General features: G+C 45.1%; 2 protein-coding genes across 12 annotated transcripts; one reads left to right on the top strand and one right to left on the bottom strand.

Annotated features, from left to right (window-relative positions):
• Positions 1 to 19,582: 19,582 nt before the first annotated feature.
• On the top strand, positions 19,583 to 73,612 carry ZFYVE1 (zinc finger FYVE-type containing 1). 6 transcript variants are annotated; one of them, XR_007153426.1, is made up of 13 exons: positions 19,583 to 19,815; positions 21,174 to 22,095; positions 43,144 to 43,648; positions 47,525 to 47,739; positions 62,794 to 62,900; positions 64,874 to 64,982; positions 65,543 to 65,640; positions 65,737 to 65,854; positions 68,689 to 68,859; positions 69,598 to 69,778; positions 70,456 to 70,569; positions 72,041 to 72,890; positions 73,005 to 73,612. XR_007153426.1 is itself a non-coding variant. In XM_047864665.1 (12 exons), exons 2-12 carry the CDS (start codon positions 21,613 to 21,615, stop codon positions 72,271 to 72,273), a joined length of 2,334 nt encoding a protein of 777 aa, XP_047720621.1. In that variant the 5' UTR covers positions 19,583 to 19,815; positions 21,174 to 21,612; the 3' UTR covers positions 72,274 to 73,612. The 6 variants fall into 6 exon arrangements, 5 of the variants coding, with proteins under 5 accessions (XP_047720621.1, XP_047720623.1, XP_047720622.1 ...); XM_047864665.1 differs by having other exon boundaries at positions 72,041 to 73,612; XM_047864667.1 differs by lacking the exons at positions 19,583 to 19,815; positions 21,174 to 22,095; positions 43,144 to 43,648; positions 47,525 to 47,739 and adding exons at positions 57,893 to 58,226; positions 60,585 to 60,641 and having other exon boundaries at positions 72,041 to 73,612.
• Positions 73,613 to 79,108: 5,496 nt separating this feature from the next.
• Positions 79,109 to 110,887, bottom strand: DCAF4 (DDB1 and CUL4 associated factor 4). 6 transcript variants are annotated; one of them, XR_007152958.1, is made up of 15 exons: positions 110,750 to 110,887; positions 97,899 to 97,995; positions 95,693 to 95,796; positions 95,112 to 95,269; positions 94,343 to 94,425; positions 92,995 to 93,097; positions 90,328 to 90,471; positions 89,318 to 89,367; positions 85,079 to 85,158; positions 83,709 to 83,804; positions 83,501 to 83,598; positions 82,337 to 82,510; positions 81,917 to 82,031; positions 79,745 to 80,174; positions 79,109 to 79,188 (listed from the first exon to the last, which is right to left on the bottom strand). XR_007152958.1 is itself a non-coding variant. In XM_047862546.1 (14 exons), exons 2-14 carry the CDS (start codon positions 97,985 to 97,987, stop codon positions 79,981 to 79,983), a joined length of 1,488 nt encoding a protein of 495 aa, XP_047718502.1. In that variant the 5' UTR covers positions 97,988 to 97,995; positions 110,750 to 110,887; the 3' UTR covers positions 79,109 to 79,980. The 6 variants fall into 6 exon arrangements, 5 of the variants coding, with proteins under 5 accessions (XP_047718502.1, XP_047718505.1, XP_047718503.1 ...); XM_047862546.1 differs by having other exon boundaries at positions 79,109 to 80,174; XM_047862549.1 differs by lacking the exon at positions 110,750 to 110,887 and adding an exon at positions 110,519 to 110,581 and having other exon boundaries at positions 79,109 to 80,174.
• Positions 110,888 to 111,103: the final 216 nt, after the last annotated feature.

The following is a 111,103-nucleotide window of genomic DNA, read 5'->3' as shown; positions in this document are numbered from 1 at the left end:
TATGCATTACATCAATACAGTAAATATTACATAATTTTAAATTAAAAATAAATTATGCAATCATGTCTATATATACTTAGAGAAACATTTTATTTTGCTTTTTAGAATTTTACATAAATGGAATCATAGAGTTATTCAATTTTTACTCAGTAGGGCTAGGATTTTTTTGGTATGTTAAATCAGTATGTAGAAATATACCTAATTTTGGGGTGCCTGGATTGCTTAGTCGGTTGAGCATCCAACTTCGGCTCAGGTCATGATCTCAGTTTATGAGTTTGAGCCCCACATCAGGCATACTGACAGACTGCTGTCAGCTTGGAACCTGCTTCAGATTCTCTGTCCTCTTCTCTCTGCCCCTTCTCCACTGGTTCTCTCTCTCTCTCTCTCTCTCTCTTTCTCTCAAATAAACATTAAAAAAAAATGAGGAGTTCAGTCTTTAAAATTAGGTAGATGGGGGCGCCTGGGTGGCACAGTCGGTTAAGCGTCCGACTTCAGCCAGGTCACGATCTCGCGGTCCGGGAGTTCCAGCCCCTCGTCAGGCTCTGGGCTGATGGCTCAGAGCCTGGAGCCTGTTTCCGGTTCTGTGTCTCCCTCTCTCTCTGCCCCTCCCCCGTTCATGCTCTGTCTCTCTCTGTCCCAAAAATAAATAAAAAACGTTGAAAAAAAATTTTTTTAATTAGGTAGATGTTTTAATGTTTTTATTTTTATTTTTGAGAGAGAGAGAGAGAGAGAGAGAGAGAGAGCAATTGGAGGAGAGGCAGAGAAAGAGAGGGAGACACAGAATATAAAGCAGACTCTAGGCTCTGAGCTGTCAACGCGGAGCCTGACTTGGGCCGAGCCCATGAACTGTGAGATCATGACCTGAGCCAAAATTGGGGCGACCCAGGTGCCCCTACCTCATTTTTTTAAATTTTATTTATTTTTCTCAGGCGTGCCCGGCTGGCTCTGTCAGTGGAGTATGCGACTTTTGATCTCGGAATCATGAGTTCAAGCCGCATGTTGGGCATTGAGCCTACTTTAAAAAAAAAGTTTGGGGTGCCTGGATGGCTCAGTTGGTTAAGCATCAGACTCTTGATTTTGACTCAGGTCATGATTTCACAGTTCATGGGTTTGGGTCCTGAGTCAGGCTCCATGCTGGCAGTGTGGAGCCTGCTTGGGATTCTCTCCCTTTCTCTCTCTGACCCTCCCCTGCTTGTGCTTGCTCTCTCTCTCTCTCAAAAATTAATAAACTTAGGGGTGCCTGGGTGGCTCAATTGTTTTTTTTAAATCTTTTTAATTAATAAACTTAAACAAAAAGTTTATTTATGTTTTTCAGGAATCTCTATACGTAACATGTGGCTTGAACTTAGGACCCTAAGATCAAGAGTCACATGCTCTTCCAACCAAGCCAGGCAGGTGCCCCTGAATATTTTTAAAATTGCTACATTGGGGGTGCCTGAGTGGCTCAGTTACGTCCCTGATTCTTGACTTCAGCTTCTGTTCCTGGGATTGAGCCCTGAGCCAGGCTGTCAGTGCAGAGCCTGCTTGGGATTCACTCTCTCTCCCTCTCTTCCCCTCCCCTGCTCCTGCACTCTCACCCTCACTCTCACTCTCTTTCTCTCTCGAAATAAATAAATAAATAAACATTTTTTAAATTGCTACATTGTATTCCATAACATGGTTGTGTCACAGTGTATGGACTAGAATTTTCAGAAGCAAATAACAGATCATTCAACTCAAACTGGCTTAAACAGTAAGGAAACGTTTTGGCTCATCCAACAGAAAGACTAGATAGGCTTCCCTTCAGGGTTGAGTGATCCAGAGGCTCAGTAATTTTATCAAGAACAAGGTTCTTTCGGGGCGCCTGGGTGGCTCGGTCGGTTAAGCGTCCGACTTCAGCTCAGGTCATGATCTCACAGTTCGTGAGTTCAAGCCCCGCGTCGGGCTCTGTGCTGACAGCTTGGAGCCTGTTTCGGATTCTGTGTCTCCCTCTCTCTCTGCCCCTCCCCTGTTCATGCTCTGTCTCTCTCTGTCTCAAAAATAAATAAATGTTAAAAAAAAAAAATTAAAAAAAAAAAAAAAGAACAAGGTTCTTTCTGCCTTCCTTTTTTTCTCTTTGCTCTACTCTCTACAATGTGGGCCTTCTTCTTTGTGTTTTTTTTTTTAAGCTTTCATTTTTATTTATTATTTTTTTAGTAATCTTACATCTCATGTGGGGCTCAAACCCATGATCCCAAGATCAAGAATTTCATGGTCTTCCAACTGAGCCAGCCAGGCTCCCCAATGTGGGCCTCATTCTAAGGACAGCTCCCCTCAAGTTCATAGAATGGCTATATTGAGCCCACATGCTTTTTGATTCAGGAAAGAGACCAAGTAGATTTCAGAAGCTCTTCTAGAAGATCAAGGAAGAACATTCCAGAAGCTCCAAGAACCTGAATTGAATCGCTTCCTACACTGAGTTTCTTGCTCTTGCCTGAAACAATCATTGGAAAATCAGGCCTACCCCTTGAGCTAAGAGTCCAGTCATCTTTCTCTGAAACCCAAGGTCTACACTGGGGAAAAGTAGACATTTAAACAAAATTAGAATTCTGTTAGAAAAGAGGAAGAGGGAAATAGTTACTGAGAAGGCAACCATCATCCACTATATAATTTATTTAATAATTCCCTTATTGATGGATATTTGTTTCTATTTTATACACATTTAAACAGTTTTGCAATTACCATCTTTATACATGTTTCCTTAAAAATACATGAAACACCGGGGCGCCTGGGCGGCTCAGTTGGTTAAGCATCCGACTTTGGTTCAGGACATGATCTCACAGCTCCGTGAATTCAAGCCCCACATCAGGCTCTGTGCTGACAGCTCAGAGCCTGGAGCCTGCTTCTGATTCTGTGTCTCCCTCTCTCTGCCCTGCCTCCACTTATGTTTGGTCTCTCTCTCTCTCTCTCTCTCTCTCTCTCTGTCTCTTGGAAATAAACATTTAAAAATTTGAAAAAAATACATGAAATATTTGTCTATAATTCTCTAGAACTGATATCAAGGCAAGGTGGAAGGCTATGCTAATTTCTAAATTTGAACAGATAATACCAAATAGCTCTTCAAAAGGGCTATATCAATTACATTTCTACAAATAGTTTAAACTTGACATACATATATATATATATATATATATATATGTATGTATAAAACATTCTAATGGGAGACAATGACATTTAATTTAACTTTTATATCTCTGACTTTCTGTAATAAAGGATTTTTTTTCTCTTTCTTTTAAGTTTATTTATTTATTTTGAGAGAGAGAGAACATGCATGGGAGGGGCAGAAGAGAGAGGGAGAGTGAGAGCGTCCCAAGCAGACTCTGTGCTTTCAACACGGAGCCTCTTGTGGGGCTGGAATTCATGAACCATGAGATCATGACCTGAAATCAGAAGTCAGATGCTTGGGGCACCTGGGTGGCTCAGTCAATTAAGTGTCCGACTTAGGCTCAGGTCATGATCTCGCGGTTTGTGGGTTTGAGCCCCATGTGGACTGTGGACTGTCAGCCTGGAGCCTGCTCTTGATTCTGTGTCTCCCTCTCTTTCTGCTCCTCCCCCGCTCTTCTCTCTCCCTCTCTCTCTCTCTTTTTTCTCTCTCTCCCTCCCTCAAAAATAAATAAACATTAAAAATTTTTTTTTCATTAAAAAAACAATAGAGACACTTAACCACCTGAGCCACCCAGGCATCCCTAAAGGTACCTTTTTCAATAACTGTTATCTGAACCCGGTCTCCACCAATCCAATAAAACTACATCTACTTTTTGCTAAGCCCAATGGACATTTCTTCGCCTTTATCTTATTTTACTTTTCTAGCATGTAAGGTTTCTGACCACTGCACTCTTTCCTTGGCTTCTGTGTCCCACCCTCTTCCTCCTACCTCTCTGCTTCCTCTTGTTCATTCTCCTTTGGAAGGTCCTCTTCTTATGCTCATATCTTAAAATGTTGATCTTCTGTAAGGCTTCCCCTCCCTACTCTAATGATTCCACAGCGAACTCGTGTACTCTTAGGGCTTCAACAACCATCTCTTCCCAGGTCTATTTCTGTAGCCTATATCATTTCAGTTCCCTTCTCTTATTGGCCAGCTACCTACTAAGTACCTCCACTGGGAATATTCCCTGGGGACTTCAAACCCACCATGGGCAAAACTACACTTACCACCTCCCTTGTTTTTGCAACTATCATCACCATCCAGGACATTTTCATCACCCCAAATAGAAATTTCATACACATTGGGTAGTCACTACTTATGACCCACTCCCCACAGCTCCTGGCAACCACTAACCAGCTTCCTGTCTCTATGGATGTGCTTATTCTGGGCACTTCCTATAAATGGAATCACAGAACATGTGACCTTTTGTGTCTGTCTCCTTTCGTTTAGTTTGCCTTCAAGGTTCAGCCATCTTACGCCACTTCATTGACAGCACTTCATTCCTTTTTAGGCTAAAGAATACGCTGTTGTATGAATATGCCACATATTATTTAACCATTCATCACTGGATGGACACTTGGGTTGCTTCCCCCATGAATAATGGTACTATGTGCATTTGCGTGCAAGTTTTTGCTTGAACGTGTTTTCAGTTCTCTTGGCTATGTCACTGGAAGTAGGACTGTGGGATCATATGGTAGTTCTATGTTTAACTTTTTAAAGAAATGCCAAACTGGTTTTCATAGCAGCTGTGCCACTTTACGTTCCCACCAGTGAGGTTTGAGGGTTCTGTTTGTCTACACCATTGCCAGCACTTATTATTCTTTGGGCTTTTTTCTCCCAATTATACCTTTCCTGCTTGATGTGAAGCGAGATCATTAGGGTTTTGATTAGCATGACTAATGATGCTGAGCACCTTTTCATGTGTTTATTGGCCATTTGTATATCTTCTTTGGAGAAATACCTACTTAAATCATTTTCCCATTAAAAAATTTTTTTGTATGATTCATTTTTATTTTTGAGACAGAGACAGAGAGAGAGAGAGAGAGAGAGAGAGAGAGAGAGAGAGAGATCACAAGTGGGGGAGGGGCAGAGAGAGAGGGAGACACAGAATCTGAAGGGAGACACAGAATCTGAAACAGGTTCCAGATTCTGAGCTGTCAGCAACAGAGCCCCATTCGGGGCTCAGACTCGTGAACCGTGAGATTATGACCTGAGCTGAAGTGGAACGTTCAACTGACTGAGCCACCCAGACGCCCCCCTTTTTCCATTTTTAAAAAATGTTTATTTATTTATTTATTTTGAGATAGAAATAGAGAACGAGCAGTGGAGGGGCAGTGAGGGGAAGACAGAGAATCCCAAGCAAGTTCTGTTTTTTAAAAGATTTTATTAAAAAAATTTTTAATGTTTATTTTTTGAAAGAGAGAGAGTGAGGGTGAGCTGGGGAGGGACAGAGAGAAAGAGAGAGAGAGAGAGACAGAGAATCCAAAGCAGGCTGTGCTCTGTCAGTGCAAAGTCTGACATGGGGCTCAAACCCACAAACCATGAGATACGACCTCAACCACTCAACCGACTGAGCCACCCAGGCACCCCAAAAGATTTTATTTTTTTTAAGTAATCTCTCTACCCAGTATGGGGCTCGAGCCTGCAAACCCAAGATCAAGAGTTGCAGGCTCTACCAACTCAGCCAGCTAGGCGTCCCATGATTCATACAAGTTTTTAATTTTGATGAAGTCCAATCTACCTATTTTTTCTTTGCTTATGCTTTTCGTGTCATATTTGAGAGACTATTGCCTAATATAAATTATCGTAGTCTGTCCAGGTCACAAATATACCCACTGGCTGGGTAGCTTACACACAGCTGATTTTTATTGCTCACAGTTCTGAAAGCTAAAAGTCCGAGATCAGGTTGCCAGCATGGTCAGGTGAGGCCACTCTTCCCAGTTGCAGACTTACTGTATCCTCATACAGCAGAAGGAGCTGTGGGATGTCTTTTATGAGACTAATCCCATTCGCTAGAGCCCCACTCCACATGACCTAATCACCCCTCAAAGGCCCAGCCTACTAATCCCATCAGCTTCAGGGGTCAGAATTTCAACATATGAATTTTGGAGGGTTACAAATACTCAGATCTTATCACAGGGTCGTGAGGACTTATGCCTATACTTTTTCTAAAAGTGTTATACTTTTCACTTCTTTAGGTCTTGGATTAATTTGAGTTGATTTTGTATTGTGATATAGGGATCCAAATTCAATGTTTTGCATGGATATCCAGTTATCTCTGCACCAATTGTTGGAAAGGCTATTCTTTCCTTCATTGGACAGTTTGGAACTCTTGTCAAAAATCAGTTGAACAGGGGTGCCTGGGTGGTTCAGTTAGTTAAGCATCAGACTCTTGATTTTGACTCAAGAGGTCATGATCTCACGGTTCGTGGGGTCTATTCTCTTGGGATTCTTGGGATTCTCTCTCTGCCCCTCCCTGCTTGTTCTCTCTCTCTCTCAAAAATAAATAAATAAACATTTAAAAAAAATCAACTGACAAAAATGGATGGGTTCATTATGGACTCCCAATTCTATTCCATTGATCTACATTTCTTTCTTAAAGGATTTTTTTGAGAGAGAGATTTAAGATATTTATTTATTTATTTATTTATTTATTTATTTATTATTAGAGAGAAAGAGTGTGTATGCAGACATGCAGAGAGGGGAGGGGCAGAAGGAGAGGGAGAGAGAGACTCTTAGGCAGGCTCCATGCCCAGCGCTGAGCCCAACTAGGGGCTTGAACCCATGAACCGTGAGATCATGACCTGAGCCAAAATCAAAAGTCAGACATTCAACCAACTAGACACCCAAGTGCCCCCACTTATCGTTCTATATTTCTTTTTTTTTAACTCTTCTTTTTAAAGTTTATTTACTTATTTTGAGAGAGAGAGCAAGAGTAAGAGAGAGAGAGAGAGAGAGAGAGAACACAAGCAGGGGAGAGGCAGAGATAGAGGGAGAGAGAGAATCTCAAGCATGCTCCATGATGTCAGCTGTCAGCGTGAACCTCTATGTGGGACTGGGGCTTGATCCCACGAACCATGAGATCATGACCTGAGCTGAAATCAAGAGTCGGACGCCCAACTAACTGAGCCACCCACCCAGGCTTCCCTGTCTTTTCAAATTTCTTTTAGTAATGTTTTGTAGTTTTCAGCATACAAGTCTTTCATCTCCTTGGTTAACTTTATTCCTAAGTAGTTTATTCTTTTTGATGCTATTGTAAATGCAATTTTTTTCTCCTGAAACCATAAAACTCCTAGGAGAAAATATAGGTGGTAAGCTTGACATTGGTCTTAGTCAATTTTGGGGGGCTTGACACCAAAAGAAAAATTAACAAAAGCAAAAGTAAACAAGTGGGACTCCATCAAACTCAAAAGTTTCTGCCCAGCAAAGGAAACCATCAACAAAATGAAAGGGCAACCTACCGAATGGGAGAAAATATTTGCAAATCATATATTTGATAAGGGGTTAATTCCGAAATATGTAAAGAACTCCTACAACTCAATAGCAAAATAGAATATTATTTTCATACAGTTGGCCAAGAGGTACATAAAAAAGGCGCTCAACAATACTAATAATTAGGGAAATGCAAATCAAAACTTCAAAGAGATATCATCTCACCCCTGTCAGAAAGGCTATTATTAAAAAGACAAGATATAACAAGTGGTCGTGAGGATGTGGAAAAAAGAGAGCCCTTGGGCACTGATGGTTGGGAATGTAAATTGGTGCTGTCACTATGGAAAACAGTATGGAGGTTCCCCCTAAAATTAAAAATAAAACTGCCATATGATCCAGCTTCTGTGTAATTATCTGAAGAAAATGAAGGAAAAAAAAAAAACCTAACTCGAGGGGTGCCTGGGTGGTTAAGTGTCGGACTCTTGGTTTCTGCTCGGGTTATGATCTCATGATTAGTGGGTTCGAGCCCCACATCAGCCTATGTGCTGACAGTAAGGGGCCTGCTTGGGATGCGCTCTCTCTCTCTCTCTCTCTCTCGCCCTCCCTGCTCATGCTTTCTCTTTCTCAAAAATAAACTTTAAAAATTTTTATTAAAGGAAAAAAACTAACTTGAAAATGTTAAATGTAAATGCTGCATCATTGCAGCAGTATTTACTACAGCCAATATATGGAAACAACCTAAATGCTCATTAATGGATGAATGGATAAAGTGTGGTATATATACACAATGGAGTATTATTCAATCATAAAACAGAATGAAATCTTGCCATTTGCAACAATACCGATGGACCTGGAGGGCATTATTTTAAGTGAAATAAAATTACTGTATGATTGCACTTTTATGTGGAATCTAAAACAAACAAAACTGATAGATACAGAGAAAAGACTGGTGGTTGCCTAAGGGTAGGGTGGTGTGTGTGAAATGGGTGAGGGAAGTCAAAAGGTACAAACTTCCAGTTATAGGGGAGTCTGGGTAGCTCAGTCGGTTAAGCCTCAGACTCTTGGTCTTAGCTTAGGTCTTGATCTTAGGGGTGTGAGTTTGCGGGCCTACTTGAAAGTCACTAAGGGTAAATCTTAAAATTTCTCATCACAAGAAAAGAAGTTTTGTAATTTCGGATGGTGATGGATGTTAACTAGACTTATTGTGGTGCTCATTTCACAATGTATACAAACACCTGACATAAATGTTATGTGCTGATTATACCTCAATAAAATAAAATAAGTTGGAAAGTGTTCCTTCCCTTTATGTTTTTTTGGAAGAATTTGTGTAGAATTATATTATTTCTTCCGTGTTTTGTTTTGTTTTGTTTAGAGAGAGAGAGAAAGAGAAAGAGAGCACAAATGGGGTAGAGGAGCAGAGAGGGAGATAGAGAGAATCCCAAGCAGGCTCCATGCTCAGCACAGATCCCAATGAGGCTGATCCCATGACCCTGGGATCATGACCCCAGCTGGAAATTAAGAGCTGGATGCTCAACCAACTGAGCCATCCAGGTGCCCCCATAAGTGTTTCATAGAATTCACCAGTAGAGTCATCTGGGATTGGGGGGAGGGGGTGCCTGGATGGCTCAGTTGGCTAAGTGTCTGACTTCAGCTTGGGTCATTATCTCATGGTCGTGACTTCCAGCCAGGCATCAGGCTCTGTGCAGACAGCTCGGAGCCTGGAGCCTGTTTAGGATTCTGTGTTTCCCTCTCGCTCTGTCCCTCCCCCATTCGCACTCTGTCTGCCTCTCAAAAATAGATAAACATTAAAAAAATGATTTAAAAAAAGTCATCTGGGGATGGAATTGTCTTTCTGGGATGGTTATAAATTAAAATTCCACTTAATGGATCTATACGCCTCCTGAGTTCTCCCTGAAATTCTCTTTTTCTTTGTATTTCGCCCTAAAATTCTAGTTCCTCTCACCTCACTTCCTCTGAACTCTGTCTCTTTAACTAGGTGAAATTGCTATGATCAGCTTGGGTTCTCCCTCCCTGCACTGCACCTGGAAATTCTCTCCAGGTTGTAACACTGGGGCAATTAGCAATTGTATGGCTCACCTCACTTGTTCTTTTTTTGGTGGAGATTAATGTCTTTTGTCTCAAAGTCATTATTTCATATACCTTGTCTAGTTCTCTAGCTGCTTAAAGTGGGAGGGTAAATATGGTTCCCATTATTCCATCATGGCCAAAAAGAAGTCCATTGACTTTTTGTTTATTTATTTTTGAGAGAGAGAGAGTGTGTGTGTGTGAGCTGAAGAGGGGCAGAGAGAGAGGGAGACACAGAATCTGAAACAGGCTCCAGGCTCCGAGCTGTCAGCACAGAGCCCGACGTGGGGCTCGAACCCACAGACCGTGAGATCATGATCTGAGTTGAAGTCGGACACTTAACTGACTGAGCCACCCAGGCGCCCCCCCCCCCATTGACCTTTTAAGTTCAGTTTTGTATTTTCTCCTTAGAAATCCTGCCTCATTTTTTTTTATGATTTCTTGCTAGTTTTATCAAGTGATTCAATATTTTTCTCTATATAATCAATATATTTGATAATTATAATAGCTGGGAATCTCAGAGGTAAAAATACCTCGCTTTTTGCAGATTCTTATTCATGGGGGCTTGTTTTTGAGTTCATATTTAGCCTAGGTTTATCTGCGACAAAATCAAGGAGCCTAGGTTGAAGATTCTTCCAGAGCGGGTTTTCATTTATACTTGCTATGTGCCACTGGGCACTACCAGCTTGGGATCACTTCATTTCAAACTCAGACCTTCATGAGGGTAAAACTATGTTTACTATCATTATCACTATTATTAGCAGTAGCATTATCATGATTCTAGTATAGTCTACCTGGAGTCACCAACACTAAGACAGGTTTCTTTTTTGATTCCTTTGCCCGTAGGCAAATTTTTTTCTAGCTCACCCTTTCACTCAGCCTGTTGAGGCTCTAAGCTCTGTTCTTCAAGGGCTCTCTTTTATTGCCCAAGACTTATTTTCCTATTCTCCTACGTAATTATTAATTATCATGACTCTAGGATAGGCTCCTGAGGCTTCCCCACAAACTGACTACTTTGGGATTTTATACTTTCCTTTTTTTTTTTTTTAAGATTTATTTTATTATTTATTATTTTTTTTTAAATTTTTTTTTCAACGTTTATTTATTTTTGGGACAGAGAGAGACAGAGCATGAACGGGGGAGGGGCAGAGAGAGAGGAAGACACAGAATCGGAAACAGGCTCCAGGCTCTGAGCCATCAGCCCAGAGCCTGACGCTGGGCTCGAACTCCCGGACCGCGAGATCGTGACCTGGCTGAAGTCGGACGCTTAACCGACTGTGCCACCCAGGCGTCCCTTATTTTATTTTTTTAGAGAGAGACCATGAGCAGGGGAGAGGGGCAGAGAGAGAGAGAGAGAGAGAGAGAGAGAAGAGAATCTCAAGCAGGTTTCACACTCAGCATGAAGCTCAATGCAGGGCTTGATCCCATGACCCTGGGATCATGACCTGAGCTGAAATTGAGTCAGACACTCAACTAACTGAGCCACCCAGGCACCCTAGTAATGCATGTAAATGTATATTTGCGTAATTTATCCAACATCTGAATATTCTTCTACATAAGCATTTTTAGAATATCAAGTCAGGCATACTCTTAAAAATAGAAGTCTGTGCTGACAGTTCAGAGCCTAGAGCCTGCTTCCGATTCTGTGTCTCCCTCTCTCTGCCCCTCCCCTGCTTGTGTCATGTCTCTCTGTCTCCTGTCTCAAAAATTCATAAACATTAGAAAAAAATTAAAAAAATAGAAGTTTCATTCTGAATTCCAAACTGTTCCTTTTATTTACTTATTTTTTGCCATTGCTCCAGACTTATGGTCCTTGGTCAGCCCACTGGTTGAACAAATGTCTCATCCACACTTATACAATAGGTATATCTCCAAACATAGGGAAGATATTACATTTAGGGTACACTCTCAGTAGCAAATGTCCACCCTGTTCATTGTTTTTGGGCGTCAATTCCAAATTCCCTGGAGCAGAGGGTCTGATTGGCACAGCTAGGGATTAGGCTGATAGAATACAAATGTTATTGATTGGGACTCACCTCTGTGAGTCAATGTGGCAGTTTTCAGAGAAAGAGAAAGTAATTATCCACTGAGAAGATACTTTAAAAGGTATCTATTTTGCCTTTTCTACCTGCTAAAGAGCTTCAATAAAGTTAATCATTCTGCAGTTCCAAATGACATAATTGTTTTAGCCTTAGTAGTAAAAATAATGGGTAATGTTTGAATACTGCCTGAAATCCTGTGTTGAATACAACTTTGGGCTGTATTTTTGGTTTATTTTCTCACCTCATGGTATGGTTACCAAGGGCCTTTTCACAAAGAAAAAGCTTTCATTTGATGATGTCTTTTTCTTTTCTTTTTTTTCTTTGATATTATTTATTTATTTTTATAATTTACATCCAAGTTAGGACATGGTTGAGGTCTTTTTCTTTTATATCAATTTTCTCTTTTATGATTTGTGTTTTTGGTATCATGCCTAAGAACTCTTCACCCAGCTTGGTCCTGGATTTTCTCATGTTTCCTTCTAAAAGTAGTTTTGCCTCTTACATTTAAATCTATGATCATTTTTGGGGCGCCTGGGTGGCTCAGTCAGTTAAGCGTCTGACTTCAGCTCAGGTCATGATCATCTCACAGTTCGTGAGTTCAAACCCCGTGTCGGGCTCTGTGCTGATAGCTCAGAGCCTGGAGCCTGCTTCTGATTCTGTTTTCCTCTCTCTCTCTGCCCCTCCCCCACTCTGTCTCTGTCTCCCCCAAATAAATAAGCATTAAAAAATATATATAATCAGTTTTGAAATAATTTTTTAAAGGTTTATCTTTATTTTTTTTTAAATTTTTTTTTCAACATTTATTTATTTTTGGGACAGAGAGAGACAGAGCATGAACGGGGGAGGGTCAGAGAGAGAGGGAGACACAGAATCGGAAACAGGCTCCAGGCTCTGAGCCATCAGCCCAGAGCCCGATGCGGGGCTCGAACTCACGGACTGCGAGATCGTGACCTGGCTGAAGTCGGACGCTTAACCGACTGCACCACCCAGGCGCCCCTAAAGGTTTATCTTTAATCTCTACATCCAACATGAGGCTCTAATTTACAACCCTGGAGTCAAGAGTTGCATTAAAAAAAAAAAAGGGTTGCATACTCTTCCAGTTTTGAATTAATTTTTTGTGTAATTACATATGAGGTTTAAGTTGAAGTTAATTCTTTGCCTGCTTCTTGTCCAATTGTTCCAGCACCATCCTTCCTCTAGTATCCTTCCTGTGTTGAATTACTTTTGCACCTTTGTCAAAAATTGGCTGAGTGCGTGTCCAAAGCTGAGAAGTGGAGAGGAAAACAAGGTCCTAAGCATATTATTTGATTCCTAGATTGGGCGTTTGCTGCAAGTGTAATTGCCCAGATTGTTGAGTACCGTGAGCCAGTACTTTTATTGATTAAGGCAGTTCGATTTGTGACTTCTGTCTTAACTAATGGAAGAAAGATGCACGTCATATGTTGGCAGGACATAAATATAACCTGGTGAAATATATTATTATATATAAGGAAAACAGAAGTGGAGTAAACTTAACCATTTAGGTATAGATAAAGCAAGGTGCTCTTGGCAAAATCCAGGATGGCCACTAATTTGTTATTTTATGGTCCAACAGCTAACCTCCCTTTGTATTTGTGGGTAATCCTTCACCATGTCATGCCTCTCATTCTGGAATTCAAGAGAAAAATCCTCCCTCTTTCCACTTTGCTTATATCCAGAGCATAGGTATGTGATCTATGCGAGACATTAGATTTTCCTGCCTAGGATTTTGAATCTTGAGAAAGAGTCTGAATAAAAGTGCACACATTACCACACTGGCTTAAAACAACACAGATTTATTATCTTATACATTTTTTAAAAGGTGTTTTAAAGCAAGGGGACAGGACCCGTGGACAGGAAGAGCTGCCCCTACGGTTCTATAGTTTATCAGAAGTTGGATATAAGTTTATTGGAGTAAAACCAAGGCGTTGGCAAGGCTGTGTTCCTTCCTGAGTCTGTAGGAACTAAACTGTTTCCTTGAGCTTTCCAGCCTCTAGCCGCTGCCCCTGCTCCTCCCCCGCCAGGGTTCCTTAGCTCTTGGTTCCCTTTCTCCATCTTCAAAGCCAGTAACTCTGTTTCTGTCATCACGTCTGTCTAGGACAGACAGCTGGGAAAGGTTGTCTGCTCTGTGATTAGATCAGGCCCACCCGCATAACCCAAGATACTCTTCCCATATCAAGATCCTTAACTTCAGTCACATGTGCAAAGTCCCTTTCGCCATATGATGTAACATATCTACAGGTTACAAGGATTAGGATGTGGACATCTTTAACATTATTCTGCTTATCACTGTTGCTGTCATTGAGAGTGCCGTGGGGGCAGTACCACAGAGAGTGAGTTGGAAGAGGCATTCAGTGGAGACAATGACAATGACAATGATGGCCTCATCCCCTGGCCTCACATGGTGAGAACTTGGTTGTAATTCTTGCTAACTGCTTCCCTTGTCCCTGACCAGTTTTTGAGCCTGATATTCCAAACTCCGCAGCAAGTCTAAGATACCTAACAGCTATTCAATCAATTAGCTTTCTTCTTAAATACAGAGTGACTTTCTGAGTTCTGTCTTGGTGGGTAACCACATAATGTCAAAGAGAAAGGAAACTTTAGAATTTAGTCTCTGGTTCCCTGGGCAAGACTGTCTCTAATAAGAGGTCTGTACACGTTAGCCTCTTGTCATAAATATTCAATGACTCTGACTATTTTTCTTTTGTTCTGATTCCATACTCCCCAAGCACCTTTTCAGCAGGCTTCTCCAACAAATGTGCTGTGTGAGGTTTGAGCATTACGGCCTGAGTGACAACAATATTTCATCGTGAATGATTGGATTGGCATTCTCGATCTGGTAAGATTGTTTAGTGTGTATTTATCCCAGAGAGAGGCTGATTCACTCTTGGTGGGTGATAAAATAAAATTTCTGTATATATAAGACTGAAGGTTGGATTTTGGGCTCTGGGAAATTTACCAAGGAAATGAATGTCATCTCTCAGCACTATCTGGGAAATACACTTTTCCTATTCCACATTGAATATCTTGATGTAGCCACTTAGAAATGTGTATTTTATTTTATTTTTTAAGGTTTATTTATTTGAGAGAGAAAGAGAGAGAGAGAGAGAGAGAGAGCGAGAGAGCGCATGCACGGGAGAGGCAGAGAGAGAGACAATCCCAAGCAGGATCTGAGCTGCTAGCACAGACCCCGATGTGGGGCTCGAACTCACAAACTGTGAGATAATGACCTGAGCTGAAACCAAGAGTCAGACATTAATCTACTGAATCACCCAGGCACCCCAGAAATGTATATTTTAATAGCTAAAGATCAGTTGTGTGTGTGTCTGTTTGTTTATATTAAGGTCTCCCTTTAAGGGCACAAGCCTGGAAATTTGTCTTCTACTTGTTTTGTATTTCCTGAAATTGTAGTTAAATATTATTAAGATTTTTTTTTTTTTTTACTGTAATCTCTATCCCCAATGTGGGGCTTGGACTCACAACCCCAAGAACGAGTCACATGCTCTACCAACTGAGCCAGCAGCTAGGTGCCCCTTGTTGAGATCTTTAAAATGTTATTATTATTTTTTTAATGTTTGTTTTATTTTTGAGAGGGGGCATGAGCAGGGGAGGGGCAGAGGAGCCAAAGCAGGCTCTGTGCTGACAGCAGTGAGCCTGATGCAGGGCTCAAACTCATGAACCATGAGATCACAGCTTGAGCCAAGTTGGAAGCTCAACCGACTGAACCACCCAGCCACCCCTAAAATGTTATGTTGAATGACTTCGGGAAATGATTCTATTAAGTCCAAGGGCTTGGTTTGTTTACCTTGTAGAATTTACTTTTATGTTACCTTTTACTTTACTTTTTTCCTAATTAAAATTAAATTTTTTTATCTTTTATGGAGCGAGAAAGATATACAGATGGAAGAATGCAAAAGACACAGAGCGCGTAGGTGGCTCAGTGGTTTAAACATCCGACTTCAGCTCAGGTCATGATCTCACAGTTTGTGAGTTTGAGCCCCATGTCGTACTCTCTACTGTGAGTGCAGAACCCACTTGGATCCTCTGTCTCCCTCTCTCTCTCTGCCCCTCTCCACCCCTCTCTCAAAAACAAATAAGCATTAAAAAAAAAAAAAAAAAAAGAATGCAAAAGATCCATGATCTAAAGCAAGTTTATCAAGTGAAGATTGGTGCAGCCACCACTCAGGTTAAGAGCTGAACGTTGCCAACACCCAGAAGCCCATATGCCCTGATCATATCAGTTCCCTCTCTGAGCTAACCACTAGCTTGATTGTTTCTTTTTTGTAATATGGCTCAGAATATGGCAAAGAGTTCACCCTGCTGAAAACAACAAAAAATGTTGGTAAAATATTGAAGAGTCAACAAGAAGATACATTAATTATAAAGACTAAAATCTAGGTGAAGGCAGGATCTAGACAGTAAGTAGAGCAATGATGTCACTCTTACCCTGGGGCATGTTCCTTAATTGGCACTTAAGCTTGGCTTTTCTAGGCCTTTGGGACAGAAGACAAAGCCCAGGGTGGGAGTGGGAAGTCTAAAGCTGGGGCCTCAAGGGGCTATAATTTCAGCATAAGGGTAAATTGTACATAAATAGACCCCCACTCAACAGACTGGAAAGAATGTTGTCTTGGAAGGAGGAGATTGAGGGGAGTTAGAGGGGGCATTGGACCCATAAGAGAACCCTCCCAATACACGTTTCCTGGTGGTTTAAAAAAATCCCAAACAATGGAGCCTGGGTAGCTCAGTCGGTTAAGTATCCAACTTTGATTCAAGTCATGATCTCGCAGTTCATGAGTTCGAGCCTTGCGTCAGTTGGGCTCTGTGTTGACAGGTCAGAGCCTGGATCCTGCTTCGGATTTTGTGTCTCCCTCCCTCTCTCTCTGCCTCTCCCCCCTCACTCTCTCTCTCTCTCTCTCAAATAAACAAACTTAAAAAAAAATTTTAAAAAACTCCTAAGCAGTGACTACAACTTAAAGTGGTCCCTCCTAGAGGCGCCTGGGTGGCTCAGTTGGTTAAGCATCCGACTCTTGATCTCAGATCAGGTCATGACCTTACGCTTCATGAGTTTGAACCCCCAGATGGGGTCTTGTGCCCACAGCGCCAAGCCTGCTTGGGATTTGCTGTCTTCCTCTCTCTCTGCCCCTCCCTCCCTCTCTCTTTCTCAAGTAAAAAAATAAACATTAAAAAAAAAAAAGTGGTCCTTCCTGGCAGAAGCAAAAGGAAATCCTCTCTGGAGGAATGAAACTTTATCCTAGGCCTCGAAGAATTCCCACAAATAATTTTCCAAGTAGAATGCGGCTCATAGTAAAAAAATAAGCACACAAAGAATGAGAATGAACAAAAACAACAGAAACAGGTCTGATAATTTCAATTATCTGTTAAATAAAAATAAACTACCTTATTAGTAGTAGTAGTAGTATTGACATATTGCACTTACATAGTAAAAACCTCAAGAGTACAAATTTGTTTTGGGGCACTGGCTGGCTCAGTAGATGGAGTATGTGACTCTTGATCTCCAGGTTGTGGGTTCAAGCCCCACGTTGGTTGTAGAGATTACTTAAAATTTGGGGGCGTCTGGGTGGCTCAGTTGGTTGGGTGTCAGATTTCAGCTCAGGTCATGATCTCATAGTTCAAGAGTTTGAGCCCTGCATTGGGCTCTGTGCTGACAGCTCTGGAGCCTGGGGCCTGCTTCAGATTCTGTGTCTCCCTCTCTCTGCACCTTCCCCGCTCATGCTCTGTCTCAAAAATAAACATCTAAAAAAAAAAATAATAAAAAAAAAAATAAATCTTCCAAAAAAAGTACAAACGTGTTTTATTTATTTATTTATTTATTTTTTACTTTTATTTGAGAGAGAGGGGGGGCAGGAAGGAGTAGAGAGAGAGGAAGACAGAAGATCTGAAGCAGGTTCTGTGCCGATGGCGGAGAGTCTGATGTGGGGCTCAAACTCACAGACCGTGAGATCATGACCTGAGCTGAAGTTGGACGCTTGACAGACTGAGCCACCCGGCCTCCCTCAAATACGTTTAAGTAAAGTCTTCCATTTTGCCTCACCTTAGTTCTACTCCTTGGAGGCAACCATTTTCCACAGGTTTAGGGGTGCTTATTACAACTTTAAAAAATGAACTTTAGGGGCACCTGGGTGGCTCAGTGGGTTAAGCGGTCGACTCTTGATTTTTGGCTGGAGCCCCACATCACAGAGCCTGCTGCGGATCTTCTGTCTCCCTCTCTCTCTGCGCCACCCACCACCCCCCCCCAGCCCCCACAATAACACTCATGCACTCTCTCTCTCTCTCTCTCTCTCAAAAATAAATAAATAAATAAATAAATAAATAAATAAATAAATAAATACATAAACTTTAAAATAGGTATCCTTGGATTCAAAAGGGATTAACTACCATTTTGTTCCCAGGATATGTCTTCATTTTATTATTTATTATTATTATATATTTATTTTGGGGAGAGCATAAGTGGGTGAGGGGTAGAGAGAGGGGGACATAGGGTTGGAAGCGGGCTCTGCACGGACAGGGTGACAGCAGTGAACCCGAGGTGGGGCTTGAACCCATGAAGAGTGAGTTCATGACCTGAGTTGAAGTCAGAAGCTCAACCGACTGAGCCACCCAGGTACCCCATCCCCATTTTATAATTAGGAATATAAAACAACATATTAAGCTTAGAAAAAATTACAATATCAGTCTTAGGAACAAAACCCTCTAGGGAATTTTTAAGAGCCTAGCTCAAGACCTATTCTCTTAACTTACTAAAACCCTCCTTTTCCTCTTCCCACTTTGAAACTTTGACGTTTTAAAGTGCTATAGATAGCTTAGTTCTTAATATCCTGGTTTGTGATAAAACATAGGAAAAAAATTCTGTCATGTTGTGCAGTTTTTCCAACTATTGGCTCTCTGCCCAGTCTTGAAAACATAATTTTTATCACTATAACCCTCCTATGTGGCTCACTCATTATAATGCAGATTTGTTTTTACGATTGGTCTAATTATGTCCCTTAAACCTAAGAGTATGTGACTAAGTCAGGAGATGGATTCTTGTCCCAGCTTTGTCAATCATTTCCTGTGTAACTTGGCAAGTCACTTAATCTTAGTTTTCTCTACTGGGTTAACAATTATCAAGGTAGAATCATAGAATGTTAGAATTGGCAGAGCTTTCATTATTGACCCAGTGCAATTCCTTCATTTCATGGAGAGGTTGAGTGACTTACCCATTAGCTTTCTAGAACAAGCAAGCACTCAGTCTTCCCATCTCAGACCGGTGCTCATTTCATCATATCATGCTTTCTTTCAGTGTTGTTCCAAGAAACAAACGGAGATAAAAAAAAAAAAAAAAAGGAAACAAACAAATAAACCCCAAAGTGAAAGCACTGAACAAATATATGGCTTTCTATAAAAAAGCCCGATAACAGTGTTGACCATTAGCCTGCACCGTAGTCCACAAGCTTGTCTGAAAATGTACCCCGTCTAGCTTAAGGATGATTTAAAATCCAGAAGCTCTAAAACTATGTAAGAAAACGTCAAAAAAGTGAAAGGTAAGGAAAATAAATAATATTTGGCTTGAAGAATACTCATAAGGGAAAACAAAATTCCAAGAGTACTTATATTCTTTTATCAATTCTTTCTGGTCTTCTCCTAATTTGTGCAAGGTGAAATTAGGGAAGAGGAGACTGCTTGTTTTTACACATTTCTGAAGGAATGGTGTGCAACACCGGTTACTTGAAATCGAATTATTTGCCTCAACTACACAACACATTACATCAGTCATCTAATTTAGCGCCATTCCCTCTCCGGCCACTACCCAAAACAACGCGCTGATACCTTCGAACACCGCAGTCGATGCAAAAACTCCAAGTCCCGAAATACTCGACGGCCTGTCTTCACCACCTCCTCACAAGAGCACTCTGTTTGGTATTGGGAGTTGTAGTCATTCAGAGCCTTCCCTTCCGAGACGTGGGGGAGGATTCACGTCCGCGGAACTACACTTCCCAGGAAGCTGTGCGCGCCCTTCTCCACCCTCGCGGGAGTCGGACTCCACCCCCTCCCGTTCGTCCCTCCCTGGGCTGCACTGCTCACGCCTTCCTGTTAGTCCGAGCTGGGAGAAGTTCACTCCGATCAGCTGATCCCAACTGACAACAGGAGAGGAGGAAGCCCGGGAGGCAGCGAAGGAGGAGGGGGGCGGAGATGGAGATGAAGATGGATCCACCGGTGCCCTGAGGAACAGCCCCCGCCCCCGCCGGCGCACCGCGGTCCCCCGACGCCGCCTCGCTGCTGCCGAGCTGCTCCGTGGTGGGGTTCCCGGGCAGCCGCGGCGGGGAGGGAAGGGCACGGCCCTGCGGCGGGCGAACGATAGTCCTGGAGCTCCGGCTGCCCCCGGGGCGGGGGGGGGGGGGTGCGGGTGCGGCTGGGGTGGGGGTGGGGTGGTATAAACAATAGATTCGGCTCTGGCCTCTGCTAGCGTGGAGGGGAGATTTTGGGGGACCTTCTTTGTTCAGACTCTGCTCCTGCCCCTCGGGTTGTGGTGGTGTTGCCCGGGAGGAAGGAAGGGTGAGGAATCCCCGGCTCGAGAGAGGTGTCGAGGTGGGGGCCCGAGTGGGCAGATTGTTTGCTTGGCCGGCTGGTCCGGCGGTGAGGTGTTCTTTCGAAGGTTGATTTTCTATTTTTCTAAATTTCTCTGACAGATTTTGATTTTCGTTTCCGTTGTGGAGGCTGGTTGGCCATGCCTGAGGTTAGGGTGTAAATAAGGTCTCCTAGTCACTCTCTTCTCCTTCCTTGTTTATCCAAAAATAAGATTGATAGATTGATTACTACAGGGTGGAGTATTTGTGAGGAGGGCTTTACGTTTCGTTGGTGCATTAGAATGGAGGTCAAGGCTAAAGGGGGGTTTAGAATGTAATTGTAGAAGTGACAAAAGCCTCTTCCCTGCCCCAGTTATCCTTTCTTTTTCTTTTTCCTTTTTGAAGTTATTTTTAAGTTAGTTTTTGAGTGACAAAGAGAGAAATTATTTGTTTTAACTCACTGCAGGCCTGGCTTTGCAGTGGGCTGTAGAGGAGGAATTCTGTCTCCTGTTGCTCCCTTTTTTTTTTTTGCAGTTAGAGAAGGGACAAAAGGAAGTATAATAATTGCGTTTTATTGTTTTTAAATATGACACGGTGACTTTTGTTTCCAGGCTGACAGTCCTTAATAGACATCTGTCTAGAGTTGAAACAACCTAACTAGATCTGCCAAAGACTTTGTGGAGCCAGAGTCTATATTATCATTTCTTTAGCTTTTTACAGGCCTCTTTATCCACCTCACAATTGTGTGCTGCAGGTTGGGGGACTGCAAAGGGTTGTCCCTCCAAGGACTTTTTGCTTAATGATTTTGGTTCTGAATTTAATTAATAACTGGACGAACAGAGAATTTCAGTCTGAGAATTAAAGCGGCAAAGTCTCTGAAATTAGGGATAGTGGCTGTTTTCCAAAGGGGGAGCCTTGCCTGTGATTTTGAGATGAAATTTCGAGGATCAGAAAGAGCCGGTGTAAGCGTTACAAGCAAGAATGAGATTTCTGTCAGGAGTTTTGGCCTCTTATTTAATCACTTTTTTTTTTTTTTAAGGTGCACTTCTGTTTTTAGATTAGTGAAATCCTTTTCCTTCCTCTATTTAGGTATCCCCTGAAATATTGACTTGAGGTTGGATTATATTGCAAAGCTCCTGACCACTCTGTCACTATACCAAAACCTCGTGGCCGAGGCCCAAGTGATGAGCCCACCTCGGTGAACCCATCGGATCTCTTTCAGATAGCCCGAAGAGATCCTTCCAGGCTTGCACTTTACAGACGGATAACACCATCAAACCAAATCAACGTTGCTGCTGATACAGGAATCTTGGAGGCAGAAGATTAAAAATTGGAACGTTTGTGAGCGTGTGAAGAATTCTGATAGGACCCCAGAGGTTTTTTGTTTGTTTGTTTGTTTGTTTGTTTTTAAGGCGTGCAGAACGCCGTGAAGGTTCTGTGCAGGCTTCAGACCCAAAGCCTTGGTCTTCACTGCTGGGGAAAGCCCAGTGACGGTGACGTTGTGGGTGATTTCCTTACCGATCCGAGTATGAGTGCCCAGACTTGCCCGGCAGACAAGGGCCTGAATCCGGGGCTGATGTGCCAGGAAAGTTATGCCTGCAGTGGGGCTGACGAGGCGGTCTTTGAGTGTGATGAGTGCTGTAGTCTGCAGTGTCTCCGCTGCGAGGAGGAGCTCCATCGGCAGGAGCGCCTGCGAAACCACGAGCGGATAAGACTCAAACCTGGCCATGTCCCTTACTGCGACCCCTGCAAGGGTCCCAATGGGCATTCACCAGGTGTGAGGCAGAGGGCAGCCGTGAGGTGCCAGACCTGTAAAATCAACTTGTGCCTGGAGTGCCAGAAGAGGACTCATTCTGGGGGTAACAAAAGGAGACACCCCGTTACTGTGTACCATGTCGCTAAGGTCCAGGGGTTACTGGAGGAAGAAGAGCTGGATGAGGAGACCAGGAGGAAGAAGATGACCGAGAAGGTTGTGAGTTTCCTCCTAGTAGATGAAAATGAAGAAATTCAGGTAAGCCTGTGGGTGAAGCCCATGGGATTCATGTGGTCGTGGGGCAGATCTCTTGTTGGAAGGCGCCTCTCAAAAGGGAATTCCGAGAAGAGCTCCCCTTTTTAATCATTAAAGGGGGAGACCCCTGAAAGCTTAAAATTACAGGGTGTCAGATTAGTTTCTTACCGGTTGTGTGACCTTGGGCTGAATTACTTTATCTCTTAGCCTTAGTTTTGTCGTCTATAAATTGAAGACCGTGCCTGCTTTGGGCTGGTGTGAGGATGTAATGGCACCATGTTTGTTGAGCCTGTTGCATAATAAATGCTCAGAATATGGTAGCTGTTATTGTTATTAGGGCGATTATGGGGAAGACCTTATTTAGATCAGCTTTCTGAATGAGAGCACTTGGCAAGTTGTGAATAAATGTGAATGATGAGGGGCTGTGTGTGCAGGGCAGGAGACATAGCGGGTCCCCCGGGAGTGCGAGGCAGTAAGTCATAGGCTTGCTATCTCAATTTAGAGAGGCGGGTCTTCAAAAAGTGGCCTCTGATAAGGATAGTATTTTGTTCAGATGGCCTCTTCATGTATAGGCTGATCGGGAAAACCCAGTGAGGGCACCTGCCATTACAGAAGGACTGGAGCATATTTGATTTCATTCCAAGTTGGGGGGGGGAGGGTAGTGTGTGATGGGAGCAAGCTGGGCAAATGATGGCGTGTCACAGTGAGGGGTGACTCGGGAAGGGTGGTATAACGTTTATACTTTCCAGTGGAGGCATTGTGATGTCTATACTTTTGGGTGAAGCCTGCTTGAATTCATCCGAGCTTCACCACTCGGTGGCGGTGTAACCATGGACAGTTATTTCAGCTTTGTGCCTCAGTTTCCTCTGTACTTCACAGTAGTAGTTGAGAAGATTCAAAGAGATTAAGGAATGGGAATGGAAGGGCCCTCATCACAGGGCCTGGCACATAGTGCCCAGGAGCAGTTCGTTGTTTCTGTCAACGTCATGGGGTATTTGTGGTACATCGACTCCATACTTTGAGCAGTGATGACTCCTCAAGTCACCAGGTTGGAGGAGACCCTACGTGAGTTGCTGCTTGACAACTTTCCAGTTACCCACTAAACATTTTTCAGCTCTGTCTTTTTGCTCCTTGGTAAGATTATGGAAATGCATTACATCATGATTCCATTGTCAGCTAAATACTTTGCTAACACAGACTTCTTTATTGGCTGAGAGGAGCTAATGGAGTTATGGAAGAGTGACCCAGATCCCATCCTGCCTCCCTTGTTAGCAATAATGTCTTCATTTATGGTTATGCTCTAATTGGGTGACAGTTGGACTAAATATTTTATAAATGGAACACTTGGACTTGGATGATTCTTGTTGGTTTTGCCACCAGTTCAGCCTTTGGAAAGTCATACTTTGGATTGCCGTTGCTTTTTAAGATGAGAGGAAGACTTAGGATGAACCAGTAACCGTCATTATTGTGTTGGCACCAAAAAAGAATATTTTTTGAGGGGAGGAGGGTGTGTATTTTGTTTTTCTTTTTGTGGCTTTGATACATGTTCCTGAGTATAGAATTAGAGAATTAGGAAAATGTAATGAAGAAGACAAATCCAATTACCCAAAGATACTTGTCCATCTTTTTTTTCTTGCAGTGTGTAATAAAGTATGTAATTGTGTTTTTGTAAAGATTTCTCCTGCTTTTCCTTCCTTCTTAAACACTGACCACTTCCCAAGAAGTAACGGTTTCTTAAGCACAAGCAGCGCTGGTTGGGACTAATGGATTAGACGTAGAATTTATTCTTTTTAGGTAGTGATTTGTTCTCTGAGTCACAAGTGGAAAAATACTTTGAGAGAATGTGTGGTTCTGTTTTCTTAGGTGAATGTCCAAAACAATTGGGTGATTGTCTAATACAAATCTAGATTATAAATTCAGCCAGAATGTGAACTCCTGGAGGGCAGGACTGTGTCCTATGCCCTGTAGCATGTACAATGGTGGGCACATTGTCAGTGCATAAATACTTGCTGATAGGTTGGTGATGTCACAACTCAACTTCAGTTTCTTAAAAATGGGTACCATGCAGATACCTAGTTAAAACCTAAAATAACAGAAAAGGGCATGTGATGGCAAGAGTTTTCCCCTCCTGTTCCATCCCCTTAGTCTCTTTTCTTGGAACAACCACCGTGAACAGGGAACTACATGCATGCCCTTTTAGAAGTTTTTAAAATGTACTTATGAACATATATATATATATATATCCTTTTTATTTTTATTAAATTTTTTTTTAATCTTTATTTTTGAGAGAGAGACAGCGTGTGAGCAGGGGAGGAGCAGAGAGAGAGAGAGGGAGACACAGAATCTGAAGCAGGCTCCAGGCTCTGAGCTGTCAGCACAGAGCCCAACGTGGGGCTCGAACTCATGAACTATGAGATCATGACCTGAGCCGAAGTCGGATGCTCAAATCTGACTGAGCCACCCAGGCGCCCCTGTATCCTTTGTATTTTTAAACAGAAATGGAACCTAATATTCTCAATATTCTCCTAATATTCTGTCCTTGAGCTTTTTTTTTTTAATTAGAGGATACATCTTGTAGATTTATCAGTACATTTTATAAGCTCATTATTTAAAGGCTGCCTACTATGTTGCTGAGTGGATTTTCTATAATTTTAGCCTGTTAGTGGATATTTGAGTAATTACAAACAAAGATGTGTTGAATATCCCTGTGAATCTTTTTAGAAATGGAATCTCTTTGTCAAATGACGTGTGCCTTTTAAATTTAGATAGATATTACCAAATTTCCTAACCTCATTTTTTTTTAGCCTCTGAAGTACTTCAGTGCAGTCCTCTGGGTTCTGATCTTGACTCCTAAGAGCTAAAATGTAAAGAGCTCTTACTATCGCTGTTAGGAACCGTTCTTAGCACTTTACACGCATGAGCTCATTTAATCCTGTTTATAACTATGTATTAGTTTCTTATTGCTGCTGTAGCAAATTTCCACACATTTAGTGGCTTAAAACACAAATGTATTTTCTTATCGCTCGGAGGTCAGAAGTCCTAAAATGGGTCTATAGTTGTGTTTCTTGTGGGACTCTAGGAGTATTTCCTGGTCTTTCTAGCTTCAGGAAGCTTCCCGTATTCTTTGGCTTATGACCCCATCATCTGGCTTCAAAGACAGCAATGTACCATCTTCCAATCCCTCTCTCTGTCATTCTGCTTCTGTTGTCATATCTTCTTCTGGGTCTGTGGCCCTCTTGCCTTTCTTGTACAAAGACACTTTGATTATGTTGGACCCACTTGGATAATCCAGCGTCGTTTCTTGCTCTCAAGGTTTTTAATTCAGTCTCATCTGCAAAGTTCTTTTGCCACATAAATGGACCCCATTCGCAGGTTTCAGGGATTAGGATGTGGATATCTTTGAGGAGGGGCTGCAATTTCAGCCTACCACACCCTATGAAGGAAGTTGTAGTCAGTTTGGGCTGCTCTATGTGATAAAATACCATATATCATTATATTACATACCATTGGGTAGTGTATAAGCAACAGAAGTTTATTTCTTGCAGTTCTGCAGTCTGGGAAGTCAAGATCAAGGTGCTGGTAGCAGATTTGGTGTCTGGTGATGACTTGCTTCCTGATTCATAGACAGCCATCTTATCTTCTCCCTGTGTCCTCAGATGGTAGAAGGGAGTTCTAGAATCTCTTTAATAAGGGCACTAATCTTACTCATACGGACTCCGCTTCATGACCTAATCACTTCCCAAAGGCCTCACCTCCCGATACCATCACGTTAGGGGTTAGATTTCAACATGAATTTTGGGGGGGGGACACAAAACATTTCATCTATAGCATTGGGTTTTATAGGTGAGGACACTGACGCACAGAGAGATGAAGTAACTTGTCTGGATCGAGTTACAGTAAGTGGCAGAGGATTTGAACACAAGCGTCTGGGGGTGCCTGGGTGGCTCAGTCGGTTAAGCGTCCGACTTTGGCTCAGGTCATGATCTTACGGTTTGTGGGTTCGAGCCCCGCGTCTGGCTCTGTGCTGACAGCTCAGAGCCTAGAGCCTGCTTCGGATTCTGTGTCTCCCTCTCTCTCTCTACCTGCCCGACCCCCCGCCCCCACTCTCTCTCTCTCAAAAATAAATAAAATGTTAAAAAAATTAAAAAAAAAAAAACCACAAAAACACAAGCGTCTGGCTCTAAAATCCTTGGTCTAACTCTGACCCTCTTGTTTCTGACCAAGTCGGTGAAGCTTTCTGATGAAGCTTTATATGGCCAGTAGCATCAGCTCACCGATTCCTCAGGGCTGCCGTGAGGAGCAAATAAAGCAAAGCCCGATATAAATGTAAGACAGTGTTATTGAAGAACTGTTTACTCACAGTGGTAAGGATTCTATGAGTTAGGCCCCGTCTTTGTTTTTCATTTTATGTTTCTGGCATTTGTGGGTTTTGGCCATTTTCAGTTTAGTACATAGGAATTATTTTAGAAGCTTGTAGGCTGTAACTTATGTGTGGTTTCCTCAAATTCTATGGCCCTGGAGTCCCCTAAGGTTTGTTGCTTGTGCTTTGAGTATTATTCGGTTCCTTTTCGAAACGAAAAAGTTCCTTGTAGGAGTGAGAATTCTAGCATTACCTTGTCATTTGGGTGTGTACTATAGTGGTAAATTTGAGGAGAGACTGACTTTTGGTGTCAAGCAAGACTTCATCTTTGGCTTTTAAACGGGTACATTTAGTCTGTTAGCCAAAAGCATTCATTAATTCCTCGCATTTATTAAGCACATATTATGTGCCAGGTACTTTCTAGGTTCCAGGGAAGCATGGGTAATAAGATTTGGTCCATGCTCTCATAGACTTACCATTTAAGTGGGGAAAGCAGAGTTCACACATGTAAAACACATAAAAGATGGCTCAGGTGTATTATTAATATTATTATCTTTAAATTATTTTATTTATTGGAGTGCCTGGGTGGCTCAGTTGGGTAAGTGTCCAACTCTTGATTTCGGCTCAGGGCATGATCTTACGGTTGATGAGATCGAGCCCCATGTCAGGCTCTGTGCTGACAGTGCAGGGCCTGCTTGGGACTCTCTGTCTCTTCCCGCCACCCCTCCTCTACTCATGCTATCGCTGCCTCTCTCAAAATAGATAAATAAATTTTAATTATTTTTTAAAGTTTATTTATCTATTTTGAGAGAGGCAGAGGTAGCGTGAGTGGGTGAGGGGCAGAGAGAGAGAAGACAGAGAATCCCAAGCAGGCTCCGTGCTGCCAGAGCAGAGCCTGATGCAGGGCCTGAGCTTATGAAACTGTGAGATCATGGCCTGCTCTGAAACCAAGAGCCCGATGCTTAACCTACTGAGCCACTCAGGCACCCCTCAGATGTAGTATTATTAAGCAAGAGTGATTTGGAAGCTACTTGTGCAGGATGGTCAGGGAAGCTTTTATTGTAGAGGTTACTTTTAAGCACAGATCTGATGGATAATACTACCTGGGGAAATAGCTCTCTGGACAGAGGGCAATGAGAACAGAAAGAAGGTGTATGTCATGTTTGTGGTATAGGAAGAAAGTCGCTGTGGCTGGAGGGAGCTGGCAGAGTATAAGGGAACGGGTTCCACACGACGTGGGGCCTTGCAGGCCGTAGGAAAAAGTGTGGTTGTTACGTGTGTTGGGAAGCACCAGACTGCTTTCTGGTAGAAAGTCTCATGATCTGATAGACATTTTCAAGAAGTGGCTTCAGTGTGAAGGCTAGATTGTAATGAATGTAGTGGGGCGAGAGGAAAAGAAGGGAGACCACTTAGGCCACTGCAGAAGATGAGGTGAGAGGTGGCTTCGATTCGGTGTCACCAAAATCACTGGGGAGATGGAAAGGCACGATGAGAGCTTCTGGGTTGGTGAACACATGGACACTGGGGAGAGTTGTATGTATGGAGGGGGCATGGAAGCTTCTCGTGTTTTCCCCATACCTTTCGCAATGCATCTCTCCATCTGGCTGTAGATTTGTATCTTTTATCATATCCTTTAATAAACTGGTAAGTATTAAAAAAAAGACATTGATGGATTTGGGACTAAGTTTGGATATAAAACAGGAATGCTGTTATAGAGTAGAGAGTGAGGAATGACCACCCTCAGTGGTGACTCCTTGGCATTTGGTTTGTGCAGATCACACCCTGGATTTTATTGATTTGTTAAAACTAAAAGACTTTAAGAACCAGTTCATACAATGAAGAGTTAAATTAGTGTCATTTGGTTTTATTTAACTCAGTGGTTCTCAACGGGGAGTGATTTTGCTCTCCCTGCAGTCATGTGGTAATGTTGAGAGACATCTTTGGTTGTCATGATTGGGGCATGTGCCACTGGCTAATGGGTAGAGGCCAGGGTGTTGGTAAATATCTTACAATACATAGGGTAGCTGTCCCCCCCCCCCCCCCCCCCACCCCCCCCCCCCCCCCCCACCAAATAGTGATCTGGTACAAAATGTCAGTTGTGCTGCAATTGAGAAACTGATCTAAAGGATGCAGGTTTGGTCTAATAGGAGATCTGCATTCTGGTGACGTGGAAAACATATCAGGGACAAAAATTTAACATATACACTAGTTTTTCCTCCCTCTCTTGGTTCTGTTTGCTCCCCAGAAGTAATCTAGCTGAAATCAGTATTTTATTTTGGCATACTTGCAACCTCTCTCATGAAATGGTTAGATTTTCTTCTGTGTTGTTGTCCTTGATTTTTCTAGGCCTCAGTAGAACTATGCTAGGAAAACCAGAGGACTTTCAGGTCCATTATTTAGAGTCCATAATAAGTAAACGATTCACACTGACAAATCAATCCCCAAGCTCTTGAACTTAGAGACAACACCCTTCTCAAACAACTCAAAGGTTAGAAGAATAAAGTTCTAACAATGGGAGTTCTTAGTGGAAGAAGAGAATGGTATTTTCCTATCTGTTGCGTCTTGTGAGGGATTCAGACATCCTGTGTGAATAACCACCCCATTCTCTTCTTTGTCCCTTTTCTACAAACTTCCTGTGACTGTCTTCTTTCCAAGAAAGTAGAGCAACAAACTGATGAGAAATTTCACTTGTTGTCCCTTTGTGCTGACTGACCCCCGAGTGGGACATTAGGAGAGCCAAGGAGCTTTTTGTGCCAAAGACTCTTCAAGTTAGGTCCCCTCATGCTGAGCACACAAGGTGATAAGGAAGCCCGGTGACCCAGGAGCGGTCAGTGAGAAGCTAAGAAGTGTTCGCTGGGGCAGGTCTTCCTTGACTCAGAGATACGCAGTCTGGACCCACTCTGAAGTGGAAGGCCACAGTGAGCCCTCTTCATTCCTTCTTCAGCACAGTGGTAGACTTCCTCTCTTCGGAGACCGTTCCTTTAAGAAGACCCATCACGTTGTTTGGCTGCTTCACTTGTTTACAATCCCAGAATAGTGTGGCTCAAAATACTGGGACTTGGCTTTTTTTTTTTTTTTTTTTTTTAATTGGCTAAAAGAGACATTATTCTTGTGAGATTCTGGAATGGAAAATAGCAGAGGATGTTTTCATACTGTATGGGAATCCTTGACCATAAGTTGGCTGTGCTGGTCTGCTCCACTTTTGTGCTCCTTCTTGGACTTCATCTGCTAGAGACCCTTGTGGCCCTGTCCTCTGTTTCCCGGTTTATAGGGTACCTTGCTGGGGCTTGGTCAGCTTTCAGATAGGCTGGCAGAAACACCTGAGGACTTAATTCTGGCCACCAGTTCATGAACCAGGGGAATCGATCTAATTTGTGGACCTTCCCCATTTTTGCTCTGCAGATGGCCAAACCATTACAAAGTAAGGACTAATTTTGATGCTGTGGCTGGTTGGCCCTTCGGCAAGTTCTGGTCGGTACTTGAATATATATGCTACAATATTAATCCTTGGGTGCCATATGAGAAAATAACAGATCTGCTTAGGAGCTGACTGTCACAATCATAAGCAGTAATTGAGTAGCACGGGCTCCCTCCCCCATCACTGCTCTTTACTCTCAGAAACCCAAGTGAAAAAAGCCCCTTTTGCTTGGTAAAAGCCCCTTTGCTTAGTAGTAGAGGGAAAGCATTGTGTAGAATTACTGGGAAATGCAGGGTTGAGGATGACTCAGACAAACAGAAGGAGGAAAGGGCCCCTATGATGTGCTTTCTGTTTCTGCTTGGCATCTTTTGAGCTTTCTCAGTCTTGGACTCATTCAGTTATAACGGGGTCCCAGCATTTAACTTGGGAGGCTATTTTGTTTAGTATAGGGCTTTTTAAAATTTGACCCACAGAAGCCATCAAAACCACTATGAATCAGCTTTTCAGGGAACCTGTCTTTAACTATTTCAAGTTAGCTCCAGTTTGTGTGAATCTGTTTCTTCTGGTCTGTTATTTCCTTGAAGTGATTGATTTTTCTGGAATTAGGCAAACGTTTGACTTTTTGAGCCAAGGTCAATATAACAGGCAGATTTCATATTAAGTTGACCTTATATGTTTTTCCTGTGGATGTATCTCCTGGCGGTAGTATCCCTGAGTTTATCCTGGAGATTGTGTAGCAGGGAAGTGCTTCAGACAGCTGGTTGAACTTTCCTGGGGAGGGGGATGGTCGTGCCTGCTTTGAGACTGTTTCTGAGGTTAGAATTGCTAAATGTATTGATGAAGAAGGGAAAGAAAACAAGGATATAGAAAGTTCCAGGCAAGAAGAATTGGGAGGGCCTATGGGAAGGGATACAGAAGAGCTTTTGGAGGCAGGAGAGCATGGATGTTTCCTGGGACGCTGTTTTGTTCATTTTCCCATTTTTCCAGTGGCTTCTGGCCAGCAGTTAAGAGGGTTTCTTTGACTGGTTTTTGTGGTCAGCTTGGTGGTGGCTGGAATTCTTGGGTTAGAGAAGTAGGTGTGCAAAAGCACCTGACCTCTGGCTTGACTTCACTGGAGGATGATTCTACTTTCTGGTAGCTTTTGAAAAATTTTTTTTTTCCCCTTCTTGATTTCCTTCTATTTGAGACTGAATTATTACTGTGTCTCCCAGAGAATTTGACTCTAAATATTAGAGTGCTTGAAAAAAACTGACAGAGCCTGGTTCCTGCATATAGACACAGACATCCTAAGTTCAAGTTAAGAGACAACATAATCTTGAGCATTTCAGCATAGAGTATTCTAGAAATTCCTCTGCTTTCTAGCTCAGTTCTTTCTGCCTGGTGAATGTCAGTCCAAATGGCTAAACTGTTTTCTGTAATCTCTCATAGCCTTTTCTTTAAAAGAGCTAAATTCACTTTATCTGTATCACTCAGCAACAGTCATAAACATTTATTGAGTGTCAATTATGTGCCTTATTTGTTTAAGTAATCTCTATGAAAAATGTTTTAAAATGAAAATTGAGAGGTTAAGTGAGACTGGGCGGGTGTGGGGGGTTGCAGATGACAGAGATCTTCATTCCCAGGAAAGCTTTTATTTCTCTTTTGTACTTGCCTGTGAGCAGAGGCTGTTTGAGGATCCCATAATTCTTTTTGTACCCTCTCTTGTCATGCCTGGTGACCATGCAATCATAGGTCACAGGGTGCACTATTGTTTTTCCCCCACGTCTCTCTCAGTCAACTCTGTTATTTAGATCTGGACTATGACTGTTGGACAGATGGACAGGCAGACAGCCTGCTTGCCGGTTTTTCTTTTTGTCTCTTCTCTGTCTTCTCTTTCCTTCCCTGTTTCCTCCCTCTCTCTTTTTCTCCCTTTCCACCCTCCCCTCATTAGTTCCTCCTCTCTTCCCTTCCCTCATCTTTCTCTCCCTCTCTCCTCTCCTTCCTCCTCCCTAACTCCCCCAACCTGCCTTCATGAATTAAGAAGTTAAATCTGCTATTGCCAGGGGAGAAAAGTTTCTTTCTAGAACTAAATAGAAATGATTTTAGGCTTATGTACTGTTTTGGATTGTTCGTGACATTTCTCTTCCTTTTGTTACCACAGAAAATTGTGTTCATTACATTGTTTTTAAAAGGATTGACCTAAAGAGGTTTTGCTTCACAGTGCAACTTCTTTAAACACCATATTTCAAAGAGCAACTCCTGCCCTGGCCTTGTACTGTTAGTGTCTCCTGATTTCTTTTCATACCACTTTCCACCATTTGACATAATGTATACTTTAAAAAATCAGCTCTAGGGGCACCTGGGTGGCTCATTCGATTAAGTGTCTCTGACTTCGGCTCAGGTCATGATCTCACGGTTTGTGGGTTTGAGCCTCGCGTCGGGCTTTGTGCTGACAGCTCGGAGCCTGGAGCCTGCTTCCGATTCTGTGTCTCCGTCTCTCTCTGCCTCTCCCCTGCTCAAGCTCTGTCTCTCTCTGTCTCTCAAAAACAAATACATGTAAAAAAAAAATTTTTTTTTAAATAAATAAACTTCAAAAAAAATCAGCCCTATTGTGATATAGTTTACGTATGATGTAATATACACATTTTAAGTGTACGTTTTTATGAGTTTTGACAAATGCACGTGCACGTGTATAACCACCACCACCACTGCCACCACCACCGAGATACAGAACATTTCCATCTGCCACGACGGTTCTCCAGCAGTCACTGATCTGTTCTCTATCACTTTAGATTTGGTTTTTCTAGAGTTTCTTATGAATAGAATCATGCAGTACTGTTTTGTGCTGGCTCATTCACTCACCGTAATGTTGTGGAGGGAGGGTCATTCATCTTGCCTGTCTCAGTTCTTTTCTTTTTATTGCTGAGTAGTGTTCCATTGCATGGATTCACCACAGTTCGTTAATCCAATGACTTGTTTTTTGGTGTGTGTGCTGTATATTTTAACTGTTTGAATATGGTCCTCTCCCCATTAGAGTGTAAGCTCCATGAGGGCATTTATTTATTTTTATTGAGATGTAATTCACATCACACAAAATTAACCATGGAGAAGTGAACAGTTAAGTTTTGTGCATCCCCTACTCTGTCTAGTTTTTTTTTTTTTTTAATGTTTATTTATTTATTTTTGAGAGAGAGAGAGAGAGAAAGATAGAGTGCGAGTGGGGAAGGTGCAGAGAGAGAGAGGGAGACACAGAATCCGAAGAAGGCTCTAGGCTTTGAGCTGTCAGCACAGAGCCCGATGCCAGGCTTGAACCCACAAACTGAGAGATCGTGATCTGAGCTGAAGTCAGATGCTCAACTGACTGAGCTACCCAGGCGGCGCCCCTACTCTGTCTAGTTCTAAAAAATTTTCATCATCCCAAATGAAAACCCTTTACCTGTTGAACAGTCCATAGCAGAGGGTAGTGATTTTTTTTTTTTAATTTTAAAATTTAATTTAATTTTTTTTAATTTTCCAATTATAAAACAACAGATTCTGCATGTTAAAATACTGAATACAGAACTACAGAAAAGTATAGAATTTTATCTTAATTTTGCAATAAAAGAAGTACACTAGTATCTCAATTCTTTTCAATGTTGGATTTACTTTTTTAAAAAAAAATTTTATTGGGATATGATTCACATACTGTACAATTCACCCATTTAAAGTATACAGTTCAGGGGCACCTGAGTGGCTCAGTCAGTTAAGCGTCCGACTTTGGCTCAGGTCATGATCTCATGGTTCGTGGGTTTGAGCCCCACGTCGGGCTCCGTGCTGACAGCTCAGAGCCTGGAGCCTGCTTCGGATTCTGTGTTTCCCTTTCTCTCTGCCCCTCCCCTGCTCACACTCTGTCTTTCTCTCTCTCAAAAAAATAAACATTAAAAAAAAAAATTTAAAGTATACAGTTCAGGGGCACCTGGGTGGCTCAGTTGGTTAAGCATCTGACTTCATCAGGTCAGAATATCACGGTCTATGGGTTCGAGCCCTGCATCTGGCTGTGTGCTAACAGTGTGGAGCCTGCTTGGGATTCTCTCTCTCTGCCCCTCCCCAGCCTGTGTATACATTCTCTTTCTCTCAAAATTAAAAAAAAAAAAAGTATACAGTTCCTTGGCTTTTAGTACATTCATGTATATGTACAATCATCACCACAGTCACTTTTGTAACATTAAAAGACAAAACCCATTTTCATTGGGCAGTGATTTTTGCCTCTTCTGTTCATCAGCATCTAAACCAGTGTTTGGCATATCGTAGGTACTCAATATCTGTTGAATGAATGAAATGCATTAATGAGAATAAATCAATTTAATCATTAATTCAATGAACATTTAATGAGTGCCTACTGTGTGCTGACCACTGAGGATAATTGCAAGCAGCACTCAGATACTGAGCTTGCCCTTGGGGAGAGGACATTCCAGTGGTAACAGAAGACAAATACGTGGAAATAAGAGGGATGAAGTCTGAGTGGTATAGAGAGGATATTATGGAAATTCAGAGGAGGGGAATACTGCTGGGGGGGTTACTTTGTTGACTTTAAGTAGTTATATGCCATGTTGTTACTTCACCAGGGCTCCACTGTCACATTCGATATGGCATAGAAAGCAGCCCCTTTCGTGGGGCGCCTGGGTGGTTGGTTGAACATCCGACTTCAGCTCAGATCATGGATTTGCTGTCCGTGAGTTCAAGCCCTGCGTCAGGCTCTGTGCTGACAGCTTGGATCCTGGAGCCTGTTTCAGATTCTGTGTTTCCCTCTCTCTCTCCCCTTCCCCCACTCATGCTCTGTCTCTCTCTCTCTTTGTCAAAAATAAATCAACAGTAAAAAAATTAAAAAAAAAAAGAGCAGGCCCTTTCGGTCTCCACCTCAGACACCAAAGATCGCCTTGAATGCCAGTGTCATCTATTAAGATTTTTGACATAAGGGATGAGAAGAACATTTTTAGGGAGTCTATGGTATAGTAATAATTCTTGGAATCATGGCATGTCGTTCTTTTGAAAACGTTATGCCATCTTCTGCATAATGTATGTATTCAACCTCAGAACAGCTTTTTTTTTTTTTTTAATTGAAAAGATACATCCTTTTGAGGGAGGGAACAGTAAATATTGAGTAAGCATCTTCTTCCAGTATCTCTAATTTTTTAATGAGCTGTGTATTGGAAACCTTCCCATGGAAGGGTTTTTACTTGGGATAATGGAATGAAATTCTGTGGTGGTGGTAATGACTGTGGCCTAGAAGCAAACCAGTATAAATACAGCAATATGGCAGCCAACTCTTTTCTGGCATTTACTGCATGATTCCAATGTGCAAAGTGCTTGATGTGCAATTATCTCATTTAATCCTCACAGCAAGTTTTGAAGTAGATTGTGTTGTTAACCCCATTTTACAGGTGAGAAAACTGAGGCCCAGGGAAGTTAAATTCTTTAAGGTTATTCTAAAATCAGCAAGTGGATGGGGCACCTGGGTGGCTCGGTCGGTTAAGCGTCCGACTTCAACTCAGGTCACAATCTCGTGGTCTGCAGCCCCGCGTCGGGCTCTGGGCTGATGGCTCAGAGCCTGGAGCCTGCTTCTGATTCTGTGTCTCCCTCTCTCTCTGCCCCTCCCCCGTTCATGCTCTGTCTCTCTCTGTCTCAAAAATAAATAAAAAACGTTAAAAGAAAAAAAAATCAGCAAGTGGAGGGGCTCCTGGGTGGCTTAGCCGGTTAAGCCTCCGACATCGGCTCAGGTCATGATTTCTGGGTTTGAGAGTTTGAGCCCCGCGTCGGGCTCTGTGCTGACAGCTCGGAGCCTGCTTCAGATTCTCTGTCTCCCTCTCTCTGTTTCTTCCCCTTCCCCGCTTGCTCACTCTCTCTTTCTCTCAAAAATAAATAAATCATTAAAAAATTAAAAAAAAATTTTCAGTTAGAAAGAAAAAATCAGCAAGTGGTATATAAGTAGGTTGGTTGAATCCTTAATGGTAAAACTATTCCCGGAGAGAATGTAGCATTTAGATATTCACTCATTTATCAAATATATGTTGATTCCCTATTATGTATCAGATCCTGGGCTAGGGCTACAGTGGTGAACAACACAGATCAGACCCTGGCCAGCATGGTACCTTATAGTTGGGAAGTTCAGAACCAGGAAGAATGGAAAAATGTTAAAAGAGATGATGGGTGGGGAATGGAGGAGGCTTTGAGCAAGAGAAGAGTTGAGTGAGTGAAATTGCCCATGATCTAATCCAAGTAGAGGTGGACCTAGCTCTCTTGTCTTCTTTCTGGCCTGGCGCTTTTATTGCTAAGTCCCAGAGCCTTTGTCGGAGCTTATGTCTGTTTTATAGCTGGCCAAATACGGGTATGACGTGCCACTTAAGAGGGGGGCTGTGTATGCCATCTGGAAGTTCCTTGAAAGATCCTCTTAGGGTGATGTGGGTCTTGAGGATGACTCGGTATTTCCTGTCTGTCCTCAGAATTCAGCTTTGTTTTGGAAAGCTTTTTGTTCAGATATAGAAGGATAGCTGAACAGAGTGAGTTGGGTGGAGGTCAAAGAAACCAACTGATCATGGAGCTAAAAATGACCCTCTTTAAAGAATTCACTTTGTGGATCATTTCTGCATACAAACATTCTCTTTCTTGCTGGAGTAGGAGGGGAGCTGCAGGCAGAGTCCAGGAGGCTGTGGGTCAGAAGTACTTCTGGTAGTTCTAAGACAAGGGGGGAGAATTCCTGACCTCTCAAGTAATGGAATGCTTTGGGGACACTGGAGTGGAAGAAAGTGATCTTTGCCCTTACCAAATGTGCTCAGTGTGTTTGTGAGGCCAATCTCATGACTTCAGTGGTCTTAAGAAAACATTTGATTGAGAAACAATTGAGTTTTTTATGAAACCCTATGGACACATACATGGATAAACACAAAGTTACACACTCCTTTCAGAATACAATGAAAGGAAACTTTCTAGACTTGCAAGGTTGGAGAGACAGGTTTACTAGAATTTTCTGGCATAGGAGTTTATTACTGGAATGGAACATCCTTGTCATTTGGGTTGTAAAAATAGATCAGCTGCTGGTCTGTTTGACATTGTTTAGGTAAAATCTTATGTGAAAATTAGATCATTGACTTAAATCACGACCTGGAGGCTCTTTTCAACATGATGAAAGTGTCTCTGGATTTTTCTAGGAAGAGTTCCCTCGCTTTCCACTTCTCCTTTACCTCCCCAGGAGAAGGAAGATGTTACCCAAGTTGTATACCTGTGCTGTATATCTAACGTCATCAGGTTAGTGCCAGGCACTAGATGAAGCTTGATAATGTACGTTGTTCTCGTTTGTTGAAAAAAGTTCTAGTTTCCTTTTGGGATAGCGGTCTCAGTTCTGGTAAGAGTGACAATCTGGTTTGGTTTCTTTGGGTTCTGTCTCTTCCTCTGAACCCAGCTAAAAATGGAATGAAAAGTAAGATAAATCAGAGACCAACACGTAGAAGTAATTAGTAGGAAGTTCCCTTTGGCGGGAACTATGGACCGAGGCTAGTTTTAGAATCTCAGCGGGGAGGCATAAAATCATCTTTGTTAGTTCAGGGGTGGGATCTGTTGTAAGCATTGGGTTGTGAGGGGTTGGTAGGCACAACCAGCCTTCTCTTAGCTCTTTCTGTGACTCTGGGGAGGGAGCTGGGTTTTGCTCTCAGCCACAGGGGACACCTTTATAAAAATTTAAAGGACTGTATGATTTTAGTTGGCACAGATTTTTCTTTTCTTTTTTCTTTTTTTTCCTTTTTTTCTCTTAAGGCCAGAACTGAAAGGACCTCAGTGCTTAGCTACTTTCCTCTAGAGTTTTTTTCTGATGCCTTTGGGATTTCACTTCTGTGCTCTGTTGAACTTTCCTCCTTCCAGGCTCTTTCAGTTCCTTCTCTATCTCTTGCTTTTCCCTTTGCAGGGGACAAAGCTGTTTTCCCTCAGAACAAAGCTTATGTGGTTATTCTTTCTAGAATGATTCTCTAGGGGCTAAGCAGAAATTTCTTGACGGAGATTGTCATCATTCTCACTGCCTGCTTGGGACAGAGGGTGACTGCTGGACACTTTTCACTATCATAAACTGCTCTAAATTCTAAACTGGAACAGTGGAGATCACTGAGTTATTGTTATGTTTCATTTTAGAAACTGTTTGGAACCCTATACAGAGCGAAAAGCTTTGTGAGTGAGAGAGAGGTATACTCCTTGGTTTCTTAAGAACTGATGATGTTAGATAATCACTTTACTAAAAGTAAATACTAAGAGCCAGTATTACTAATATGTTGTTTTGATGAGAGGGAGAGGAAAGGAGTCAGGGAGCTTCCTTCCTTCCTTCCTTCAAGATTTTATTTATTAAAAATTTTTTTTAATGTTTATTATTTATTTTTGAAAGAGAGACAGAGCACAAGTGGGGGAGGAGCAGAGAGAGAGGGAGACACAGAATCCAAAGCAGGCTCCAGGCTCTGAGCTGTCAGCACAGAGCCTGACGTGGGGCTCGAACCCACAAACCAGGAGATCATCACTGGAGCCGAAATCAGAAGCTTAACCGACTGAGTCACCCAGGCCCCCCTGTTTATTTATTTTTAAAGTAATCTCTACACCAGTGTGAGGCTTGAACCTACAACCATGAGATTGAGAGTCTCATTCTCTACTACTGACTGAGCCAGGCAGGGGCCCGGAGATGTTTCATTTTTACATAGACTCCGTTTAGATCTCACCACATTGCTGATTTAGTCTCTGAATGAACAACTGGGCAACAAGCTAGTGCAAGCCTAGTTGCCACTGCTGTGTCCCTGGATGTTTTCACAATGAACTGGTCTTGAAATAATCATGGGTAATATTTATCGAGTGCTTACCGTGTGCCAGGCAATGTGCTGCGCCCTTTACCTGCTTTATCTCCCTTAGCCCTCTCAGTATCCCTGGTGGGTATGGAGTGTTAGTATCTCCTTTCCCTGAGGCCTTGGTAGCGAAGTAGCTTTTCCAAGGCCACTCAGCCGCAAAGCCAGGAGTGGAATTTGGGAGTTTCTGTCCAAGAGCTCGGGGGAAGAGCAGAAGGCAGAAGTTGGGGAGGGGAAGCTTTGGTGCAGTGCTGTTGCTGTTGTGTAAGGGCCGAGGAGCATTGCAGACATGTGGAGCTGGGCGGGGTGGCCGGCTCTGGCATGGCTCGCTGGGAGGCAGGCCGCTTCTTTCACTCCAGGAGTGGAGCAGAGTGGGGTCATTGATTGCAAACTGGCAGAACGAGTAGAGCAAGCGCCTTGTTCCCTTCTGGCCCCTTCCTTCCGTCATGAAAGGGAATCTTCTTATCTTTTCTTTACCGTTTCCCCCCCTGACTGAAAATCAGTCTTGCTGCTGTCTAGGCTGTTCTCTCCTTTCTAGCTCAGGGGGAAACCGGCCACAGATTAGGATGATTTGAGTAGTAGAACAGGGAGCGAAATAACATGGACGGCAGAAGAAGGAAAAATGAACTATGGTTTCAGTTTACGAGGCATTTTCTCACTTTACCTATTTATTTGACTAGCAACCACTGCCCAGTCTGGGAGGGCAAAGATGACTATGTCCTCCCTTTACATGTGGAAAAAAAAAACAACCCCACAATCAGTCCATGTTAAATGATTATCCAAGGCTTGTCAGTAGAGAAACCAGCCTAGGGCTTTGAGCTCCTGGAATTCTTTGCATTGAACTCAGATGCATAGGCCTAACACAGGAACGTGTGTGTTTAACATTCCCTAGGACACTGGGTATCAAAATCATACCCCCTCGTGCTGACAGGAAGTGCTTTATTTTCATCCCAAATGTGTTGTTTGTTTATATATGTTATGTATATCACTTGGTGGATACTAACATAAATCCTGAGGCACTTAATTGTGTACTTAAAGGCTCCCACATGCCCCCCTTTCAGGTGCCCATCCTATGTATCGCAGAGAACCATTGCTCTGTGGGCTAACAGAGTCACAACAGAGTAGTCTTTCCGGGGAGGAAATCCCTAGGCCTAGTCTTCTTCCCCAGGACTGTTTGGAAGGTGCTGGCTCTCGAGCCAACCGCTCCGACCTTACCTGACTCTTTGCCAGTAGAGCTTTATGGAGCTTTTGTTGTCTCTTTCTCTTGTGGCTGACCTAGCAGTTTGGAACCAGTGAGTGACCCCAGTCCCAAATGGGCTGTTCCATGTAACTTTTTGTTCCTCCCAGTTGTCTGGGAGGTCAGTGAGCCCATCACCAGGTGTATCGAATGCTGCTGTGTGTTAAGCCCTATGGAGGATATAGGGTGGAGAAAAGTGATTAAGGTACCTAGCAACATACATGACATTCATTCATTCATTTATTCATTCAGTAGCTAGATATTGAGCCTCTCCTATGTTCCAGGTTGTATCCCAAACACTAGGGATGAAAACATAGGATAGATATGGTTCTGCCCTCATGGATCTAGTTAAGGGCACTGTCATTGCAGTAGGCATTCAGTAAATTATTAGCATTGCCATTAACGTTAAGGCTATTAATAACGTAACAATAGTGATGTTATTAATAGGATCATGAGTAGTTTACTGTCTTGATGAGGTTATGGGAAATGAGGGCTCATATTATCACACCCATGGCCTGAATATATTTCTCTAATTGCTCTTTGTCAAACCAGCAGACTCTTAAGAATCAGGAAGGTGTGTTTTCTCTTATGGCTAAAGGATACTGGGTGTAAAGGTTTATCACTCCTTGCTGGAGCAGAACATGGCTTATTTAGATTAGGAACTTTGGCACTGGGATTCTGTATTCTGAGAGTAGGAATCCCATCTTTCTGGGGGTCCAGTCTGGGATCTCACTGGCACTGGGTCTCTTCTCTCCTGCCCTGACTTTTTTTTTTTTTTTTTTTAACATTTATTTATTTTTGAGAGACAGAGACAGAGCATTGAGCAGGAGAGAGAGAGGGAGACACAGAATCTGAAGCAGGCTCCAGGCTCTGAGCTGTCAGCCCAGAACCTGACGTGGGGCTTGAACCCACGAACTGTGAGATCATGACCTGAGCTGAAGTCGGACACTTAACCGACTGAGCCACCCAGGTGCCTCTCTCCTGTCCTGACTTCTTAAAGAATGACAATGTTCTTTAAACTGTGAACAGAGGAATTATGGGATGGGTGAATTTTAACCAATACTTAAAAAAAAAAAACAGCTTTACTGAGATGTAGTTCATATGACCGTATATTTGACCCTTTTATTTATTTATTTAAAAAAATTTTTTTTAACATTTATTTGTTTCTGAGAGACAGAGCACAAGTGGGGGAGGGGCAGAGAGAGAGGGAGACACAGAATCCGAAGCAGGCTCCAGGCTCTGAGCTGTCAGCATGGAACCTGACGCGGGGCTTGAGCCCACGAACTGTGAGATCATGACCTGAGCCGAAGTCAACACTTTAACTGACTGAGCCACCCAGGCGCCCCTATTTTACCCTTTTAAAGTATATAGTTCAGTGTTTTAGTGCATTTATAAAGTTGTGCAATCCTTAACACTAATTCCAGAACATTTTTATCACTCAAATAGAAACCCTATACCCATTAGCAGTCATTCCCTAGTCCTTCCTTACCCCAGCCATTGGCAACCAGTAATATACTTTCTGTTATTATGAATCTGCCCATCATGGATATTTCATATGAACGGAATCATAGAATATGTAGTATTTTTGTGTCTGGCTTCTTTCACTTAGCAGGATGTTTTCAAGGTTCGGCCATGTTGTAGCGTGCGTCAGTACTTCATTCCTTTTCATGGTTGAATAATAATACTCCATCTTATGGATACACCACATTTTGTTTATCCACTCATCGGTTGATGGACATGAGGGTTGTTTCCACCTTTTGGCTCTTAGGAATCTTGCTGCTGCCACGAACATTCAATGTTCAGGTTGGCGTGGACATATGTTTTCGGTTCTCTTGGATACATACCCAGGAGTGGAATTACTGATATGTATGGTAACTCCGTGTTTGACTTTTTGAGAAACTGCCATGCTGTTTTCCAGAGTGGCTGTGCCATTTTACATTCTTACCAGCAGTGAGTGCACAAGCAGTGCAGTTCCTCCATATTCCCACCAGTGTTGTCATTGTGTTTTTTTTAAAGTGCTCTCAACCCCCAACATGGGGCTTGAGCTCACGACCCCGAGATTGAGTTGCATATGCTCACCGACTGAGCCAGCCAGGCATCCCTAATAAGTACGTGAAGATTTGTGTTATTCATTTGTTTGTTTGTTTATTTTTTAACCTTTTTTTTAGTGTTTATGTTTTTTTTTTTAATTAAAAAAAAAATTTTTTTTTTCAACGTTTATTCATTTTTGGGACAGAGAGATACAGAGCATGAACGGGTGAGGGGCAGAGAGAGAGGGAGACACAGAATCGGAAACAGGCTCCAGGCTCTGAGCCGTCAGCCCAGAGCCCGACGCGGGGCTCGAACTCATGGACCGCGAGATTGTGACCTGGCCGAAGTCGGATGCCCAACCGACTGCGCCACCCAGGCGCCCCTTAGTGTTTATGTTTTGAGAGAGAGACAGAGAGACAGAGCACAAGCCGGGGAGGGCCAGAGAGAGAGGGAGACAATCCAAAGCAGGCTCCAGGCTCTGTGTTGACAGCTCAGCCAGGGCTCGAACCCACAGACTGAGATCATGACCTGAGCTGAAGTCAGATGCTTAACCCACTAAGCCACCCAGGCGCCCCTGTGTTGTTATTTTTTTTTAAAGCTCATTTATTTATTTTGAGAGTGAAAGTGCGAGTGGAGGAGGAGCAGAGAGAGAGGGAGAGCTCAGAGCCAGACGCGGGGCTTGATCCCACAAACTGTTAAGATCATGATCTGAGCCAAAACCAGGAGTCAGACACTTCACTGACTGAACCACCCACGCACCCCAGGAGTTCTTTAAATATTCTGGAATACTCGTCCTTTATTAGAGAAATGATTTGCAAATGCTTTTTCCCATTCTTTGGGCTTTCTTTTCACTGTCTTGATGGTATCCTTGCAGAATACAGTTTTAAATGTCATATCTAAGAAACCAGTGCCTAATCCAGGGTCACAAAGATTTGCTCTTATGTCTTCTGAGAGTTTTATAGTTGTAGCTTCTTCACGAGCATTAAATTGTACTGCCTGAGGGTTTGAAAGTTCTTAGCTGTTTTCTGCGGGTTAGGCTGGGTGGGAGGCTGTCATCCTGGGGCTTTTTTTCCCTTGCCACCTGGGCAGTCCATTCAAGGACCTTGACTTTGAGAAGCAGTTGTTCTTGCAGATTTTCTAACTAGTATGCATTTTATATTCCTTTTTTTTTTTTTTGAAGGTAACGAATGAAGAAGACTTTATTAGGAAATTGGACTGCAAACCTGATCAGCATCTGAAGGTGGTTTCTATTTTTGGAAATACTGGTGATGGAAAGTCTCATACTCTCAACCATACTTTCTTTTATGGTCGCGAAGTCTTCAAAACGTCCCCTGCCCAGGAGTCCTGCACCGTGGGAGTGTGGGCAGCCTATGACCCAGTCCACAAAGTAGCAGTGATAGACACAGAAGGGCTCTTGGGGGCTACGGTGAATCTCAGCCAGAGAACACGACTGCTGCTTAAGGTCCTGGCCATCTCAGACCTCGTCATCTATCGAACTCACGCAGACCGGCTGCATAATGACCTCTTCAAGTTCCTTGGGGATGCCTCTGAAGCTTATCTCAAACACTTCACCAAGGAGCTCAAGGCTACCACTGCCCGCTGTGGCCTGGATGTCCCCTTGTCCACCCTGGGCCCTGCTGTTATCATTTTCCATGAGACTGTGCACACTCAGCTGCTGGGCTCTGGTAAGTGGACAGCGTACCGTGTCACAGATCGACCTTTCTGGGTATGTGGAGGCAGCCGCTGGGCTGCAGTAGTAACTTGGTGGTGGTGGATTGCCCAGTAGAATTTCTGCCTGGGGCAAGACATGAAGGAGTGTTTGAAGAAGGATGGAGTGAGCAACCACGTCAAAATCTGCTTATGGTCAGGATGAGGACTGAGGATTACAGAGGTCCTTGGTGATCTGGATAAGACCTGTTTCCCAGGGATGGTGGGCATGAAAGCCTGATCAGGGTAGGATCAAGAGAGAATAGGAGGAGAGGCATTAAGGTTGTGCATATATTCCACTCTTTCAAAGAGTTCAGTTACAAAGGGAAGCAGATAAACGAAATGATAGCTGGAGGCTGACATGGGATTTCAGGAGATTTTCCCGTTTTTAAATTGAAGCTGTGAGGTATTGCAGAGATTTGTGCGCTGGTGGGAATGCTTCACTAGGAAGGGAATAATGCAGATGGAAGAGAGCAGGACAATTGGAGTGAGGCCCACGTGGGTGGGTTGGCCTTAGGAGCACGGACAGTCCCTCTGTGAGCACAGGAGGGAAGGTAGAGTGTATGGACACGATTGCAGGTAATTGGTAGATGTGGTGTGTGTGTGGGAGTTGTCTTCCTGTTTCTATCTCCTTAGAGAAGTAGGAAGTAAAATGATCGGAGGGAGGATGGGGGAGCAGGTGCAGCAACAGTAATTGGACACGTGTGGGGGCAGTAGTGTGGGCCCCTAACACAGTTGTATCATTTTCCTGCTCCTTCAGTCAGCAGAGTTTCTTCAAAAAAAATTTTTTTAATGTTTATTTATTTTTGAGACAGAGAGAGATAACGCGAGCGAGGGAGGGCGGGGCAGAGAGAGAGGGAGACACAGAATCCGAAACAGGCTCCAGGCTCTGAGCTGTCAGCCCAGAGCCCGATGCGGGGCTCGAACCCATGAACAGTGAGATCATGACCTGAGCCGCAGTCAGACGCTCAACTGATTGAGCCACCCAGGCGCCCCAAGTCAACAGAGTTTCTTAAGTGCACAATGCCACGTGCTGAGTGCTGATGCGCAGAGCTGAAAAAAAGCGGTTCTTGCCCTTGAGTAGCTCACAGTTCGGTTGGGGAGACCACATGTGGTCTCTTCTGTAGTGGATATAGGTCCTGGAGCTGTGGTAGTACAGAAAAGGGACTTTTTTTTTTTTAACGTTTATTTATTTTTGAGACAGAGAGAGACAGAGCATGAACGGGGGAGGGTCAGAGAGAGAGGGAGACACAGAATCTGAAACAGGCTCCAGTCTCTGAGCCATCAGCGCAGAGCCTGACGCGGGGCTTGAACTCACGAACCGCGAGATCATGACCTAAGCCAAAGTCGGACATTTAACCAACTGAGCCACCCAGGCGCCCCGACTTTTTTTTTTTTTTAATATTTACTTTTGAGAGAGCGAGAGAGTGTGAATGGAGCAGGGGAGGGAGAGAGGGAGACACAGAATCTGAAGCAGGCTCCAGGTTTTGAGCTATCAGCACAGAGCCCCATGTGGGGGCTCGAACCCATGAGTCGTGAGATCATGACCTGAGCCGAAGTCAGGTGCTTAAGCGACTGAGCCACCCAGGCACCCCCAGAGGAGGGAGGATCTTTATAGATCCTAAGGGGATCCAGGAGAGGGGAGGTGATGTTTGAACTCTGGACAGGTGGCTTGATAGGGCAGTGGGGGAAGGACGCTCTGGAAAGCCCAAACCCCTGGTGGTTTGAAGGAGCAGATTGTGTCTAGGAAACTGCGTGTGGTTCTCTAATAGCTTCCTAAGTTCCGTTCTAGCCCCTCAGTGCACCTTCCACACAGCATCCAGGGAGATCTTTTCAAAGGCTTTATTGATAATTTAGATCGTGTCATACTCCTGCTTACAAGCTGTCGGTGGCTTTCACTACAAACTAGTTACGGTGTCCTTACTGTTAAGTCCTGTCTGTGTCTCTGAACTCCTTCTCTGGTTATGTCCTTCATCCCCTTCCGCTGCCCGCTGCCTGCCCCCGTGCACGTGACGTATATGCACACTCCCTTTAGCAGACACGCCAGCCTTTTCTGTGTTACCACCTTTGCATATGCTGCTCTGTCTGCCTGGAACACTGTTCCCTCAGCAGGCCATACTTCAGATCCAACTCAGCTCTCACTGGCTTGGAGCCCTGGCTCATGTCCCCTGAAAAGTGGTCCTTCTTCCTGCACCCTCACGGTTACGCTCTGTTCATTTGCATCGGGGCACCTATCACTATCTGAAATCATCCTGTGTGCTTCCTTGCTTGTTTTTGTTTCTTTCCCATTAGAGTGGAAACTCTATGAAGTCAGGAACCTTGCCTGTCTTGTAATCTCTATCTAAAGAGCCTGGATGAGTGCTTGACACATGGTTGCCTCTCATTAGATGTTTGCTGGATAAGTAAATGAAGCGGCTCGTTGTATCTGAAGCACAGATTGTACAGGAGGAAATGGTGGAGCTGCTCGGGGGCCGGATCACAGATGCCTTGACTCAGTTCTCAAGTATGACAGGAGCCCCTGAAGGATTTTAAGCAGGGAGTTACATGATTCGATCTATATTTTCAAAAGATCCCCTGCCCGTTGCAGGATGAACTAGAGAGGCATGCCTGGAGGCAGGGAGACCAGCCAGGACGTTACCACGGTACTGGATGAGAAGTGATGGGGGCCGAGCCAGGGCAGTGGCACGCATAAGAGGGAGGTGGAGAGACTGGGGCCGAATGAAGGATGTGGGTCTAGCAGGAAGATGAGAAATCTAAATGTTCCAGCAGAGGCTCCTTAGCAAGTGACTCTGAGGTAAGAAGACTGGAAATGCTGACTTTCAGATGCTTCCTGTGACTTGCATTTTTATGCCACTTTGGATTTTTACAAATTTGGTAAGGGGAAGGTTTAATTTTTAGCTCAGGATTTTGAAATAATGAGCCCTTCATGGATAAAAAAAAAAAAATCTTGTTTCTTTGTACCATCTACCGCTAGGTGGTTTTATTTTTTTACTTTTATTTTCTTAAATTTTATTTATTTGAGAGAGAGAGTGAGAACAAAGTGCAGGGCAGGGGCAGAGAGAGAGAGAGAGAGAGAGAGAGAGAATGAATCCCAAGCAGGCTTCATGCTGTCACCATGGAGATCGATGCAGGGCTCAATCCCACGACCCTGGGATCCTGATCTGAGCTAAAATCAAGAGTTGGATGCTCAACTCACTGAGCCACCCAGGTGCCCCTAGCTATTTATCTTAAATGTTCATTGGTAGATAACTGGTTAAATATGCCTATAGAATGGAATGTAGCTATTAAAAAGAATAAAGAACTTCTCAGAGTGTGTCATGAAAAGGACAGATACTTACAGTATGTTATTAAGTGATACAAGCAAGTTGCATATATGTGTTGGTAAGTGTGTCGGAAAAAAAAAGGCCTGAAAGGGTAAACACTGAACTATAACCACCTCTGGGAAGTAGGAGAGAGCGGAGGAAATCTATTTCTTTCCTCCATGCTTTGACATGTTTGGATTGTTTTACAATGAGCAGATTAAAAAGAAAAAAAAAAAAGACTTTCCTTTGAAGTATAATGTACATACAGAAAAGTGCACATCATGTCAAAAGTGTATATAACACGATGAGTTTCACAGTCTGGATGTACCTGTGAAAGCAGTACCAGACCATGACATGCCAGCACCCACTTCATGGGGAAGCCCTGCTCATGCTCCCTTCTAGGCAAGGCTAACCTGAAGTCTAACAGCATAAATGAGTTCTGCCTGTAGGTGTACTTTATATAGAGTCAGACTATATACTACTATTATAGTGAAAGACAGATTTTCTTTTTAAAAGAAGGGTCATTGTTTATGTACCTGTTTCCTTGTCCAGATCACCCCTCCGAGGTGCCAGAAAAGCTCATCCAGGACCGGTTCCGGAAGCTGGGCCGCTTCCCTGAAGCCTTCAGTTCCATTCACTACAAGGGAACGAGGACTTACAACCCTCCCACGGACTTCTCTGGGCTCCGGCGTGCTCTGGAGCAGCAGCTAGAGAACAACACTACCCGTTCTCCCCGGCACCCGGGGGTCATCTTCAAAGCCCTGAAGGTCAGTTGGCTCCTGCCCCAAGTGCCTCTCACTGGGTACCAGTGGGTGGCGAGAACACTCTGCTCCCATGTTGTTGCTGGGGATTGGAAACTGAGGCTGGAAGGACAGGTTGTAAGGAAAGGAAGTGCATGAGTGGAGTTCACAAGTGTTGAGTGAGCTCATCTTACCGGGAGCATGAGTACAGAGGAATCTTGGGTGATAATTAAAAAGTGATGGGTCCCCATGTCAGAAAAACCCGGTATTCAGAGGATAGAAAAAGCGTTCATTTCTGCGTGGTGTGGCCCAGCCCTGGTGAGTTGACCTTGTACTGAGGCTCAGTTATCTGAACAGGATTCACCTCTTTTTTTTTTTTTGCCTGTATTAATTTATTTAAGAAGGCAACTTTTGTTATCACCATAAATGGAAAACCACTGTCACAGGTAGAAGTTTCCCAAGATAAAAAATGAACACAGACACACTATAACAGTAATTGCTGTTTATTGTATATTAGCATTCAGAGGAATGTGTATAAATTAGTTCATTTAATCCTTACGCCAAGGGCGCCTGGCTGGCTCAGTTGGTAGAGTGTGTGACACTTGATCTCGGGGTTGTGGGCTTGAGCCCCATGTTGGGTGTAGAGATTACTTAAAAATAAAATCTTGGAGCACCTGGGTGGCTCATTTGGTTGAGTGATTCTTGGTTTAGGCTAAGGTCAGGATCTCACAGTTTTGGGGGTTTGAGCCTCGCATGGGGCTCTGTGCTGGCAGCTTGGAACTTACTTAGGATTATCTCTCTCCTTCTCTCTCTGCCCCTCCTCCACTCATGCTGTTTCTGTCTTTCTCAAATAAAAAGTTACCAAAAAAAAAATCTTTATAAAGAAAAAATCCTGAGAGGCCTGGGTTAAACGTCCGACTCTGGCTCAGGTCATGGTCTTACTGTTCGTGGGTTCAAGCCCCATGTCAGGCTCTGTCCTGACAGCTCAGAGCCTGGAGCCTGCTTCGGATTCTGTGTCTCCCTCTCCCTCTGCCCCACCCCTGCTCATGCTCTGTCTCTCTGTCTCTCTCTCTCTCTCAAAAATAAACATAAAAAAATTAAAAAAAAGAAAAAAAATCCTTACATCACCACCCTGTATGAAGTACAGTTACCACCCTCATTTTACAGATGAGGAAACTGAGGCACAGAGGTGAAGTAATCGGTTACACAGTTCGTAAGTAGCAGCAGGTATACACCCTGGCTGGTTTACTCCAGAACCCCCTATAACCAGTAAGATTCTCCTGCTTCTCAACAAATATAACAACGTATTATTTCCTCTCTAGAGACTGTTGTTCATGGAAGGAGACTGGGACTTGTTTTTTCTTTATTTAAAAGGGGTATTAAAAGGGGTATTAGGTTCAAGAGATGATAAAGATAATGTTGTTACCTAAGTGAGACTTTAACAGAATTCTGAAATTTTGAAATTTTGAAAATGAGTTTATTTATTTATATGTGTTTAAAGTTTATTCATTTTACTTATATATATATATATATATATATATAGAGAGAGAGAGAGAGAGAGAGAGAGAGAGAGAGAGAAAGAGAGTGCACAAGAAAGGGGAGGGGCAGAGAGAGGAGGGGGAGAGAGGGAGAATCCCAATGTGGGGCTTGATCTAGTGAACTGTGAGATCCTGACCTGTGCTGAAATCAAGAGTTGGACACTTAACCAACTGAGCCACCCAGGCACCCCCAAATTTCTCTATTATAAAAAATACCACAACTGTATATCATAAAAGCTCCTTCTATATTTGGAATTATTCTAGGTTATATTCTCTTGGAGTAGATTGCATCAAAAGCGTGTGTGTATGTATATATCTATGCATCTATCATCGCATTTGTGCTGTTTCACATAGTTGGACGTGGAATCCTATTTAAGTATTTTTACTTATTTGGTGTCTTTTTTTCTGTTTTTCTGTTTTTAGTATTGCAGGGATTTTGTTTCAACACAACCTCTTATTTATTTTACCATTCTTGATAATTCATCAAGTGGATCCCTGTGAATACTGCTTCCTTTTTGCAGTGTGCTCTTTGCTCTGTGCTAACCGCTGTGTTACCAGGCCTGCAGGCTTAGGACAGAGGAGCAGGAAGGGAGCAGGGCATTTGGGGCAGTGCTGCGGGTGTGGGATCTGGAGAGAGGCTGGGGATTGTTGACAAGATTGGAGCTAGGGTCGTGAGGACACCCCGAGGACTAGGGGATAGAGACTGGGGCCGGGAGGGATAGGAAGGAAGGGATAGGAGAAAGGGGTTTGGCATAAGGTGAGGTAGGCTCTGTGCACACCGGAACAAACATCAGACATATGCGGATTTGCCCAACCCATTGAGGTTTTTAATTTTGTTTTTGTTTAAGTTTATTTATTTATTTTGAGATAGAGTGCAAGTGGGGAGGGGCAGAGAGAGAGGGAGGCAGAGAATCCCAAGCGGGCTCTGCAGTGTCAGCGCAGAGTCAATGTGGGGCTTGAACCCACAAACCGTGAGATCGTGACCTGAGCTGAAGTCTGACGCTTAACCGACTGAGCCACCCAAGAGCCCCCTCCACTGAGTTTTTAAAAGGTTCATATTGGGGACCAATATAGACAATTAGTGAATATGGGTAAATTGTGTATGAGCGTTTCTTGTACTATTCTTTAAACTTTTCTACAAGTTTGAAATTGTATCAAAATGAAGAGTTATCCTTTAGGGGCGCCTGGGTGGCTCGGTTGGGTGTCTGACTTCGGCTCAGGTCATGATCTCGCAGTCTGTGGGTTCGAGCTCCATGTCGGGCTCTGTGCTGACAAGCTTGGAGCTTGGAGCCTGCTTCGGATTCTGGGTCTCCCTCTCTCTCTGACCCTTCCCAGCTCGTGCTATGTCTCTCTCTCCCTCAAAACAAACAAAACAACAACAACAACAAAAAACATAAAAAAATTTTTTTGAAAAGTTACCCTTGGGGCGCCTGGGGGGCTCAGTCGGTTAAGCGTCCGACTTCAACTCAGGTCACAATCTCGCAGTCCGTGAGTTCGAGCCCCACATCGGGCTCTGGGCTGATGGCTCAGAGCCTGGAGCCTGCTTCCGATTCTGTATCTCCCTCTCTGTCTGCCCCTCCCCCGTTCATGCTCTGTCTCTCTCTGTCTCAAAAATAAATAAACGTTAAAAAAAAATAAAAAAAAAAAAGAAAAGTTACCCTTTAAACAAACTTTGTAGTTTTTGCCTCATGGTTGCTTTAGGCTGGATGTTTGTATCCTCCCAGAATTCACGTGTTGAAGCCCTAATGCCTGATGTGATGGTATTGGAGGGCCTTTGGGAGGTGATTGAGTCATGAAGATCGAGCTCTCACGAATGAGATTAATTTCTTAGAATGAAGCCCCAAAGAGCTCCCTCGCCCCTTCCACCAAGTGAGGACGTGGTACAAAGGCACCATCTGTAAACCACGAAGCAGGTCCTCACCAGAACCTGACCTTGCTGGTATTCTATCTTGAGCTTCCAGCCTCCAGATCTGTGAGAAATACATTTCCATTGTTTAGAAGCTATCTGGTCTGTGGTATTTTGGGTTCTGGAGTCAGCCAGACTTGTAGGAATATTCCAGTTCTGCCACTTACCATCCACTTACTTGGTCTTGGGAACTTTAGCTTATTTGTTCGTTGGTTCATTCATTCATTCAAAAAATAAAAGAGTGCATCTATGTGCCAGGTAAAGTTTGAGGTGCTGGAAATATGGTGGAGAACAAGATAGACAATAACCTTTGTCCTTAGAGGACTTCTTCAAACCTTTCTCCTCATCTTTAAAATAGGGATAACAAAAGAATGTTCCCAGGTGCCTGGGTGGCTGAGTTGGTTGAATGTCTGACTCTTGATTTTGGCACAGGTCATGATCTCATGGTTCATGGGATGGAGCCCTGCTTGGGATTCTCTCTTTCTCTCCCTCTGCCCCTACCCCACTCATGCTCACGTACTTTCTCTCAAATAAAATTACAACTTAAGAGAAAGGGTGGGGTTGCCTGAGTGGCTCAGTCAGTTGAGTGTCCGATTCTTGATTTTGGCTTGGGTCATGATCTCACGGTTCGTGGGTTTGAGCCCCATGTTAGGCTCTGTGTTGACAGTATGGAGCCTGCTTGGGATTCTCTCTCTCTCTCTCTCTCTCTCTCTCTCTCTCTCTCTGCCTCTCCCCTGCTCTTGCTCTCTCTCTCAAAATAAATAAATAAAACTTAAAAAAAAAAAAAAAGAAGAATGTTCCCACTGAAGTTGAGCCGAGGATTAAATGAGAGCAACAGTCTTGAAGAAACAAAGCACTTGGTATATAGTAAACGTTCAGTAAGTGTTCAGTGGTGTGGATGATTCAAAGGAAAAAACTATGAAAAATGATTGTATTTGAATAATTCATGAAATACGTACTTCTAGTTAGAGTTGAGGTACTTAAATGTACTGGCCTATGTCCTTGAAGTGGCTCAAAGGTAGTCACAGTGGAAGATTCCACTGTCAAAAGAGGCAGAATCCATACCCTGTTATACAAAGAACTGTAAATCTGATCAGTATACATAAAAAATTTTTTTTTAATTTTTAATGTTTATTTTTGAGAGAGAGATTGAGAGAGAGAGAGAGAGCAAGCAGGGGAGGGCAGTGAGAGAGGGAGACAAAGAACCCAAAGCAGGCTCCAGGCTCCAAGCTGTCTGCACAGAGCCTGACATGGGGCTCGAACTCATGAACCATGAGATCATGACCTGAACCGAAGTCAGATGCTTAACTGACCGAGCCACCCAGGCTCCCTGATTAGTGTACATTTTAATGACAAGGCCAATGGCTGGGTTCTAGAATTCCTTAGGTTTTCTCTAAGCTAACCCAGCTTAATGTCTAAATTAGACTGTCAAGCACACTGAGTGCTGTAAGCAGTAATTAGCGCTCAGGGATTTTTTACCCTCAGGAGATTTGGATGTCCTCCTCCAGGCCAGTTTGTTAGGCAATTTTGAAAAAAATAGTTACACTCTATGCGTAGGAGTTGGTATGGTTCATGAAGTTTTCTGTAAATACACTGAGCCTGGTCAGCTGGAGTTGCGATGATTCTTGGTAACCAGGACCTGCGGAGTTTCACTTGGACCCTGTATTCTTTAGTCTCTGGAGTGGAGACTCAGGACATGCGGCTTCTCTCCACGGGCAGAAGTTATCTATTGAAGCATGCGTCTTTGACTCTCCCTAGGGAATTGTGGGGTTCTTGCAGCTTGCTGAAATCCTGGAAAAATTTGTTTTTGTCTTTTTTGGTTGTTGCTTTTTAAATTTCTTCTTTAGGTCAGAAGTTGTTACTTCTCTGATTATCATTCTGATGGAAAGCTACTGGTGAGGTTTGCATTAGGCAAATTGACCCAGTAGAGTTTTATTGCTGTTGAAATACACTAACTGAAATCTTCATGGTTCATAGCAGTATATAATAGAATGGCTGTCCTTCTCCATTTATTTTTTATTTTTTTAAGTTTATTTGTTTATTTTGGGGGGGGAGGGGAAGAGAGAGAGGGAGAGTGAGAGAGTCCCAGTGTAGGGCCCGAACTCATGAACCACGAGATCATAACCTGAGCTGAAACCAAGAGTTCGATGCCTAACCCTGAGCCACCCAGGCACCTCTCCATTTATTTTTTATTTGGCTTTATTTTGTTGTATTCATTTTTACAAGGAGCCTTGAATTCTTTTTGGAACAGATGAGTGGGGATGGGCATAAACAGATAAATTATCAATGCCAAAATAATTTGTTTGGCTTCCTGCTTCTCCCAGTTTTTTCTTTCTCTCTCTGGTATTCTTAGCCTTGTCCTATTCCTCGCTAACTCAGTAGAAACACTTCACGAAGTGGTATGTTCTAATATGACAAATGTAATTTTTTTTCCTATGTAAATTTCTCTTTATTTAAAAAAAATTTTTTTTAATGCTTATTTTTGAGAGAGAGAGACAGAGTGCAAGCTGGGGAGGGGCAGAGAGAGAGGGAGACACAAAATTTGAAGCAGGCTCCAGGCTCTGAGCTGTCAGCACAGAGCCTGACATGGGGCTCGAACTCACGAACCGTGAGATCGTGACTTGAGCCGAAGTCAGACGCTTAACTGACTGAGCGACCCCGGCGCCCCAATTTCTCTTTATTTTAGATAAGATGTACAGGAATATTGTCAGGAGAAAGTGTATAAACTTCTAAGAACATGCAGACACAAATCACAAATGAGGGGATCAAAACTGGGATGCACAAATATAGAAATCTCAGCTCTCTAGGGATCAAAGAAACTCAAATGAAAACCCCAGCGATATGAGGCCAAAACCTGAAAAGTCTGGCAAGAAAATGTCCAAAAGGATGTGAAGCAGTGCAGACTCTTACTGACTTCCCATGGTGGTGGCGGGGGCGGGGGGCACCTGGACACCTGGGCGGCTCAGTCTGTTGAGCATTGGGACTCTTGATTTCCCCTCAGGTCATGATCCCAGGGTCGTGGGATCAAGCTTTGTGTTGGGCTTTGTGCTGAGCTGAGCGGGGAGCCTGTTTAAGATTCCCTCTCTCTTTGTCTGCCCCTCTCCCACACACTCTCTCTCTAAACAAACAAAACAAACAAAAACAAAACCTGCCAGTTGAAGTTAAAATTAGTACAACCATGGCTTCTGACTGGCTCAGTTGGTAGAATTTGCGACTCTTGATCTTGGAGTCATGAGATTGAGCCCCACTGAGCATAGAAGTTACTAAAAAAAAAAATTTAATTAAAAATAAACAAAATTAGTACAACTGTTTTGAAATGCAATTTATAAATATCTAGTGTAGGTGAAGATATGAGTAATATATATTCTAGGTGTATCATCTCTAGGAATTTATCTTAAACTCTTCCACAGGAACATAGGAGACCTTTAGAGGGGATGTGAATAGCACATTCTTTTGTAATGGCAAAATATATAAGCTAAGTATGAAAAAGTAGATAAATGGTGGTATGTGAGTCTTTGCTACCTATTTGTTTGTTTTAATTTTAGAGAGAGGGAAACAGAATCTCAAGCAGGCTGCATGCTCACTGTGCTTGGGGTTCGATCCCATGACCCTGGAATTATGACCTGAGCCAATATCAAGAGTTGGACACTCAAGTGAATGAGCCACCCTGGTGCCCCTCTTTGCTATTTATTTGTTTATTTTATTTTCTTTCTTTCTTTTTTTTTAATTTATTTTATTTATTTATTTTTTTCAACGTTTATTTATTTTTGGGACAGAGAGAGACAGAGCATGAACGGGGGAGGGGCAGAGAGAGAGGGAGACACAGAATCGGAAACAGGCTCCAGGCTCTGAGCCATCAGCCCAGAGCCTGACGCGGGGCTGGAACTCACGGACCTCGAGATCGTGACCTGGCTGAAGTCGGACGCTTAACCGACTGCACCACCCAGGCACCCCTATTTGTTTATTTTAAAGTTTATTTTGAGAGAGAGAGCGCTTGCAGTCGTGGGGGAGGGGGACAGGCAGAGAGAGAGAGGGAGAGAGAGAGAAACCCAAGCTGGCTCCATGCTGTCAGCGCAGAGCCTGACGTGGGCTCAGTTCCATGACCCTGGGATCATGATCTGAGCTGAAATAAGAGTCAGACACTCAGTCAACTGAGCCACCCAGGTGCTCGTCTTTGCTATGTATGTATGTACGTATGTATGTATGAATGAATGAAAGAGAGCATAAGTGAATGAGGGGCAGAGAGTGAGAGAGAGAATCCCACGAGGGGTAGTCCCACAGGGGCAGAGAGAAAGAGAGAGAGAAGCATGCCTCACTTGAAGCAGGGCTCTGTGTTTTACCTGGAGTGGAGCTCGAACTCAGGAACTGTGAGATCATGACCTGAGCTGGAGTCAGCTGCTTAATGACTGAGCCACCCAGGTGCCCGCTACTTATTTAAACAGAGAATTGGGGTCAGAGTGTATGTATGTGCAGTTACATACTTTGCTTTGTTCACGGAACATTGAAGCCTAGTGTTTTCCCCCATGCCATTAAATGTTTTATGAAAACACGTCTTGAAAAACAAAGCTGTCTGCTTTTCGTTTATACGGAGGACGGATCATTTTTTACTTTTAGTTAATTTTGCTTATTTTAGTAGTGGTTTTCATCTTTTCCGCCTTCTATTTTCTGTATATTTAAAGGTATTGTTTACATTGTGCCTGTTTCCTTAGGGCAAATGACAACCCCTCTGCTATTACTGACTGATGTCACCGATTGTTCACTGTGGGCCACGTAGTGTATGCTCTGCACTGCGTGTAATAGATTCACTTAATCCTCATACCTGCTGTATGAGGTAGAGACGTGGAGGCATAAACCTAATTAATTTGCTTGAGATGACTCAGTCAGTGGTGGAGAATCTGAACCAGCTAGTCTGGCTACCAAGTCGGAGCCTTTAACCCAGTGGAATCTGGTCCTTCTCAGTAGTTACTCCACTCCTAAGAAGGCCAGAGAGTGTAGTCATCTTGAAAGGTTCCTGATGCACGTGCCAGTTGCCTTTAAAAAGGATAGTCCCATAAATTGTATTTTCATGTTCAAAAAGTCATTTATTAATTAAAACAGCAATGTGTGTTCATGATATACAATTCAAATAGTACAGAAATGTGTAAGGTACGAGTTAAGGTCCCTCTCCACCGCCGTCATAACCATTACTAATACTTGTATATGCTTCTAGAGATTTTCAGTGCTACACAAGTATATCATGTATTTATTTTTCTCCCTTAAAGGGATCGTATGATTCCTGTTATCCTCCAGCTTGCTTTTTTTCACGGAATCTTGAATTATCTTTCTAAAATAGTACATAAAACATACCTCGTTCTTTTTTTTTTTGTACTGAACATTCTGCGTGTACTTTATTTTTTTAAAAATTTTTTAAAATATGAAATTTATTGTCACATTGGTTTCCATACAACACCCAGTGCTCATCCCAAAAGGTGCCCTCCTCAATACCTATCACCCACCCTCCCCTCCCTCCCACCGCCCATCAACCCTCAGTTTGTTCTTAGTTTTTAAGAGGTTGTTTTTTAATTTTTTTTTTTTTTCAACGTTTATTTATTTTTGGGACAGAGAGAGACAGAGCATGAACGGGGGAGGGGCAGAGAGAGAGGGAGACACAGAATCAGAAACAGGCTCCAGGCTCTGAGCCATCAGCCCAGAGCCCGACGCGGGGCTCGAACTCACGGAGTGCGAGATCGTGACCTGGCTGAAGTCGGACGCTTAACCGACTGCGCTACCCAGGCGCCCCTTAAGAGGTTGTTTTTTAAATGTTTGTTTATTTCCAAGAGACAGAGTGAGCATGAGTGGGGGAGGGGCAGAGAGAGGGAGAAGGAATCCTAAGCAGGCTCGGTGCTCAGCTTGGAGCCCGACAAGGGGCTGGATCCCATGACCGCGAGATCACGACCTGAGCTGAAATCAATCAAGAGTCGGCCACCGAGGCACGCCTGAAACATACCTCTTTCTTAATGCAATTAGTGTACTTTAAAAAAGTTGGGGCGCCTGGGTGGCACAGTTGGTTAAGCGCCCGACTTCAGCCAGGTCACGATCTCGCGGTCCGTGAGTTCGAGCCCCGCGTCAGGCTCTGGGCTGATAGCTCAGAGCCTGGAGCCTGTTTCCGATTCTGTGTCTCCCTCTCTCTCTGCCCTTCCCCCGTTCATGCTCTGTCTCTCTCTGTCCCAAAAATAAAATAAAATGTTACTAGCTGTATCTTACTTATGAGCTTCCACCTGGTTGATGTAGCGCTGTTGGATTCCCAGGGAGCCTAAGTGCCCCTTTCCATGTTCATTATGGAACAGGAAATGTGCTGAATGAGAAGGACGGAAGAGTTTGCAGAATTTGTGTGAGAGACAGGTCTACAGTGGTCCTCTGCTCTCGTGGCCCGCCCTCCGTTTCCTGATTCATCATGCTGACCTGATCATTCTTCCTGCCAGTTGGCCACTGTGGGGTCCAGCCTCCAGTCCCTCTTATCTAGCAGGGTTATTTCCCCCTTCTTGACCAGGTTCCATGGTAGTAACAGCTCACACTCCTACCAGCAGAGCGTGCCCTCACTGAGCAGGTAAATCTGTTTAAAGAGCTATTCAGGTTTCTGTTGAATAAGGGAGTGAAATACTGAATTAACTTACCTGTATTTACAGTTCTGAATATGTGAGAGAACCGTCTTAAACCTTCTTTAGCCTCTGATCTTTAATTGTAGAAACTCTGACTTTCCAATTCTATCACATCAGGAGGTATCTATATATAAAGTTATTACATTTGGGAGTTGGGTGGCATCAGTGATTTACGTAAGAGTCTCCATTTTGAATCAGAAAATTCACCGCTAGCCCTTGATGACTGGGACTAACCTTACAGGTTCAGTAGAAAGGGTCATACTGTTGCCAAGGCAACTAAAGTTCAAGATCATCTGGTCTCCAGGTAACCTTTTCTAGAGTTGTCTCAAATGCTCCCCCTAGCTTTCTCAGGAGAGGTCCTTCCCTGCCTTTCTCTAACAGCTTGGGGACCTCAGGAGGAGGAGAGCCCAAGAAAAACTGGAATGATGTGAGGTTTGGAATCTTTGAAAGACGAAGGATATGAATTAGGTGGCAGGGTCCACACTGGAAAGAAAGGAGGATCCTTTCTCTTTACCCTTGTATCTAAAACACACTAACATTGGATTTGTTTTGAACAGCTCTGCTGTTATATTCCCATACTGTTGGTGGCTGTCAGTCCTCCTGAAGTTTGTTAAGCTCCGATTCATTACTAACTACCAGCTCTTCAGCGACTTGAGGGAAGTGAGAGGGGTGATGAGCGTCTGAAGTGATGAGGCTGGTTAACCTAGGAGTTCTTCCCTTTCTGATGTCACAAGAGGTTATGGCTGCCCTGGCCAGCATAAGCCAACAGTTACTTGGTCTAGGGCGGGCGGCGGTGGAGGTTCTGTGGGCATGCGTACCACGGAATCAGGCTGTAGACTGTTTCACGCCTTGAGATGCTTGCTGCCATTTTTCTGAAGAACTTTCAGAGAAGTGAGCCAGGCCACTTGGGTTTGGAACCGAAAGAACCTTGTGCTGCCACTGTTCTGGGCTGCAATTTTATATTTTCGGGGGAGTGGCATCCCCCCTGAATTCGGCCCAGCTGGTGAACTCGGGCTACATTTGATATTTTTCCTGAGGGAAACTAGTACTTAGGTTATCCTTTCAGTTACTTGTTTAAAAGAAAAAACTCTGGGGTAAAGATACTTTTTTTAAAAAAATATAATTTATTGGCAAATTGGTTTCCATGCAACACCCAGTGCTCATCCCAACAAGCACCCTCCTCAATGCCCATCACCCACTTTCCCCTCTCTCCCATCCCCCATCAACCCTCAGTTTGTTCTCAGTATTTAAGAGTCTCTTATGGTTTGCCTCCCTCCCTCTCTGTAACTTTTTTTTGCCCCTTTCCCCTCCCCCATGGTCTTCTGTTAAATTTCTCAAGGTCCACATATGAGTGAAAACATATGGTACCTGTCTTTCTCTGCCTGACTTAAGATATTCTTTTTTGGTTTTCCCTATACCTCTTTAGTAGCTTCTATGTTCCTTAGTTTTTTTTTTTTTTCCTTCCTATGTTACCCCATCAGATACACACACGTCTTTTTGCAACTAAATATTCACCCACTGAGTTCAAGCCCCACATTGGCCATAGGGCCTACTAAAGAAAAAAAAATAGGGGTACCTGGGTCACATAGTTGGTTAAGTGTTCAACTGTTGATTTTGGCTCAGGTCATGATCTCACGGTTTGTAAGATCGAGCCCCTCGTTGGGCTCGGCGCTGACAGTGGAGCCTTCTTGGGATTCTCCCTCTTCGCTCCTCCCACACGTGTGTTCATTCTCTGTCTCTCTGTCTCTGTCTCTCAAAATAAACTGAAAAAAAAAAAATTTAAAAAATAGGGATACCTGGGTGGCTCAGTCAGTTGAATGTCTGACTTAGGCCCAGGTCATGATCTCGCAGTTCATGGGTTCGGGCCCTGTGTTGGGCTCTCTGCTGTCAGTGTAGAGCCTGTTTCGGATGCTCGGTCTCCCTCTCTCTCTGCCCCTCCTCAGCTTGCTCTCTCTTTCAAAACTAAACTAACTAACTAACTAACTAACTAACTAACTAACTAACTAAGCGAGCCCCTCTCTGGCTCAGTCGGTGGAGCATGTGACTCTTGATCTCAGGGTCGTGAGTTCAGTCCCCACTTTGAGCATAGAGCTCGCTAACTAAATAAAATTTGCCAACAAATGGAAGCAACCGTGAAGACCAGTGAGCTGTCTTGGAAAGGAGGGAGGTTCTTGTATCCCCTGTGTGTTACCTGGATTAGGTAGGAGGGTATCCAAGGAAAAAAATAAGAAAATTATCTGCATAGGAAACAACACAAAGGACGTTAATAGTGGCAGCGAGTGTTTTCTATGCTCTTAATTTATGCCAGGTGCTCCTCATGTTTAAGTTCATCTGATCTTTATAGTCTAATTGTGAAGACTCCTATTGAGGAAGGTACTACCAGCATCCCCATCTTATAGATAAGGAAGTAGAGGCACAAAGGGTGCAGACCTGGAAACTACAAGCTGATATATGCCGGTGTCGGGGGGTGTCTCATGTTTTATTTACCCAAATTGTTCGGTGTCATACTGTGCCCGGGTTTGCGCAGTCTGTATCTATCAAACTTCCTCTCCAAATCTTTCAATAAACTGATGTATTAGGAACATGATGCTGTATTTTCCCACAGCCAGCCCCAGACAGCTATGCATATACCTGTTGGAGAAATACAGCTTTAAGAGTTGTCAGTAATTTGGCAAATCAGGGAGCAGCTGGCGTTAAATTTGAGAGGGTCTGTGGGCATGAGATGAAGCCTGGAGTGGAAGGCAGGGTGGAGGTTGGCGTATGCACGGGGGTTGGACCGCCTCGTTTCAGACGTCCTAGTTGAGCACCTGTCACGACCTTCGCTGGGAATCAGCGGAGGATACAAAGGTAGGAAACCGCTTTCACGGCGCGTATCTTCTCGTCTGTGAGGTCAGATCCGTAGAGCTGGGCTGTAACTTTGCCTCATTGCCTAGTTACTCAGTGCCTCCGTCAGGTATCGAATACGACAGCTGTTTGGAGAAGGCTGTTTGGAGTGTGGTATGTCTTGAGGGGTTGGGAAGGCTTTGGGGGAAGAGGCGAGACCAAAAACCCCTGGAAGGATGGGCCATTTCGAAGTGGGACAGAGTAGGCCATGTAGACTGGTGAGTGATTCTACTTTTGGTTCTTGTTTATTCTCTTTAATATTCCTATGTATAGTTATTTATATTCTCTCTCTGGAAAGCTTAGTGTTTTCCCCAAGCTACTCCTCACAAAATACCCCCAAGAGGACAGGACTTACATGTATTATTTGTCAGGCCTTTTCTATTGGTCTAAGTGAAGGGTTGGCACTTGCTGGGCCATTGCTGTCAGATGGTGTCTTCAGGGCCCCGTGCCTTAGCCTCGCAGAGGCCGAATATGAATGCCCTTAGGTGAGCCGTGCACCCTCACTTTGACACATTCCTTGCCATTAGTGTCCCACACCTGGCCTGGCTCAACACTGATGTCATGTGCCTCTGTAAACACTTGATTTTGGAATTCAGGATACTAAGACCTCACTGAGAAAAGGAAAAGGAACTTGGACAAGTAAGTTCTCATTTAAGTGAAATTCCCTTAAGAGCTCGAGAGCCTTAGTTTAAATTTTTATTTTTTACATTGATTTATTTTTGAGAGACAGAGACAGAACACAAACGGGGGAGGGGCAGAGAGAGAGAGGGGGGAGACACAGAATCCGAAGCAGGTTCCCGGCTCCAAACTGTCAGCACAGAACCCAATGTGGGGCTCGAACTCACGAACTGTGAGATTGTGACCTGAGCCAAAGTTGGATGCTCAACTGACTGAGCCACTCGGGCGGCTCACGAGAGCCTTAGTTTAAAATCAATCTGCTCTTTTCCCAAATCGCATCTTAAATTTTCTTTTGTCTTTTTACTAAGGGAAATAACTTGTCTTTCTGTTTTAGCCACTTTTCCTTCTCTTCCCCTGGAATAGTGCATGGCTGCCTCAGCACGGGAGATTGAAACTTAGAAGCCCGGAACTGCATGCATATAATGATTTTTAAAGTTTGGGCGCCTGGGTGGCTTGGTCAGTTAAGGGTCCGACTTTGGCTTAGGTCATGATCTCACGGTTCTTGGGTTCGAGCCCTGTGTTGGGCTCTGTGCTGACAGCTCGGAGTTGGGAGCCTGCTTCGGATTCTGTGTCTCCCTCTCTCTCTCTGCCGCTCCCCGCTTGTGCTCTGTCTCTGTCTCTCAAAAATAAATAAATCCCATTAAGATAAAAATAGAAAATCCCATTTCTATTTAATTTATATAATTTTTTCCCATTGCATATGAGTAAGGGCCTGGCAGGAAGAAGTTAACCTGAAAAATACTTTCAGTATAAAGTAGTGCCTGAAAACAGAGGACCAGCAATGAAAGCTACCTTTCAACATAAAATTTTTCAGTTTGCTTTTGCAAATACTCTATCTTTCTTGGCATTTATTTTGGCCATTTGCGGTCTTTTAGGTTACTGTAGTTGACAAAAGGCTGCCAGGCACCGTATTCTTCCTTGTTTTTTGGCTGATGCCTTCCTTTTGACACTGAGATAGTTCTGTGGCCTAGCGGAAAAAGAGCGCCTGTGGTTAGAACTGGGGTAGATGCCCAGGGAACTCCCAGCTCACCGCTCAGCTCTGCCTCTCTCTGACTTAAAGACGAACCCTCTTCTCAGGTCTCAGTTCCTTGGTTCCTGCTTCAAAAGATGCAGTGGGCATTGGTCAATGTCTGCGGTGGTTTTGAATGAAAGACTGAGTGTGTGAGGTGTTCCTAACCTCCAAGGTAATCAGGAGAGCGCAGTAACTTTGTTGGCTCCCTTCTGACCTCTTGGGAAATGAGCTGGTTCTTCCTCAGGTTTCCTGTGGTGAGGACTGGGGCATGTCGGGCCAAGAAGGTCGAGGGTGAGGAGCAGAAGTCATTGGGTTGCCTCTCCTGGCCGTGGAGCCTGTGAGAAATAAGCCAGCAGCTAGGGGGACTTAGAAAGGCACGGGGGGCTCCGCCAAGTGCCTTCACGTGTCGCCTTCCCTCCTCGGCAGGCATTGAGTGACCGCTTCAGCGGTGAGATCCCCGATGACCAGATGGCGCACAGCTCCTTTTTTCCAGATGAATACTTCACCTGCTCTTCCTTGTGCCTCAGCTGTGGGTAAGTGAGGCTGGCCATCTTGGGAAAAGACGCTCAGAATTCAGACTTCAGTGTGCATGCGGATCACCTAGGGTCTGGGTAAATCACAGACTCTGAATTAAGGATGGGCGGGGCTCTGAGAAGGACACTGCCAATAAGTACCCAGGTGGTCCTGGCAGTCGGGGGACCACACTCTGAGGTTGTAAGACACATGATTATGAAGAATCCTCTGAAGATTCCCACCTGGTTTAGATGGGCCATTGCCTTCTGGTTTGGGAAGTTTTTACTACAGAAAACTTCAGTTGCTTTGTTTTTCTGTGTTTCTCCTACCAAGGCTTTTTCGCTGTAGTCATTAAACTCATTGATATTTGGTAGCCTAGTGTGTACAAAGCTCTGTGGTAGGTATTAGTCCTGGTTGATTCCTTTCACCTTGAGGGCAAACTCCGAGCACATTAGAATTATCCAGGGATCTTACAAAATCATCAAGGCCTGGGCCTCCCTTCCAAGGATTCGCACTTAACAGATCTGGGGTGGGGCCTTCACACTGGTGCATTTAAAAAGGGTCCTCAGATGATTCTAATATGTTGAGTTGAGAATGCGAAGTTAGAGCAGTGCTTCTCAAATTTTATAATCTGTGTATTTATCACCTCGGGATTTTGTTAAAATGCAGATTCTGAACCACAAGGTCTGCTTTTAAGATTGTGTATTTCTAACACGCTCCCGGGTGATGCCTGTGCTGCTGGTCTGTTGACCACACTTTGTTACGGGAGCTTTAGGCAGTGATTCTCCCATTTTAGTGTGCACCAGAAAAACACGTTAAAACAGATTGTTGGGCCTTGCCTCCCCAGTTTCTGATTCAGTTGGTCTGATGTAGGGCCTGAGAGTTTGCATTTCTGAGAAGTCCCCAGGTAATGCTGATGTTGCTGATTGGGGCCACCCTTTGAAGATCACTGGATTAATTTGAGCTGTTGATGGCTATTAAATCACAGTCAGGTGACTTGTCCCATGGAGCTCGGCGGATTTAAGTGCTTTGCAGTCTCCTGGTCCCGTAGACACTTCCCCACCCCACCACCTTCTTCACCATTGAATTGTCTTTGCTCACCTCGGGACCTCTGGTCCTCCTCCTCCAGATTTACCCATTTAGGGGAGGAGATCTGAGCTTTTTGTGAAAGGTTTTGTTTGTTTGTTTTTGCATGGAACCCTGTAGGCTACCTGCTGGGCTCAGAAAGGCCACCACCTTGGCTCTGAATATGTAAAAAGGATTTGGTTCTTAGATTACACAGTCTGGGCTCAGAGAATGAAGGTTATTTTGGTGAGGAAAGAGGGATGGTAGTTGCCAGCATGACTTACCTTCCTTTTTGTTTACCCCATGGCCCAGCATGAGCGACTTAGGTTCTTTTGGATCATCACTTTTCCATTCTAACAGCCTCACCAGGGTTTCCAGAATTTTCCCTTCTATCACAGTGAAACTCTAAAGTCCCGATCTCTGTTTTTGCCTTGTCAGGATGGCAGAGCTCACTGTTGATTCGGAAGGTTTTCTTGTTCAGCTTAAGCCTCCTCTTAATGTATTGCCAAATTTTGGAGGTTGGTTTTTGTTTTACATCTTGGCAGCCTGTTCTGGCTAAACTTCCCGTTTCCTGCTTTTTGGATTCGGGGGTTTGCCGAGAGCCATTCAGTCTTTATCTCCTGTCAAGGTGGTGTCTTCAGGCTCCTCCTTTCCGCTGTGGGACCAGGTGGCTTTTCCTGGAGGAGATTCCTCCTTTTCTCCTTTCTCCTCACACAAGGCCAGTAGTGCCTTTGAGCGCTGTTGGTTCAAGTACAAGAGAGGCATGTGGATTTCTGAGACATGCGCCGTGCCCTCTGTGCTCACTATTCAGGGCCCAGTTCGTAACCAAGGTCTGGTTTCGGCCCTGTGTCTGGCTCCGGCTCAGACTCTGTGGAAGTGGTGGGGGCTTCTTTAGCCGCCTCACCGTCAGCTTTTGGGCTTCACTCAGGGCTGGATGTAAGAACAGCATGAACCATGGGAAAGAAGGAGTCCCTCACGAAGCCAAGAGCCGCTGCAGATACTCCCACCAGTATGACAACCGGGTTTATACCTGCAAGGTGAGTGCTCTGAGCTTCTCCCTGCTCCCGCAGCTGCCTTGCGGATTCTGCTCGGCTTTTGAGGACTGGCTTGGGGCCACCCTTTACTGTATCCCAAAGAATTTGATACTCAAACCGAGTATCTTGGGAACTTCTTCCCTAGCTCTAACCAAAAGAACTCAAGAGGCCTTTGATGCTGGGGCCCCTTGGTTTATTTATTTATTTATTGACTTCCCAGCAGATATTCCTGTTATTCTGTTGGCTTCTATGCCAGGGCCATGTCCATTGACTCTTCATTCTTCCCCAGAGCAGGAGTGCCCTGCGGGAACCCAGTTGAATGGACCGTGATGGGTATAAATTACAGCTCAGTTTTGGGGCCCGGGACCGGGCCACATTCAGTTCATGATTGTTCAGGGCACTGGCTTTTTTTAGAGCAATGATCCCTCCTCCGATGTGCTGAACTCCCGAGTCTGTAAACCCTCAGCTGGTATGGTTTGTTGGGAGGGGGCTGGACAGGGACATAAAGAGGCCAGGGGGTCTGGTGTACAGAGAAGAAGCTGGCAGAGTGCTCCATGTTTCAGGCCTGCTATGAGAGAGGCAAGGAGGTCAGCGTAGTGCCCAAGACATCCGCTTCCACTGACTCCCCCTGGATGGGTCTCGCAAAATATGCCTGGTCTGGGTGAGTTTAAATGACGACGATGTAGCTGAGGGTTGTTGGTGTGTTCGTCTGCCAGGTACCTGCCCGGGTAACAGGGCCTGTTTGCTTTCCTCGTAGGTATGTGATCGAGTGTCCCAACTGCGGCGTGGTCTACCGTAGCCGGCAGTACTGGTTTGGGAACCAAGATCCTGTGGATACGGTGGTACGGACAGAGATTGTGCACGTGTGGCCGGGGGTAAGAGCGGTTCTGTTTTTCTTCTTGTATCGTTCAGTTACTTGTGTGTGGAAAAGTGGAGCTTGTTTGGAATTCAGGTTAACCATGAATTTTAATATATTGGTGGTTTAGGAAGGCAGGATCTGGAGAGCCTTTCTTGTTCGAGACCGTTATTTTCATTTCTTCTTGGATGTACATTAGAAGCACAACTTCAGGGGCGCCTGGGTGGCGCAGTCGGTTAAGCGTCCGACTTCAGCCAGGTCATGGTCTTGCGGTCTGTGAGTTCGAGCCCCGCGTCAGGCTCTGGGCTGATGGCTCAGAGCCTGGAGCCTGTTTCCGATTCTGTGTCTCCCTCTCTCTCTGCCCCTCCCCCGTTCATGCTCTGTCTCTCTCTGTCCCAAAAATAAATAAACGTTGAAAAAAAAAATTTAAAAAAAAAAAAAAAAAAAAAGCACAACTTCATTTTTTATTTTATCTTTTTTATATATAATTTCTTGTCACATTGGTTTCCCAGTGGTCCCACACCCAGTGCTCATCCCAATAGGTGACCTCCTCAATGCCCATCACCCACTTTCCCCTCTCCCCCACCCCCCATCAACCCTCAGTTTGTTCTCAGTATTGAAGAGTCTCTTATGGTTTGCCCCCTTCCCTCTCTGTGACTGCCCCCCCCCCCGCCCCGCTTTCCCTCCCAACTGGTCTTCTGTTATGTTTTCACTCATACATGGATCCTGAGAAACTTATGGTATCTTTCTCTGCCTGACTTATTTCACTTAGCCTAATACCCTCCATGTTAGAAGAAGAACTTTAAATAAACTAAATGTTGGCCTATTGTTGTACTGCCTTAGCAAATGAAATACTTTTTCACATTCTCCTTTCCATAGGCATGTTTGTATAGATGCAAATGTAATTTACGTGCCATTTACCTGCTTTTTTCCCATCCCACCATTTATTTTTATTTATTTATTTTTTAAGCAGCCTCCACACCCAGTGTGGGGCTTGAGCTCACAACCTTGAGAGCAAGAGTCACATGTTCCACTGGCTGAACCAGCCAGATGCCCCTCATACCATCATTTTATTTCCACATTGCTTCCACTTCTCATGATTTTCCTTTGTAGTCAACTGTGTAACATTGTCTTATGCCTTATTTTGATTCCCATCCCCTTTTTTTATGTTTAAATTAAAAAAATTTGTATTTTGATAGCACATGTGTGAGTGGGGGAGGGGTGGAGAGGGAGAGTGGGAGGGGGAGAAGGAGAGAGAGAATCCCAAGCTGATAGCGTGGAGCCCGATGGGGGGCAGTCAGTCTCATGAACCGTGAGATCATGACCTGAGCTGAAGTCGGGTTGGATACTTAACCAAGTGAGCCACCCAGGTGCCCCTCCCCATCCCCCCTTTTTTGAATATTTATGCTGTTTACATAATGTTTTTATTATCAAAATGCTATGACATTCTTTATGTAAGAAAGCTTTTGTTCTGGGAAATTTTCTTGCAGTATATTCTTTTTTAAAACTTTTTTTTTTTTCAACGTTTATTTATTTTTGGGACAGAGAGAGACAGAGCATGAATGGGGGAGGGGCAGAGAGAGAGGGAGACACAGAATCGGAAACAGGCTCCAGGCTCTGAGCCATCAGCCCAGAGCCCGACGCGGGGCTCGAACTCCCGGACCGCGAGATCGTGACCTGGCTAAAGTCGGACGCTTAACCGACTGCGCCACCCAGGCGCCCCTCTTGCAGTATATTCTAAGAAGTGGGATTACTGTAGACCCTATTTTTTGACTTTTGAATTCAGTTTTGAGGTAGCGATGTGGTGATTTCATTCTGCATCAAACCACAACTCACACTTGGAATTGCCAGTAATTCAAAACACATTTTCTATTCATAGGAAAAAAAAAAAAAAGATTTTTCTCTAAGGAACTTATCTTACTTGCTGGGTGACTCCTAAGGCTACCGGTCAGCCATCTTGAGCTTTTCCAGGTCCTACAGCTCATAAAACTGAAGATGTCCTTAGTGTTTAGTTCCTCCTCTCTCCAGTTTCCAGCCCCACTAAAATTTGTCCCTGTGGGATGGTCTCACTTCGGGAACTCACCCTCTTGGCATGATGGGCCAGGCCATCCTGTCCCAAGGACTTAGTGTGGCCTTGAACTAGTATAATTTTCTCACTGTACTTTTTATGACTAACGTCTTTTGTTTTTGGATCTGTGTTTGTTCTTGTGAAAGCTGTTGTCTCTATGGTAAATAGTTCTATTCCAAGAAAGTAGTAATATCATAGTTCACTTTTAGGCCACATTCCTCATGGTCCTTAGGATTAGAGGATACAGGCCCCTCCCCTTCTGTTCGTTCATTCACTCCTTCATTATTTGAACTTAGGTTGGTTGAGTACTGTATGCCCAGAATTGAACTAGACACTTAAAAATACAAAAATGAAGAAGATAGGTTATTTTCAGAGGGTTTGGTCTAATAGTCAAATATGTAAACAGATACTGTCTTTACATGTGAAAATAGGATTCTCAGAAGAAACCGAGAGGAAGGGCTAAACCCAGCCTGGGGTGGGGGGCTTCCTGGAGGAGGTACCATCCTTACTCGAGTATCTCCTGGATTGTACATGTTGTTTGGCAGGTAAGGCCTGAATTGAACAGCTGTGCACCAGATCTTGTCGCCTTGAAAGGAATAAGTCAGTAATGACTGGTTGGCTGTGGTATTGCCTAGAAGCCAGAGGGACTCCTGGTCTACTCTTCTCTGCCCGGGAGTTTGTGGTTCTGAGTTGACCGTGATGAGTGTGCTACTCACCTGAGACTCCTCGCCTTCCTTCCTTTTGCTCTTTTTGGAGAATGACGGGAGCCTGCATTTTCATTTCAGACCGATGGATTTCTGAAGGACAACAACAATGCTGCCCAGCGCCTCTTGGATGGGATGAACTTTATGGCTCAGTCAGTGTCTGAGCTTAGCCTTGGGCCCACCAAGGCTGTGACTTCCTGGCTGACAGACCAGATCGCCCCTGCATACTGGAGGCCCAACTCCCAGATCCTGGTATGGTGTGGCAGGATGCACCCGCATCCCTGGTGTGGCCCACGCTGGTGCCGTTTTGCCCCATTCTAAGCTTATTTTGTGAGGGAGGTGTGGAATTTCTCTTTCAGATTAGCTCCCAGGGTATTAGAAAAGGCGGGGTGCATCGAGGCAGCCAGTGTTCTCTTTGCCCATTGATTTCCCTTTGTGTTACTCTGTGATTTTCTTTCCAGTGGGTTTTAGTTTCTTGGCCTGCAGGGGCTAGTCATTATTGGTTAGATAGATGTCTAAAGTCCTAGATAACAGAATCTGGAGGGAAAGGGGCAATTTAGAGGTCATTTGGCCTGGTTCATAAATCTCTACAGTAACCACATCAAGGGAGTCCCCAGCTTTGGTCCAAACACTTTGTGACGGGAAGCTCACTCTCCACCAACTTCCCAAAGGCTCTTTTGGGAAGCTGTAGGAAAAAAATGAATTCTCATTGGTCTCCTGGCTAGAATTAGCATAGTTTTTCTGAGAACGCTGTGACTCAGCCAAATAGATATAAGGTGCCTTTCCAGGTATTTCTTGAAAGAAAATGATAGTCACAGCTGTGCTTCAGTGGGTGCATTCCATGTGACCGGAGGCCTTAGGTTCTCTCCGTTACAACTGTTGGGTTCCTGCCGTTCCAAGTGTCCTGTGGTCCTCCCCTGGGTCTCGCTGACTTTTCTCAGCTGAGCAGAAACGAATAATATCTGCCTCTCTGTTTTGGGCTTGAAACAGAGCTGCAACAAATGTGCTACATCCTTTAAAGATAACGACACCAAGCATCACTGCCGGGCCTGTGGGGAGGGCTTCTGTGACAGCTGTTCATCCAAGACCCGGCCAGTGCCCGAGCGGGGCTGGGGCCCTGCGCCTGTGCGGGTGTGTGACAACTGCTATGAAGCCAGGAATGTCCAGTTAGGTAACGTGGGGCCCAGGGGCTGCAAGGGTGGAGGGGACCCTCTCTTTGGCACAGGGTACTGGGAAGTGGACCCCCACATGCCTAATCCTGTTCTTTTTTTTCGAAATGTTTATTTTTGAGAGAGAGAGAGAGAGAGGAAGTTGGGGAGGGGCAGAGAGGGAGACAGAGGATCTGAAGCGGGCTCCGTGTTGACAGCAGAGAGCCTGATGCAGGGCTCAAACTCACGAACTAAGAGATCATGACCTGAGCTAAAGTCTGACACTTAACCGACTGAGCCACCGAGGCGCCCCGTAACCCTGTTCCTAACCCAGTCGCTCTTCTAAGGGCAGCTGCTCCCCTGGTCCTGGCTGGCATCCTCTAAGCTCTTTGTTAATAGAGTCCTAGGGGGTGCTAGTCCTGGGTTGGGGGGCTTAGCCCTGTCCTGCGTTTATCAGACATGGCTTAGACTGGATCTTCTTCCTGGAGAAGGCTCTTGGTCCTGTTCCTAGACCCTTTCTGGTTCTAAAACAGCTCCAGAGTGAAGTAAAGGACTAACAGAGGTCACTTGGTGTCAGGGTGTGTCCTGACCCACAGCCCAGACCCCTATAGTCTTCATAGGGTAGCACAGTGTTTGCCCCAGTTTTCCATTTGGGAAATGACCTAAGAGGTGATGGCTTTTCCTTTCTCATTGTCCACAGATGTTACCGAAGCACAGGCTGACGATGAAGGCGGGACGTTGATTGCTCGGAAGGTGGGCGAGGCCGTGCAGAGCACTTTGGGAGCTGTAGTGACAGCCATTGACATACCACTAGGTGGGTGTAGTGTACGTGGGATGAGGGGTTTCACGGTGCCCTGGGCTGTCATTTTGTCAGAGCTTGCTGACCTAGATTGAGTTGGACAGCAAGGAGTTGACTGAGAATGTACATTTTCTTGCTTCTGCATACCTTTGTGTTTATTCCCGGAGGCCATCTCTTTATACCATCTATTGCCGTCTAACAAACTACCTGGACATGTAAAGGCTGAAAACAACCACCATTTCATCATGTCTCACAACTTTGAGTCAGGAATGGTTATTATTCTGGTCAGGTGGCATTGCCTAGAGTTTCCACCTGATGCTCTAGTATGGCAGCCTGACCCGTCTTGAGGGGTCAAGCCAACCTCACTCACATGCTGGGTACTTTGTCAGGGATGCCTGGAAGGTGGGCTTGGTAGAACCCATCTCCGTGTATTCTCCAGGCTTCTCTTCATGGTTTCTCCAGTGGGAGTTAAGACTTTTTACACGGGGTGCTTAGGACTCCTGTTCCGAGAGGTAGGAAGTAGAAGTCAGCAATGTCTTAAGGTCTGGGCCTGGAAGCTGGTACTCCTAGTTTCCCCTAGTCACAAAGCCTGCCTGGGTCTGAGGGAGGGGCAGGAGCGTCAGAATTTGTGGCTGTCTTTAATCTACCTCACTAGTCAGTTCTTCATTTAGGATAGAAGATCTTTATTTACCTCCTGATGGGAGGGGTACTTGTAACTAGGATGGTGAGAGGAAGGGGAAGGGAAACGCACCGGTGTGTGGAAGGCTTAGGCAGGGTTGGCTGGGCCTCGGCTGTCTCTGCCCATTGCGAGGGAGCAACCAGAGGCTCCTGGGTTGGGTGGTGGTGAAAATTGCTTGGATCTGATTACCACCACTGGGGCTCGAGGGTGAGTAGATGAACTTTTGACTCGAGGGTATAGGAATAGGTTTGCCCAGGCTTGAAGCTCAGGTTGCATCTGCTCTCAGGGGTACCTGGGAGAAGCAGGGCTGCCCTTGGCACAGAGAGCCTGCCGTCTGCTCCCCACGGGGCTCACCTGCTGAGCGCTCTCTGGCTGGCGGGTCCCAACGTTAGACATGTTCTTTCTCATAATCCCCACAGCTGCTCTTGAATGTGGCTTGTTGAAGATGAGGAAGCCAGGGCCCTGAGGGGTTAGGGAACCGTCTCTTAATCCTGCAGCTGCTAACGAACACGTGCTCAGTGGAGCTGGGGTTGGAACGAAGGGATGTCCCGACTCCCAGAGTCTGGGCTGCTTTATTGTTACTCCAGTGGTTCTTACTGGAGCTGCGCCTCAGGTCACCTGGGAGCCCAGTGCCTAGGTGCCAGCTCTGGAGATTCAGAGCCGCACGGTACGGGGTGAAGGCCTCTGTAGGGGACTGTGTGCGCAGCAGGACTGCGAGCCAGAGGTGCCCGAGGATGCTTCTTGCCCGGTGGGACTCGGCGTGCTGGGTCCCTGTATCCCGCTCATCGTCGTTTGCTCCTGCCACAGGTCTGGTGAAGGATGCGGCCAGGCCGGCGTACTGGGTGCCTGACCACGAGATCCTGCACTGCCACAGCTGCCGGAAGGAGTTCAGCATCAAGCTTTCCAAGCACCACTGCCGGGCCTGCGGACAGGGCTTCTGTGATGAGTGTTCCCATGACCGCCGGGCTGTCCCCTCTCGAGGCTGGGACCATCCTGTCCGAGTCTGCTTTAACTGCAATAAAAAGCCCGGTGACCTTTAACCCCAGCTCCCTCTCCGAGTCCTTCACAATTCCTTAGGTTCTCAGGGTTAGAAACAGAAGTCTCATTGAGGTAGGCCCTCCCCACCGGGCACCTGTTATGGTGTGTGTCCTCTACTCATCCCGGGGTCACTATCCTGCTGTGGGGGGAGGGAGGAGCCTGGCCAGGGCCAAACGTGTGAACCCCTCAGGGCGGGGGACCGAGCAGCTTAAAGTGGGATGAACCTGAATCCGTTGCATTTATGTCAGTTAAGAAATCTACAGCTGTGTGCGTATATCCATATGAAAGGGATGTGGGGCGTATTCAGGCTGCTGCTGGCTGTGAAGACATAGCACAGTCTGTCCCCAGCACAGGGATAAGGTGGCAGTGGCCCCAGGTCCCCCCCTCCCCCAAAACAGAGCCAGGTTCAGAGCCACTGTGTTACTAGTCACCTTTTGCTTCTTCTCTGTGAGCCTTTGAAGCGTCTCCTTTCCTTGCCTTTTCCCAGGTACCTCTTGCTTGGAATAGCCTGAAAGGAACCCACCTGGGTCCTCTGGAATTGGATCCCCATTCCTGGCCTAGGCCTGTTTCAGTCAGAGACTACCCAACTTAGCGTGCAGGTCACCAGAGTGGGTGGAAGGTGAGGGGTAGGGTCCTCAGCCCTGAGAACGGGGGAGAGCACAGAAGGAAACAGGCCTTCCCCAGCAGTGTTTCCTGCTTATTGATGCTCCTGTGTCCACTTGGCTTTTTCCAGAGGCCGCACCCTGCCCCTGAACAGCACCTGCTTCCTTCCCCTCCACCCTGCAAGCCCACCATCTGCTTCTGAGTGTTGCACTAGGATTTTTATTGCTTATTTTGAAGTGTCTTAATTCTTTGTTCCCTGATACATGACCCCTCTAGCTACTGGAGGGGTGACCTTGAGAAATCTTCCAGGGAAACAGTGCACCGAATGGACTGTTTTAAATATATATAAATATCTCGACGGATAATAAAGAAAAAAATTCTCTTTGGTTCTTGCAAGAGAAGTCAAACTTGTTTCTTATCAAGAGCCGGGACATTCATATCTCTCATGACTGGAAAGAGACTGTTGTGCCGAAATCCTGTCGTCATGGTGGATTTTCTTCAGTGGCCAAAACCGAAGAATTAAATGTGGCGTAATTCTTGACTGAACTGGTGGGTGGGCCGAACTTCAGGGAGGTACGTAGCGGTCATTCCTGGCATGAGTGCAGTGTGACGTGAGCCCTGGAATGTGTTGGTCCTCAGACCTGCTCCCTTCCTGCCTCCTGTGGCCCAGTGACTCAGGGCCTACTCTAGTACTGTGTATTATCAAATTCGCCATTATAAAGGAATCTTCCTGCTGAATATGGACTGTGCTCTTTGCTTTAACTTCATCAGTAAATCTTGCCTCTTTCTAGTCGATAGGAGAGTAGCTGGTGGCTTTCAGAGCAGAAGCCAGTGAGAGGCATGTTTCTAGAGTGGTAGTGTTTGGCCTTTAATACCTCAGCCTGTTACTTTAACAAGAACTTAAAGGCATAGCCAAATACCACGAACCATGATAGGGGTTTTCATGTCATGATGATGGGCTGTTTTTCCCCCAGTTTTTAGACAGATGGCTTCCTCCAGCTGTTTGCTAACTGGGAACTTAGTGGCTATTCCTTTAGAGAGGATAACTGACGCTCCTAGAACTTTCTGGTGGTGAGGGCTCCACACGGGCTCACTGGCCCTGCCATTGCCTTGTACTTGGGCTGTTCGTCAGAGCTTTCCACAGCGGGTGGGGCCAGCTGGCCCCAAGTAGGCAACCCGTGCCAGGCAGTGGCAGCGGCTTAATGACTTGGGTTCTCAGGGTTCACTCGTAGCTGTGGGGCTGCAGTCCCAGGGAGTCCTCTCACAGGAGACTATGTGTTGCTATCAACCTAGGGAAACTCTGGGGAAAAGCTGTCTTCTACCTTTTTATCTGTCACTTCCCTCTTCGTTCCCCTGCCCGGTCTTCTCTGTTCCACTCCCATGTCCATCCTCAACTGTCTTCCTCCTTCTTGTGGGCATGACACTCTGGTCTTACCAGCACTCAGATGAAGAAACAGAACATATCTGCCACCGCGAGAGCCCACTGTCTTGGCATCTGATAGCACAAATTAGTTCCCCTCTTTTAGGAGGTGGCTGCATAAAGACTTTTAATACATTCCTGGTTTGGGGTGCCCGGCTGGCTCAATTGGAATAACATGTGACCCTTGATCTCAAGTTGTGAGTTTGAGCCCCAAGTCAGGCATAGCGGTTACTTAGAAAAAACAAATTTCTGGCTTGAAGGACTTGCTCCGAGGCGGAGGAGATGGCTGGGGAAGCTGTCTCCGAGAGCTGTGATGAAAGGCTTCAGCTGTGGCTGAGAACCAAGCGGTCTCCGAGGCAATGGGACGCGGTGGGACCCTTACGCATTCCTTGGGTTTCTCTCTGCTCCTTTGACTTCCAATATACAGGTGCCAGTTATCTGCCAGGGACTATGCTAGGATCTGTATATGGTTGATATTCTCACAACCATACTGGAAGGCAGGGGGTAGTGCTTGTGTTTTACAGCTGAAGCTACTGGCTCAGAGACGTTCGGAAGCCCAGGGCCGCCTGGCTAAGGAGACTTGAAGCTGGGGTTTGAGCACAGGCGGGCCTCATAACTGCCGTACTGAGTCTGCACCCCATCCTGCTGGCATTGCAATGTAGAGAGAGTGTCTCTTCAGTTTCCTTCCTCCTCCTCGAGCTGCGAATTCTTCTGCATTTCCAGATAAGACAGTGACCTTAAAATAGTAGCACGTACCTTTTTTTTTTTTAATCAGAGCTTAACTTTACATTTAATCATTGCCATGGGCCCTCAGAGATTCTCATGATAAAGGAGAGTAATGCTTCCTTGTCACTAAAAATCAGAGAAACTGGTTTAGAGATTAAGCAAGTTGATCTAGCCTGTACCAATGGAGCCAAGCTTCCCCGTTGTTGAAAAATTAAGTTTTTCTTAATATTTGCATTTTCAATTTCACAACTACCATCAATGGGTGGGGTAGAGAATTGAACCCATGATGGTATTTATCATGGCTTTTATCACCAATGGACTTAGTTTTAGAATTTGAGTTTTACCTTCCGTTAAATTACACCTGGTGCAACTTTTTTTTTTTTTTTTTGTATCTGGGAAAGTTATGAAAACTGATGTGCAGATGGTATGGGGGTATATAGGGTTAGGGAAGGTGTAATTTAGGGAGATGCTCATGACCAGCACCATCTTTGAAACTGCCATTTGTAGACGACAGCATGTCTTTCTGGGTCTGGTGGACTTTGGTGGGCTGTGTCCATCTATAATGTTAATACTGAGTGACTTCACCCCCTGCCATGATTTCAGCTGCCACTTTATCCTGATCATATCAAATCCTTAACTCTAGCCTGAATCGCCCTCCAGGTTCTGGCTCCATCCCTAGACCACTCCCTTCCATTTCCCAGACACCATGTCACCTCAGTTCTGGCTGCCCTGGGCTATTGGCAGCATTTGTATCTGGGTGCCTTTGCTCTGATTTGGGCTTCTGTAGAGCAAGTCCTTTTTGCTCTTGCTGTAGCTGCTTCTATTCAAATGAAGCCAAGAGTGCAAGCAGGTGGGTGGGAGGAATAAGCCAGGAGAGGCGAGCAAAGGCAGGCCAACCAGTCCGGAGGTCACTTGTAGGGGACAGACGGCTGGTCTTGAGGAAAGTGGACAGAAGGGAAAATTAGGTCAGTCGCCTGGGTGGCTCATTTGGTTAAGCATCTGACTCTTGGTTTTGGCTCAGGTCATAGTCTCATGGTTTGTGGGATCAAGCCCTGTGTTGGGCTCCACGCTGCGTGAGATTCTCTCTCAAATTAAGTAAATATTAGGGGTGCCTGGGTGGCTCAGTCGGTTAAGCATCCGACTTCAGCTCAGGTCATGATCTCGTGGGTTGTGAGTTCGAGCCCCACAACGGGCTCTGTGCTGACAGCTCAAAACCTGGAGCCTCCTTTGGATTCTGTCTTCTCCTCTCTCTGCCCCTCCCAGGCTTATGCTCTGTCTCTCAATAATAAATAAATGCTAAAAGTTAAAAAAAAAAATGAGTAAGTATTAAAAGGGAAATCAGGTCAAACTGGACCCAAGACCTTAAATTTCCAGGGGAAAAGTAAAAATCCCATTCCTTTAAGCACAAGGGGCCTAGTAGATTCTCAGACTTGAGCCAAGACCCTGCTGGCTCTGTCATTTATTAGAAGACTTGGAACAAGTCACTTCTATTTTTCTTCAGTATATTGGAGTGACCATCACCTACTTCACAGGGTTATAAGAATTAAAAGGCAGTGATGTTGGCAAAAACTACTTATTCCGTATAATGAGCGCCTGGTTGTGGCAAGTGCTGGGAAATCTAAGCTTTCTGGAGGTTTCTGAGACTTAACTGGGACTTTTACAGATGGAAAGGGGCAGTACGGCTAGCTTGGAGGCCCAGGGGAAGGTGGATCTTGAAACAGTTGTGTCCTGAGGCCAGGCGGGAGGCAGAGATGGGCCAAAGGGGTAAGGCACACATGATTTAGTCTCCAGGGGCCATTTTATTGTGGGGCACAAGAAGCCTCTGAATGCAGGGACCTAGGAAGGTCACTCCCGCAGCAGGGGCCATGCGGTGGGCAGCCTGGAGAGGCAGACATGGCACCATACACCAAAGGAGGGGGAGGCGAAATTCAGCCTGCCATTTTCTTCAGAGATGGCTTATTGTGGAAGATTCAGACCAGGACAGATCAAGGGCTGACCACTAAATGTGGCTAACTTGGTCTCAAAGACCACTTCTGGGGACCCTCCTAGGGGGACACCAAGCAGGCTGTCTGTGCTCTCCAGAACACGTTGGGCCAGCTGAATTCAAAGGTGGCTGCACAGCAAGATGGGCTGTGAAACAGGTATTTACCTCATGGCATTAAAAAATATATCTGTATTAGAGAGAGAGAGCAGCTTAAGCAGGCTCTGCAGTGCACAGAGTCCGGCCTGGGGCTGTCCTACCACCCTGGGATCATGACCTGAGCCAAAATCAAGAGGACACTCAACCAACTGAGCCACCCAGGTACCCCTCGTGGTCACTGTTCGCTCATCTCTGTTTGCTAGGCTATAAGCAAGCAAATGCCAGGCCACGTAGGTAGGAGTTCGTCATAGCTCAGTGCTGCCGCCCCCACCACCTGTTCATTCTCTACTTTTGGTTGTCACCTGGGAACAGGGCAAAATGCCCCAAGACACCTGCAAGTGAAAAATGCTTCACTGAGACTATGTAATGTACTCCTCTCTGGGATACTATGTCACAAGCAAAGAGACCAAAATACTTCTCAGCTAAGTCTGACCTCTTTTCATATAACCTAGACCAAATATATTAGCAGTGACTGCTAACCAGAGATTAAGAACCAGTTTGCTGAGTTGAAATCAGAGGTTTTAAAGAACCACCCCCTTCCTTTTAAAAAGCTTAAGGGAAATCTAAAATGATTGACCAACAAGAAACTTTGGCTATGAAACAGGTGTTAAATAGTTTAGAAGGGATGGGGCCATACGTGTCAGAACTCACCTGGTATTCTCCTGAGGGGTCCTATTGTCTCCACTGGGGAGAGATCAGAGTTGGGTTGAAGAGCCACCCATGGGCTCTCAGCTCCACAGAAACAATGTAGAACTGTGAGGAAAACTGCATTAGATGAGCAGGACCAGGGATTTTAAACTGCAGATCCTGCAATGAACGAACCGGTTTAACTTTGAACTTGAGGGGACAAAAGTATGAGTGCATGTTAGGTTCATGGCTCAGCATTTATGCTTAGTTGTGCTCTTGGGCAGGGGCACACCACCAAAGTTACTCCAAGAGACCCCACAGTGATGGTGGCCACCTGAACTCTTCAACTGTGTATGTAATTTCCTGGGACCTAAGTGCAGGTCAATATGCCAGGGTTGAAGAGATACAGGGACAAAGTCTAAATAACTGAACGCTTCAGAATGCTGGTAATTAGTAAGCTCATCATTGGTGAGCGCCAGAAAAATTTACCGGGTGATCAAATGTGAATGATTAGCACTGCACACCCCCATGTGCGCCACGCCACTTCCTGATTTCTCGGCAGCACTAGCCGTGATACGCAAGTACTGTCGGGGACTACAGGTGCGTGGGCAGCACCGAACACGGTCTCTAGTCTTCTAGTTCCAAGTTCCAGTTCCCGCTGAACACGTCTGTGTGCGCAGCCCTCTTCACCTGTAAAATGATGCTAATGATTTTTATTACTACTGCTGTAACTCCTTTGTGTGTTGTTGTTAAGGATCAAGTAAGATGGGGGAAATCTTTATAAAATATGAGGCACTAAAAAATTTTTTTTAAATATAGCATGTAAATAGCTCAATCTGTCAGATGACCAACCTGATATGCTCATCTTTTTTGGGGGGCAGATTTGGTTTTCTGTACATTAAATTGTACTGGCAGGAAAACAAGATGTAACTAACACTCAAGGGAGTAACTGAAGAGTTTAATTGAAGTTCCTGGGCTAGCAACAGTGAGGTGCAGTTAGTAGATCTGAAGAGACAAGTAGAAGCTGCTGGAACGTGCAGAACTATGTTCTAACAGGGGCTGCGGCCTGGGGTGGAGGGACACAGCCAAGCCCCCCACAGCCTAGCAGGAGGGGAGCTGGGGAGCCTGTTGTAGCCCATAGGGGCCGGCTTCTTGAGGCATGCACCTCAAGCAGGCACAAAAAATGAAAGCTCTCTTGCAAAGCCATCGAAACTGGTCTCCGCTCCTCATCTAAGATCCGAGTAGCCATTACTGCGCTGGCTCGTTGCCGTAGCGGCCAAGCGTCATGATCTTCTAAACGTTGACAGAGCAACACACGACGCATCGTTCTTTCTGGTTTATTGTTCGGTAGAAAGACAGGCTCTTGAAAACTTTGTATAAACAGCTCACAAACTGCCTCTCCTAGATTACAAAAAATGAAAACCAATTTTCTTTGAGATGAGGCCCATGAAGCTGCCATTCAAATCACCATAATGGGAATAGGAACTGTTGTGCCTAACATGCTGGGAGGTGCCTCAACAAAGGCATGCTAGGGCCTGTTTAAAACCTCGAGCATCTAGAAAGGCCCATTTTTCCTCCCAATGCCTACGAATGGTAATAAAAGGGGGATCCAAGATCTGCCACTGATGTTGAATGAGTCTGAGAAGGCTTTTTAATGACCACCCCCCACAATCCAGCCTTCAGTCTTTCTCGAGAGACTCAGAGAAAGGACTCCCCGTTTCCCCTTCTCCCCAGCTTTCTCCAGCCCAGGCGCACACCTTTCTGGGACCCAGGCACTGACTACACTAACAGTCTCACCCAATCTCATTACCCTTCTTGAAAGGGCTTTTGGTGAAAGAAAACTTCAGTTACTGCCAATCTTCAGCCCTTAGCAGAGTTTTTGTTTGAAAAGGGCCGGGGAGGAGGAGAGGGGAGTGGGGCACAGGCTATTCTAAGGAATTCAACAGGAAACAAGTACCTTTTATGAAAAGGACTTCTGAGCTCTCTGAGCTCACAACTTAACTGGAATAACTTTACTGAAGTGTCTCCACTTAAAACATAGCACCTCTTCCCAGCAGCCGGATGGATGGGATCTGTGTACACAGAGCACCCATTTAAAATGCCCTCACTGGAAACAGGAATTGTGGCAGAGGCATGGCTGCTCCTCACTCCCGTAAGTCAAGTCCACATCCCTCTGGGTTGCACCCCGTGGAATTAGCTGTAGGAGAAACAGTAAAGGTCCTGCTGGACGGCCATGAGCAACCCTGGGGCTCCCCGGAAGCCCCCGAGCCGAGACGAGAAGGCCACACTGGGGATGTCAGACTTGGAGGTGGGGTGTGGGGAAGGTATGGTTCTCAGCAGGCAGGCATCATGGAAGCTCCAGATTCTCGTGTAGCAGTCCTGGCCCACTAAGAAAGAGGGAAGATACACAGCAGGTTAGTGACAGGATGCACAGGAGAACGTGTATACATGTGGACATGGCTTCTTGCAATTCCTAAGGCTAAAAAGGACTCCACGGGAGCCAAAGCACAAATGCAAATGGAAACTATTTCTGCCGATAACATGCACTTCTCGAAAATCAAAGTTCCAGGTCTTCCTGTGCTCTAGAAGCACCACCAGTTGCAGGTATTCCAAGCGACCAGATGCGTTGGCTGGCGACGCCTTGGATGGTGCCCCAGGCATGTCGGCTAACAGGTGGGCGCTCTGCTTCTCTTGTCAAGGGCTGTTCAAGAGGGTGACTGCAACGGATTTCCTGTTTGTGAAATAGTGACCAGGAAGACCTCTTCACTTTAATGCATCCCGGGGACAAATCAGGTGATGACGCTCCCCAGAGCTTTTTCTAGTTTAAAGAAATTTTTTTAAACATTCAAAAAAAAAAAAAAAAAAATCTTTTTTTAAAGTTTATTTTGAGAGGGCGTGAGTAGGGGAGGGGTGGAGAGAGAGGGGCAGAGAATCCCAAGCGGGCTCCTTGCCGGCAGCGTGGATGTGGGGCTCAAGCTCTTAAAACTGTGAGCTCGTGACCTGCCAAAACCGAGAGTCGGAGGCTCGACTGAGCCACCCAGGTGCCCTGTGCTGTTTCTGGTTCGATGGCTCAGTGTGTCAGACCACGTAAGTCTTTAGGGCCCAGAGCTGTGAGGGATGTGGCACCTAACAACCACTGGCTGTGGCAAGGCCAGACGCGGTCTACACTACTGGAGAGCTTCTGAGGAAAGGAGGGCAGACCTTAGGGTTTCCCGGATTTCACATCTGTGCCTGTGGTCAGCCGAGACCGTGCACTCCCTCGGCTGTGGATGGATTCAGGCCGCGCAGTTCACCGATTACTGCAGCTAGCCCACATACCCAGGTCTGCCTCTCAACGGGGCTTCTCTCTTTTATATTATCCAGAACACAGAAGTTCTTCTTAGATGAAAACTTATGGAAACTAGGCCTAAGCAGGAAGCTAACTGCTGCTGGCGGTGAGAGTAGTAAATCAGCCTGAGAAAGTCCTAACCAAGTGACGCTTCTTGGGCGTGGGGAACAAGCACATTCTGTAGGCATATTTGCAAATGTGAGGACTTGTCAAGACCAAGAACGTATTCCTTCTGTCAAGGACCTACTATTTAATTTGTCAAACCACTGAGCTTTCATGCTATCAGAACATTTTGTAGCCCAGAAACTCAAAACCTGTGATCAACCTGTAGCTCCTTTCAAAGCAGCGGCTAGACATTTCAGCTCCTGTTCTGCAGATCATGGATCCCCATGGACTGTGTTAAGGGGACCAGGAACCAGTGCTGTTACAATGACCTGAATTTCTTTTCTCAGCATCCTCTGCTAGAAAGTGAGCTCAAAGAACAGGGAGCCCAAGCTTTTCAACAGGATGGGCTAAGGGTCCCACTGAATGCTGACCAGGTGGACACCCAGGTCTCCCAAGCTGCTATATTTTATTGCACCTAACCTGCCTGTTACTGAGGTGATGTTGTCCCACTAACATGGGGACAAAGGGCTGTCCAACTGGTGGATGTTTAACTGCTGCTTACTCATGTCCTACTCTACGTCCCATCTGGTCCCCCTGACCTCAGGAGTCCACAGTCCCAAGTATTCAGTTCAGATCTGGAGTAATTTCCCCCTCTGCCGTTTTGACAGGACAGAATATCTCCCCCTCCCTAGGTACCTGCTACCACGATGCCTTCTTCCTCATGCACGTGCAGGGGCAGGTAGGCGTACTCGTTCACATGACCTTCGTATTGCCTTATACACTTAGTGGTTCTCAGGTCCCACAGCTTGATCTGTGGAAAGCACAAGGGGCCATCAGAAAGAGTCTGGCAGGCACACTAGTGAACGTAGGCGCGGAAGCCAGGGAGGACAAGGTGGTGTCCAAACACCTCTCCAGGTTAGGAAAATCTTAAGTTTCAAAAGCATCAAAACCAGTTTTGTGTCTGTCTAGATCGGGCTGGGGTCCCACCTCTGCACAGCCCACAACTGCCTTTCTCTTGCTACTGTCTTGCATGAGGGTCTCTTCTGAAGAGCCCTTCATCTGGCAGAACTCTGGGCCAGTGGCTGCAGTGGCCCGAAAGAGTCAGTGCTACCCTACCGTTCCCGCCATGTCAGATGCCATCAGGTTTTGCTCTTCTTGGAGGATCTGCACAGAGGTCACTGCTGAGTCGTGGAACAGGCGGGTGGCCTTCCAGCCCTTGCCCTGATTTCGACAACGCAGATCAATGGCAAAGATCTCCCCAGAACGACAGCCATTAAACAGCAAAGGAGCCTATGGAAAAAGGCACTGGTTGGTACCTCCTCCTCTAAGGCTGGGAGGGGTGTGCCTTCCAGAACAGAAGGCCTGTCTCGCACCCCTCTCCCAGCCCCTGGATCAGAGGTGTGGGTTGATGGCTTGGTGGGGATTTGAGCCTCAGTGTAGCCGGAAGAGTTCCTTAGGAAAGGGTAAGAGAACTGGACCCCATGTGTCTTCCAGTGTCCTCCCCACTGGCTGCACTGGACCCTTAGGCCTCATTCTGTGAAGCCCACGTGATGGCGCCTTATCTCCACCAAGGCAGGTCCTTTGTGAGAAGCGAGGGTGGGAGTATGGAGTAGGAGAGAGGAGACATCCAGGGAAGCCATGGAGTCCCAAACAGAGGGCAGAAGGCTGCAGAAACATGAAACATGCAGAAACACTTCTGTGCTTCCAGAAGACGGCAGGTTGGCAGTCTGCACACTCCTCCAGGCTTTTAAACAAAGATGGCATTTTTTAATGGGGGAAGTCTCTGAAAAGTAGGAATGACTAGAATTTTGTTAAAATTTAAAATATGTAAATTGAAAGCTAGGTATGAGGCTATTTAGTGTTATGAATTGAGAATTTATTTATATGTCAAAAAAATTACTTGTCCTGATGGCTACTCCCAGTACTTAAGAAGTACTAACAATTCATTTAAATAGGAAGTTGTTTAAAGCCAGTTTAGGCAGCTTCCTGCCGTTGGCCCTGTCCCTGTGCTTTAATAAAATCACCTTTTTGCACTTAAAAAAAAAAACCCAAAACCCAAACAACACCAAAACCAAAAGCCAGTTTAGCCAGGCCTTTCTGAGTCAGCCAACTTTCCTCCAGTGCACATACAATCACCAAGTAAACCATTAATCCTCTCTGATGTCCTTTTTTCCCCTGAAAGAGAGGGACAACCAGATACCACACAGGAATCCATTTTCAGTCCAGCAAAATTTCCAATCTTGGGAAACTTTATACTGCCCCCTTCCCAATCCAACCAACCATGAGAGCAAACTGCTGGGCCAAGACATCGCTGCTGGTCCCAAATGACTGCCGGTGTCCTGTCACCACGTTGGTCACTAGGACTCGCCGAGACAAGCCTGACAAATAGGGATGGGACAGAGAGACAAGGATCACTCACAGCCTGGACAGGGAGTTTGAAGTCTGAAATTCTTTACGCTGGGAACCTGCGGAGTCAGTCATGGCTCACCTGTACTGAAGCAGTTATTTGCCTGGATGTTCAGGGACCATGCACAGGACCAGGCCCCAGGGATCCGGAAACTGCAGAGCATGCCGGGCCGTTCTCCTGTTGATGGGAACAGTGACTATAAAGGGTCGCTGCCCTGGAGGGACGAGGATCTCCTCTCTATGCTGCCAGGCCAGTGACCACTAGTTCTGGGAAACCTCCAGGAATGACTGGTCAGAAGGATCTATATCTTGGCCCCATTCTGGGTTTTGTGGTAGCAAAAAAGAGACACTCCACTGGGGTACCTGGCTCAAAAGTGGTCATTCTGATAATGAGCACATCTTTCCCGACTTCCCAGTAGTAGCATTAGAACTACTAACTGCCGTCAGAGAAGCAGTGTGGTGTTTTTACAAGAGGGTTTCAATCCCACATCACACTATTAGATGTGTGATCTCAAGGAAAACATTTTTAAAATAAGCTTTTAAAGTGATAACAAAATTGATAACAAATTCCAAGTATATAGTTTAATGAGTTAGCACAAGGTAAGTATAGCTATACCATCATCTAGGTTAAAAAGCAAAATATTCCAGTACCTTGATAACCCTCCCAATTACCATCTCCCTACCCTTCCTTAAAGAGAATCACTCTCCTGACTTATGACACCATAGATTAGTTTTGTAAGGCAAATTCTGAACCTCTCTTCGCCTCACTTTCCTCATCTATAAAACGGGATGACACATGCTCCTGCCACGTAAGCTTGCTGTACGATGAAACGGCAGGCAGCGGGCTAAGTGTGCCTCATACCCTCCACGTAACCTGCTGCGGTAGGTGTTCTCTTCACGGAGTTAAGCCATCTGTTCAAGTTGGTAAGGGGCAGAGCCGGGACCCACGCCAGGTCTACCCGAAGCCCTGCACTCTTAGAGGTCTGACCCTCGTCTAACTGATCCTAATTCTCTGAAAGACTGAAAACTTAATATCCAGAATGCTGCCAGGAAGGAGAAGTCCAGCTGCCTTCAGGCACACAGAATGCAAACATCCCCAGCAGCACCTGCCATGCTTTTCTGCATGGTCTGTGCAGGAAGTCCAAATAAATACTCTGATCTCTTGCACTCATTACATACTCTTCCTAACTGTTCTGGCTGAGGTGACCCCAACGAAGGGGTCAATGGAGGGGTGTGTAAAGATGCACCTGCTTCTAGTACCAATCCTGGGTCCAGTTTACAGAATCCTACTGTGCTTCTGTAGGCTGTCCCCACCCACTCTGCGGTCCCCACACCTCCTGCCCCAACCTTCACCACGGAGTCTACACCGTTCTTGTGACTGCAGCTCCTAGGAGGCAGGGACCAAGACCTCCTTCAGAGCACCTCCTTATCCAAAGGAAAAGGCCCCGGTACCTGGGTGACTACTGACAAACAGCGATGCTGGGAGCAGGGTGGCACAGCCTGGAGTCTCTGCGATTCCCATGAGGCACAGCCTAGAAAGCTGTTAAGGGCAGTCAAGTACAAGGCTCTCCTCTGGGAAGAGAATGGGCATTAGTACCCTTCAAGAAACTGTAACGCCGTGAGCCAGATTTAACATGCTTACGTTTTCTAGATTTAGTTTCAGATTTTTTTTTCTTTAAACTTTTTTTTAAAGTTTGTTTACTTGAGAGAGAGAGAGAGAGAGAGAGAGAGAGAGAGAGAGACACACACAAAGAGCAGGAAGAGAGAGGGAGACACAGAATCCGAAGCAGGTTCTAGGCCTGAGCTGTCAGCAGAGCCTGACACAGGGCTTGAACTCATAAACTGTGAGATTGTGACCTGAGCCGAAGTGGGACACCTAACCAACTGAGCCACCCAGGCACCCCAGTTTCCGATGTTTTAAAAGGAAAAATATGTCACAGTTAAAAGACTCTCTGACCCCTCCCCAGTCCAATGCTTCCCCTACCCAGAATCACATTCTAAAATTGGTCTGAGGTCTGGGCCACGCTCTATTTCCTTAGAGTATCTTCTACAACTTTTCCATCTTGCTGTCTTCTAGATTCATCTGTATTAAAGCTTGTAGCTCCTGTTCCTTCACTTTCACTGTGGATGAATATACAATTCATCTGCTGATAGGTACTTAACTTGTTCTGTGTTTTTTTTTTTTTTTCTCTGCTGCTGGAATGAGCATCCCCTCCAGTGTCCCTGTGTCCTGCTCCATATGTGGGAGGCTGCTTTAAAGCAGTGTTTTCTTGAACCCACTCTAGGAGTTTGATTTTACGCTACCACGCACTGCATTCACGCAAATAACTGAAACAGAAGTTTTAGAAAATATTTACTCTTACTAAATATGGAACCGATTATTTTCTAGTCTGTTTCATTAAAAAAAAAAAAAAAAAAAGTGCTGCTCACGAACGGCAGAGGTCATGACTTGCAGTTTGCAAACAGGCTCTAGTGTCTAAACCCAGTGTGGAACTGTGGGGTCACAAGGGGTTGCAACTTAAAGGGTCCTATCAATTTACTTACACCAGCAGTTTCCCCCATCTGCCGAACCGGGCACTATCAGACTTTTAAAACTTTTGCTCATCTGAACGGGTATAAAGTGACATCTCATTTTAACTGGAGTTTCCTGGGCTACAACTGGATGTGCTGATCCATCAGATCACAGCCATTTGGGTTTCCTTTCCTTTGAACTGCCTCCGCATGTCTACCGGGCCATCTGTCTTCCGACTGCTCTGGCTCCTCTCCCTTCACAGGCAGAATTCTCTCAACAGGAGTCTGTGTTTCTCTACCTCCTTGCCCTCCTGTCACTCTTCACTCACTGAAACCCAGGTCTGACACTCCTCTTCCAATCAGGTGTTCTCCCCAAGGTCTCCAGCGAACTGTTTCTCACTCCCATCAACACTTTCCAGTCTTGCCTGTGGCCACACGACACTTTCCAACCACACGCTCCTTCGTGGCCTCCACAACCGCCCTCTAGGAGTTCCCTCCTCAGACCTTCTCTTCCACCTCCATTCCCTGGCCTAGATCCTAAGCCTCTTGGACACATGCCTCTCCTCCACTCCTGCTCATCCATCCCACCCTCTCCCCTGCCCTCGGTCTTGCAGCAGCTCTCTGCCTGAGGTCTCACCATTGCCAGTCTCTTGCCCACACTACTTTGTAAGAAATACCTCCATGGCCACAATCTTCTAGAACATTCCAGCAGCCAGGGCCCCACCTTGCCAGAGACTTCAGACATCAGACCACTTACTGCTGTGCAATGTGCAAGCTCCCTTCTGCTTCTTCCTTCTGCTGTGAGCTCTGTCCCCTCCTTTCTGTATGGGATCACCTCCAGGAAGGCTACCCTAACCCCTTTCTCCCGCTTGCATCCAATTGCCCCACGGACTCACTATACAGACTGAGCACCTGCTGCGCTGCCATTTCTAGCACCTTGCACAGGGATTGCATATAAACTCAACAGATTTTGGAGGAATGAACACATACCTCAGTGAAAAATGTAAATACCTGCAAAGCAATCAAGCAACATTACTGATCGTCTGAATGTGTGATGTGTACACATCACACTGCCTTGGGTGGTAAGCCTCATGTTAAATACAGCAGTATGGAGAGTGCTGAAGCCATAAATAATAACACTGGAGCTGGGCAGCCCAGGGTTCTTTAGCCCTTCCTAAAGAAACCTCTTTTCCTTCTGGGTTTGGAGGGTGAGGATGCGGGGAGGGAGTCCCTACCCAGATGCACTTTCAGTTACTAGGTAGGACTAAGACCCAGGTTACCCTTAAACCCTATAGGATACTAACGGGGGTCAGTATTAGATTTAACCCTTTAATAGGCCACAGGTTATTGAAAAGCCCAGTTAAGTACAACTTCAATCAAACCTCCCACCGTTCTTTGGGGGGAAAATGCAGAGGACAGGTCTAAATGAGTTCCAGGACCCTCAGCAGAAGCAGCGGGTGCACAGAAGCCTGAAGATTACCTGAAATGATCACCAGAGGGCAAGTAGCTGATGAAGCTACCACAGACCGTATCTTTAAAACTGATTATATGGATTTTTATCCTCTCCTTAGCCTAAGGAGAGAAACATGGGAAAATGTTATCCTGTTTTAAGATCAGAAATGAGAGCAAGGTTGTTTTCTCTCCTTTAAGACTTGGTCTCTTCTGTCCTCTTGTAACATCACAGTAACAGGTGGCCTTATCCTTCCACAGAATCGCACCAAATGAAAGCCACATAGAATTTTCAATTTACAGAACACACACAATTTTGTGTGTCTTATATAAAATGTGTAACCTGAATCTGTGTTTTTAAAATAGAGTGTTTTAAAATAAAATAAAATAAAATAAAATGTTTTAAAAACAGAGTGCAGTGGGGGTGCCTAGGTGGCTCGGTCAGTTAAGCATCTCACTCTTGATTTCAGCTCAGATCATGATCTCACGGTTTGTGAGTTTGAGCCCTGCGTGTGGCTCTGCACTAACAGCACAGAGCCTACTTGGGATTCTCTTTCTCTCTGTCCCTTCCCCACTCACACACTCTCTCTCAAAATAAATAAAAATAAAAAAAGAGAGACAGAGTGCCATAGAACAAATTAAAAAACCCCAACAGGTTCCAAACCCCAACAGGTTCCAATTTTTTGAAACCATTATTTGTTGAGGACCCATGATGTGACAAGCACTGTGCTAAGTGCATTCATAGACATTAACTAATATTAGCCTCGTGACAACTCATGAAATAGGTGTTAGGTACAATGAGTGGTCACATAGTTTCAAGAACTCATTTATTATGGAAATGAACCAAGGACAAGACATATGAATGTGTGGCTCTGGCTCAAACAAGATTACTCTCAGAAGCACGAGACAGACAGGTGTCTTGTGCATCAAGAGCCCTCAGGGACTCCAGGGGAAGGGTCTAGCTAGCCTGAAACTACGCTCCAGTGCTCCTAGTAGAAGAACCCTGATCGCTCTCTGAGAGGGAAGAGGCTACAAGAAGAGGGCTCTAAAGAAGGCCGTGTCTGGCAGGGACCCCAGGCACAGAGCCCACACACTCATGTCCAATGCCAAAGGAATCCCTTTTACTGATGTACGCCCTCAGCCTTCCCCCCGCAAGGGGTCCAGCCCACCCTCAAACCACTGCAGCTCTGAGTTCCTCCTCCTTCACCTGAGGAGGATGTGGGGTTTCTGCCTAAGGCTTTACTATTCTTTTACAGATCTTTTTTTCTTTTTAATGTTTATTTATTTTTGAAGGAGAGAGAGACAGAGTGTGAACAGGGGAGGGGCAGAGAGAGAGGGAGACACAGAATCTGAAGCAGGCTCCAGGTTTCGAGCTGTCAGCACAGAGCCTGATGTGGGGCTCGAATTCACGAACCACGAGATCATGACCTGAGCTGAAGTCAGACGCTCAACTGACTGAGCCACTCAGGCGCCCCAGTTCTTTTACAGATCTTAACAGTGATGGCACATAGTGACATCAATGTCACCCTGGGACCTCGACTACTTCTCTGTGCTCCATGGGAATCTTTGTTCTCTACCTAGCTGCAATGCTCCTTCCTGAAGGGTGAGATGTGCACACAAAATGGTGCAGACCTCTGGCCCCTAGGACGCCACCTCACAAACCCCACAGACACTCAGCTCCTCATCAGGGCCTGGCCTGCCCACCAAACCTCTTCGTCTGCCAAAAGATACAGAATGTGGGAATCCAAGTGATTCAGCGAGGCCCAGCACACAGAGTTCACCTGGTGAGGAAACACACAGCAAGACAGAAAGACTGGTTTGACGGCCAACTCATGGAGACAAATAGACAATGCCTGCCTATGGAATAACTAGTAGGGATACAGACATGGGGCTTCTTTCTTCAGGTCTCACTCCTTTTAAAGACGCTGGAACAAGCGTCAGAACAGGGAAGTTCCCTGCTCCACCATGTAGCGCCTTGAGAGGAACAGGGAGGAAGTAACCCCCAGGCTTTGGTCCTTTGTCGTCAGCATGGACCTCACAGTGAAACATCTAGTAACTTTCTGGTTTGGGGACGGGTTCTCGGCAACAGAAGGGGACAAAACCCACCTCTGAAAGGCATACTGTATTTCGTTTCATTCAGAAACCATTTTCAACCTGTATCCATCTTGTGGCTCATGTCCCAAATGAATAGAATGTCACACAGCTTTTTACACATGCAGCCATCACCCAAGTGCAATTTAAAGGTTGCTCCCTAGACGGCAGGCTGTGCTGTATTATATTTATGTAACCTCTCATCTTTATGTATATTCTATTTATGTAACCTCTTTTTATTTATATAACTTCTGGGTAGGCCACAGACTGGCCGAGTGACTGATGCACTGGAGGACTACCCACAAAGATTACAACAGCCCACTGCCCAAGAACTCGGTGCCTGGCACAGGCTCCTTCGGGTCACCTCGATCCTCTGGAGGGAAGGTCTGTATAAGCAGTGAAAGAAGCCTCTCAAGCCTAAAGAAGTTTCATGCCTTCTCCCAACTATTGACAGTTATTTCTCTTCTAAGAGAAGAAACTCCTGAGGCCCTTTTCTTCCCTTATGGGTTATCAAGATCTAAAACTCCATTTTCTCTTGGTAAAATGAGGTACCCAAGGTTCTCTCCTCTACTCTAAATTGGGCCAACTACTGTAGGCCCCCTGTATCCAAGGCAAAGGGGGTCGCGAGGCTAATGGGAAAGGCAACGTACCTTCCGGTTGGTGAAGTAGAGGTTTTCGTGCATATGCACCTTGAGCGAGGGGGTCTTCAGACCACGCAGGCTGATGATGCCATACTTGGAGCCTCCGACTTTGACATCATTCACCGTGAAGAGCCGGTCACTGTTGGTATCGGCCTGGAGGGGAAAGGAGACCATAGGTGACCTCCCAGGCTGAGCCAGGTGACCTGCCTAAGACCACCTGCCATCTGTCTTAGATCCCACGCTCTGAGCATTTTCACTTGGTGAGTGCTCCCACCCACGAGGGAGCATGGAGGTAACCTGACTTGCACCTACTCAGTCCAGCTGTCACTGGGCAAAGCTAACAGGCATCTGATCTCGCAGTCCAGGAGTGGGGGTGAAGGCGATGAGGGGGAACTGTCAGGAGGCATGAGGTCTGCACAGTGACTCCACTGTGGTTTGGCAGAGTCCCTACATGCATCCGGAAGAGCCACATGGTGACACGCAGCCATCATGAAAGCCATACAACGATGTGGAAAATGCTAGTTATAACCGTGAAGGGGTAAAAGGAGGAAACAAAACTGGATTCCCATTACATGGGCACTTTTCCCCTCAATGAGATACACAAACCAAAAAACAAAAACCCACTGCATTGTAGGAAAAAATTACAATAGAAAATACTATGGGGCGCCCAGGTGGCTCGGTCGGTTAAGTGTACAACTTTGGCTCAGGTCATGATCCCACAGTTCTGAGCTTGAGCCCCACGTTGGGCTCTGTGCTGACAGCTCGGGGCCTGGAGCCTGCTTTGGATTTTGTGTCTCTCTCTCTGCTCCTCCCCGCCTTGCACTCCGTTGCTCTCTCAAAAACAAATAAATGTTAAAAAAAATTAAAGGGGCCAGGCCTGGGTGGCTCAGTTGGTTAAGCGTCCAACTTTAGCTCAGTTCATGATCTCACAGTTTGTGGGTTTGAGCCCCGCATCGGGCTCTGTACCAACAACTCAGAGCGTAGAGATTGCTTCAGATTCTGTGTCTCCCTCTCTCTTTGCCACTCCCCTGCTTGTACTCTCTCTCTCTCTCAAAAATAAGTAAACATTAAAAAAATTTTTTTAGGGGCACCTGGGTGGCTCAGTCAGTTAAGCGTCTGACTTTGGCTCAGGTCATGATCTCGCGGTTTGTGAGTTTGAGCCCTGCGCTGGGCTCTGGGCTGACAGCTCAGAGCCTGGAGCCTGCTTCTGATTCTGTGTCTCCCTCTCTTTCTGCCCCTGCCCTGCTCACACTCTGTCTCCCTCTCTGTCAAAAATAAACATTAAAATAAATTAAAAAAATTTTTTAATGTAGTTAATAATTATTTCAAAGCAAAACCCTACATATTTAAGTGTTTTATGTATACTTATAAATACAACATACACACATACATGGGTTTGGATGTTGGTGAAACTGTATTCACTTTGCAAATTTACTTGGAAAGCACAGTTTCCTGAAGAATCATGACAGAGACTGGAATCAGATCTGAAAAGCTGATCTCTAGGTGGCAAAGCTCCCTTCCCAATACTCTGGTCACACAGCCAGCCAGTCACGTCTAACCCTGGGTGACTGGGAAGATCTGGGCACTAGTGCCAGCCTTGTGTGAGATGAAGTAGGAGGACCAGGGGCTCAGGCCATACTCAACAGCACAGGCATCACCACCCAATTTTATGGAAGAACCCCAGGGAAGGAGCTCCTGAGGGGAAAGTACTGCAAGAAAGTTTTCCAGCGATTCAGGTCAAACTGTGCCCCCAAACATACGGGAGAGTGAAGCCAGGAGAGAACACAAGTCCTGGAATACCCCTTGCAGAAGGGCTCTCCTGTTGAGGTCTCCTGGGGCAAGACCTCAAGGGTGAGCACTGTCGCTTCAGATTCCAGTCCTTTCAGCAGACCACCAGGCTGAGGTTTTTCATTTTGTGTCCTTCTCGAATTCTCAGCTTTCTCCTGGCCTCCAGGAAGGACAGGGCTTACAGGACAGGCCATGATCTCCTGTGGTCTCAAGCTTCTGGTCTAACTCAGTGGTGTGTCGCCTTCTGTTTGCAGTGGACTCTCGGTCCTCTGCCAACATTTCCCTGAACCCTAGGTTCCAGCAATCTCTGGCCTTAACCTTGGCTTCCAGCCCAGGTCTAACCTAAAGCAGAGAAGATGCTCTGCTCCCTATAAAGGACATGACAGAGCTGTGCTGGACGTGCAGGCCCAGGAGCACAGACCCTATAGGACCCTGCCACTGAGGTCAGAGCCAGCAAGCAAGGGAATAACACATAGTCGCTACTAAAGGATACTGGTGCTTCAGGTCTGACCACCAGATTATGCCCAGTACAGAAAGGATTAGAAGCCCCCGGTCCACTGTGTACCTTTTCAATTTGCAGACAACACACCAAAGGGAAACTTACATTGTGACAGTTCTCAATGTGGGGTGGGCTGAGGCTGTCAGATTAGATGACAAGAGCTGTAGTGGGGGTGACGATGGTCGGCACAGCCTGCCCTGCCAGCTCAGCGCCTGCCAGCAGGTAGCCAGTAGGCACTGGTTAGTACCATAAAACCAAGAGGACACCACTTGCTTTTGTGGCACTGGCTTCCGCACGGCTAGCCCCAATGAAAGCCAATGTTAAGCCATGCAGTGTCCGGGGACAGCAGCTATACCTCTGGCACCCGCAGGGCGCTCCCTCCCACTCACCAGTATGAGGTTAAATCGGTCGCTTGCCAAAGCGGAGGGATCCGAGCTCTGAATCTGGACCTTTTTCCTCTGCATGCAGCTCACTCGCAGCTCATGAGCTAAACTGCAGAGGGAAAGAGGGACGGGGAGGGCATGGATGTCGTAATGAGACACCCGTGAAGCAGACTCAGAGCCTCTGCCCTGGCCCACACCCTGGAGACCGCCTCCCCTGGTCAGCCACTTCTCTGAAGTAATTCTCAGCAATGGAGTTGAGTAGGGTCCTAAATAACCTCAATTGTAGAACTCTTAGGAAAACTAAGGCCAAGAAATGGGTGGCCCATTCACAGGGTCAAAGGAAGATGAACTAGACCAATCTGTCTTTGGATCATCTCGTACAACTCTTTCTTGGATCATCTAGTACAACTCTTTCTTGAGACAAAAAGAACTTGCCTGAAAAATGCAAGAAACAGCAGGCCAAAGAGCACCCAGCTAGCAAGAACCAGGTATGGATCCCTTTCTCTCTCCACATCATGGCTGCAACCCCACTAAGAACAAAGCACGTTTTAGGGTGAACAGAGGTATTTCTACCTAGACCTTTAATTCCTTTCCCTCTCAGGAGGGAAATTTGGAGAGGCATACCCAACCCGACCTGGCGGATACCTCCTGCATGGCTGGCCTTCCCTGAAGGGGGCCTTGTTCCATGGTAAGTGCTATAAGGCACTCAAACTCAAGTTGTTTCTTCATAACATGAATTCCGTGCACAGCAGGGAGACAGCAGAATGTAGGGGTTAGGAGCTCAGATGTTGGGAGTCAGATAATTCCACCCTTTCTAGCTTTACCTTGAGCCAGTCAATCAACTCTAAGCCTCAGTCTCTTCTGGAAACTGGGGGAAATATCAACCTAGCTCACAGGGTTTTAGTTAGAATTATATCAGACATTACAAGTGTATAAAGTTTAGAACACATACATCTGTTTAATGCTCTATTTTGGGTGACAACTTGCTGGAAGAGGAGAAGGGAGCAGAAATCGCATGGGAATGAAGCTATAGGGCCTCCTATTACACTAAAAATGATTTCAAGTAACACAGAGGAAACATCTTGAGAAATTTCTGCTCAGTTTCTCTGCCCAGATCCCCTCTCTCTCTTTGGCTTCCTACATGAGCCACTTCCCTTGCTCTACAGAGAGAATGCTTCACTCAGGGCTGGTTTTAGCAGAAGGCAGGCTGTGAGCTGAGCCCCCCTCTCCCAACTGTGAAGACTCCTTACAGAGTGGTTATGTACTCCATCCTGACTGACTTCTTGGACCATGGAAATAAGAAATAGGAAAAGAATATTCATGAAGAAAACTTAACAACGAGGCATTGTCTTACCGGCAATAACTGGTGGCATTGAGAAAACCCAGCTTGTTTTTTTGGAGCAATGAAGATGCATTAAAGCCCATCCTGGCTATTTTCTAAATTAAAAGAGAAGAGAAGAGTAATGAAGTTTTATGTTATGGGATAATGGAGAATGTTTTCAGTTCCACAGGGTGTAATGAAAAAGCAAGCGTACTAAGTTGGCAGAAACTATATGCATAAAGTTCTAATGGTCTCCTCTTCTTGGCAAGAGGAAAAGTCCATCACAAGAAAGAACGTGTGAGCTAGGAATTTGGTTTGGTGCCCATGTCCAGACTGCCCATCAATTTATGCCTGGGAAGATGAAGCCACCCCACTAGTGGACACAAGAATGGCACTGGTCACTCAGGTCTGCTTTCTGTTCGACTACTAGTGACCCCGGGGCCCCGATAAACCACTGAAATGTGCTGGGATGTAATCCCCAGAAGGGATGCAGGAAATCCTCATATCCAAACCACATCCCTCGGTTTTCTATTTAAAATATACAATTACTGAAACCATTTCATGCCACTTCCCCAGATTCTTCTGAGAAAGGACAAGATGTAAGAATCACTGATGAAACTTTGCAGATAAGAAAAGGGGGGTGGGAGATTTCTTGCCTTCTTACTCGCTTCATCAGATTACTACGGTGGAAGGTTGATGTCACATTCCCTCAAGTACACCATGCTAAGTGTTACAGAGGCATCTGCTCGGCACCTCCTATCAGCAGTGGATGGATGTGGCCATCATTGAGTGTGGAGCCCACCTTTTTCTGCTTGTCTTCTTCCTCCAGCAGCTGCAGCCTTTTGCTTTCCATCTCCTTGTGCCGGATGCTCTCCTTTGTGAGGGGGTTGCAATTGTTATGTCCGGGGAGCAAGCGGAAGTAGCGCTTCTTTTCCGGGTCAAAGTAATACCCTGGCAGATCTTTAGTCAAAAAGAAATGAAATCCACTTAAACACTGCACTGACCCACCTATGAAGGAACCCATGATTTGTCCACACCACCCCTTACAGATGCCTGTCTTTTCTGAGGGGCAGGAGGTGGGCTGACATTGTCACTCCCCATCCGACGCCCATTTCGGTCCTGCACTGGCGGAGCCGTTTGCCTCAGAATCCCCATTCCTGACACAGTCAGGATGTTTAGTCAGTGTTTTAATTTGCTCCAGAGTTTCCTCCAAGCCGGGAACGGGTGTCGTTGACACACATGGAGTTCACCCACATTCAAGTGCAGACACACATGGCTAAGAAGGGCAGCCAAAACAGTTAGAACCAGATGATGAGGCAGGGTGAGGTGTCATCTTTTCTACAGGCAGGGACACAGGAGGTCTACATCCAGCAGACGCCTCACCTGGCGCGGAAGAACTCCCAGCTGTGCCAGATGAGGTCGATGGGGCCTCGTCATCATCGGCACGGCCAGAATCCTGTGGGCTTTGCTGTGCCGCTGTGTTACACCTGTTGACACACAGTCACAGTAACTTGCAGTGAGGAGCTTGAGTCCCATTCTCTGACTGTGGGATCCTGCTGGGGTCAGTCAAGGCAGTCCATGGCCTTCATTTCAACCCTCTGATTCTTCTGATTACCTGGGGAGCTCTGACCTCTCTTTTCCTGGAAAGCAGTGTTACCTACTACAAATATACAGAAGTCAGGGCAAGGTTTTGGTTCCTCATCCTTAACAGGACACGGGTCACAGTAATTCCCTTTCCTTGTCTCCTCATATGAGCATTTTGTGAGATCTTTTCAAAATTTCCAAATGAAAAGGGGAACAGAAACCTTTGCCAATGAGAATGTTACCAGCTGGGCTCATCTGTCAGCTCAACAGCAGTTACAAGGCCAGGTGCATTTCATTCTTTATTGGATTCAGCAGTACAAAGGGTTTAAATTTTACCTGGCTACACAAGCTTACAGATGGAGAAACCGGGGTTCAGGGCACAGAGGTGATTTGCTCAGTTAATACTGGGACAGAGCCATGGTTTAAACACCTGATTTGCAAAACTACAAGCAGCTTCTGTGGCAATTACAGGCTGAAGGATATAACGATACAGCAAAACACCTAATTTTAGAATCCTGACAAAATCCACTTTAAAATCAAGAACTTCCTGCCTATCCCTCAAAGGAATACAAACTGAATCACTAGGTTGAAGGAATGAAAGAACTTTCTCTTCTGTCTGTGAATTCTAACTATGCCATTTCAGAGAAAATCATTTGCTCTCCCTTTTTTATGGCCCGGACCTTTCTGAGGCAGCTCATCTGGCTGCCGCAAGAGAAGGATTAAGCATCATGACAAACGTCTACATTTCTAGTCCAAGGAATGCTGTTCCATTCTGTCTATACAGAGCCCAAAAGGTGGCTGTCTGGCGTGTTTCCACAGTACCTGCCAGGAAGAGTAGTGCTCTTTTTGCACAGATCACATTTATCTGCACATTGGACTCTCGTGCGAAGGCCCGGGGCCCCCAAAATATCCATAGCTCTCCTTACAAAACATACAAACACTGGGCACCGTCCTGATCTTTCTACAATATGGGTCAAGTCTGGGACTCTGGCTCAGAGTCACCGATTTTATCCTGCACCTAATGAGGCCCACCATGTATGAAGGGCCTGCTCGGAGGCAGGAAGCCCATCAGAGGCTTTACATAACAGTATTGCAAACCTTGTACTAGCTCTCTTGTACAAGGGTGACTCAGAGTGAAGTAACTTGCCCAAATTCACATAGGAAAAGGCAGAGTGCCAAACCTAGACCTTCTGATTCCAAAGCCCTTGTTCTTTCCACAACACTTTGGTGGTTTTTATTACTGTTTAGGTCAATCTGTTCTAGAGAAGCATCTTGGTATCTGGCATCTTCTGACCCTATAGTTAGACACCCGTCCAGTTTAGAAGGAGGTCTGAAGTACGGCAGAATTTTGAAATTGGCATGCAGGCTTTCTCTGGTGAAGAGGGGGCTGTGGAAAGATTTCTGCATGAAAGAAACACAGTCCAGTCCCAAAACAAGATGCCCACCTACAGCAGGATAAGACACTCCCCACAGCTCAAGGCCAACAGGACTTCTGGTCATAAGAAAAATAAGTTGAGAATGGAACATGTTTTATGCTGGGGACTTTGAGTACAGACTAAGTTTTACTTTCTAAACTAGGTAGCGGGTACATGATGTTCATTGTATTATTCTTTATACCTTTTTGTGTTTATTATATATACAATATTATATATTTAGCCTTTCTAAGGACTTAGGCTAAATGAAATTAGGTCTCCAGAAAGCTATTTTCATTGGCTAGAAAAAAAGGGAGAGAGAGGAAAAAAAAGGCTGCAAAACAGAAAAACAGCTCTCGAGTTCCACCTGTTAAGGTCTCCTTCTAAGCCTCTGGCTAATACTCAGTACAGAGGTCATGGTCACTCTCAGAAGAAAAGAGTCCGGCCATATCTCCTAACTACTCAATTGGTGGTGGGCAGTGGCACTGGGAACGTGGGCCCCGGCTCAGACCTTGCCTTTTGATGAGAACCCTGTGACTCCCGCTCACAGACAGGCTACACGGGCTGGGGTGGCACTGGGCAGCAGCACTTGCCTCTCGTCAGAACCGTGTTGTCTGAACCAAGGGTTCTGCTGGTGGCCTCTTCGCACACGTCTTCTATTCTGCCTGTTGTTTTTATGCATTTCTGTTCCTAAAAGAGAAAAAAAAGAAAGTTTACATACAAATATGTGTGTGTATGCACTTTTCTGTTTGTTTTAAACAAAAATATTTTTTTAATGTTTTATTTATTTTTGAGAAAGAGAGACAAGAGTGAGAGCAGGGGAGGGGCAGAGAGAGGGAGACACAGAATCCGAAACAGGCTTCAGGCTCGGAGCTGTCAGCACAGAACCCGACGCGGGGCCTGACGTCACGAACTGTGAGATCATGACATGAGCCACAGTCAGACACTTAAATCAACTGAGCCACCCGGGCGCCCCTGTTTGCCCTTTTTTTTTTTTTTTTAAAATGTTTAGTTTTAAGAGAGAGAGTGCATGTGAGCAAGGAGGGGAGGTGCAGACGGAGAGGGAGAGAGAATCCCAAGCAGGCTCTGCATCATGACCTGAGCTGATATCAAGAGTTGACGCTTAATTGACCACCCAAGGCGCCTTTTTGCTTCCTGATAGTTCCTTCATGCTCAGAGCTAGGCAAAAGGATGGCTCAAAATGGGTTCTCACCAGAGCCAACACACCAAGCCCCGCCTATAAAGGCTGCCTCCTTTATAGGAGATACCGATAAAATCCCATGCTTCTGAAGCCACTTCTTTGGCTACAGTTGTCCTACCTCAGAGTTAACACCTGGCCTGCCAATCTGCCAACCTCTGGTTCCCTGGGTCACTGTGTGAGCTGATGACAGATTCTCACAATTACTTTAGATGGCAGTTGAGGCTGGCATGGAAATTCTTAGGTTATTCTTCTTTCTTTTCTTTACCAGATAACACCACAGCATATAATTTTTCTTTCAATCCACACACATCCCTATTCATAGAGAACAGTTGACAGTGAACACTTTCTCCTACACAATTCCAGCACCGAGCAGGGAAAACTGTGAAATAACTAAAGGAGAGCTAGTGTGTGGGACTTCTCAACATGCTGTATAAAGGTTTTAACTTCCTGAAGTATGCTAGCTGTTAAGGGGACAGGTGTGCACATGCATTTTTAAAAATAAAAATGAAATAAAAACACTTCTTAATGACACGTATTGCCATATTTCAAGTGGCTTTTTCAAATCTTATATAGCCTGAAACCAGCACTTGAATCACAAGTTTCAACACTGGGAATCACAGTAAGAGGTCTTAAAAGGATCAAACTGTGGTGGTACATGGACCAGCTGCTCTGAGTTTCACGCTTTTCCAACACCTGGTGACTCCCCCCACCTCCAACCCATGGGAGACAATGATGACATCTTACCGAATGCTTTTTTTTTTTTTTTACTGAATATACTTTAAAACCATATTCAAATGCCATAACAAAAGTAGAAAAAACATTTCGAGGGCTGAATGTAGCCAAAGAATAGGCTAGAAATCTATTTGCCTCTATTTTCCAACTTATACTTCTGAGTGGGGAATGCTTATTGGCATCAGAGCACCTAAAGTCTGGACTTCTGGTCTAGTACTTATGCAAACATTTTGCGAATTCTATAACAAAGTCCTCAGTTTGCTTGCTTCAGACAGTCAGTCTGCCTCCCCCACTGGGTCATCCCATAACCCGATTACTTTCACCAGATGCTCTCCAGTCCAGTGTCAGAATGGAGCACTAGTGAAGCAAAGTCTGTAGCCCTGTGGATGTGGAGTCATCATAAATGTCTTATTTTGTCTTAAATTGTCATCCTCTGCTGGGACAGTATGAATTAACCTAGTTGGAGTCACTCTCGACAACGCAGGGTGTTGCCACTGTCCTCACACTCTTCCCACTTTCTTCTGGCCCTTACTTGGTAGCATAGGTCCCTGCCTCACAGAGAAGAGCGACGTGGCCAGGAACGAACACCCCAACTTCTCTCCCTTCCTTCCACAAACATCTGCCTTTCATACTTCTAACGGTTTTCTCTCTGGTCTTGGAGAAACAGGCGTCCCTGGGCCTCTTCCTGGCAAACCCACGCCACCTGGCTGATGCTCACATTCCTCAGACTCTGCAGCCACCCGTTCCCACGCATGTTCCATCAATTTCCCCGTCCTTCTCTCGGCTTACGAACACGGCCAGGTTTTTCATTTGTATGCGCTCCCTCTCCGACCCAACAGGAAGAGGAGTACTCTGAGCACGTGGTCTATGTGCACACATCCCACCTGTTGGTTTCCCAGTCATTCCTCAGCCCACTACAGTCAGGCCGCCTCCCTCACCTTTCTGCTGAAACGCTCCTGTGAGGTCCTACTTGCCAAAGCCAGTGGTCTCTTTTTAGTCCATTCCTACCACATGCGATGCCATGAAGCTTCACTCTTTCTTTGGCTTCTGGAATATCTTTCTCTTGGTTTTCCTCTTGTCAAATTCAGCCTTTTCTGGTTTCCCCATAGGTGCGTTTTCTACTGTTCTGTCCTAGATCCTCTTCATACTTCTAACATCTCACCTGCCAACACAGATTCATCTCCAAGCCCTAACATCCCTCCTGGGCATCCACTTCTTCCACCACCACCTCCTCCTTCCAAAGTGACAGCAGACTCAATAGGCTCAGAGCCCATGATCTTTCCCTAGCTTCCCCTCTTTTACCTATCCCTTTTTCCCTTCTCTGTAAATAATACCACTACCGCCGCCTTCACCTCTGTTCAACAGTGTAACAACTTTATTCATCTTCCTAAGCAACCCATTTTCATGGCTCCTGGACACCACACATATGGGTCTCCCTAAGGATCAATTTTCCTAATTTTCATTTAAGAATAAAGTTGTATTTACTAACTAGTTAAGTTACAAGCTAAGAGGCACTGTGCAGACAAAGGGAAATAGGTAGGACTAGTGTTAAGAAAATTGATGAGAAGAGGGGCGCCTGGGTGCTTCAGTTGGTTAAGCATTCAGCTTTGGCTCAGGTCATGATCTCGTTCGCGGTTCATGAGTTTGAGTCCCAAGTTGGGCTCTTGCTGACAGCTCAGAGTCTGGAGCTGCTTCAGATTCTGTGTCTCCCTCTCTCTGCCCTTCCCCTGCTCACACTCTCTCTTCCTTCTCTCTCAAAAATAAACATTAAAAAAAAAAAAAAACAGAGAAGAAAAAGATGCCATACTGACATAAAAGGATAAAAATTTCTGTAGACTGCACATTCTATACATATGACCCCAGTTTGCTTTAATTATGAAATAATGCATGACTCCAGTGAAGAACACAGTAATGGTTAAGTCAAAGGCTTCAGATCAGGAGGCAGGAGCATGGCCTACCTGCAACCTTATTCTCAAAAGAAGGGCACAAAATGACGAGGACACGGTAAATAATAACTAGTGAGTGCTGATTTTGGAATATTTCTACACCATCACCTCACACAAACACAGGTTCAGGTTCTGCAACAGAATGAGAGGCTGACAACATCAACCAATCTGATAAGCAACATCCAGCCAAAGTCATTTTATTTTTTTCAAGTTCATTTATTTATTTTGGGCGGGGGGGGGGGGAGGGAAGGGCAGAGAGAGAGAGAAAGAGTGAGAATCCCAAGCAGGCTCCACACTGTCAGCATGGCGCCCAACGCTGGGCTCGATCTCACAAACTGTGAGATGATGACCTGAGCTGAAATCAAGAGTTGCATGCTTAACTGAATGAGCCACCCAGGGCCCCCAAGCCAAAGTCATTTTAAAAAGTCACAACAAATAGAAGTAGACTAAACACAGAAAGGATTAGAGGATGGTGAAAAGGGATCGTTTTGTACTTTTAAGAAGCCTATTTCAGGGGTGGGGAGAGTCTTCCCGAATACAGATCTAGTTCACTCTCAGTATCCACTTTATGCATTACACTTGTCCTTATCACTCTGTACCAAACTTTGTACTCCCATCTCATGTTAAATGTGATGTGAATTTTCTAAGCAAAGATCCTGCCTTGTTCCTTCCTCTGTTCCTAGCACCCATGACCTAGTTGGTTCTCAGTAAATGTTCACTGAACTAAACAAACACCAAAACAACCCTGCAGCTACTTTAAAATCCCAGGTAGCCCCTTTCTGCTCTAGGCACTTTCATTTGCTATTCAACACAGATTTACAGAGAACCCACTGAGCCCTGGGGAGCAGGCAGAGAGAAATAAACTGTGGTTTCCATTCTCCAGACACTAGTTGATCACTAGGGACGTAGATGTATGAACCGGTTCCCGCAGTGCCTCATAAGTGAAGACTCAGGTCTCTCCAGGTGTAGCAAAAAAGAAGAGAGTCATTGCTCTGAGTGGAAGGGCGAGAGGGGAGAGACAGTCTGAGTTGTGGTTGGAGTGTCAGGCAAGGGGGTGAGGGGCCTGCAGCAAGCAGTTTGCTATGGCCAGAGCCTAAAGTACAAGTGGTTGAGGGATGAGGCTGGAAAGGCAGGCAGGGCCAGCCCATGAGGCCTCTGCTATGATTAGACATCCATGTCGGAAAGGGCACTATACAGGCAGCACAGAGAATAAGCTGGAAGTTAAGGACTGCTGCAGCAAACCAGATGAGATGAACTCACCGGCTATGGAAGTGACACTTGGAACAGAGGATCTTGAATTTAGACAGACTCAGGTGAATTTCATGTGACAGGTGGAGATAGAGGAGTGAGGAACCAGTAAGTGACTAACTGGTAGGGTCCTGACCTGGGAGACCAACAATAAAGGAAGAAGAGCAGTTTGCGGGAGAGAAGACAATGAGACTCGTTTTGTACACACCAAATTCAAGACGCCTGCAGAACAGAGGCAGGCAGCTGTAAAAAGCGTCTGGGAATCCAGAGAGGAAACAAGGCTAAAGATACAGATTTGAGAGTCATCAACATGTGAGGACACAGACTGAGACAAATGTAGATCTAAAGCAAAATATACAGTGAAGATCTGAATTCAAAATTAGAGATAATTTTATTGGATAGTAATAGAAAATTCACATTTATCAGTTTTTAGATCAGTGTTTCTTAACTGAGGACAATTTTATTTACCAGGGGACTTTTGGCAATGTCTGGAGACAGTTTTGTTTGTCACAACTTGGGGGGAGGGCAGTGATGGAGGTGGATGACATTGCCAGTTAGTGAGAAGAAGTCAGAGATGCTGTTAACCATCTTACAATACACAGGATAGTCCCCTACAATGAATTAACCCAGCTCCAAATAGAGCTGAAGTAGAGAAACTTTTTTTTTTTTTTAAGGCTGGTTGTTTTGTTTTGTGAGACTGAGCATGAGCAGGGGAGGGGCAGAGAGAGGAGAGAGAAAATCCCAAGCAGGCTCATGCTGTCAGCACAGAACCCCGTGTGGAGCTTGAACCTACTGTGAGATCATGACCTGAGCCGAAATCAAGAGTCGGATGCCTGTATGACTGAGCCACCCAAGTGTCCCGAGAAACTAGTCTCGATAGAAGTGCTCACCAACAATTTGCTAGATGAAAATGCTGAATCCCAGCTTCTTTGCAGCTGCTTTGCCAGACAGGCATTAAGCAAGATGTGTTGTGGAAGGCTGGGCTTGGCTCTGCCCTTCAAAGAATCTTACAAGTACTTGAAGAAGAAAAATAATTTCTTTTTAAAATATTAATATTAAATATTAATATTATTTTTTTAAACATCTATTTATTTTTGAGAGAGAGAGGGCAGGGGAAGAGCAGAGAAGAGAGGGAGACACAGAATCTGAACCAGGCTCCAGGCTCTGCACTGACAACAGAAAGCCCGATGTGGGGCTTGAACCCATGGACCGTGAGATCATGACTTGAGCTGAAGTCAGATACTTAACTGACCGAGCCACTCAGGCGCCCCCCCTTTAAAAATTTTTTTAAATGTTTTATTTGTTTTTGAGAAAGAGACAGAGCCTGAGCCAGGGGGAGGAGCAGAGAGAGAGGGAGACACAGAATCTGAAGCAGGCTCCAGGTTCTGAGCTGTCAGCAGAGCCCGATTGCAGGACTCGAACTCATGAACTGTGAGATCATGGCCTGAGCCGAAGTTGGATGCTTAACCAGCTGAGCCACCCAGGTGCCTCAAGAAAAATAATTTCTAAGAGACCATTATTCTGTTAGAACAACGTTAATTTCAAAGAAACATGATTTAATTTTGGAAAGTGATTGGGCAATACTTACCAAAATTATGATATGAATATACCTTATGACACAGACACACAAATCCTCAACAAAATGCTAGCAAATCAAATCCAGAAGCATATAAAAAGGATTATACATGATGAGCAAGCAGGATTTATCCCAGGAATATAAGTTTGATTCAACATAGGAAAATCAATCATGTAATACAGCATATTAACAGAATAAATGGAGGGGAAAACTCCATGTGATTATCTCAATAGATGCAGAATGCCTCTCATGATTAAAAACTAGGAATAGAAACGTTACAACTTCCTCAACTTGATATAGGGCATCCACAAAATACCCAAAGCTGGGGTGCCTGGCTGGCTCAGTCATTAGGGCACGGGATTCTTGATCTCAGGGTTGTGAGTTCAAGCCCCACATGGGTGTGGAGCCTACTTAAAACAAACACCCAAAGCTAACATCATACTTCATGGTGAAAAGAGTGCAAGTTTTCCCCAAAGATAAGGAACAAGACGAGGATGTCCATTCTCACCATTTCTATTCAACAATGTACTGGAAGTTCTAGTCAGGGGCAATTCGGCAAGAAAAAGAAATAAAAGGCATCCAAGCAGGAAAAGAAGTAAAACTATTTCTATTTGCAGATGACATGATCTTATGTAAAAAAAAAAAAAAAAAAAATCCTAAAGACTACACAAAAAAACTATTAGGGGTGAAAAATGAGTTAAGCAAGTTTGCAAGATACAAGATATTAAAAAAAAAGGAGTTGTAATCCCATACTAGCAAAAAACTATCTGAAAATTGAAATTAAACAATTCCATTTACAATATCAAAAAGAATACTTAGAAATACATATAATAAGGTTAAGTGTATAACTTGTACATTGAAACTATAAAACACTCAAAGAAATTAAAAAGAGGATCTAAATAAATGGAAAAACATCCATGTCAAGGATTGGAAGACCCTGAGATTACTAAGAGTCTCATGCTCTACTGACTAATCCAGCCATGCATCCCCCAACTGATTTTTGAAAAAGGTGCCAAGACTATTCAATGAGGGAAAGAATAATCTTTTCAACTGCTATGACTGCTGGATATTCACCTGCAAAAGAATGAATCTGGATCTCTATTTCACATCATACATAAAAATTAACTCTAATGGATTCAATATTTAAAACTATAAAACTCTGAAGAAAATAAAGGTATAAATCATCATGATCATGGAATAATGGTTTCCTAGATACAACACCTGAAGCATAAGAAAAAAATAAATTGGACTTCATCAAAATCAAAAACTTTAGTGCAAAGGGCACTATTAAGTGACCCCCCCCCCCCAAAAATAATAAGACAACTCACAAAATGGAAGAAAATTATTTTTAAATCATATATTTGATAAGGATCCAGCTATACAGAATATATAAACAACTTAAGAGGAAAAATAACACAATGAAATAATGAGCAAAAAAATTAGATATACAAATGGCCACTTAGAACATGAAAAGATGTTCAACATCATTAGTCACTAAGTAGATGCAAATCAAAACCACTTAGCACTTCATGCTTATCAGGATGGCTACAATAAAAAAAAAAAACACAACAGGCAACTAACTACAAGTATTGGTGAGGATGTGGAGAAACCTCAAACATTGCTGGTGGAAAGCAAAATGCTGCAGCCACTTTGGAAAAATAGTCTGGGAGTTTGTCAAAAGTTTCAACCGTTACCACATGACTCAGCAAAACCCAGCAGAAATGAAAACCTGTATCTATGCAAACATTTGGACGGTAACATTCACAGCAGTATTCGTTAACTGTCCCAAAGTAGAAACAACCCAAATCTCATTCAACTGATGAACAGATAAACAAAATACACCACATCCACAGGACAGAGTTCAACCATGAAAAGAGTGAGGTATGGATGCCTGCTACAATGTGGATGAACCTCGAAAACATTAAGTGAAAGAAGCCGGACAGAAAAGGCCACATATTGCATGAATCAATGTATAGGAAATCTCCAGAATAGGCAAATCCAGATACAAAGAGAAGGGAGGAGAGAGGGGAAGGAAGAGGTGGTTTCCAGGGGGCCTGGAGTAGGGAAAGAGAAGGCAGAGAATGGGGAGTGACTCACTGGTACAAAGATTTCCTCCCTCACAAGGTTCTTTATAAAAGAAGCTTCTTGAGGAGTCTATTTTTCTGTTATGAGTAATTGCTTTTCTCAGCCATCCCAGGTTAGTTGATAAAGACTTTGATTACATTGTTTTATATTTTTAGGAATAAGAGTCACTGTGACACCCTTTATCTAGGTGCTGACTTAGTAAATTTTTATAGAATCTTAAATGATGGGTGTCTTGGTGGCTCAGTTGGTTAAGTGACTGACTCTTGATTTCAGCTCAGGTCATGACCTCACGGTTATGAGATTGAGCCCCCAGTTGGGCTCTGCACTGCTGGTGTGGAGTCTGCTTGGGATTCTTTTTCTCTACCCCCCCCCCCTTCTGAGCGCTCTCTCTCAAAATAAACATTAAAAAACAAAAACAAGAATTTTAAATGATTTATGATGTTCCATGTGTACCTGTTTATGTTTTCATAGGCAACATTCCACCAAATTATTAGCTTTGGTAACCAAAGCTATGGTATCATATATAATACTTTACTATGACAGCAGTTTTGTTTGTTTTAAAACCAGAATCAGGTTGAATGTGACTTTCATTTAAATTCAAATTTATGCCTGTGCATTTGTAAAACACTGATACACTAGTGTCATATTTCCTTTATTCTGTTTGGTTACACACCTATTGAAAGGTAAATATACAGAGTGAATAATGAGACTTCATGTTTCAGTAAGTTTAAAAAAAAAAAACTTGGTCTTTTTACTTAATGTTTCATGAGATAGAATTTTTTAATCAGAACAACTAGATAGGATCCTTTTCTGGAGTCGACCTAAAAGAAGCTAACTGGAATTGGTAGATCTTTTGGTTTCTGTTATCTACTTACTATAGCACTCTTGACTAGGAACAGTGCAATATGAAACACTTTGAAATCCATAATCTTTAAAAAAAAAAAAAAAAAAAAGAGGAAGGTAATGATACAAAAAAACCCACTCATTATCACAAGGTAAGAGGTTAAAATGACTGGGGGTATGTAATATTTTTTAAAACCTCCATTTTAGGTCAGCACAAACTTAATTTTCCCCCCTATTTCCAGCAGCGTTTCATTCTGAGGTTTAACATGGCAGGCCAGTATAAAGTTTTACAGTTCAGTACAGCAGACCCCCAGGCCCACGGTTTCACTTTCCCCAGCTTTGGTTATCCTCCATCAGATCCAGAAGCAGAGGCTCTTCCTCTGGTTAGATCTTCAGGAGATCAGTAACAGCCTATTGTGTCACAACGCCTATATGTTGATTCATCTCACAGGCATTTTATCATCACATCATCACAAAAAGGATGAATACCGTAAAATAAGAAATTTTCAGACAGACCGTGTTCACATTAACTTTTATCACAGTACACTGTTGTAATTGTTCACTTTATCATTAATTGTTGTTCACCTCTTACTATGCCTAATTTAGGAACTAAACTTCATCACAGGTATGTATGTATAGGGAAAACATAGTATATACAGGTTTCAGTACCATCCATGGTTTCAGGCATCCACTGGGGGTGTTGGAATGTGTCCCCCCAGACAAGGGTTACTATTGTAATCCTGGATTCTGAGTCATTTTAAGATAAAAATGGAAAAAAGTGTAAGAAAATTAATTTTCTTCTTCTGTAACATTTCAAATCATCTGCTTGTTGATCCTCTCTTAGTCAACAGGTAGATACCTGTCCCCTTCCAAATACACTTAGCTGACAGCCGTCTCTGAAAAGGAACTCTTAATCTGCTGTCAGCGAGCACTATAAACCCCAACACATAAAACCAGAAATAGACAGGACCACCTAACTCATGCTCTGAAACCTACTGTTTATCTTTCTTATTATACTTTCTTGAGGCACTGATGAAGATGTTTTGCAGTGACCAGAACATTGCAACCGCCAGGCCAGCAAAGTCCTGACAGCAACAGAATGCTGAAGACCACATCCCAAACATTCCCTCCCCGGGCCACGATCACTTGCTTTACACATACCCACCCACTGTGATCACATCCTGTCTGCTCTTTTGCACACACCCTCCTGAACCTCTCCCTATAAAACTACAGGTGTCCATCTTGCAGGCTGGGACATCAGTTAAGGCTGGAGCCTGCCACCTCCTCTGGTTGCCGGCACGGAAATAAAATTCTCGCTTTTTTCCAAACCCTTGTCTCTTATTACCGGCTTTTCTTGCCATGAGTTTATCCCAGTTAGTTCCGAAACAGTGTTGGCAAACCTACTCAGGAGGTGTGCTTTTGATTTGCCAAGCTCCCTTGGGATTCCCAGGGATGGAGCAGTTGGCCTCACAGGGAACCAAAGCTGCCCTCTTAGTTTCCTGAGGTACTGGCTGAGATAGATCGTTGGGTTATGTTCTCACATTATCTAAATGAGGTGGATAATCTGGTGGATACCTAGAACTTCTGAAAAACCTATAAATCTTCCTCATTAACCTTTGCCGTATTTTGGTAGGCAGCAGTGTGTCTCTGTAATGCTTTGAGGTGAAATAGAATTCAGTAGTGATAGAACTGAAATACAGTCTTGGTATCCTTGACTTTTTGCTTTTCAGAACTGCCAATAGGTTTCTCCAGATGAAAGCTGTTTGGATAGCACCCACTCTAGCTGTCTGTAATTGGGTTCTGCCTGTGAAACAACATACCCAACAGATGGTTTTGCGGACTTGTCCTTTCTAATTCCGCTTAGCTTCCCCATTCCTTGCTGTTAACAGTTGCTGTAAAGTCATCTCATTTCATTTTTGCCTTGGCTGCATAAGCTTTCAAAGGTTCACCTCCTTTGGCTCCAAGTCTGAATCTCCACTTGTGGATAATCCAGAAGTTGGGCAAGTTCCTGAGTTTTTCGGGCCCTGCTTCAAAATCTAGGGTCTCTGTAGAGGCCTGATGGAGGATCTCACCCAGAGGTCGGCTTTGCCTCACAGTCAGGCAGTTCTCTCCAAAGGAGCGGCCAAGATTTGGCACAGCTCTCCAAAAGGCCTATAGCTGGAATATCCCAGTTTTCCTGATAACCGGCACTCCCCCTCCCCCAAGACAGCTCCTGCTCGCCTCCATACCATGTGGGATCAACTCCACACCATGTGGGATTGTGGGGCTGCCCCGGGGCCTCTACTCTTCCTGCACACTGGGAGCAGGCATGATTCTCCTTGCTCCAGCCCAGGGCTAAAATTCAGCATGGGGTACAGGCTCCATCTCCCCCACCGGAGACCTCAGGTTGGGAGGCCCTGGCAGCTGGGCCTCAGCATTCGGCCTGGAGCCCAACAAGGCCCCTTTGAGGCGCCTGGGCTGCATGGGGCCAAGGTTTCTTTCTGGGGTGATGAAAATGTTCTGCAATAAGATCATGGGGATAGTCGCACAACCTTCTAAATATACTACAAAACCCACCCAGCTGTACCCTTTAAAATGGCAGATTTTATGGTATGTGAATTATATCTCAAAAACAAAGATTTACTACGCATCAGTATAATATTTAAAAGTGAGAAACATCCTAAAACTCTAACAGGGTAATTAAGGTTATAGAGACTCTGGATTGTAATGTGGAAAATGCTAATGCTGAACGGTTTGTAAAACAGAATACAAAATGGCCTCTACTAGGAGCTTGCCAAGCCCACCTTGAGTTTTTGTGTTTTTTTTTTTTTTTTTAACTATTTTACCATTGAGGAAACTGAGGCTTAGGCTAAGTATCTGACCCAGCAGGACACACTGAATGGTGGAAAAGGAATCCCACCCCCGCTGGTCAGGCCCCTGGGCTTGGTCACCCACAGAACACCACTCCAACTCTAATCTCCATTGTTATTTAAAGCCAGACTTTGGGGTTTTGGAATTTTGTTTCCCCCAGGAAGTTGTCCCGGTTTTCTTTCCTGCTTGCTGTTTGGTTCACAGGACAAGGGGTGTAGACTACCCCACGCCCACCTGGGGGAAAAGGGGTATCACTGAGGTCAACGGGGGGCGGGGTGCGATGAGGCTTCCAGGACCCTGAGAACAGGAAAAGGTGGCTCTCCCGCTAACACACAACTCGGTGCGGAGGTTAGCTCGGAAAGCTTGGGTTCAACCCGGGGCTCCACCATTCACTAGTTCAGTAGTCAGCCTGGGCGAGCGAAACCGCACTAGGCCTCTTACCGCGTCTGACAAAGGTAGTCCTGCCCACCTCACTGGGCTGGTGGGGGTGGAAACTTACTTAAGGCTTGGAAAATAGCCGGCACAGTGCCTAGCACTCCGTAAGCGCTCAGCGTGCACACAACCTCAACTTTCAGGAAAACCGCCACCAAGGGTCCGCAGTCCAACCTAGTGGCAGGTGTCGGGCGCCACCTTCAGCAACAGCGCTTAAAAAAAAAAAACGCTCCTTCGCGACCGACGACACTCGCGGCGCCCCCCGCCCCCCCACCCGGTGTTCAGAGCAGAAGAACCTACCAGACGAGACGAGCCCAGCTGTGCCCGCCCACGAAGCCCGCGCACGGTAGTTCGCCGGCCCAGCCCCCCACCCACCCACGCCTCGGTCGGGCCGGCGTTCCACGTGCTCGGCTGCTCCCCGCCCCTTTCTCCGGCCTTCCCCCGCGGCCCATCCCATCCCGAGCTCTGTGAGGGGAGCAGCAGCGGCTCCCGGACCGACGCCAAAGGTCACGCTCGTCGGCAGACACTTACTTCTTGGAGCGTCCCTTCTGGATCTCTCTCGGGCCCAGGACCGGCACCGGTACGGGCTAAGCGTGGAAAGACCCGGAAAGACCCGGAAAGACCCAGGTATAGCGTCCGCCACTTAGTGGCGTCCGTTTTTGTGTTGCCGCAGCGGATAGGACTAGGCGGCCGCCCCTTCCTTCTTATTGGACGTGGCTTCTGACTGTCTACGCCAATAGGGTGGATCTTGGAGGGGGCGGAGATTGGGGGTTCGGCTTAGCCCAGGCCTGGCGTAGAGGCCGCGTGTCTGCCGGCGAGTCTGGGGCGGGGCCGGACGCGTTTGGGGCGGGGCCGGGCAGGGTAGGAGGGTGAGTTCTGATTCCG

The sequence above is a fragment of the Prionailurus viverrinus genome, chromosome B3 (genome assembly GCF_022837055.1).
Source record: "Prionailurus viverrinus isolate Anna chromosome B3, UM_Priviv_1.0, whole genome shotgun sequence".
NCBI classification, from domain to species: Eukaryota; Metazoa; Chordata; class Mammalia; order Carnivora; family Felidae; genus Prionailurus; species Prionailurus viverrinus.
Note: the sequence above shows the minus strand (reverse complement) of the source record. Positions and strands in the feature narration are given on the sequence as shown.

Bases quoted from the DNA above. Each gene is read 5' to 3' on its own strand.
- ZFYVE1 (XM_047864665.1), top strand. From the start codon at position 21,613: ATGAGTGCCCAGACTTGCCCGGCAGACAAGGGCCTGAATCCGGGGCTG. The intron at 47,740-62,793 runs GTCAGTTGGCTC...CCTCCTCGGCAG, and splicing joins TCATCTTCAAAGCCCTGAAG to GCATTGAGTGACCGCTTCAG. The intron at 69,779-70,455 runs GTAACGTGGGGC...CATTGTCCACAG, and splicing joins AGCCAGGAATGTCCAGTTAG to ATGTTACCGAAGCACAGGCT.
- DCAF4 (XM_047862546.1), bottom strand. From the start codon at position 97,987: ATGCATAAAAACAACAGGCAGAATAGAAGACGTGTGCGAAGAGGCCAC. The intron at 85,159-89,317 runs GTATCTTTTGGC...ACAGCTTTCTAG, and splicing joins CACTTGGATTCCCACATTCT to GCTGTGCCTCATGGGAATCG. The intron at 83,805-85,078 runs GTACCGGGGCCT...TCCCATCAACAG, and splicing joins GTTTGTCAGTAGTCACCCAG to GAGAACGGCCCGGCATGCTC.